The sequence below is a fragment of the Dryobates pubescens genome, chromosome 9 (genome assembly GCF_014839835.1).
Source record: "Dryobates pubescens isolate bDryPub1 chromosome 9, bDryPub1.pri, whole genome shotgun sequence".
Lineage (NCBI taxonomy): Eukaryota > Metazoa > Chordata > Aves > Piciformes > Picidae > Dryobates > Dryobates pubescens.
The window spans coordinates 7,853,632-7,981,910 of NC_071620.1; the positions used below are offsets into that span (position 1 = coordinate 7,853,632).

At 41.4% G+C, this 128,279-nt stretch overlaps 1 protein-coding gene across 2 annotated transcripts; it reads right to left on the reverse strand.

The window, feature by feature from the left end:
* Positions 1–75,679: 75,679 nt before the first annotated feature.
* ANKS6 (ankyrin repeat and sterile alpha motif domain containing 6) lies at positions 75,680–121,582 on the reverse strand. Of its 2 annotated transcripts, XM_054164318.1 has the most exons (17): positions 121,233–121,582; positions 116,739–117,238; positions 114,095–114,139; positions 113,370–113,574; positions 109,657–109,763; positions 108,119–108,267; positions 101,600–101,810; positions 100,940–100,989; positions 99,538–99,741; positions 97,765–97,930; positions 94,931–95,100; positions 90,674–90,863; positions 89,188–89,304; positions 86,805–86,872; positions 85,066–85,182; positions 84,121–84,217; positions 75,680–75,821 (listed from the first exon to the last, which is right to left on the reverse strand). In XM_054164318.1, the coding sequence occupies exons 1-17, from the start codon at positions 121,580–121,582 to the stop codon at positions 75,772–75,774; spliced, it is 2,796 nt and encodes a 931-aa protein (XP_054020293.1). In that variant the 3' UTR covers positions 75,680–75,771. The 2 variants fall into 2 exon arrangements, with proteins under 2 accessions (XP_054020293.1, XP_054020294.1); XM_054164319.1 differs by lacking the exon at positions 89,188–89,304.
* Positions 121,583–128,279: the final 6,697 nt, after the last annotated feature.

Here is a 128,279-nt window from a genome sequence, read left to right on the forward strand (position 1 = left end):
TAAAAAACTAGAGGTGCCCTGGTTTTTCAAACGTCATTAACAATTCAGAAGCTTCCACTATCTTCTTGGAGTTGCTGGACAGATGGCAGAAGTCCTGAGTCTCCTGGAGGATGTAGTCAGGTTACCAAGAAAAAAGATCAGAGGGAAAAAAAAATGTATTGAGCATTACACTAAATAGCTAAAGCCATCAGATGGTTTATCTGATTGTCAATAATCCTACAAACTCAATTTCCTGAGGGTATTAATAGTATGTGAATCACCAAAAAATATTCACTGTTCCCTAGTTCCCTGTATTAGCAGGAGCTGCTCAGATAACTGGGTTTCGTGTGAGTCTTGTGTACCTACAGTTTCTGTGGCTGCTCAGTTGTAAGACTTCAAAATCTCTAAACTGATAGAAATAGAACTGGTCAGGCAGTCTTTGCCAAATGTATTATTCAAAGTGTGCTGCTGTTATTCATCAAAACCATTCTTCAGCAAATAGCTCTTAGCAGCACTTGACCAATTCTGTAGCTGCCTGAATATTATTCAATGAATAAATTAATTCATGTATAATGGCAATATTTGTTGAATAATTTATTTGAGGAATGTTTTTCTCAAGTATTTGACAAGCTCCATTAAATTCCAATAAAATCTAAGACATTGCCTAATTAAAAATAATTAAAAGTCTGTTTACAAAAATTGGCCTTATTCTTTGGTAAGTTGTACATGCTTTATGGCATTTGACTAACTCTCTAGTTCCCAGACAAAGTTTAGATAACCCAGGCATAAAAGCAGCTCCAGACTGTTCAGAGCTTTAAACTCATATTTTTCACTGCAATTTGCATACACCAGGAGATGGAAAATGCATGCTGAAAAAAAGCTGTGTACATATCTATACCTGTGCATATTCCATACCACAGCTAACATTTCTATCCAACTATGTGAATTTGCATTTCAGACCATCAGTGCAATACAAAAATGGTTAGGAAAATCAGTCTTTCTGAATTAACAGCAGGAATCTCATTTTGACATAGCACTTAAGGTTATTTTACTGACACAATCTCTTTGTGATTTTTTTCTTTCCTGTGGAAAGCATTTTAACACTCTAACATATGTTATGATTTAAATGTACTTCTTACAGTTGATGCACATACAGATGCAAGCATAAAGCCAGACTGCTGTACACACTCATTTAGATTTTCAGGCAGTTGGTTTCCAGTGAAATTATTATAATAATTGCTGTCTTCATATTCCTCAGCTGAGGTACTCAATGCCTTCTCTGCCTCAGACTTTAATAGTAGTAGGACAAGTTTTTCACTGGAAACCCAGACCCCTGAGCTGGAAAATAGAGATGGGGAAATTTTTTATGACCTGCTGCACCCCTTACATGTGCATAAGTCTATGGGGTTGGATGGCATACATTTGAGGGTACTGAGAGAGCTAGCAGAAGTGCTCACCAAGCCACATTCCACCATTCACCAGCAGTTCCAGGTGACTAGAGATTGACAAACATGATGCCCATCTGCAAGAAGGGCCAGGAGGAAGACCTCGGGAACTACAGATCCATCAGTCTTACCTCGATGCCAGAGAAGGTCATGGAGCAGGTCACCCTGAGTGCCATTATGCACTATATGCAGGGCGATCAGGAGATCAGGCCCAGGCAGCATGGGTTCATGAAGGGCAAGTTCTGCTTGATGACCCTGATCTATTTCTGTAGCAAGGTAACTCAGTGACTGAGGGAAAGGCTGCACATGTTTTTTACCTGGACTTCAGTAAAGCCTTTGACACTCTTTCCCACAGCATCCTCTTAGAAAAACTGTCTACACATGGCTTGGATGGATGGATGCTTTGCTCACTTAAAAACTGGCTGGATGTCTGGCCCCAAAGAGTGGTGGTCAAAAGAGTCAAATCCACTTGGTGGCTGGTCACCAATGATGTTCCCCAGGGCTCGGTACTGGGGCCAGTCTTGTTTCATATCTTTACCAATCATCCAGACGAGGGGCTAGAGTGTTCTCTTAGTAAAATTGCAGACAGTACAATATTGGAGGGGAGTTTTGACCTGCACAGAAGTAGGAAGACTCTGAAGAGGGATCTGGGCAGGCTGGATCAATGGACTAAGGTTGACTGTATGAGGTTTAACAAGGCCAAGCATCAGATCCTGCACTTGAGTCTACTACTGATACAGGATTGGTGTAGAGTGGCTGCCCAGCAGAAAAGGACCTGGGGGTGCTGGTTGACAGCTGATGGAATATGAGCCAGCAGAGTGCTCTGGTGGCCAAGAAGGCCACCGGCATCCTGGTCTGTATCAGAAATAGAGTGGCCATCAGGAGAAGGGAAGTGATCTTGCCCCTGTACTTGGCACTGGTAAGCTCACACCTTGAACTCTGAGTTCAGTTTTGGGACCATCACTACAAAAAGTTGTCCATGGGACAGCAATGTGCCCTTGTGGCCAGGAGAGCCAACGGCATCTTGGGGTGCATTAAAAGAAGTGTGTCCAGCAAGTCTAGAGAGGTTCTCCCCCTCTCTACTCTGCCCTGGTGAGACCACACCTGAAATACAGTGTCCTGTTTTGGGCTCCTCAGTTCTAGAGAGACAGGGATCTTCTGAAGTTAATCAAACAGAGGGCTACAAGGATGATTGTGGGACTGGAATATTTCTCTTATGAAGAAAGACTGAGAGAACTGGGGCTGTTTAGTCTTAAGAAGGATGAGAGGGGATATTGTTAATATCTATAAATATCTAAGGGGTGGGTGTCAAGATGAAGGTGATGGTCTCTTTTTTGGTGGTGCTGAGTGATAGGACAAGGAACGACGAGTACAAGCTAGAGCACAGGAGGTTCCACCCTGAACACAAGGAGACACTTCTTTACAGTGAGGGTGACAGAGCACTGGAACAAGCTGCCTGGATCTGTTCTGAAGTCTCCTTCTCAGGAGACTTTGAAAACCCACCTGGACGAAGCCTGCCCTAGGTGATCCTCCTCTAGCAAGGAGGTTGGACTCAATAATCTCTAGAGGTCCTTTCCAACCCCTAACATTCTGTGATTCTGTGATTGAATTGCTGGAACATGTCCGGAGAAGGACAACAAAGCTGTTGAAGGGTTTTATGAGGAGCAGCTGAGGAAACTTGGATTGTTTAGTCTGGACAAGAAAAGACCTCATTTCTCTCTACAAAGAAAAATGGTTGTAGTGAGATGGAGCTTGTTCTCTTCTTTCTGGTATCAGGTGATAAAAGAAGAGGTAATGGCCTCAAATTGCACCAGTGGAGGCTTAGTTTGGATATTAGGCATTGGAATAGGATGTCCAGGGAGGTAACAAAGTCACTGTCCCAGGAAGTGTTCAAAAGCCATGCAGATGTGGCACTTCAGAACATGGTTGAATGGCTATAGTGGTGCTACATTGATGGTTGGAGTTAATGATCTTAGAGGTCTTTTCCAACCAAAACAATTCTACTATTCTATGATTCTATAATAGATAAACTGAATAATAGCATTTTTCAGAAGCCTGTGCCTCCTTTAGTCACCAGTCTTTGAGTATGAACCTAGCTTTCCATGCTGCAGCTCTGCCACATATGTCAGTGGTGATCAAAACTTCATCCTGGTTCTCTATTGCCTAGTACAGAATTCAAACAAGATGCAAAGCACAAGGCTAACATTTTAGTATCAATGGATAGGTCTTAGGGGAAAACTACATACATATAGGTGAGATCCATTTATTTAATAGATAAAAATTATTCACCCCTGAAAGAATTGGTGAGAAAGCAGCAGAAGGAAGCTGTTCACAAGATTATCCTATTGGAAGGATTTTCAGTACATGGGATTATCTGTAATGAGATTAACCACTAGGAGATCAAAATTTGAACGGGTGCTTCAGGGAGACAAAATGCCCACTAAAACAAAAGAGAAGTGGGAGGTAATAGCTACAGGATTTAAGATATAGCTTAGTCATGAAAGTCCTGTTGATCAAGCAGGAATAATAGGAAGGCAAACATTCAAGAGACACATCCAGTGTAACAACAGTAAATGTCTAAGGACACAGGAAAAAGTTTCCATGGAGATCAGAAGGAGCAATGTGGAAATATAGTAAAAGGTGCCCTGTCATCATAACAAATAAGCTTCTTATTATATTGTTTCCTCCCTGTCCTGATGAAGAGTGGAGTGACAGAGCAGCTTTGGTGGATACCTGGCACGCAGCCAAGGTCAAATCATCACATAGGACAGCATTGGCTGCCTGAGGAAGCCCCAGACTTGCAGGTAGCCATGAAGATGCAGTATTTCATTGTAGGAGCATGTTTCAGAAGGAGAGAGAAATGGGGTTGTGTTAGGTGGGATGCCAGACCTGGGAAAAGGTCTGTATGTTAAGGTCTAAGTCACTGAGAATATTTGAAAGACTTCCTAAGGCTTTGCCAAGTCAAAGACCCTTCATCTGTCACAGGCAGCACACACCCATTCAGTTACATTCTTTTACTTCAGACATAGAATTTACTGCTGTAGGTTTAAGCTTTTAAAATATGCCTGCTTAGCACAGTTCCATGCAAATAGGCTCTGTAAATCAATTCATAAAACTTTTGTCATGTATAAGTGAAATAAGATGTAAATTTAAACAATCTCTACAGAATCCATGTTTATCAGATTTATACATTCTTAGCAAGCCTGTTCCCTCAAGAAAATATTATTCTTACTGTTGTATTAGAGTGAACATAAATTCCACAAGTTTGAAGTAATTAAGATACTCAGGATTTGAAGACTGAAATGTTGTTTCCTAACACAACATTTCTGAAGCTCTGTGCATGCTCTACTAAACATCTCACTATAATACTCCTGACAAACACCCTATTCCCTGTCTTCTTCATTACTGAGCCTTCAAGAACGCTTGACCATTTGTTTCAAAAGGTGACTGGATCAGGTAAGGGAAGTTTTGTTTGCCAAATCAAAATGCGAAGTCAGCTATTGGAGAGCAGCTGTACATCATTAAAATGAAGACACTTCACATTTTTCCTATCTTATTGTTTAACACACTCTGAAAAATAAACAATTAGTATTCAGGCATCAGATGTGAATGCATCATTCCCATGTATTCATCCTCAGAGAACAGAAAAATTCTGTCACATCTGACATTGAGGATCTAGCTTTGAATAGCTGGGAAATAATCAAGAATCTGTCAAAGTCATAGATTTCAAGTTAGGAAAATTAAATATTTCCAGCAACTAGAAAGCTCACTGTTATACAACAGATTCAAAAACTTCTGATATGTTTCCTACATGATGAAATTATCACTGATCTATCATATATTTTGTTGCATTATGCAGCACATAAACTAAGTAATTAGCTAGAAGCAAATCTTTATTTATAATGAACTCTTTTCCTCCCCAAATTATCATTAGCATGACAGGCTCTAAATAATGAGCAATGCCACACCAACCCCATGCAGAGCTACAGGCTGGGGTCGGAGTGGCTGGAGAGCTCCCAAACAGAGAGGGACCTGGGGGTGCTGATTGACAGCCGCCTAAACATGAGCCAGCAGTGTGCCCAGGTGGCATCCTGGCCTGCATTAGGAATAGTGTGGCCAGCAGGAGCAGGGAAGTCATTGTGCCCCTGCGCTCTGCACTGGTTAGGCCACACCTTGAGTACTGTGTCCAGTTCTGGGCCCCTCAGTTTAGGAAGGACATCGAGACACTTGAACGTGTCCAGAGAAGGGCAACAAGGCTGGGGAGAGGCCTTGAGCACAAGCCCTGTGAGGAGAGGCTGAGGGAGCTGGCATTGTTTAGCCTGGAGAAGAGGAGGTTCAGGGGTGTAGAGAGCAATGGCTCTCTACAACTGCCTGAAAGGTGGTTGTAGCCAGGAAGGGGTTGGTCTCTTCTCTCTAGCAACCAGCACCAGAACAAGGGGACACCATCTCAAGCTGCACCAGGAGAAGTTTAGGCTCGAGGTGAGGAGAAAGTTCTTCACAGAGAGATCTTAGAGGTCCCTTCCAACCCTAACAATTCTATGATTCTATGACAAGTATAAAATAAGCAAGGCCATGACAAATTAATACAATATAATCATCTTTAGACGATCAGCACACTGAGTATGCAACAACTCTACAAATACACTTCAAATATATCTTCCTGAATTTCAGTAGCAGTAGTTGTAGTATTTACACCTTCACAATTTTTAAAATTTAAGATCCTTCTTTTGAAAAGTCAGTGCAAGTATAAAGTACATTAAACCCATGAGTGTGAAGTCCTCTATTTGGGAAGCCTTGATTTTAGACCAAGTGAGCTGAGAATATAAAGCAGTCTTCACAGCACCTACTCAGTTTCAGCCATTCTGATATCCTTCTGATGGACTGAACACTAATAATACTTCTCCCTGCTTGTTGTGCTGAGATTTTTTTTTCATCACCCAGACAAGTAAGGGAAAGCTTTATGCTTCCCTGCTCATATTACCTCAATAAATGAGTCTGTATCCAGCTTGAAGGATGTTTTCCACCACAATTCTCTGAAAACTTCATCTGGGCCTTACTGTTAGCCAAAAAAAACCAATCACAACCAAACAGAAAAAGGAAAACAAAAACCAGTTTTCCAGTGGACTGCTAGATCAAGTCAAAAAAGCTTTTATTTATCTATCCATTTATTTGTTTGTTTATTTGTTTGTTTGCTTGATTGGTTTTGTGGTTAGCAGAAAGATCAGGTATGCTGCTTAGAATTTCTTTATGCTTACTGTTGAAAACATATTTGATTGACTCCTACATTGTTTTGCAAAGGTTTGATTGATCTTTTCCTCTTATTCACATAACAGACTAACTAGAGAAAATCCTTAAATTGAGAAGAAATTAAAGGAACAAGAGGCAGAAAGTAACTGTATACACTTTCCATTCTTTTATCTGTGCCATTGTGCAGATATGAGAGGGGACAGGTGATTCATGCCCCAGTTCATGCCCTGCTCTGTGAGTGTGTATAGGTGAGTTTACAGCATGCCTACATGTAAAGATCAAACAAAGGATTTAAGTATTGCTGATAGAGTTACTGTTTCCTGCCCCATCAGAGGAAGATGTCTACCTGTGCAGGTGAAAGTACAAAAGGGCGAGGACAAAACAAGAGTGGGAACATGAGGAACATTCAGGTCAGACTGGAAGGTATCTTCAGTATTAGACAGCTGCCCAGAAGGAAGACTTTTTCAGACCACAGTTTTGCAACAAGATCTGCGAGGTTTTTTTCCTGATATTTCATAGAATTGCAGAATCACAGAATCACAGAATTAACCAGGTTGGAAAAGACCTTCAAGATCATCAAGTCCAACCTATCACCCAACACCATCTAATCAACTGAACCAGGGCTTCTACTACCTCCCTGGGCAACCTGTTCCAGTGTCTCCCTGCCCTCATGGTGAAGAACTTCTCCCTGACATCCAATCTACCCTTTTCTATTTTTTTTCCCATTCCCCCTAGCCCTATCACCACCTGACACCCCAAGAGTCACTCACCCACCCCATTTCCCACCTTTTTCCTCCTCAAACCCCAGAACACCTGGGCTCTGTTGGAGTCTCCTCCCACCCCAGGTGTGGCCACTTGGCCCTCCCCACCCACTTCCCTTTTTAAGCCCCTTCAGGAAAGGCAGAAGCCCTAAGCTGAGCCCATCTGGGCTGAGGGATCCTCCTCTCATCACTGGTGAGTGCCCATGGTGCACACTGGGTGATGGTGGTGGTGACAACAAAGGCCGGGGGGCCTGGTGGCCCCCCGGTTAGTTAGGAAGAGTATTGATATCCACTCCAATATCATCCATGGGTGCTGGCTGGGCCTCCTTACTGTGTGGTACTGAAGCACAGCTGGTGTTGGCAAGATATCACTGTTAGGTTGCTGCAGCCCTGCTATCACCAGTGGGTTTTGCTGATTGTTCTCAGAAATGAGAAATATAGGGGAAAGGAATGTAGAGGGGAGTCAACAGAGCTCGGAACAAAAGGAAAAGAATGTTTGCCTCAGTTCACAGCAAGGACATCTGAGCACCATGAAGATGATAAAAATTCCTATTGCTTTGGAGGATGCTACCTAAACAAAATAAAACTATTTGCTACATTTCCCTCACTTCAGAAAGACTTCTTCTGTTCTGAAAATGTATACTAAGGTCTAATGCAATAGTGCCTCCCCTAGACCAATGCATGCTCAGGATGAAGGGATATATGAAACAAGGGTGGTGCTGTAACTGATTTGACTAACACTTCTGACAAATAAAAAAACACCTGTAAGAAAGAGAAAAGCAATCCCCAAATGCAAGAAAAGAGTAGATTTCAACTAGAGTCCATGTATGCTAGAACTGGGCAAATGCTCCAAGATCTCATCCAGCAGTAACCCGTAGCACAGTCAGTAATGGTTTACCACTCTGAAGGATCTCTGTTGTTCATGGCTGCTGAAATATTATCATAACTACTGGCCACTCAAAATCTCTGCTCATCTGTGGATCATTTTTCTCATCTGGCAGCTTCTTATCAGAGAATCACAGAATGGTAGGGGTTGGAAGGGACCTCTGAAGATCATCTTGTCCAAACCCCTACTAGGGCAGGGTCACCCAGGAAACATATCCAGATGGGTTTTGAATGCCTCCAGAGATAGAGACTCCACAACCTCTCTGGGCAGCCTGTTCCTGTGATCTACCACCATCAAAGTGAAGAGTATTTTCCTTATGCATGGCTTGAGTGTATGGACTCACAGTACTCTGTCTGAGCTCCCTGAGCAGTGCAGTTTATAATTGACAGGGTTGAAATGTGAGTTCAGAAATATAGTAGCTGAGAATAGAATAGAATCATAGAATGGTTTGGGTTGGAAGGAACCTTGAAGACCATCTAGTTCCAATTCCCCAGCCATAGCAAGGACAAGGACCACTGGACCAGGTTGCTCGTGGCCTCAAACAAACTGACCTTGAACATCTCCAGGGAGGGGGCATCCGTGACCTCCCTGGGCAACCTATTTCAGTGTCTGGGATTTTCAGCTACTTCAAGGCAGATGTTTTGTAAAAATAATCCCAGCTACTGCATCCCTGCACTTACACTTTAAAAGAGAAAAAATGTGTCATTGTGGTTAATGGGCTAGTGACTGAATATGAAGCCAGTAACAAGGGCTTATTTTATTTAACCCCTACCTGTTACCATCAATTCTCTCTCCTTTCTAAAAGGCGACATTAGCCTGTTTCCATCCCTTGCTGAGAAGTCATTCATGGTTAAGGTCCTGATGATTCTGTGTGTCAGGTCAGCTATTCAAAACAGTGCAAGGAAGATACGTGGCTCTAACATTTGATAGCACCATTCATTAAGTCAGTAATAATAAACATCTGCAATCTACTGCATTATTTCCTTTTCCAAAGGACTGGAATCCATCTCTAAGCCAAATGGAATATAACATTGCTTTCAGCAACAAGCTCCTAGGCTGTCATAATTTTATACAATTCCTGCTTAGAGAAAATAGGCACTATCACAGGATCTGCCAAAAGAGGGTATCTGCAGGGATATGTAGTTAATTTAATAACTAATAGTCACCACAAAGAATATTACCAAACTGCATGAACTACTAGCTCCTAAAAAGTCGTTCTGATGAACAGAGAATGAATTACAATGAGAGGTAAAGCAGAAGTAACAAGTAGCTATACATCTTCTATTATTTGTGTTCCTTTTAAAATATCTATTTTTCATCTTGGAGTTTCTCATTCCCTGAGGTATAGCATGAACTTAAAAGCAACCTAGATTCTTCACAGGATTTTTAGAGTATACCACGGATCAATAATTTGTTGGTTTGTTTATGAAATATGCCAACTTACTGGGACAGAGTAATTTTTAAGAGGAAAGAAAGATCAATATATATGTGCATAGATTTATGGGTGGTTTTGTTGCAGTCAAAATAAGCCTTTGTTCTTAAAGAACTCTAAAAGGCAAGCTTGGCTTTTCTTTCCCATTGATACATGGGCTTGAGCAGGCCACTTTAATTCTAAATGCTGGGAAAAGCTACTTGTGAATCTTTCATTCTGTTAAAATGCTTCTGGAGTTTAATTTGAGTAAGTTCTAAAAACACAAGCAACAAGTCTAATAAGACTTTGAAAACAATATGGTGACTAAAATTTGTCTGTTTCTTTAAATATGTGAAATATTTCCCCTAGATCTATGACTCTTTTCCACTGTGAAGAGAAGATTCTCAGGAGAAAACACAGCAGTAGCTTAGAGGAACAGAGGGTTTAGACCCTCCAGTTTCTAGCTGCATACCCAACACAGGGCTGCAGGTTAAAGCTTACAGTGCATGTAGTACTGCCTGTAAGGGAGTAGGGAACTTCCTCATCCACATCGGTCTCATGCTATCTTTCAGTACTCTGAGTGCCAGGACACACACTAAAATTTCAATATTAAATTTACCTGTCCCTTTCTCTTTCTGCTGCCAAATCTGAAGACACAGAAGTCCCTCAGGGTTTCAGCGATGCTAATATTGTTCTCTAATATTTTGCTACCAGCCATGGGCATAGTTACCTATCTCCTGAGAGCACACAGCACTCTTGCAGCCATTCTTCACATGTCAGCCAGAACTTCAAATTAGCTGTGTCTCTGCCTATCTCATCCCTGTAGTTCATTTTGATTATTTGTGTATTCTATGACTCTGTAACAACTACAATGGCTATATGGTGGTAGTGGTGTATACACAGTATCTAACTTTTACCTAGCAGATACAGCATTTGCCTGGCATAGAAGTAAGAACAGTCAGTCTTTCCTCATCCTGTGCATGCCAGGTCACAAGACAATTTTGTACAATAATCCTAGCAAGAATGATTGCATCTGCTCCTTAAAAATGCTGAGCAAATCTTTTAGAAACACAGCCTAAGGACTAGAATCTGTATCTCCTAGGTAGTTTACTGTGAGCTGAGTGAGTTTTGACATCTGTCTGCCTTGAAAATATCCAGAATCCTTCAAAGCCACACTGGTCACTTAGCAGCTGTCATCTCACATTCACAAATGGGAGTGATGCATGCCCAAACAGAATGAGGCATGTTTAACCTTCCCATAGGTTGCTTCTGCAGGGGATGGTTTTGAAATATAAAAATACAGCACTTGGTGCAAATTTCCCTGTAGTTGGTTGTTCACTGAATCCTAGTTACTGAATAGTCACCTACTGAACACAACAGATCTGAGATCCAGACTTTTCATGTGTCAGTGCATTCTCTTTTGCTGCTGCTGGTAGGCATTAATTTTCAGTTTGCTGCAAAACAATTCAGAATGGTCCAGCCACTGCCCCAATTAGTATATCTGTTCCAATCAGATCAGGAAAGGTCTGTCTCTCAAATAAGAGTATATATTTTAATCAAAGACACTTTTATTATGTACACACTGTGTAATGATAGAAATAAAATACGTATTGGTGGAAAAAATAACTTTTATTTACTGGATAGACAACTGTACAAAGGGATAATCTTATTTATTTGCCTTAAAATGGCATTAAAGAACAGAGTTTAGTACTGACTGTTGAAGAAAAAATATACAATTACATATCTTCAGTCCTTCATGGCAGCTATTTTTTTGCATACTTTGTCCATCATTACAGTGTAATTCCACAAACTTTGCTTAGAAAATGAGACACCACAAAATTGATTTTTACTGCTTGGGTAGCTAAGCTAGTTTATTGATCTTTCAATTCTTTGTGTAATTTCAGATATCTTCCTTAAAACACTCTAGGACAGTGCAGGGTTGTGTGTGGAAAGAGGATAACGTGATACAAGCCTCTTGCTAAACACTGTTAATTCAACTGTTTGCCAAGTTGGGTTTTCTTCCTCAATGAATACATTAATTTTTGCTTTCTCACTTTCCCTCTCCCTGCTACAGCATCCAGAGATTTAAGAAGGACATTGAGATACTTGAACGTGTCCAGAGAAGGGCAGCAAGGCTGGTGAGAGGCCTTGAGCATAGCCCTATGAGGAGAGGCTGAGGGAGCTGCGATTGTTTAGCCTGGAGAAGAGAAGGCTCAGGGGTGACCTCATTGCCCTCTACAACTACCTGAAAGGTGGTTGTAGCTATGAAGGGGTTGGTCTCTTCCCCCAGGCAAGCAGCACCAGAACAAGGGGACACAGTCTCAAGCTGCACCAGGGGAGGTTTAGACTCGAAGTGAGGAGAAAGTTCTTCACTGAGCGAGTTGTTTGTCATTGGAATGGGCTGCCCAGGGAGGTGGTGGAGTCACCATCCCTGGAGGTGTTCAAGAGGGGATTGGACGTGGCACTTGGTGCCATGGTCTAGTCGTGAGGTCTGTGGAGACAGGTTGGACTTGATGATCCTTCTTCCAGCCTTAGCTATACTGTGATACTGTGATATTCAAGGGGTGATTAAAGAACTGAAAAGGAGATGTAAGTAAAACCCCACAAGTTCATCTTGTTAAGTTCAAATTAACCACTAAACCAAGAAGAAATAACAAACAACATAACAAAAATATTTTGTAAAGATGATACCTTTGATATTTTGATTGTCATCTGTCTCAGAGTCTGTTAGTCAAGTCTTTTTATTAATATGCCAAAGGTTTCCAAATTTAGTAATTTAAACAAGGCCATTTATTAGCTTTAACATCTTGTTATTTTCAAAATGAAAACAAAGCTGCAAATTATCTAGGGAATTGGCTTTTCATCGCTCTAATCTACAAATCCATTGCATTATCAAGCACAACAGTGTGAAAAACCATGCAACAAATAAAGTTTCCATGGATTTGCAGAGCGCCTGTAACTTTATAAAAGTAACCAGAGGAAATTTACCTTTCCTGTCTTGTTCTGACCCTTTGGCTGTCATGGGTAAAATTCTTAGTTGCTGTCCTACTGATTAAAAAAAGAAAAGGCATCAAACCTCAGCATTCACTTCTGTCAGGGCTGTCAAAAAGGTGGAGAAAATTACCCAAGAGTTCTGGCTGTTCTTTGAATAAAATAAAGATGAAAGAGTACATTTCCCCCCCCCCCCCCCTCTGCTTATATTTTTGTTTCTTTCAATGTACTTGTCCAAATGCAGACATAATTCTTTCTTCATCTTTTTTTCTACCACTGTTGATTTTATTGCCTATTTTCTTAAATTAATTCAGTGCAGCTTAAAGAGATTGCATGTCACAGGTAAGTACCTTGGATGCAAGTAGCTACAGAAGTGATGGCCAACTTCAATGGATAATTTACACATGCATCTTAAAAAACCATAACGCATTTAAGTAATTACTTTTTCTGTTATGAGAATTATGTCTCTGTTAACAGTGAGCTAAGCAAAGTGTGAAACTGTATAACCAGCTACTAGATGGCTCGATTAGTCTTTTGCCCCTAGACCCGGGTCAGACGACCGATTTGCACGTCAGGACCACTACGGACCTCCACCAGAGTTTCCTCTGGCTTCGCCCTGCCCAGGCATAGTTCACCATCTTTCGGGTCCTAGCACGGACGCTCACGCTGGGATGGGCAGTCTCAGGCCTGGCCAGCTGAGACTAGCCCAGCAGAGGGAGGGGGAAGAAGGAGCCCTGGGGGTTTTGGATGCACCCTCAGGTGGGGATGGGATGCCTCTGGGTTTGCTTTGGGATCTTTCTTTGTCACTGCGCTTTGGGTTTTCTGTAACATTCACCACTTTCTATTTAAACTTTCATCACTTTTGCAATCCGTTTGCCTGAGTCGTTATTTCTGCCTGTGGTGGGGAGGGGATCTGCCCCAACCCATTACACCTTTTTTATAAAGGACCTGAAATGATTCTGTTAATACATCATAATTAATATTCCTCTCTTTTTTTCCTCCTACAGTTTAATTTCCTCATTTACTCAAAGGTAATAAAAAATATCACCTCAAAAAGTATATATCGAAGATGATGTGCCAAATTTTGTCTTTCTTTATCCCCTAAATCTTTAGATTAATCCTATTTGATGAATTTGAGCTGATTAAGAAGATGTGCAGTCAAAGACAAATATGTTAGACCTCAACAATGTCCAGTTAATGGATGAGTCTACTTAAAATTACTAAACTGTTCACATTAGCCTGTATTAGAGATAGTGTTTTCACATGCATGGTTCTCCAATCATCAAATGCATCTGTTCTATCAGTCATATTCATCTTTTTCCTCAGTCACTGTTATTTATAGACAAAAATACTTATTTCCTGCACATATTTATTGCCTGCATGCCCTTAATTCAGTCTCTCCTTGTTTTATAGAGTAGCCTTCAATACAAGACAACAGAGCTTTCTTTCCAGGTCAGTTCTCAAGCTGGACAGAGCTGGCCAAAAGAGATACTGTTCTGCTTTTCCCCATCTGACAGACGCCTCTCTACATTCGTTTACTGCACAACACTGAAGCCTTGTTTCAATTAAATATCTACTCATTCCTGCATAAGCTTTTCAATGTGAGGATTCTAATCATCATAACATATAATAGCTACCTAAAATATATATATATATATATAAAATCACAGCATCTTCATGATTTCAGAGACTACTTAGAGATTTTGGAACAGGAATGAATGAAGAAGAAAAGGACAGTCAGCTTTGTCTACTGATGTTGGGTGCCAGCCTTTGGGACACAGTTCTTCTAAGATGTAATAGTAGGTAATAAGCCAAATACAGCCAAACACAACTTCTACCAACACTGGCTGTTGTAGTAGGTACTAGAGAATCAACAATTACTGGACATGCAAAAAAAAAAATAAATTAAACTATTTCACCAGAAAAACAAGGAGGATCTAGTGTGAGGTGTCCCTGCACATGTCAGGGGTGTTGGAACTAGATGATCCTTGAGGACCCTTCCGACCCTAGCAATTTTATGATTCTAAGAAGCTCACATGCTCTCTGGCACAACAATACTCTTTTTCACAGTATCACAGTATCACAGAGGTTGGAAGAGACCTCAAAGAGCATCGAGTCCAGCCTGTCACCACAGACCTCATGACTAGACCATGGCACCAAGTGCCATGTCCAATCCCCTCTTGAACGCCTCCGGGGATGGTGAATCCACCACCTCCCTGGGCAGCCCATTCCAATGACAAATGACTCTCTCGGTGAAGAACTTTCTCCTCACCTCCAGCCTAAACTTCCCCTGGTGCAGCTTGAGACTGTGTCCCCTTGTTCTGGTGCTGGTTGCCTGGGAGAAGAGACCACCCCCTTCCTGGCTACAACCACCTTTCAGGTAGTTGTAGAGAGTTTCTACAGCATGAATTAATAATTCCTGGTAATAACTATACAAATCATTTAAGCTAATGTAAAGTCATAGAGCAGATGCTGATTTTAGGAATTTTGCCATAGTAATTATGAGGTCATTATGAGACTTAGAAATTACTTCTTGAAGATACTCATTTACAAATTTCATCAGGTCTTGTAGAACTGAGTGGGAAACTCTGATTTTTGTTATTTCTCAGATCACTGGGAAAGGTGTTGCATGACTGAATATCTGTTGACCAGTTTTGTTAAAACCTTTGGAGATCAGCTTACCCCTCACCTTCAAAGTCCCAAAGGAATGAAATTCATTACAGTTGTGATCCCATTCTTTGTGCGTGTTGACAATGTCTTGAGAAAAAAACCCAAACCTCACAGTGATTGAAAAGACCACACAAAACAATTTCAAAATGCTTTAGGCACAAAGTATGTGAGTGACAACTACAAATTTAAGTGCTGTAATTCTTTGATTAATATAAAGAAAGTGATTTAGATTATTTTGATAACAGCCTCTAGGGGGAAAAAAATGACACTTAAAGGAATATAAAAATTTGAGGTTGGAATTACTTGCCTAAGATGTGTTTTTATAAATAACCTGTCACCTATATTTTGGAGGGAGAAGGAAAAAAAAGCTGAGTTATTGGCTTTTTACAAAGTAAACTACCTACTGTATACTCTAGAAGTGACACTTACATTTTTTCTTACCATATCCAAAACCTCACGAAGCTGAAACATATAATAAACTATTACAAAGCCAGAGTATGGACATGATAAGAAAGCAAATTATGAATTAACTTCTAGTCCACCAAAAAAGAGCAAAGCTAGGTTCTCTTGAAATAAACCTTCCATACAAAGACTTCTCTATATTAATAGCAGTTTTGAGGACCAGTTGCACATTTTGGGCCTTGTGCATAACATGAAATAAAGCTACCTGTTTTGAGAATGTGTTTGAAACCCAGTTCTGCTCAAAGGATCTACTTGTTTGCAGTCAAAGGAAATCAATTTCCGTCACTTAGGTGATCAAACAAAGAATTGGACACCTGAATTTTAAACTTCATGGTTTACCATTACAGCTATTTCATGAAGTAAAACATGATACTTATTCAGAGATTTTAAGCAACACCTTCTGCATGACTCAATATCTCCTCAGGAAGTCTGATGATCCGCAAGGAAATCCAAGATACCATTCCCTTCAATTCACAAATCTTTGAAGCAAATTTGTACCCCAGATGCTGCCCTTCCTCGCTGAGGCTTGGCCCTAGAATGCTGCCACTCTGCTGTATCTACAGCCTGATTTTGTGTAAAAAAATAAAATATTTTTAAAAATAAAGAAGAAAAACAAAGACTACATTCCTCCTGTATCACTTGCCTAGACTGAGTTTCAGCTGTTACACCAATCAACAGTGGCAGCAAGTAATGGGCAGCCTGCTCTAGTTGAGGATGTGCCTGCTTACTGCAGGGGATTTTGGACTAGATGACCTTCAGATATCCCTTCCAACCCAGACCATTCCATGATTCTACAGTTCTATATCTTAACACCTTCACAGGAAGTAAGAGACAGTATCTGCTGAAGTGGGCATTCTCTCTTTTATTTTTTAGCTAGTTTCACATTTGTTTGATTCTTCAGCTCATTAATCAAGAAAATAATTTGATCTCACCCAAATAAGTGCATCTTCAGAAAACTCTTTGCTGAGAAGTGTCAAATACAGTGGAGTCACTGTTCCCGGTGGTGTGCAAGAAGTGTGTGGACATTTGGGACATGGTTTAATGACCATGGTGGTGTTACTTCAATGGTTGGACTCAATGATCTTTGAGGTCTTTTCCAACCATCACAATTCCTTGATGCTGTGTTCTATAATACTTGTATATTACATGAAACACAAATTTTAAACTATGTTTATTCAGCTTTCTTGGTGCAAGTAAGTTCTGGAAAATTAGAGAATTTGTAGAAGGGCCTAACAATGAGTTCAGTCAATTGTTGTATCTCGAAGATCAATAGTCCAAGTGGAGACCAGTGACAAATGGTGTTCCTCGTGAGTCATCGGTACTGGGACAGGTGCTGTTTGACATCTTTGTCAGCAACGTGTACAGTGAGATTGAGTGTACCCTCATCAAGTTTGACAGTGATATCAAGCTGTTTGGTAGTCCACGTGCTGGAAGGAAGGGTGGTCCCTTGGTAGAGGGACCTTGACAGACTTGAGAGCTGGGCCTGTGCAAAATTCCTGAAGTTCACAAGGCCAAGCACAAGGTCCTGCACATGGCCCAGGGCAAACTCAAGCACAAACACGGGCTGGGCATGGCACTGGAGTTTCAACTAGATGATCTTTAAGGTCCCTCTCAATCCAAACCATTCTGTGATTGTAACTCATAATTATTTTGCTTATATAAATAGCAAAGTCAGATAAAAAAGTGTAGTATGACTAATTCTGAGGAGAATAAGAACCACAAAAACACAGAATCATTTTGGTTGGAAAAGACCTTCAAGATCAGATCTAACCATTACCTAACACTACGAAACCTGGTGCTAAACTACGTCTCTTAGCACCACATCTCTGTACCTTTAAACACCTCCAGGGGTGGGGATTCAACCACCTGCCTACTTCTGGATTTCATAACCCTTCAAGTGAAGAAGTTTTTCCTAATATCCAGTGAAAACCTCTGCTGGTGTACTTTGAGGCCATTTCCTTCATCCTATCTCTTGTTACTAGGGACAAGAGACCAACATTCAGCTCACTACAACCTCTTTTCAGGTAGATGTAGAGATCTAGCACTCCAGGTGTGGCCTTGCCAGTGCCGAGTAGAGGGGAAGGATCATCTCACTCAACCTGCTGGCAGCATGCCCTGTGCAGCCCAGGCAACTGTTAATCTTGTTTTCTGCAAAAGCTAATTTCCAGCATATGTTCACCATGGTGTCCACCAGAACCTCCAGCTCCTTTTCTGCACAGCTTCTTTCCAGTCAGTGAGTTCCCAGAATATTCTGGGGCGTGGACTTGTACCTCCTGAGGTACAAGGCTTAGTATTTCCCCTTGTTGAACTTTGTGATCCCATTTCTTCAGACTGTTGAGGGCCCTCTGGATGGCAGCACAACCCTCTGGCATATCAGTCGCTGCTTTCAGTTTTGTGTCCTCGGTGAACTTGGTGAAGCTACACTCTGCTGCATCATCCAGATCATTAATGAAGATGTTGAACAGGGCTGGACCCAGTGTTGACTCCTGGGGTATACTGCTGGTTACTGACATCAAACTAAACTTCATGTCACTGATCATCATTCTATCCATTCATCCAATTTTCAGTCCATCTCACTGTCTGCATATCCAGCCCGCATCTCACCAGGTGCTCTAAGAGTATCTTGTAGGATGCAGTGTTGAAAGCCTTCTGAAGATAAAAAGCAGCCTCACAAGATCACTTGCCAGCTCTCTCAACAACCTTGGATACAGACCACAGGCTTGTGTGGGTCAAGTTTTCCCAAGTTACTCCTGCCTCAATCCACTGCTGGTAGTAAGCACAAGACTGGGGTCATTTTATTGGTGAGGACTGAAGCAAAAAAAGGCACTAAGCACCTTAGTCTTATTTGGTTATAGTGCTACTAAACCACTCATCCCATTCAGCGCTTAGCCTGTATTTCCCCTGTTTAGTGTTTTGTTACTTACATCATATCAGAGGTTCTTATTGCCTTTGATGTCCAGCAGAGGCATCAACTGTACCTGATGTTTGGCCTCCTAATACCTCCCAAGAATTTCTACACAGTATTTCCTAAATTTCTTCTTCACAATCTGTCCTTGCTTGCACCATCTATGTGCATTGCCTGTCTGTAGAGGAGTTCTACCATGACTTCTCTGCCTATCCATGTCAGCCTCTTTAAGTGTTGTTTCTAGGCTTAGGCACCAAATGGGTGCAGGAATTACACCAATGTGCTAATATTAGAACAGTAACCTAGAAAAATCTGTATGCATCATCAAATAATTTGGATGAACATAGATAATGAAAGGATGATGTACTGCCCTCCTTATGAAAAAGCTCAGCAGATTCACACTGCTTTAATGAATCCAGAGGTGAGAGGAATGTACTTTAACAAAATATCTAATGAGGTCTACGTTGAAGATTTAGCCTGTTGAGGAAAATTCTAGTCTGCTATTTTTAAAAGCATCAAAGGAAATTAGGAGGCAATCCCACAGCAGCACTCATGGAGCTGGATATCCATGTTCCAAACCCCAGCTCACATCTACACAAGTTCTTGAAAACTTTGTAATTTCATACTGAGGGAAGGTTTCACCCTCACAGGCTTTGAACGTGTCCAGAGAAGGGCAACAAGGCTGGGGAGAGGCCTTGAGCACAAGCCCTGTGAGGAGAGGCTGAGGGACCTGGGATTGTTTAGCCTGGAAAAGAGGAGGCTCAGGGTGACCTCATTGCTCTCTACAACTACCTGAAAAGTGGTTGTAGCCAGGAAGAGGTTGGTCTCTTCTCCCAGGCAACCAGCACCAGAACAAGAGGACACAGTCTCAAGCTGCACCAGGGGAGGTTTAGGCTCGAGGTGAGGAGAAAGTTCTTCACTGAGAGAGTCATTTGTCATTGCAATGTGCTGCCCAGGGAGGTGGTGGAGTCACCATCCCTGGAGGTGTTCAAGAGGGGATTGGACGTGGCACTTGGTGCCATGGTCTAGTCATGAGGTCTGTGGTGACAGGTTGGACTCGATGATCTTTGAGGTCTCTTCCAACCTTGGTGATGCTGTGATACTGTGAAAGCCAGGGACAAATGTTTTAAAACTAACATGCAACCTCATAGGAAGCCAATCCAGGGGACAGAGAATTGTAGCAGTAACAGCACAGTCACAGATGGAACATGGCTGAAAACGCACGAAAAAAGACTGAAAACACAGCTAAGGGTTTTCATACAGTATAAAGTATATTCTCAGGTGTCTGATAATTATACTAAAAAGGCAAATTTGAAAGGCACAACCAGGTTAATAGTGGGAAGAGTTTTCTTTACATTATCAAATTTTGCTTCAGTGTGAATAAGCCTGAAGCTATTTCACTTACATACACAAATATTTCTCCAATTTATGGAGAGAAAAGCAAAAAGCTATGATTTTTTTATAAAAGAAAATAATTAAGGCAGGATTTTTTACAATAATATATCCATTTCCAGATGATCTGTCGGTTTTGTGTCAGAAGATGACTTGTTGGTACCGAGAAGATTAGCACTCTAAAAACAAACACACAAACAATCTTGTCCTGAAACTCTGAAAGAAGTATGCAGAAGTGGCTAGCAAAGGCCTCTTGAAATAGATCAGGTAAAGTTGAGGTCTGTTGAGAATTCCTTTAATCCACTGAAGTCCTTAAATAAAACATCACCCATAATGAAGAATTGTGCACCAGCTGGTTTGAACTCCATGGGCAAGAAAAGGTAAATCCACAAAAGTAAACTAAATCCAAAAGAGGTTCTGGCGTTAGCGATGAGCTTTTTGCAGCAGTCACAGCTGCTTCAAATGCAGCTCCTGTATGATCTATGGTATCACTTGGAGGCAACTAAGACCTCATCTTTTCAGTCCCTCCTTAAATACTTGAAAGATGATTGAATTACAATTTTTGCCCAGAAATTTTACTGATGTACTGACAGAGTAATTTGGGTTGTCACGGAGTAATTTAGGTATGAAGGGGCCATAGGAGGCCATCCAGGTGAACATATGGCTCAAGGCATGCTTAACATCAAAGTTAGATCAGATTGCCTAGGGCCTTGTCCAATCACATTTTGAGGATGAGTATTTCACAACCTGTCCAGGCAAACTGTTCCAGAGCATTAATGCCATAATGGTACTAGAAAAACAGTGCAAGCAGTCAAAGGGATCTGACAGACACTGAGACATTAAAGATTTCCTCTGTTTCCATCAGTAAGTGTTACAGGGCTCCATGTCATGCAAGACTGTTTAGGCAGAGGGTTCCCAAGAACTGGGATAAATACAGTACCAGGAGCACTTCTACAAAGGCTAAGGAGAACAGGCCCTGCAATCTCATACCCTGGTGATCAGTGATACAAAAGAACTGACCTGAAAAATTAGAAACTGACTTACATTGATACTGCAGGAAGCAAGAACAGTGTGAAGAGGAGCTAAAAAGCTGTGGTCAGCCCCAGATTCCATTCAATGGTTCTGCACGTTACAACAGAATGTTGCAAAAATGGGTGAAATCAAATTGTTTGCAGGCTTGCAACAACAACAACCAAACAAACAAACAAAGTTGCTCTCAATAAATGTGGTCCTGAAAATATTTAATGATAGACATGAGATAATGATTTTTGTCTTTTGGAGAAGAGAGGCAACTCCATAGTAACTGATTGTCTCTAAAAACAGTTGTTACTTTGCAAGCAGCTCTGTGACTTAAACACATACTTAGCTTTTTCGACATTCATAGAATCATAGAATTGTTAGGTTTGGAAGGCACCTCAAGGATCATCTAGTTCCAACCCCCCTGCCATGGGCAGGGACACTTCACAGTAGATCAGCTTGCTCAGAGCCACATCCAACCAGGCCCTCTTGCTTTTACCTCCTTTCAATCACTCTCTAACCAACTCCCTTTTGTTCCTCTTTTTGAGTGATTCCTTTCCTACTAAGATTAATAGTGGAGCTGACAAGATGGGTCCTGCTATGACCAGTTTACTCAAGTTAGTCTCTAGGTTGTTTGCTACTTGTCTGTGTAAATTGTCAACTCTGTGTTTGTACAGATCTTAGAATAATGGGAATCAATACTTGACTGACCCTTAACCGCTACAATAATAAATACATTTCATAACAATGCAAGGATATTTTTTTTTTCCTTCTTCTTTCTTCCTTTTTTTTCCCCCCTCGTGTAAGGAGACTAACAGAAATAAATTCTTTGAGGAAAGATGAAAACCACAGTAGTTCCCACTGCTCTATCCCCTCCACTCCACCTGCTGTTTCAATCTGGATTCACAAAGCCACGGAAACAGTCATTCCACTTCAAACTTTGCTCACTTTTTTCACTGTATGAAAGATAAGCCACTGCCACTATACCGGGCATGATAGCTCATTTAGACTCCAATATCTGATATCCTTTGCTTCCTGAAGTTACCTTTAGATCATTAAAGAATTTTATCAGTTAGACCTTTTGCACTCTGATGCCTATCAAAAGCAGAAGGGAGCCTCCAGTGCCTGCATGTTGATAAGAAAGTTCTGCTTAGAAAAATAAACTCAAAAATTACCACCTTCTGTCTTATTTAATACTTCCTCATTTTTTTGAGCTATAGTCTCTCTCAGAGCCTGATCAACTAAGATTATTGCTTTTTGTGCAAAACAAGATCATTATGTTGTCCTACTGCCTTCCCATCCTCTATTTAGCTAGTTACAATCTCTCGTGCTTGTCATAAAAATTACCTTAGAAGCATTTGTAGGAAAGAGTATTTATATTACATGTCTAGCATTCCATTGTCAGGGCACTTTTGTTACAAGTAAAAGAAAATGCATAATTTTATATTTTTTTTTTAGATGTAATATTTCTGTCTTAAAGGGTGCAGAATGATAAATGACTCATAAAGGGTCTTTTGAGGTAAAGAAAGGGAGTCAAAATCTGATCATTGCTTCCACCAAATGAGCAGCTTTTGACTGAAGGTGGACTTACGGGTATCTCCTGTCTGCAGTTAGGCACAATCACCACCTCAGCAGGTAGTTACTATCACCAGATGTGATTTCTTTTGCAAATGCTCATATTAAAATGAGAAGTGTAAGCAGCAGCCACTCTATCCAAGACTTCTATGTGGTAAAAAGCAGTTACTTAAGAATAACTGTGTTAGCTCCTTATAATAACTTTGCTAGAAAGCTTTTTGCACAGGGAAGGTAAAAATGTATCATTGATATCTGCCTTTTGCCCTCCATAGCTAAACATATTTTCACCTCTCTTCTCCATACCTTGATATGCTTCTGATGTGTTCCTAAAAAGTCCAACAGTTCACAAATTGGTGGATAGGAAATTTTCCCATGAAATTACTGTGACAGAGGAGTGATGCAGGCAGGGACTTAATAATACATACATTATACATACACAGGAAAAGTGTGCCCTATGAGAGAGGGTGGGGGATAGAGAGGAAAGAGTCAGATCATCCTTATCACCAACTGAAGATTCTGGGGGGTTTAGTGGCTGTTTTTTATAGTAGCTGAGATCTTTGGAAATCATCCTTCACAGATCAATTTATACTGAGCTCTGCTAGCTCCTGTCGCTGCACTGTTTTTCTGTCCTTCTCCCTGGATGGTCTTACTGACCTTGATTCAAAGAAGGAAGACGATGAGGATGCAAACATAGCATCAGACAGAGAGCAAAGAATTAATCTGAAAAGATTTGCACAGGATATTCAGACCCACAAATGAGGTGGCTGAGTCTGACAGATAGCACATCACATTCAGAAAGGTCTCAGGCACTGGAAAGTCAGTACCTTCCCCAGCAGGTGTTCCTGATGTGATCTTGCAGTTTGTTTAGAAAAGGGAAATCAGGACCTAAGCAGCACAGTGGAAGAACACAGCAATTGCAAGACTGAGAAAGCTAAGCAACCAGAAGCTGAGTTTCTGAGTGAGGAATAAACTTTCATGCAAACTGTCTGAAGACTGATTTTGTTTCTGCGAGTGTTATCATCTGTAGCAAGATCAACTCAAAAGAAAAAAATTGGACTTTGCAATGTCACACAATTTAGTGCAAGAATAAGGGTAAAATCTTCTATTTATGATCACTATGTATTAAAAAGTTTAAAAAGTCTTTAAACATAGCAATCTTTCAGAATGCTTATGTCAAAAAGATGCAGACAATAAGCCTGGTTTTCAATGTTGTGTAAGACTGCAGAAATTCCAAGTCTATCCCCTGCCCAGAGGCAGATAGGAAATGTATTAAAAAATATAAACACCTCCCCCCAAACAAACCATTGGAGTAGGCTGCCCAGGGAGGTGATGGAGTCACTGTCCCTGGAGGTGTTCAAGACGGGATTGGATGTGGCACTTGGTGCCATGGTCTAGTCATGAGGTCTTGGGTGACAGGTTGGACTCGATGATCTTTGAGGTCTCTTCCAACCTTGGTGATACTGTGATACTGTGATTTTGGTCAAGACCAACTCTGCCCATCTATGCCCAGCGGAATAGGCAAAGTATAAATTACATTGGCTAAACAGAGCAGGTATCATTGCCTGGGAGGGCTTCTCTTTCTCATGTTGTCAACATAAGTTCTAAAATCAGTGATAAATAAAGTGTGAAAGAAAGACCTGGATATCAAGCCTGAGGAAAGGCAAGTTATAATGATTATATATTACCTGTTAAAAAAAAACTCATTCAAAACACAGCATACAGGATTTTGCAGGAGGGCAGAGTGTTTCTGGGCTTCATAAAGACACGTATTCAAGTTTTTAATTAGCACTATGACAGTTTCGAAACTGCTGTCAATCAATCTTTGGGGGGAAAAAAAAAACCACACCACACTTGTCAAGTTTGCATGCCCAGGGAGAGTTAAATTGAAATTAAAGTGAATTTTAAAAGATGGGAAATAATTAGGGCACCAGGAAGAAGAATCCAGAGAAAAAGAAATCTGTGAGAAGTATGCTACTAATTATGCTTTTTACTTTTTATAATTAATCTTCATTCCAGTCCCAACCCACCTTTCATAAAATTAATGAATGATTATACAGTGAGTGATATACTGTTCAGCACTTTATTATGCAGATTTGCCACATCATGTGTACACATAAAAGCATGCCCAAATGGCCCAGCATGCGCCCGTTGGAAATGCGGCAGGATGGTCTATACTATATGAATGAGATTACCAAACTGGTAGGTACAGTTTGTTAGCATACTCACACAGCCCAGTTTCAAGTGCAAAAGTAAAGTTGTGTATTCCCTGAAGTCTGCTTAGGAAGATTACAGAGGATGTTCACATAGAACAAAAGAGTATCAGCATCAAACACTTCCATTCTCCTGACAGCGCAGCTCCAGTGTAAAAGCTGAAATCTGCGAGGACTGCAAACATATGCTTGTGGAAGGGAATTGTGGGAAAGATATAAAACTTGTGTGAGACAGGCACCCAAAACAGTAAGCTAACAGAGACTGAACAAAGCAAAAGCAACAAGGGAGTGAAACATGGAGGAAAACCTGACACTGTGTTCTGAAGACAGCTGGGTGAAAGAGATACACCAAAACCCCTCACTGGAGAAAAGAAGCAACACTCTATTTTGGTCCTGAAGCTACCATAATCATATAAACATATGTATGTGGGAGTCAGGGGGTGTGCACCTGTGGTTTATAGATAGAAACATATGCAAAACAAAACAATGTCCAGAATAGAATAGAATAGAATAGAATAGAATAGAATAGAATAGAATAGAATAGACCAGGTTGGAAGAGACCCTCAAGATCATCGTGTCCAACCTATCATCCAACACCACCTAATCAACTAATCCATGCAACCAAGCATCCTGTCAAGCCTCGCCCTGAGCAACCCCACCACCTCCTCGGGCAGCCCATTCCAATGGGCAATCACTCTCTCTGTATAGAACTTCCTCCTAACCTCCAGCCTAAACCTCCCCTGGTGCAGCCTGAGTCTGTGTCCTCTTGTTCTGCTACTGGTTGCCTGGGAGAAGAGACTAACCTCTGCCTGACTACAACCCCCCTTCAGGTAGTTGTAGACAGCAAGTATATGCAAAACACAACTTTATCCACAATGCCAGTAAAAAGATGTGTTGCCATCTATAATTTTTCAAGCAAGCAGCTGTTCGTGATGCATACCTGAAATATCTGTATTGCTTTAAGGCAAAGATCCTGGTGCTATTGTCATTGCAGAGAGGTCTAAGAAACTGAAAGAATTTACATACCCAGTGAATAGGAATGACATCTATAACTGCTGTGGCTGTCCTGAAACATGGTTAATACTCTACGTCTGACTCACTGAGGAAAAGTGGCATCCTTCTGCAACGTTTTGTGACCTTGAAATTAAGTGGCAAGCAAGACAGGAGAAGGAAAACTCAGCTCCTAGCTAGCAAAGGGGTTCAATTCCCACCTGCTGTCCTACTTCAGAAAACCTAGGTTTATCATTAAAGGAATATGTGAGGTCTCTCCGAAGTGATAGTTCATAATCCTAACTTCCTAACAAGAAAATCTTTGACAAGGGCAAGCTGTAGCTGATGAGATTTCACACTGTAGTCTCAGAGGAGCGGATCATACATAGCTGCTTTGAGCACCCACGGGGTTCTGCTTCTGGGAAAGAAAGTGATGTACAATACTCTGTAGAAGTCTGTGAGCACTCTACTCTCTCATAACCACCTCACTATGTGGAAGGTAATATCCTTCCTAGCTCTTACCCTTTCTTCACGAAAGCAACCAGAGTTCAGACTTGCTTAAATGTGCACCTAAATGCAAAATGATGTTGATATAAATAAGTCAGAGACACAGCTTCTTTCACTCCCTTCATATTTAAAATCTTACTGAGTACATGAAAATAACTCTGGGACCACTCCATATTTCACTAATGCCTCTTAATAAGTCTGCAGCTCAACCATAAGATGAGTGGACAAGCTATCCTGGCTCCCACATATAAGTCCTTTTTTTATAAGCCAATTTTCTTAACCTTAGTTTCTCTTTCATTTCCCAAGGTAAAGATGCTAGTCCTTTCAAAAAGGAGACACAACTGAACAGTTTTCTGCAGTGCTCCTACTGAAACTGTAACTGTATTGTTTCTCACCTTATAACAGTCATCAAAGACATAAATAGTTGACGTCTGCACTCTTGTTTTTTTCTTGAGGACCACACTGACGGAAGGAAACTAACTGCACTAAAATATTCATTTACAAACCAGCTGCTTTACTTCCAAATAAAAGCAAAGAAGTTCCACCTGCTTCAGAGTGACTGCTGCTGAACATTTCTGCAAGAATATGGTCCGATGCATCAAAAGAATATGGTTAGACGCTTCAAATTGCCAACAGCTTTCCATGACCCCTACTTGCCTTTATGCATGGCTTCTGCTGGCTAATATATAGTGTCTGAAAATGTATTGCAAACTGAAATTATATCAGCTCTTTAAACTAGCAATAAGGCTATATTTGCTGCTACTTTTAATCTGTGTCCTGTGAGAAGTATGCTTTTAAAATACACACTTGAGTGTCTGCAGTTTTAACAGACATGTTGCTGCAAGCAAGTCCAGACAAATATTGTGACACTTGAGTTCTTCATTAAAACAAATCTTGATCTATACAGTTTTTCTTTTGTGAATAGAGAGTAAAGCATCAGATAGCTTCAGAAAGTCAATTAAAAAGAGAAACAGTGCATCTTAATCACAGGGCTTTTCCTATCTATTTTTTCCAGTAGTTACTTAAAACCACTAACTTGAAATCAGTCACACGCTGTCTTCAGAAGTTCACTCAATCAAAGGGCCAAGCTCTGAGTAATCAAAGATCTTAAATCACTGGAGCTCCCAACATCAGCCACAGGAGGATTAAAAATCCAGTAGCCAGAACTCAATTCTTCGATCTAGCGAGCACTGGTGCATTATGAGAAGTCCCTAAAGCCCTAGATCACAGCCCAGCCTTTGCCTACTGTGGAGCTAAGTGGAAACTGTCTTTAATTCCTTAGGAGATCCTATCTTGCCAGATGAAAATAGATATTGGCCTCTGTGCGTAGGATGATTAGAAGAATGAAAGAGGATTAAACAAGATGCAAGGGGAAAGGCTCAGAGTGGCTCATTTACATGGTATTACTGCTGACAGATAGGTGTTAACAGAACAGAGCAACCTGAAGGCAAAACTGGATCTGAATTAAAGCTGTATTTATTTACTCAAGTTATAAAGGGATTAAGTCCTGTTTATTTTGCCACATCCAGCACTGTTTTATCTATTAAGCACTTTGATGCTTACTCAATTGTTCTGTGTCATGCATTGCACAGCTGTTTAGGGATGTGTTTATCTTCATTTTAAACAGAAGCTTTTAAATGTTTCAGACATAAAAAATAGATGCTAATGGCAAGTTAAACATTCACGGCTGTCTTCTTGTCTCCCCAAATGGAGACGTTTCTGAAACAGACAATGGGAAAAGCAAAAAGAACATCCATAAGGACTTTGTAGATTGCCGACAGGAAAAAACAAGTACAGGAGAGCGTGTATCACACCTACACAGTGTGAGCACAAAGGCAGTGTCACTGACAAAATCTGGTTATTCAAAAAAAGCTTTAATTGGGCAGGAAAATTATTTGGCAAAAATTCCACCCAAGCCAAATCATCAGCCTTCCTGTGAATCAGTGTGTTTTCTCAAAAGCCAGTTTAACGTCTCATCAAGTAGCTATCATTTTGCTCTGAGTAAAGCCCTGTAACAGTTGCTCCCAGGTGACCTAGCTCTCAGGGGACTACAGAAAGTTTCTCTGCTCTGCCAGCAACATCAGAAAATTAGTTATTTGTTAGACACAGTCTCAGCACTGCTTGACTGCTCTTATACCCTTAGCTCCCTCATTTACCATCCCAAGTTTGCACATGATCTTCTGGGAACTGAAAACCTAACTGCAGCATTTAGCTTGCCCTTACCTGCTTGTAGTCTAGGAGATACTTTCCTTCTCCTCTCCTCATTGTAATACTATCACTTTGAATATGTTTGTATGTTAACCCAAAATTTTGCACAAAGCGTGGTGAGAGCAGTGAGAAGAAAGGCATAAAGAAAGACAGAGGCATAAAGGATCTTTCACGAGTTTCATTTTTCAATCTCATACAGGACTACTACTGCTCAGTGCTGTTACAGCCTTGCCTATGTTCATACTCTCTACAAGGAAATATTTATAAAGCCATAAAGACTAACTTGATTGCAATCACACTCTTAGTAATCCTGTCAGTAACACCAAGACTTTTGTCTTCCAGTGTTACATCTTCTGGTTCCAGAAGGGAGAGACCTGATGTACTAAGAGGCTGTGGGAATGGGCTCCTGCATGTTTCTTTTTAGCAAAGAGAAAAACAGCAGATAAAGATAATGGAAAATAACTTCTGTCCCAAAATGTAAAAGGCACAGTTACATGTTTCTACAATCAGAATACTCAGCTGCCTTCAAAACCACAGTTAATAAGACTTGCCATTGCACCCTGTACTCATTAAGAGGCCCATCCAGATGAAATAGAGGCAAAGCTCTCTCTCGGTAGGAAAAGCTTCCAAGTATTGCTGGCAAAGGCTGCACTGCTTTTGTTATTAAAGCATCTCACCCTTCTCTTTCTCTTTCTGATTATTCATAGGAAGGTATGTGTTTTTCTTGCTCATGATGGGCAAGAAAAACAAGTGAGTGAGCAAGCAAACAAACAACCTCCCACCTTTTCCCCTCTCCCTGCACACACCACCCAACACAACCCAGAACAAAACCCAAACAAACAAAACCAAAAAGTCCAAACCAAACAAAACAAAACAAAACCCCAGAAACATTGATTTAAGACTTTAGTAATAGATAATCCTGCCTTGAGAAAACACCTGGGAGACTATCTCGTGTAGGGCAAGTCACCCCCCGTAAGTATAAGGGTCTAGCAGCATGTCTATAGCTGGTTTCATATCTCTGTGTTCATCAGACCGTTAGGTCATGCTTCCATCACCTGAGCTGTCCCCAGCTCTCTCAACATGCTCCTCAACCATCCAAGCACTTTTTGCAGTAATGTTCTCGACCCTGCCTGCAGCTGAGGCATGACCTACTTACAGCTGATTTTCAAAGATACTGTGACCCTGCCATTGTTGAAGATTTTTTTTCTCGGTAGTGCAGTTCCTTGTATTCTCCTACAAGATCAGACTCTGCCATTAATACTTTAGATGTGAATACTGGCCCTGTTACATCAGGTACACTATTATGCACAAAGGAAACAAGACTGAAGTAAACAAGATTTCCAGGCATTAAATAATAATAAAAGAACCCAGAGACTTTAACGAGCTTTTTTACAGAGCTTCAATGCCTCTTAAAATAAATAGGTCAGTGTTGATAGAAAGACTGGGGGCTGATTTTTTCCTTCTATATTTTTCAGAGTGCTTTCCAGCATCCAAGCATAATATGAGGAAAACCCACGGGCCTATCTGTTCATGCTTCTCTAGCCTTAGTATTGATATTAATGCCAACAAAATTAGTAATTTGACAATTAGTTTTCCACTTACCTGAAAAGACATGAAAGGCAGAAAGAAAAGTAGTTTAACTAAATTATAATGTGGCTGTGACAAGTCCGGTTCCTGTCATGTTATAGCCTTCCAACTTTAACATTTTCATGTCTGCTTGGCAGGTTATTAAAATAAATGAGGGTGTGTTGGACTGCTGTTGCACTTTTCTCTAATGGGAGTTCGGGAATTTGCAAGCCGCTGCTGTAAATTGACCGACGGTGAAGTCTGAAAGAAGTTGGCTAAAGTGGACAATTAGGAGCATTTCTCCACAGCTGAGTGAAATATTCCTTGTTATTTTAATAATTCAGGCACAGGCTAATTTTTGGAGGCTGAGTTTGTCAAGATAATGTGCCTTGTGCTTGTCTGCTTGTCATTTTTAACTCAATCCCACATGTTACAGGTGCAGTCTAGCTTACAAAACAGGCAAATCACTCACAGTGGAATTTGCATACGGAATATAGATATATTGTACTAAGGAAAAACAGCCCAAGAAGTCAACAGATAGCTGTGATAGGAATGCACATGATGGTAAAAACTTTTGATGCTTGATAGCTGTTGTATCCCTCTTTATGCTGATATAATTAAAGGTTATTTGGCAGTGTGCATACACAAACATGCATAATGTAAAGCATCGTGTAGATTTCCTCATAAAGAGAGATGGTAAGGCCACAGGAATCCCATGTGGCATGTAGGTGTTCTGGGTAGGCTCAGTTGTCTTCTTCAACATAAAACATTTCAATGTCAAAAAAATGCGGAACATGCAAGGAATAGTTACTTTCTTCAACTGAGAGAGTGAAGACTCCTTTATAAAAGATGAAGCAGCTTCTATAGGTGCTATTAATCCAGTTTTTGATGGTGAAAGCTACGCCACTGGGCTAGAATTTTTAAATCTCTGGTTTTCTTTTCTCTTCTGTGGCATTATCAGTCACCTTCTCTGAGTGAGAATGACATTCTCACCATGCATTTTTCTCTCATTTTCTCAAGCTGGATTTCTGGCCTAACCTGAACACACAGAGAACCATATGCTCAGGTCTAAACTAGCTGAAAAATTCTTTAACTTGCCACAGGCTTCCTCCATAGAATTAAGACTTAATGATGAGCCAGGAGATTTCATTCCAAGACAAAACAACTTCAAACTTGCAGTGGATGAGCATTCCTAGAACAGCTTCTTGAATATCAGTACAGACCCTTAACATACCAGCTGGTAATCACAGAGTCATAGAATCAATAAGGTTGGAAAAGCCCTCAAAGATCACCAAGTCCAACCTGTCACTCAACACCTCGTGACTACTAAACCATGGCACCAAGAGCCACGTCCAATCCCGTCTTGAACACCTCCAGGGATGGGGACTCCACCACCTCCCTGGGCAGCACATTCCAATTGTTAACAACTCTCTCTGTGAAGAACTTTCTCCTCACCTCAACCCTAAAATTCCCCTGGCACAGCTTGAGACTGTGTCCTGTTGTTCTGGTGCTGCTTGCCTGGGAGAAGAGACCAGTCCCCTCCTGGCTACAACGTCCTTTCAGGTAGATGTAGAGAGCAATAAGGTCTCCCCTGTGCCTCCTCTTCTCCAGGCTAAACAATCCCAACTCCAAGAACTATATCATATTAAAGTAGATCTTCACACTCCAGCATCCTTGAGGAAGGTACTACATACCCTCCCTGATGTGTCTTGCTAGCTTTATAACCCCAGAAGCTCATTGTGATGGCCACCAGGGATGGATACCCAGGAAAGAAACACTGTACATATGAAAGTTCATTTAGATGTTTACAGAGATGGTAAAGATTTTCAGATTACTTATGAAGGCTAGGCAATAGCTGTCTCTTGGTCTTCTCCGCTGTGACACACACACACATATACAAAAGGGTGTATGCATAGTTTCTGTTTACATATGTATGTATGTGTATATATAAGAATATATCTATTTATAGATGCATTTATCTGTTTCAAGGTGTAGGAAAATTCAGCTCATTACCACCATTTTATCAACCAGATTTCTCCCTTGAGGTCATGTAAAAGAGCTCTTTGCTAGAAGGCCACACAACATACCACTTTGAGCTCACCAGTGAAAAGGTCATGACACAGATGGCGCCGCCTCAGGTGTTGCCATCGTACCCATATATTCCAGCAGGAATGGAGCAACACTACCATATACCATCATGAGACAAAGCCAAAGGCAATTTTATTAACTGGGTTAAGAGATGGAGGATATAGATCCCACATGGCAACCAAAAAGAGCCCATTAAAACTTGCAGGACCATGAAAGGTCTGGTGGAGAGAGAGTGCACTTACACTTAACAGTGATGAGGCATGAATGCTTAAAATAGTGCACCATGAGAGTTACTGTTCTCAGGCCATTCCTAGAGATATTCTAAAACACAGAGAACAATCTGAATTCTGATATTTGCATGCAAATCAGGCTATCCTTGTGTGAACAGGAGCATTTATCATATATTATTAATTTCTGATTGCATTTTGAAAGCTTCAGTCATTCAGTCAGGGAGCAAACTCAGTCCTGGGCAGCTGAGGTGGCCACTCAGCATGAGAAATGAACAGCACAGAGAGAATAGCTGAAGCAATCAGTTCAACTATTTACTCTCAAAGACTATTCATATAAAATTATCCATGTAACAACTCATAACCATAACAAGGTACTTGCACTCAGCAATTTGCAAACAGAAATCATGGAATGAATTACATTTTAGAAATTAGTCTGAACAGCTCTCATCTTCACACATAAGGAGCAAAAGTCTTAATGTCAGGCCTAAGACATTGTTAAATAATGAAATAGTGGAGATGAGGATTTGAAGTCTATGCACACTACTACTTTCCAAGTATATAGCTTCAGAAAAGGGACTGTGGCTGCTACATCTGGACTTGAAGGAAGAAAAGGTCAACATAGGAGCCTAAGACAATTTTTAAGGAACTTGCTGTCTCTGCAAGGAAATAACGAGCTGCAAGGGTAGCCAGCAAAATTTATCTCTGGTCAGGTAGAGGATTAAGCACCCAAAGATCAAGACTGGATCTGAATCAACACAAATATCAGACCTCCCCCTCGAGGGAATAAACCAAAGGTAACAAATGGTAATATTACTGAGACAGCAGAAGAAATGTCTGCAGTCTGATTCCTGCAGCTATCATCTCATAGTACCTCGAGTTAAAAACTAAAATCTTTCCTACAAAAGGCATCAAAGTGAGCAGAAGAAACATGCAAGCTGGTAACTTCACTCCCTCTGCAGAAGAACAATATTTCAACATGTTACTGATGCCTATTTTCTCATTATTATTTTCCCCTTCTCTCCAGCAGATTTTTAGCAGAAAACTTCACTGTCTTCCTCAGCTCCCTTGTCCTCTCAGAGGAGAAAAAGGCAGAAGGGACTGCACCCTTGTTTAGGTGCCAGGCATATACTGATGTGAATATGATTGAGTTGTGTTGCTTTACACCAGGTTGCAGGACCAAGAGGTATGATATCACTTCTAGTAATATAGATTGCATGCCTAGGTTGCATGATCAGACAATGTATAGCCAATCAGCTTTGAAAATAATTGGAGGACTTTGTTTGCTCAAGTTTCAAAAACCACAGAAAACCTTTTTTCCTTAAAAAAACAAAACAAACCAATAACAACAGAAAGTTATTTATGTTAAAGTAGAACACTTGAATCCCATGCGTTTCAACATTATGAATTAAGTACAATGAATATGGAACTTAAAAATACAAGAACACTGCACTTGACACTTTAAAGTTGCAACAAGAAGCATGGTGTGTGTTTGATCCCTAAAACACATTTAAGTGGCCACTGACAAGAAGGGAATTGGCACTTACCTGCAACAAATGAAGACAAAAAACTGACTATAAACAATTCCACATTAGGCTCCAGGTGAGGAGAAGGTTCTTCACAGAGAGAGTTGTTAGCCGTTGGAATGTGCTGCCCAGGGAGGTGGTGGAGTCACCATCCCTGGAGGTGTTCAAGAGGGGATTGGATGTGGCACTTGGTGCCATGGTTTAATAGTCACAAGGTCTTGGGTGACAGGTTGGACTTGATGATCTTTGAGGTCTTTTCCAACCTTATTGATTCTATGATTACTTAGAGGTTAAGTACCGCAATTACAAATGACAGTGTTTAACTAATTGTTTATGTGTCTACTATTGAGCAACTCTAAGTTCACACACACTTTGTCTCTTTTGTAGAGAGAATAACCTAACAGAGATTTGCAGCCATTACTGTACAATATGAGAGCACACTAACAAGTATGCATACAGGTATTCCCCATATGTACATTCAGATGCAATTTTTGTAAGCAGGTGCAGTGATAATTTTCATAAACTTAATCTTAAAATTACTTACATTAAAATAGTTGCATGTAGAACTAATTTTCTAGCAGTACATGTAAATGGTTATATCCCATTCTCCTAATTTGGTTAATGTCTGCGGTTCTTTTTTTGTAGAAGCATTGAGTTGTTGATGCTTACATTTCATTACAAAGATGTGGATTCAGAATCCTGAAATTTCCTGCAGAACAACAGAGCAACTACTTTTTCCATTATCATGCTTTCCTTCTTTTTTAAATTCAGTATAATTACTAAAAGAATAGAATAGAATAGAATAGAATAGAATAGAATAGAATAGAATAGAATAGAATAGAATAGAATAGAATAGAATAGAATAGAATAAAGTAGCCAGATTGGAAAAGACCTTTGAGATCATCGAGTCCAACCTATCTACCCATTGAGTCCAACCCAACACTATCTAATCAACTAAACCATGGCACCAAGCACCTCATCCAGTCTCTTCCTAAACACCTCCAGCGATGGTGACTCCACCACCTCCCTGGGCAGCCCATTCCAATGGCCAATAACTCTTTCTATTAAGAACTTCTTCCTAACATCCAGCCTAAACCTGCCCTGGCACAGCTTGAGACTGTGTCCTCTTGTTCTGGTGCTGGTTGCCTGGGAAAGAAAATCCTATTGTCTGAATCATTTTTGAAGCTTCATCTCATATTAAAATAACAGAGGCTGAAACCATTTGAAACACTCTTTTAAACAAAAGAAGATATGACACCTCTTTTAACAGGAAAACTGTCGCTCCCTCAAGGATCTATTTATGAGTGTAGATAGAGACAAACATAAGTCCAAACCCACTCAATTCTGCATTGTTACATATAATGAAGCCTGAAATATCTCAGAGAGAATAAGCCTCTGACATTTATATACACTTTTTAATATAAACCACATTGTATGGCTTGCTTTGTATATTTGTAACAGAAATGTTAAAGATCATTTTCAGACGTATGAAAGCAGCCTTGATATTTCTAAACATCCCATAGAATTCCAACCTGCCAAGACACAAATATGAATAAAAAGCATGGCAAAAGTTTAATAGCTTCTGTAAGACATGATTATAACTTCTATACAAAAAAATAGTTCTGTCATTATCTGTGTATGCTCATCAAATAGATTCGGAACTTGAAGCAACTTTGTGATAAAAAGCTTCCTTTACTCAATGTTTGAAATTTTATCTACCTTGCTCCACTGCAAAAATGGTTGCCTAGCACCTAGTAAGTAAGTGAGCCAGTGGAAAGTGTAGAAATATTCTGAAATATATTTTCATATATTTCCCCCAAATTTTCAAGGTGACTGCAACTTGGTTTTGGATTGTCAATCCCCTGTTTAAAAATATCAAATAAGACTGGTTGTAGAATAGAATGGAGTAGAGTAGAGTAGAGTAGAGTGGAGTAGAGTAGAGTAGAGTAGAGTAGAGTAGAGTAGAGTAGAGTAGAGTAGAATAGAATAGAATAGAATAGAATAGAATAGAATTGAATTGAATTGAATTGAATTGAATTGAATTGAATTGAATTGAATTGAATTGAATTAACCAGGTTGGAAGAGACCTTTGAGATCATCAAGTCCAGCCTATCACCCAACACTATATGTTATGCCATGATATATTATACCATGATATATTTGGGTGATGGCATGCAATTGTATTATTAAACAATTATACAACTATACAAAACATGCATAATATTGCATATTAAACTTCAGCAGAACCTTTCTACGAGTAACTCTTACTGTGTTTTCCCCTTCAGGAAGCTCTTACAGACAAACCTGCCCTTTAGAGACAAAAATTATAGTGATTAGTTCCAATAACTTGGGCAACTAAATAAATATTTACAGTATCAGAACATCCAGTAAAAACTCATTTGCATGGACCTAGGTGACCTTCTATGGATTATCAATTTTTTGCAATTAGTGTGTAAATAAACAAACAGGATTAAAAAAGTCAAGGATACTGCATCACAGAGTATGCTTTGTTCATTTATTTTGACAAGCAGGGTTTTGTTTTAATTGTGAATAATAATGCTACCCAATAATTTTACTATTAAAGTATTATGGGATGATTGATGAAAAGAATGTACTTTGCAAATGTACCTGCAAGGATATAACAGGAAGATAAGTTCAAAAGCAAATTTGATCAAATGATATCTGTCTTTTCAAGGGAGTTTTAACTTCACACACACACACCACATATCCCCACACCCCCGCCCCGTATTTCATCACAAACCTTGTTATATGTTTTAGTTTCAATACACCACAGAATATTTTCTGAGTTATCAGCTGCTGATGCAAAATAAATCTTAAGAAAATAATTTCATGCTTCCACATACTTTTTCCTTACTGTACTCTTTTTCTGGTATTTTCAAGGGTATCAACTTAGTTGTGTAATGTCAGGCAAAGGAGATTTTCCATGCTTTGCCTCACTCACCTCCGAAAACTGTGTGACATGCTGATTGTGCAGAATTAATATGATGTTTAATCAATCTGCATAGAAGCACTCAGCTTCAGAATCCTAGTGCCATGTATGTAGGAAGTACTAACATACTTGGCTTCATTTGCAACATCAACAGAGTCATAAAAAATGGAATGTAGTTCCACTCTATAAATGTTAAAATTATTAGGGAGTCGTGCCTTTTGCATGTTAGAGACAGAACATCCTAGTATTTCTCCAAGCCAGATCTGCCATTTTGCCAGTGCAGCTCTGAGTATACTGGAAATATATTAAGGTATAGATGCAGCTCTATAGCAGTGCTCCTGAGACAGCAAGACTGTCAGAGGTTTTTTCAGTATGTTCCATTTTATTTTTCTCCAGTGTGTAAAAATGTTAATACTTAAGAACAGGGCTTGCTATATATCATGAAGCTGTCTTTTTAATGTCTCCCTGTTCTGAGCTATGTTCCCTATGACCAGTTTCGTTATGAGATTGCTAACACAGCAGCTGCTTAAATAACTGTTAAAGATTAATTATTACCATTATTTCACAGGAGTTCCCAAAACATATCAAATGCTCAATAAACTTTATAGCAAGATAGGGACTGGCCCCACCTTCACTTCCCCACACAGCCCCGTCCATGTGATGGGAAAAACTGTTCAGATGTGTTCCTAGTTCATCATCTCTGAAAGTCAATGGACAATCGATCAGGCTACGCTCTTCAACTAGAGGTCATGATTAGGTCTGTAACACTGTGCTGCTTCATAGATGTGATAGCAGTTGTGGTGTAGATGCTTAGTAAGTAAACTAGTGTATTTTTCTCACCATTAATGTCGGTTCTATCTGCCCAGATATAGCTCTTTAAATAGATTTTTTTGGTTAATAATGTCTTACATTAATGACTTGTGTTGATCATTGAAGAGCAGATTGGAAACTGAAGTAGCTGTGCCTAATTGAGTAACTATTACTACCCCAGTAATGGGATACGTGAAGCATTTTGTCCTCTTTCTTTGTAGATTGTTAATTTAAATGCATGGTACAGCTATAAACCAGTTAGAGTTAATCAGCTGAACAAAACCATAGAAGGACAGCGTACGAATCATTTTAATGCTAACTTGGAAAACTACAGCTGTTGTAAAATACAATAATTAATAATCACTAGAGTCTATGAGAAACTAATTTCTGGGGAAAAAAATGGACATAATTCTAAAGCTACTCATGGGCAAAAGTCCCTGAATTTCTTCAGCATAATGACCTGAAAGGTTTCATATTATAATGAGAAAGACTAAATTGTTGCAAAGGAAGCGGGTGCTTCTCCGACTCTACACCTGCAGTGAAAGCAACTGCAAGGGATACATACAAGGCAGCAGCCCCTAGGGCTATTCTTTGAATTGTAAAAACACATAAGTGTGCTTTCTGTGTTTTCAAAATTATCTCAATATGTCTCAAAATATCTCAATACCACCTAACCAGGGTTTCAGGTGCCCATGGACCCTTAGTAAAAAAATATGCTCTCAAATTATCACTGCTAAGTGTTACATTTTCGTGCATGGTTTCTCAAACATTAATAGGAATTTTGGTTTCAGGGGTCTGGAAGGTTTTGGTGTGTTTTTTTCCTAGCAATACAAAAGGAATAGTACACAGCTGAAAGGAATAGGATACTGGTCTTACTCTATTGATTAATATAAACTTGCCAGGAGTGTGAATCAGTTCCATCAAGGTTTATAAAACTCTGGATGTCCTGCTTCTGTTTGGGACCAGAATGGCAGTGGAGGGAAGGTTCTTGTCTCAATTCAAATGTCCGACTTTGTGAACTCAGATATCATTAAGCATTCAAGGGTGTTGAATGGTCATTGTGGTCTATTCTTTGGCAACCTTTGCTTGTGCATCCATCACAAATTAACCCCATGGAATCCACAGCTATTGGAGATGTCTGCAAAGAGCATTTCTACATCAGAATGTATGGCAAACAAATGGAAAATATCTGCTTTTAACAGACAACCTCTTGAGGCTGCACAATTCTTGAGGTCTATTCACCTTGTGACCACCATAGCAGTGTCTTGTCTGTAATAACTGTTCAACAAGTCAGTTGAAAAATATTAACAAGAATTTTGGTCCCAAATTCTTGCCTCAAATACTGTTATAAGCAGCAAGTCTTTTCAAAGTTTGTGAATTGTAATGTGATTACTCACAGAGGATTACAACCTGTAAACACAGTTTCTAGGTTAATGTATGGGAGTCTTGAAGGGGACAAATTATTACACAAGTACACTGAAATCAGAAGCAAACTGGACAGATTTAATAATGATCTGGATTTTAGACTAAATAAATCACTATGTCTGAACAGCTTTTACCCTGAACCCCATGGACATGTGTTGGAGTTCCTGGATAGAGCCACCTACTTCAAAAAACAAACAAATCTGGGACTGATAGTTAACACTGCCACAGAATGCAACTTATGCTGCCAGGGATCATTTATACAAAACAAAACCTGATTCACATATTAGTATTTTTGGTGCTCCATAGATATGTGGAGAAGAGGATGAAAATACCTCTAACAGAATTATGAACGTGACAAATCTCTTCACAATTTCTAGGTAACAGATTAATAGCAGGGGGTTTAGTACTGCATGTTTTCTAAAACTCTACTGCTTACAGAAAGAGAAAGGAAAGAAAAAAATCTGTCTTGTATTTTTTGCCTAAATTTGCAAAGTAGAAGCAGCAGCATCTATGTTAAGGTGCAGATTTTTCAAGGCTGACATATCAAAGACGTTTGTAGGAATACACAGCGGGTCACTCAACCTGATAGAAGGAGAACTGCAGCATTTAAAATCCTTCCTCATGCGTCTTCTCAAGGTCAGGAAAATGTTTAAAATAAACTGTGAGGTGGGAAAAAATAGAAGAGCAGATAAGCCAAATGTCACAGTTATCTGCATTGTCAGCCTCCTTTGAACCAGCAGGCAGAGCAGCCATGAACCAGCACAACTTCAGAGTGCCACAGAGATGCAGATGTCTCTGAAATGTGTTCCTCTTCAACATCTGTCTGAGCAAAAGCATGAGGAGGATTTCTTGTCTCACCAGCCCTTTGCCAGTCTGACACTGATGCAAAAATTTCCATTTCCAGGAAAATGCCAGCCCTTATTCAGAAGTTTATCCTAAGTCCCTGTGATCACAGAAAGCTCCATATTCATTATATGCATCTTGTTTGTATCACAGAGCTGGAGTGTTCTTTGGGTTTAAGTTAATGCACTTCCTTGCTGATGCAATGCAAACACATGAATGTATTATTCCTCTTTCCCAGCTGGAAACTACTTTTTATTTGGAGTATTTTTTATGATTATCAGCAATAAAGGCAAATACTAGATGAATTCTTATTAAACACAGCAGGCATGACTTTTCCTATGAGTCCTATGTCAGCCTTGTCTTTATAAAGGAATTGCTTAAATCTCTTCATTTAAGATTTATTATCATTGTCCTTGACCTCTTAAAAAAAAATATATTTTAAAAATCCTTTTATTTTTCTAATCCTCTTAATTTCACGGCAACATTGATCCATAAAACTCCTTCCTTGGAGGGGAAGCCAGATACCACAGCATTTCTAACTCCAGAGAGAGATGAGTGAATGGTGGTGAACTTCCCTGACCTCCAGCTTACTGTTTGGGGATACCAACAGGCAGAATTACTCTGCAAGCTTCTGATGTACTGATACTGCAGAAAGCCAGGAATAGAATAGAGTAGAGTAGAGTAGAATAGAATAGAATAGAATAGAATAGAATAGAATAGAATAGAATAGACCAGGTTGGAAGAGACCTTCAAGATCATCACGTCCAACCCATGTTCAACCAGATCTGTGGTCATATTCCCATTCCTCCCCCGCAGTGGTGGGCAAAGCTAGCTGATGAATGAACCACTAGAATCAGATGAGATTATTTGAGGACTTATAAAGAAACAGTGGGTTTACTCCCTCCATGGAGAAAGAAGGAAGTGTCACCACTTCTCTCTGTGGTGAAGAGAACTTGAGAAAACTTGGCTTTTTTCAGCTGTAACAACATTCTAAGACAACATATCTTTCTATTTAACTTGCTAGCATTCTTTATAAACTCCACAGCTTCATCAAAACCCATCCTGTCTTCATACTTGAACTAAAAACTTATTATTTCCCTGCTTACATTGTGGCACATGATCAGTCTAGCTACTTGCACTTGCAAGGATGGATAGACACCTTAGCCATAAATGAACTCTGTAAAGCAAAAGCTCATTCTCTATAAGCACCAATCTATAATACTCAACAGCTGAATATCCATAGAAGGTTCAGAATGAATCACAACTAACACTATATGGTACAGGTCACTCCAAATAAAAGGCAGGTTTGATTTATAGATTTAAATTTCCTCTAGTCCTGTGTGGATGTCCCTTTTCCGCTGCTCCACAAGTCTCACAGTGAAAACAAGAATTTGGTGTTTTGAAGCCTTGGGTCTTTCTCAGTTCTGTACAAAAATGTAGCTATTCTTGATGCTGAAATATTTTCTGGCATCAGTGCCTTCTCACAGCTAAGCACCAAATGTTACCGTAATGTCTCCCTCTCTCCCTCATGCGATATTTGACAACACAAAATGCTGCTCATCCAAACATGAAAACCATATATGGATGCAGTCTTCTAACAAGTGCTGAGCACTCCAAATCTTCTTTCAGATCCAGCTGCTATACACATCTGTTTGTAAGTACCAAGCTAAAGCTTGTTTGTGCTTTGTCAGCAAGCAGGCTTTCTGTTCCAGGCTTCCTCAATACCCATATTATTAGTCTAGTGAATGCTGAATTATCAGAGGATAAGCAGGAAGCAAAGCCGCTCTGGTTGCTTACTGCAGGGGAGAGGTGGAGAAAATCAGAACATTCAACAACTGAACATGTAGGTGGCTTCTCTTCTGAAAAAAAACAACATCAAAACAAAATGAGGAAGAATAGATTAATTCCCTCTCCAGGAATCTTATCTTCAGTTTCACTGAAGGAAGCAGAGTCTGCCTTTCCATAATAATATCAGTCCTTCCCGAAACTTAAGTACAATTCATTCTCATCAAAGACAGAATACTAGTCCCACCACAAAACAAAACAAAACAAAACAAAACTAAACTAAACTAAACTAAACAAAACGAACAAACAAACAAAAAAGTAATAAGAATAAATTAAACATATTCAAATCTACAAAGCCCAGCAGAAATCATCTGAGAAGAGATTGCCAATCTGTCTGCAATCAAGCCATATCTGAGAAATTTAGCACCATTCCAGACTTCTGCAGGGAATGCTCCTCACCTCTCCTTTCTCACCAAGTCTCAGCATGGCTGCTGTGCTTTGTCTGCCACATGAATGTGTCTGGCAATGGTTTCTTGGTTTGGAATCAGTACCTTATAGAAGAATACATAGAATACATAGAATAAACCAGGTTGGAAGAGACCTTCAAGATCATCGCGTCCAACCCATCAACCAATCCAACACTGCCCAAGCAACTAACCCACAGCACCAAGTACCCCGTCAAGTCTTCTCCTAAAAACCTCCAGGGATGGCGACTCCACCACCTCCCCAGGCAGCCCATTCCAATGTGCAATCACTCTTTCTGTATAGAACTTTTTTCTAACATCCAGCCTGAATCTCCCCTGGCGCAGCCTGAGACTGTGTCCTCTTGTTCTGGTACTGCTTGCCTGGGAGAAGAGACCAACATCCGTCTGTCTACAACCTCCCTTCAGGTAGTTGTAGAGAGTAATAAGGTCACCCCTGAGTCTCCTCTTCTCCAGGCTAAGCAACCCCAGCTCCCTCAGCCTCTCCTCGTAGGGCTTATGTTCCAAACCCCTCACCAACTTTGTTGCTCTTCTCTGGACTCGTTCCAGCAAGTCAACATCCTTCCTAAACTGAGGGGCCCAGAACTGGACACAGTACTCGAGGTGCGGCCTAACCAGTGCAGTGTACAGGGGCAGAATGACCTCCCTGCTCCTGCTGGCCACACTGTTCCTGATGCAGGCCAGAATGATGCTGCCTCAGAATATTTCTCACTGCCTGGTGAGAAACTGGCTTCCAGTCAGTGAGGGAATCAGTGCCCTGCAACATTTAGGAGATAATGTGATTGTTAAACCACCCATTTTTTGAGAACTTAGAGAAAGTAGTGAAAGTGAAACAGAGCACCTAATAGGAGGGAAAAGAAGGATGGAGGGAACAACAAAATGTTTAAATTTCAAGACTCTAGAACTACATATTAAGCTACCAGCATTTAAGCGTATAAAGACAATTTTCCAACACATCATGATCCTATAATGTCAGCTCAAGCTCCTTATCTTCCCTGATGGCCTCACTGAACATCACTGGTGTAATGGAAAGACAGAAGCAGCAGATGTGATATATTCATTTTTCTAAACCTTGGTATTTTCCTTCATGATGGTCCTGTAAGTGAAGCAACAAAGGCAATGGAGATTTAATTAGAATAGGGTGACCACTGGCTTGGCAGAAAACATGCACATTAGGAATGTCAGTGTCAGACTGGGAGTACAATTCAGTTGGAGTAAAACGTGAATTTGTCTTTGTCCAACCTCTGTTCAGCACATTAACTTATAACTTGAATGGCACAGAGAAAACAAAACAAAAATTCAACAAACTGTATTGGGTTGGACTGAGCTGGAGTTAAATCTTCTCACAGCATCTTTCTAGTGCTGTGTTTTTGCAGCAGTAGTAGATAACACTGCAGTGTTTTGGCTACTGCTGAATAAGTACCCAAGCTGTGTCCTTTCAACATTTCCCTGCCCCAAGAGTACACTGAGGGGTGGGTAAGATCTTGGGAGGGGACACAGCTGACACAGCTGACTCAGACTGGCCAAAGAGGTATGCCATACCATATGACATCAGCTCAGGTATAAGAATGAAATGAAAGAAGGAAGTGTGGGGATTCATCCACGGCATCTATCCTCCCAAGTAACCACCAAGTTTAGAGAGCCCTGCTTCCCGAGACTGACCATTGTCCTCCTGATGGGAAGTAGAGACAAACATCTCTCTCTCTGCTTTTTGCTTCCGTGTGGTCTATTGCTGTTTGCTTAGTAGTGTTATTAAAATTGCTCCTATCCTATTAATGGCTTCTGTTATATTTTTTTTCCCCTTCTCCCCCTGTCCACTTAAGAGGGGGAGTGATAGAGAGTCTTTGGTGGGCATCTGGCCTACAGGTCAGGGCCAAACCACCACACAAACAAACAAACAAACAAAAAAACCCACATAACAAAAAACAGAGGAGACACTGATCTGGAAGGCCTCACATCAAAGACAGAAGTGGCATTAAAATGAACTTAGTAAGTCATGAAGACATTCAACAGGCAAATATAAAGAACTGTGGCCTGGAGAAATGAAGTGCATATTATGATATAAAGAGTAACTGCACAGCTAGAGCAGTGAGAACTTATTAAGCTTCATGAACTGACAGACTCAACATTGTAATATTGCTGCTGTGAAAGAAAAATCCTTTTCAGCACATACTGGTAGGACTGTCACATATATGACCAAAATGATGAAGAACAATCTATGCTATGTTCAGTCAGCCTTGGCTGAAGCATCCTATCTCTAGAAAGCAGAGAAATGAGAGAAGTGCCCAAGAGAAGCATGGTAACAGGTTTCGACAACATGGCTTGTGAAGACAGGTCCAGTTTTGACCTGGAGAGAAGCTCTAAAAATACCATGAGATTTGTACTAAAACATAGAATTATCAATACTCTTTCATATGTAGTGAGAGGGAAACAAAAAGTAATCAGCTTTGATGGTAGCAGAAGATACTGAGGTTGTCTATCATCCACTCTGGGCAAAGTTAACTGAGAGTCTGCAGAATCTCAATCACTAAGGCTTTTGAGGAAAATGTTACATGGGTATCTGTAAGGGATGTGTTAAATACATTTATCTATGAATGGAAATGCACTAGCTTTCTGAAGTCATTCCCAAACTTACATTGCTATGAAAGTTATTATCTGCCTTCTTGAGGACTGAGGAATGATGTCAGCACAGAGTGGGAGGTGGTGGAAAGATTTTGCATCATACAAAGATCAGGCTTCATAGTGCTTGGCTCAGGGCTCAAGAAGAAGCAAAGGCTGGCTGCTCCATAAAGGAGTGGGGAATGAGGCAGCAAAGCAGGCAGAGGCTTTATCATCAGGGGCACAGACCTGCAGTACCTAAGAGCAAAGCAGGTCTACTGGCAGCAGTCAGAAGCAAGAGTTCAGGCTACCAGACAAGCTGTAATGGTGAGGCAGGTCAACAGCCAAGCCAGGCGGTTAAGCCCACAAGTCAGTGTCTGGCTCAGTGGGGTATGTGGCCAAGCACAAGCATCTGTGCTGGTGGCAGCAGCAAGCAAGGGCCTGAGCTTAAATGCAGCACTCAAGCAAAACAGGAACTCAGCAAGAATTCTCACAGCTCTTTCTCACTCAACTTCTTTTACAACAATGGGATCCAAGGCCACACAGCTTCACCACGTCAACTCTGACCTTGATCCCAGGCTGCCAAAACCATAGCAGAGAAGGGATGCAATTAGAGACCAAATAAATATTTAGGAAGTGACATGGAATTCAGTGCTGCATTCATTTACCTTTCTTCAGTAGGCAACTCCTTATATTGTTGTGGGTTTTATAAATAATTTCTGCATAAATTAGCATCTTTAGTTGTGTCTTTATAGCTGCTAATTACAGTTCCAGTGTGAAACAACTGAACCAGCATAATAATAGAAAATCCTGGCACACACGTGGGTAATATTAATATATTTAAAGTGTTGCCTTCTTGGAATTAATGCACATATAGGCAGGTAGAAAATTAAAACAAATTGATATAAATGTTCAGATTGCTGATACTAATTGCAACATTTTCAAAGGTTGATATTGCCTTAGCAAGCTAAATTTTGTTAAACAGGTCAGATGTGAGTGTGTTCTCTAATTGCAGTATCACTATTAAAATTAAGAGAGATGAGATCTGCAGGTATTCTTATCGATAGAATAAATGGAACTGCTTGAGAGTATGCCATCTGTTGAGTAAGAATCAAAATGTAAATGTGATTAAAATTGTATTACTAATTAGTACCAATGCTTCCTTTTTAAAAAGCTTCATCTATTTCCAAGCTACACCATTACAGGAGTGGTATACCTGGATTCCATCCAGGGATCAGCTACATCCCTTCACAGCAGATATTTCACCTGACCTTCTAATCTAAAGCTTGTGCTTGCTAGTTTACAGTCAGCTTTTCTTCAAGTCAACTTGTCAAACACATGGCTCACATTTTCCAAATGCCAGCAATAATCTGAAGCACGATCACCCAGAATGCCTTATCTCCAGGAAAGCAAGAGGTGGGGTCATTCTCTTCTGTTAAGAAAACAGAAATACGTGTTCAACATGACAAGTCTCAGATCTCTGAGCCTCTGATAGCCATGCAAAGGTTCACGTATCAGAACCCACAACTTCCCGTCAGCTTGGATTCTTCTCTCCTCTCGAGTTAAAAACCTACATGCTAGCTTGAACTGCCACACGTGGCCTGGGCTTCCTCACAAACCTCCTCTTGAAAAAAAGGAGAGAAAAAAAAAGCTCTTCCTAAGGTCTGCCATGCTCCTGCAACAATGTACCCTGCTCAGGTCTCAACCAGAGGTCAGCAGTGGTCTGATGACTGACTAGATGGCTAGTTCTTCTGTTCCCTCTGCTCATGGACATCACCTCTCTTTTGGAAAGTGTGCTGTGGCAGCAACTCCCACCCACTGCAAGAGTCCTTCTTAACATGGGCTCTGCAGAGCACAAATTAAAGCGGTGTAGGGGGAGGCATGAGGTGGCTCTGCTGAAGCTGTAGCTGGTTTGCATATGGAGAAACAGGGTCAGGTTTCTCTCCAGAATATATTTAGCCAAACCTTTCCACCCAATGCAGCTACAGCCCTGTGATACAAAGTGCTGAGGATGGGCCTAAAGGATCTTGAGCTTAGGAAGAAGTTTTTCATAGAAAGAGTGATTGGCCATTGGAATGTGCTGCCCAGGGAGGTGGTGGAGTCACCATCACTGGAGGTGTTTAGGAAGAGACTGGAAGGTGCCATGGTTTAGTTGATTAGATGTTGTTGGAGATAGGTTGGACTCAATGATCTCAAAGGTGTTTTCCAACCTGGGGAAATACACTTAGGACTCATACCCTACCCCTTAGTGAGAACAAATAACAATTGCAGTACCAGTTCTTGTTTCAACTGTAAGGAAGCTCCAATGCTGCTCTGATTTCAGTGGGCACAAATCCAGCACAGGATTTTAGTTTTTAAATGGCTTAATCTTCATTTTTCTACTGTGTTTAGTTCAGGTGTTGCAAACTTAATATATTATCTGTTGGATAAGACTACAATTTTCAGAGCTAAGAGATTCATAGAATCATAGAATGGTCTGGGTTGGAAGAGACCTCCAAAGATCAAGTCCAACCTTCCCCTGCAGTAAGCAGGGGCATACTCAATTAGATCTAGGTAGCTGATGGAGACTATGTTCCTTCTCCACTCTATCTGTCCACATTAGTCATTACCTGAACTGGCACTTACATGAGGGATTGCACTGCCAGTGTTAACTGCTATCAAATCATTCAATGTATACAATACCTATGTCTGAATCATTTTAATATTCTACCACAGAATGATGAATTTTATGGATTAAGTCAGTTTAGTCAATGTTTAAAATGATGGAATTTGTCAAATTATATTGACTTGGGATGTTGTAAGAATGTGTGAACAATTAAACCTAGAGTTTGGTGATAAATGAAACAGATTACAAGGTGTTCTGTTAATGAGTTACTTTAAGATTCCTCTGCCTCCTTGTTTGCCAGAGACCAAAGCAGTTCTGGTTACTCTGATATAATTCTCTAAAATGTTTTTGCATTATTGCAGTATCACAGTATCACCAAGGTTGGAAGAGACCTCAAAGATCATCAAGTGCAACCTGTCACCACAGACCTCATAACTAGACCATGGCACCAAGTGCCACATCCAATCTCCTCTTGAACACCTCCAGGGATGATGACTCCACCACCTCCCTGGGCAGCCCATTCCAATGACAAACGACTCTCTCCATGAAGATCTTTCTCCTCACCTCCAGTCTAAACCTCCCCTGGCGCAGCTTGAGACTGTGTCCCCTTATTAACCACACCCCAAGAACAACAAGTGACTGGAAAAAAATCTCAGAGTTGTGAGATCGCAGTTTTGGGGTTAACAATATCTGGAGACAAAACAATGACCTGACCAAATGTACTGAAAAAAAAGAGGGCAAATTAGGACCTTTCCACTTGGATATGAATTATGATAGCAGTTGATATATTAATAATTCTTGTCCTTTTCTCAATCAAAGGTTTCCCAAAAAAAAATAAATCAATGAGAGCTCAAAATTCTTGAGTCTTTCATGTTGAAGTTATTCTTTCTATATCCTGAACTCCAGTTCTTCCCCCTTTTTTCTTCACTGGCAACACTTATTTTCTTAAAAACATACTGAAATATTTCCTCTGGGGTTTTTGTTTGTTTGTTTGTTTGTTTAAAAAGACATGCAAGATACTTTTATTTCATGAAAGTTACAAGCAGGTAAGAGTTCAACTATTAATAGTATGTTTTCCATACCAGTAGTGCCAATTATATGCTATTTAAGCTTATCATCTAATTGCATGCTAGTGGTGGCTTCGGAGATGGCACAACATTAAGTCAGGCTTGTGCTGCATTCCCCAGCAGTGGAATATTCAATTATTTGTTCTGACTCATGTAATTCCCTGTATTCCAAGCTTGTTAATGTCATTACAAGGCTGAAATAAAGTGATTACTCTAAATGAGTATTTATCCAATAGACAATGCAATTCCTGCCCCCTCCAGCTGACAACAGATGATTGCAAGTGTTTGTCTCTGCTTCCTCACTTGCACCTCCCCCTACTTCTCCTGTCAAGGAGGAAGCCATAACATTGTGGTGCTCTGTGAAATACTGTCAGATGGCGTAAAATATATATAATAAAATAAAAAGAAGTGCAACCTTCCCCGGCAGAGTTAAAGCTAATGACCACTGCTTCCACTCCCAGTCAGTGATGACAGGTTGAACTAACTGATAATGGCATGCCTGCTGTTGAGCTGGCCACTTATGTTATTTCTCTTGACATGGTTCTGGGGAAGGCCTAATTTTTTTGACATTTGACCATGCAAATTTGAGTCCTGATACATTATTCTGCATTTACATCCTCCCAGTGTTGCTGTTTAAAATGTGCTACAAGCTCCTTGAGCTCAGCTAATAAAGGCCACAGAATGAAAGAAAGTTAAATATGAATGTAAGAAGAGACCTAAATGAAGGGCTAGCTTGTACATCTCAGAGATGACCTTCTGGAAATGAGCAAGTGGAAAATCCTTTTTAAAGCAAATGGTAAGAAGTGTAACATTGATTTTTTTATTTTATTTTATTTTTTTCTTCTTCTTCAAAAAATTTTTTTAAAAGATTCTAAAATATTCACAAAAATGAAAACATTAAGTTTTACACAGACACTTATTCAGTCAGCAATTCAGCTGAGTGTATTTTAAGCCCAGGTTCCATTAATGACTCTTAGTAATACACCTTTCCCAAAGAGCCAGAAATTCATAGTGCTTCATTAAATATAAGAAAAAAATACGGCTTGCTCTCCCTCTCTCTCTCTTTCTTTTCACTTGCTCTTAAATTTTTCACATTGTTGAAGTCTAAATGTATTACCTGTGAGCAAACCCAACTTTTTTCCATCTCTTAAAATTAATTTGTATAAATTTACTGCTTATGAACAGCAATAGCTTGACAGCTCTGAGAAAAACACATCTCATTTTAGCTAGAGAGTGGGTGCAGGATAGACCTCTGGCTCCTCAGCCAAGGCTTTTACATTAAACCTGAGTGGATCCTATTCAGGGAGAAGACAGTATTCAATGAGCCTTTTACACGTATGAAGAAAGGGAAGTTGTGGTAAAACTTTCATTCCCTAGATTTTCTCTGCTGTCCTCTCTCTTGCTGCCACTGTTTACTACAACAAATGCCTTGGTGCATAAGCCAATATCCATTGATGTAATTAGAATTTTTTTTGGCTTATGTGCTCTGCTTCCCCCTCACATGAAAGTGTCAGTAATGAGATCGGTGCAAGAGGATTATACCACATCCAGCCCCCTGTGCCTGGCATGTGATTAGCACCCAGAATGCATCACCCTGGTCAACCACCCTGGAAAATAATGCCCCCAAGTAATCCTTCCACCCTAAAGTGACACTACCTTTTTCTGTAACAATTCTCATCTATACAATTGTTAATTTTCTTGCAGGTTCCTCTGACCTCACATGTGCTTGCCAACAAGTAAACGACCACCAACACAAAATGAAAGGCACAGTTTGTGTGATATTGGTATTGGTATGCTTTGAAGATGTTAACATTGCACCATATCTTCTTGTAACGACATCATACCGTATCATATTGTTACAAGTTCAGGATATCGTGTTATAAACAAAAGAGGGAAATAACACCAAAGAGCTGATTCCATCTTCTTTTTTATTTCTAATATTCACTGGTATCAAGAGCCAATTTTCATATTCCTTTTTGATGCATATATTAAAGGCATAGCTAAAATCTCAGACTGACACACTGAGAAAACTCATCAATGATCTTATCATTGGTCCCTAGCCATGTAAAGATGGAGGTACTTCCTCCAGTTTTCAAGTCTTTCTTTTGCAAGACCAACACCAGTGACAACTTGATCAGTCCTCTTATATTCACAGTGATTTCTTTACTCTAAATGGATGGTTTCTCCAGAAGACTCAATCAAGTTAAAGACATGTATGATTGTTACTCCTCAGTATCTCTCCTTGCATGTCATCTGACAGAAAGAAACCAAAACAGAAACAAGCTACAGTATGTAGTCTCTGTGTTAGTGTCAAAAGTGAAAACCAAGGGAAGATGCTAATGACATTTGAACAGCCAATAAACTAACTCAGAAGTCAATTAGATTACTACCAGAAAACTGACAGTCAAGCAAATATCTGTATCTTCACTTGGTCAGAAAGTGTCAGTAACAGCACCAACACCTTGAAAAGTCCTGTATGGTCTTTTGTATGGGTGTCTAAAATAAGTTGTCATCATGAATCGTCTTGCAAATCCCCCCATCTCAACTGCTGTTTCATCCCACAGCAGCTGAGGCTGCAGGGGAAGCTGCGTGAAACAGCTGGTAATGCAATGTCTCCTCATCAGCTACCTCACTTATCCATGGAGGATACAACCTAAGGCACATGCTCCAAGTCAGATAGCATTTCCCTCTGCAATACTTCAGTTCCACCAGGACTGATATCTGAGATACAATTTGAACATCCATGTTGAATACCCATGCAACAATTTTTCAAGTGACAGTGTAAGCATGAGGAGATCCAAATTTGCTTTATAATTTCCCTTTGAAAACTCAAAAGACTCTTAGCTAAAGGAAATTACATTTTAGCACTGTATTTCCCCAGAGGGAAAAGCCATGAATCCCCTAGTATTCATCACCAGTCTGGTTTTGTAAACCAGTAGCAAAATAACCATGAAGCCAGTAAGAGAGAAAATAAAATATTTGAAACAAACAGTCAAAAGTTTTTCAAATAACTGGTGCATACATATTTTAAACACTTCAGAGTGTGTTTTTCTGGAGAGAAAAAGATCCAAAGACACAGTGGCATGAGTGGAAGCTGGGGGAGGCGGGGAGAGGGGTGGAAAGTACACTGGCCAAAGAAATTAATTCCTTGAGAATCATGGTTTCCTATTGGAAAAAATTCCACTGAGTGCCAATGCTGCTCAGTAGTTAGTTAGAAAGGCTAATGTCCAGCAGTGTAAGCTCAAGGGTATCTAGACCTACTCAGGTTCATTTCACTACCTATGTTCACTACCAATCTTCATTTCACTACCAATGTTTCTCACCTAAGCACTTCCCAGGGAAATGAAGAACAAAAATTAGATGTTAAGAGATGACAACAGAATGGGATCCTTTTGACCCCTTAATAGTGAGCAAAACCATGAGAGCTGTTACACTATTTCAGCCCTTTGGAAGGAATTATCAAGCATTGGAACAGGCTGCCTAGGGAGATGGTGGAGTCACCACCCCTGAAGGTATTTAAAAGATGTGGTGCTTAGGGATGTGGTTAAGTGAGTGGTTGGACATGTTGGTCTCAAAAGTCTCTTCCAACCTCAACAGTTCTATGATTCTAAATATACACAGCCTCTTCTCAAGGTCAGTTTATTGCACCTCTCTTATACCAATAAAATCAAAGTTAGAATTTGAAAATACCTTGTGGTTCTGATCTAATGTGTACAACATATAACAGCACTGCATAAATTGCACAGGCTGTTTGTCATCTCACAGATTCAATTTACCCTAATTCTACACCAAATTACTTTAAATATTAGCATTTTCCTGTCTATAATTCAGCAAAAACCAAATTTTGCAACCATATTGACTAACAGCTAATTGCTACACAATGTATCACCTTTTTTCTAGTGAAAGTGACTGTGGAATGAGTGATACTAATATTGTTCATATGTATGCATTAGATACAGACTACTAATACATATTAGATACATAATACTGCCCTCTGCAGAAATAAATTACTCCACCTACAGCGCTCTCTTTCAAGCCAGGGTATGTTTTAAAAACATATACGATAGATTTAGAAGCATCCAGCTGCTATCTGTGCAACTCACACAACCTGAAGCATGCATTTCATCCTTTCCTGAGTTAGGACCATGTATTATGAAATCACATTATATCTATTCATATTTTCACATTGCAATTTAAAGTATTTAGCCAGCAGCTGCATCTTTGAAAACACATCCTGAATTACTGGCCAGTTATTAAAACATCAGTAAAACTCCTAAACTGGGACCTCTAATGCCCAGTAGAATTTAAGGGCTGTTACCAGGATTTCAAATAAACTCATAAAACTCGCAGATAAGTGAGCAGTACAGCTTAGCTCTCTGCTTAGCTGGGTTATCAATAACAAAATCAGAATAACAAGTTCAGTTAATGCCTAAAAAGAGAAAACTGGCCTATGCAGAGGAAGCAGGTAGATCCCTTCCAAAGACCTCTATTTCTGAAAATCCCATCCCTTTACAAGATTAATGCAGGATTAATATCAGTGCAGCTGTATTTTTGTCACTTTAGCTAACCACAAATATTCTGCTTCTACATGACATTACCTTAATGCCAGCTAAGTATAACTCGCCACGCTCTGGGGTTATTTGCTGTTGCAATTTTAGCTTGCGTTCATACTTTGTCCCAAGTAATAAATAAAAAAACCCTACCTGACTAAAATTTTTGCCAGAGACATTTTGATCTTGCCTGTCCCTACTTGCAATTCCTGCTACCTTTGCACTTTGTTATTAATATATATGACCTCGACTAAGCAATAGAGTTAGGCCACAGGCTTACTGCTCCATTAGGCCTTGTGCTCTGTTAGACGACAATCTTTATGCTCATGGTACAGAAGTGACCTGGATTTTCCATATTGCAGAGGAACTATAAAGCAGCAGTTTGTTAATTTGGAGAGAAGGAACAGCGACATATAATGGCAAACTTGCAAGCAGAAGGCACAACAAATTGTTTAGAACACATCCTGAGCCAAAAGAGAACAAATTAACAGTGAGAAGCTGGGCAGTGAAGACCAGACCAGACAAATGACCTGAAAGAGCAAGAATGCATTCCCCAAAGGGAGGCTACAGTGACACAAACTGGGAAGGATGTGGCAATATGGAAAAAATAATAAAATCTCCAAGACTTGTGTTCAAAATATACTCACTGGATTTTGCTTCTAAAAAAAGAACAATCTACATCAAAAGTAAGAGAAGCAAACACAGCCTGTGAGTGCCCTGAAACATGGCAAGGCACTGTGAAAGAAAATACTTTCCTCCATCAAAATCTCTGTTCAGTTCTCCCTGTCCTTGTCCTGGGAAGCCTGGGAAAGGCTGGCTCTGGCAAGTTCCATGCTGCTAGCCGCTTGAATTGATACTCATTTACTGCTGTTCATTTACTCCCACTATCAGCAATAAACACAAGCAAGAAGCATTATGTATCAAAAACAACATGAAAGGAGGAAGGGAGGCAGACTCAAGTGGGAAGTAGGAGGGAGGAGAACGTTAAACAGTGAAGCACGTTCTCCAAATAATTTCAGGCAACTCAATGGTAGCTGCAAATAAAGCATCACCAACACCTCAGACAACCCTGAAGTAGCTCTGCTGTAAGACGACATCCTGACTGAAAAGTCAGGACTAACTCTTAGCAAACCTAAAATGTTACTGGCACCACTTTTGTGTAGAACTTTAGCAAATGGATCCCCTAGAACATCACAGAATCACTATGGTTGAAAAAGACCTTCAGGAGCATCAACTCCAACCATTATTTTACTCCACCAGGGCCATTACTAACATAATATTCTGGAGCAACATATCTAGAGGGCTTTTGAAAACATTCAGGGATGATGATTCAGCCACTTCCCTGGACAGCCTGTTCCAGTCTGTCCTCCTGTTCCGTCAGTTGTGACTTGTGAGAAAGGAACAACACCCAGCTCTCTACAACCTCCTTTCACGTAATTGTAGAGCACTAACATCTCCTTTCAGCCTCCTTTCCTTCAGACTAAACAACCCCAGGTCCTTCAGCCACTCCTCGTAAGACCCATCACCACATTTGTTGCCCCTATAGGGACACACTCCAAAACCTCAATGTCTCTCTTATACTGCAGTGCCCAAAACTGACCACAATACTCAAGGTGCAGCCTCACCAGTGCTAAGTACAGCGGGTTAATTATTTCTCTAGTCCTGCTAGCAACACTATTCCTGATGCAGGCCAGGATGCCATTGGCCTTCTCAGCCATTTACACACACTGCTGGCTAATGTTCAGCTGGCTATCAATCAACACCACCAGGTCCCTTCCTGACAAGCAGCTTTCCAGCCACTCAGAACCAAGCCTGTAGTGTTGCATGGGGTTGTTGCAGACCAGGTGCAGGACCTGGGATTTGGCCTTTTTAAAGCCCCTACAACTGGCCTCAGCCCATTGATCCAGCCTGTCTGGGACTCTGAGGATTCTCCTTATCCTCCAGCAGATCAACACTCTCACCTAGCTTGGTGTCATCTGCAAATTTACTGAGGGTGCTCTCAATCTCCCCATCAAGCTCGCTGATAAAGATATTAAATGAGAGTGGGCCCAGCACCGAGCCTTGGGGAACACCACTTGTGACTGGCCACCAACTACATTTGACTCATTCATTAACATTCTCTGGGCCTGGCCATCCAGTGTTTGATCCAGCAGAGACTGTGCTTGTCCAGGCATAAGGCAGCCATTTTTTTTAGGAGGATGCTGTCAGGAACTCTTGCAGCCACTGTTCTGAGGGCAACCCAACAGCCCTGGAACCAAAATAGTCAAGGAGGTGTAGAAACTAGCAGCTGCCATTGCAGGAAACAAACCAAGGTGACTTCCCTACAAAGAAAAACAAGGATGGAGTGTCTGTGAAAGGAAACATCAAACTGCTGTTCTCTTTCCCTCAGTTTTGTGAAACTTCTTGAATACATGACGTGGTGGCTTAGTTTTGCCAAGGATATCAAGCTTGCAGAAGCAGTATGTCACTCTTGACCTTGCAGTTGGAAAAGACAAAGCAGCAAGCACAGTGTAACCAAGTCATCAATAGATGGTCAGTCATAAATAGATGGTCCAATTGAGTTGATCTGTCTGTACAAACCAGTTCTATACAGTGTCTTGGAAAAAAAAGTGTGCTTTCTTTACTCCAGTGTAGCCCTCTCTCTGCCTAGGCCAATTTTGTCTTTACATAACTAATTAGAGCAGAGCACATTAATCCAGACACTCTGCTTATCTTGCCAGCTGCTCCACTGAGATGCAGAAGACAGTTGTGTCTTCTCAGCCAGCCACAAGACAAACACATGAATGTCTGCTGCAGAAAAAAGTCATTGTTAATACCTTTTCCATAGCTGGCAAGCTCTTCTTTGTTACCAGTATCGTGGAGGGACTTCAAAAGATGGTGAAAAGGTCCTTACAAAACTAAGAATCTGTCTGCACATTTGAATATGACAAACACAAAGGTAGATGTATGAACAAGACCTTTTCATGGAGACAAAAGCAGAACAAGCATCAGGGAAATGAAGATGGCATCTGGTCTATGAGTGAGTGGATTCTGGGATTCTACCAGGGTATGCACATGAACCAGGAAAACAAGTGCTACTGAACACAGAGTTCACTCTTCTGAGCCGCAGGCTGCTAGTGTTTCTGGAGTGTGAAAGTGCACCATCCTGTCTGGGGGAAAAGACCATAAACTCCTTTTTCTAGAAACCTGCTGATAGAATTTGCTCAGATCTGGCCTCTGTATTTGCTTACATTTTTTGAAAACAATTCTACTTTTATATGATGAAAGGCAGATAACTCACTTTGGTTTCCATTAACTCCCAACTTTAACTTCTGTTGATGTCATTAGTGCTTTGCATTGCTTCAGACATCAGGTGCTGACCATTTCTTGAAGTTGCTACAGTGATCATACTTTAAAACTTCTGCTTTAGAAGTGGGGAAAACTGGTTATTCTAAGTAATACTTTTACTGCTTAGAATAACACCGTACAGCGCAGCAGCATTTTAAGGTATTAAATCCTACCCCTCGCTTTTGGCTTTGTACTTTTAAAAGCTTTGAATGGCACATCACATTTGAAAATAGCCATTTAATTTTTTTATCATTATTTTCCCCTTGCAATGCTAGTTTTATTGTGGTTTTGTGAGGATCAGTCTGAGTCAGACTTGAGGCTTTTTTCTTTTTTTTTCCTTTTTTTTTTTTTGTTTTCCCCCCTTCTCCAAAAAGAGTTGGAATCTGGTCTGCAGCCTCATTTTCAGTAATCTGGAGCTGCTATCAGCCCTTTGATCATACCAAGCCTTACAGACAGAAAAGTTCTACTTTAAAATTCCACGCATGTTTGGAGATGTCAATAAAGTTCTTTTAAAGTGTCAGCAGTGATTGCTCTGTTTGTAGTTTTGCTAATACCAATTGCAGTGCTATTGTCTCCAGTCAGAAAAGGGTACAAAGAAACAACTGAACGAACCCTTCATATTCCCCTGCCCACTCCAGACAGGAAACTGCACAAAAACGCCTGGATGCATAAACAGATGCACACATGTACCCACATGCCACCCTGCTTCTTTGGAAGGAATACATTAAAGTGTTTTCACTTGGGATAATGAAGGAAACATGTAAATATGGCCCTTAATACTTTCAAGAAAAGCTCTGAAAATGCACATACTCCACTGCCCCTAAATTATGGTAGAAGATGGGTCATAATAGCTGATGTAATAGGCAAGAAGGGAGAATGGAGCACAATTCCCTAAACTCAATAAAATAAGCAATTACTCTTGTTATCTGAATGGCTCTGTCAGTGGAGAAGTTGTCTGTGTCATAACAGAACCTAACAAAGCCTGTTGCCTTTAAGCATCAAAGACTTTGGCCCTTATTATCTTTCTAAGATGTGCATGTATAATAAGTTTTCCCAACAAATGGCGAGGAAGCGTCCCTGGCAAAATATAAAATGGTGATAAACTATGTCCAAATGATTAATTCACAGAATTTCTCCATCACACTGCAGCTACATGTTCCCGTCTCTTCTGTTATGCCCTTGGAGATTTTCATACTAAACGTATGTGCATATTTTTCATGGCCACTGATATTTGAATTGCAGCCTGCTCCCATGCAGAACATAAAACACTTCAAACTGCATAATGCTGACTAAATTATAAGTTCTCCAGTGGCCTGAGGTAGCAAGGGCCATAATAATGAGTGTGCTTAAGTGGTTTGTGTAGATTTTTTTCCCCTTTAATTTTAATGCCCTTACTTGCTGCTGCTTTTTCTGAAGCTAGGGATTGTCTCATACAATCATAACAACAGGGAAACAGAAACTGCATTATGCTTTGAAAAAAATGCAGGATGCAAAGCAGAAGCCTCAGTCATCAAGCACAGTGATAGTCAATTCAGCCCTGTTGATCTCATGGAACAGAAAATGCTTTGGTGGCTGTCCATATTTGTAGTCATACACAAAGACAATTCAGGCCACGATTACCGGATGCACCAAAATTCTGCAGACCTTCCTATCACATTCATAATGCACACACACACACACAAAAAAAACCAGAATTAAATCATTAAATAAAAGTTTAAAAAACCCAAACAAGCAAACAAAGCCACCACAGCTGGAATCTCATTTGGTTAAAACAATCGTGAAATCAAGTAAATGAAGCCTGCCAAAATACTGAGAACTTTAGTCATGGCATCACAAAAGGTCAAAGTGGACATCTGCATGAGCTGTAATGAACACTTACCAATTTTTGCAATGCTTTCAGTGTTCTGGTATTGGTTATTTTTCTTGGTTTTGCTCAAAAGACAAATGGACAAAAATGCTTACACTGCAGCAATGCTCACTTCCACAGTAATTGGAAAAATATACACAAACTGTGCTAATATCCACGGATGTTTATAGTCAGGCAGATAAAAAGACCCTAGGCACATGTTAACTGTTTCCATCAACTCCAACCCCTGCCTCTAAACAGAGACCACTTTTGGATAGCAGCTTGAGGCGGAGGGAGGTATTGACTTCAGCAATCAGTGCAGAGGAAGACAGGCTGGCTGCTTGCAAAGTCCTTTTCATGTGCCCCTCTTTTTTCCACAATGTTTCAGGAAGCTCATTTCTACATTCTCCACTCTACAGGACTGAGGCAGATGTTTAAACTCAATTCTCACAGGATTCAGACTAACCTCCATCTGCACCTAACCACTTTGGCTACAGTCTGAGGCCCAAGGATGTAGCTCAAGTGCTTCTATATCAATATTGCTACCAAAATGTTCTTCTGGCATCAGTTTTAAGACCTTTTCTTCATTGTGAAAACACAGAATAAAATTCTTCTGTAAGCATTATCCAGATTTAAATGGAAGGCATGAACACTTCTGCCCTACCTCCAGGTAACTTCAGAATCCTGGTGTGGAGCTCCTGGGTCAGTGAGTAGTAAAAGCAGCTCTGTTGGCATAGCAGGTAAAGATCTGCAGTGGCTGTGCCAACTACCTACAACAAGTAAGAAGTCTGGATGAACACCAAGACCTCCCAGGAGGTATCATCTCTTCTCTCTGGCCTCTTTTACACATATTGCTTATTGTTTTTCCATAACCAAGCACAATGAATTCACTCTCATTTGGGTGTTTAGTTTCCCACTGTTTTAGACATTGTTTAGCTACTTCACTTATTCAAAGTGAGTTCAAAGTGAGACAATAAAGCTGCCATTAGTTTTCAGAGAGTACAGTCTTACTTGTTGCAGCATCCTGAGCATCTGCAGCTCTTTTCCTCTCTTTCCTCCTCTGTTTCCAGGATTAACAGCTCTATCACCTTTGAAAGGACTGAGGTGAAGCTGACTGACCTGTGGTTCTCTGTGTCCTCCTTTTTGCCCTTTTTCGAGATGGGAGTGACATCTGCTTTCCTCCAGCCCTTAGACACTTAGCCACAATGACCATTCAGAGATGACAGGGTGGTCTCACAATGACATCTGTCAGCTCTCTCAGCAATGTATGCGTGCACCCCATCAGGGCCCATGGACTTAAGTCTGTCCAGTTTTATTAACTATTTTCTAACCTGATCTTCTCCAAGGAAGGAGAAGTCTTCCTTACTCCAGACTTTCCCCTTGGTCTCTGGATACTCAAATTTCTACCTTCACTCAAATTTCTGAAGGCAGGTCTTACTAGAAAAGACTGAAGTGAAAATGGCATTCAGTACCTCAGCTCTTCCATGCCACGTGTCACAAGGGCCCTTGCCTCATTCAGCAGCAGGAACATATTTCCCCTAGTTTTCCTTTTTCCCTTTATGTACCTTGAGAAGCCTTTCTTCTTACCTGTAACATCCCTTGCTAGATTCAATTTCAGATTAGTTTTGGCTTTCCTAGCAGCATTTCTGCATGCTCAGATAGTGCCTCTCCTTTTTATGACAGAGTTTTGCCAGGAACTCCTTGTTAATGCATGCAACCCTCCTGGCATTTTTGTCGGACTTCCTCCTCATTTCAATGGACTGCTCTTGAGCTTTAAGGAGGTGATCCTCAAATATCAAACAGCTTTCTTGGGCCCTTTTTCTGTGCAGGGCCTTATCCCATGGGAGTTTACCAACAGATCACTGAAGAGGCCAGCGTCTGCTGTCCTGAGATCAAGGCTTGTGATCTTGCTTTTTACCCTGCTTCCCTTTCCCAGGGTTTTGAACTCCACCATCCCATGGACACTGCAGACCAGACTGCATTCAACCATCGGGTTGTTTAGCCTGGAGAAGAGGAGGCTCAGGGGAGACCTTGTTGCTGTCTACAGCTGCCTGAAGGGTGGTTATATCCAGGTGGGGACTGGTCTCTTCTCTCAGGAAACAAGTAACAGAATGAGAGGACACAGTCTCGGGCTGGACCAGGGGAGGTTTAGGCTGGATGTTAGGAAGAAATGTTTCACAAGAAGAGTGACTGGCCAATGGAACGGGCTGCCCAGGGAGGTGGTGGAGTCACCATCACTGGAGGTGTTTAAAAAGAGATTGGATGAGGCACTTAGTGCCATGGTTTAGTTGATTGGGTGATAGGTTGGACTCGATGATCTCAAAGGTCTTTTCCAACCTGGTTAATCCTGTATTCTGTATTCTGAGATGTCATATCTTCAACCAGCCCTTCCTTGTTCTCCCATACTCATTGGCTCCTTTACTGTTTGGGCATTGTTCTCAATGCTCTCCAGGAAACTCCAGGACTACATATGCCCATAAGTATTGATCCTCCAGCAGAAATCAAGGTGTTTGAAGTTCACCATGAGGTCCTCAACCTGTCAATATGAGGCTACTTCTGTCTACAGAAGTCCTCATGCATTTGCTCCTTCTGCTCGTGCCACCTATAGCATACACCTACTTCAGTGTCACACATACCGATCTGCTCAGTAATTGATACCCATTAAGCTCTCTCATCCATCCCCTAGGCAGAGCTGTTTTCTCATGTGAAGGGCAGCATCCACTGTCTGTTTGGTTTGGGCACCTTTTTCGTTGTGTAATCTGTTCAATACATTGCCTTTACTAGCAAAAATAAATTGGGCATGTATTTTAACACATGAAAAGTCAAGCAGGTGTGTTGGTCCTTCAACATGAATTCATATGAGAGACTCCTAAAATGCAAAACCCCTAAAATTATTCTATTCTCATTGTTTGTCTAAAAAAAATAAAAGGGCAATCATTTAGCTTAAATCACTTTCCTCATCTCTTTCTCTGGCATAGAATAGAATCATAGAATCATAGAATCTATAAGGTTGGAAAAGACCTTAAAGATCATCAAGTCCAACCTGTCACTCAAGACCTCATGACTACTAACCATGGCACCAAGTGCCACGTCCAATCCCTTTTTGAACACTTTCAGGGATGGTGACTCCACCACCTCCCTGGGCAGCACATTCCAATGCCCAATTACTCTCTCTGTGAAGAACTTTCTCCTCACCTCAAGCCTAAATGTCCTCTGGTGCAGCTTGAGACTGTGTTGTCTTGTTCTGGTGCTGGATGCCTGGGAGAAGAGACCAACCCCCACCTGGCTACAACCTCCCTTCAGGTAGTTGTAGAGAGCAATAAGGTCTCCCCTGAGCCTCCTCTTCTCCAGGCTAAACAATCCCATGTTCTAAAGAGTTGAAACAGCTACTGTTTGGTACAGTTTCCTGCTCTGAAGTGCTTGAGAGAACTCCAGGCCTGCAAGCACCTGCAGCACAGCAGTCTTTCTGAAGTCAAAGGTGCTTCACAGAATCCAAGTGGACAGCTAACCTACAGAGTGGCTTTCTGAGGAAAGTAGCAGTTTTGATTTGTATCTTTATTCAGAGAGCAGTGAGCCTAGAACTCAACCATGGCTTCAGGCAGATTTTAATACTACAACCACTGCAAGAGAGGAGTCAACTCCACTGATGGTGTGGCGTGTGGCCATCCTACATAGCACTCTTCTGAGACAGGCATTCCAGCTCTTAAAGATGAATAAAATGTTTTCTTTCTCGTACTGAGCTTAGCTTTTCTGCAGAAGTCTTTTCAGAGAAGGTTTGAAAACAAAAATGTGTTTTAGGAAATCTTCTTTACAAAACAGTATGTAAAACAGCCTGGTTTCATTATGTTTTAATGAGCAGGTAAGCTTTGTTTCGCTTCAGAAGAGTGCTTCTACCACCTTCCACAGTAAAACAGTGCCTTGCTTATCTCTTGGGCATTCACATGTGAGTCCTGTCAAGATCTATTGCAGAGTTTTTAAGTGTCATTTTTAGGATGAAAGATTTTTAGGGAAGTATCTCACAAACAAACTTTCAAAAGCTGATTGATGTTCGAGGCATCTTGCTGTGAGTAAGACACTGCAGTTTGTTCAAATTAGTTTACAAGATTTCTCATTTCAGCTCATTAAAAGCACAAATGCTGATGCTAACGAGTTGTGGAAGTAAGGTGATTTTTATGTATCCCTTTGGAACATCCCCTGTGTTGCTCAGCTCTCTTAGGATTTAATGTGTGATGAAAGGTTCAATTTAGAAAAGAGAACACTAAATTAACAATATAAAGGACTTCCACCCCGTACTTCAAAAGGACATTTATGACATGCCTCCAAAGTTCTACCTACACTTTATGTTTTAATTAGTTTCTGAGTGAAATACTTGTACCTTTTTCAATCCCAATGGATAAACAGTCACAAAACCCAGAAACACATTTTTCAAGCAAAACGCTGCACAAAACGGTCACTCAAACTGAAAACTGCATCTAACAAGACCATATTTGTGTGGCTCAGCCTCCTTGTTGAAGGATTTCCTCGCTCCATAGGAAACAAATTCAGCTTTCCTATGAAAACCAGCCCTAATGAAATACTTACCAAGAGCAGCAAATAAGCCGATAACTTGGCTATGCGGCCGCCTGTCAGGCACTGATCCAACGTTACTGACCGATTTCATAGAGACTGCAGAAAAAATGTTAGCCTGTAGTAACTTTCAGGTGTAACTGACATGGGGTGCACAGAGCCCCTGTCCCAGAGGGAACAGGTTTCTTCTTCTGCAAAATTTTATACACCCCTTCTTGGAACAACGTCTCTATGCAAGCTGAAATAGCCTGCACACACAGGTTCCCTTCCCTTAAATTACTCTTGCTTTGATGCTGCTCATGGCATAATTTTAAGACTGTATGTTAACCAAGCACTGGGCAGGAATATGAGTGTAAACTGCTTCCACTCATGTTTCTGAGTAAATGTAAGCACTGTTAAGGCTTATTTCTAGCTTCTGTGTACCACTCACTCAAACCCTTGGCCTGGGTCTGTGCAGAATTGCCCGAAGCCAAAAGGAACGCACAAAAGCTGGGTACTTCAACTAACCCCTCACACGTGCCTGAGGAGTTAGGCACCTCATTCTGCTGGGATTTACAGTAATGCCTCCCATACGTTACAATTACTGCACAGCCCTTCAATCTTTTATTTAAATGCCAGTCAGACCACTTCTCTCTCCTACATCAGGGTTGGAAGGGACCACAAGGATCTCTAGTTCCAACCCCCCTGCCATGGGCAGGGACACCCCACACTAGATCAGGCTGGCCAGAGCCTTGTCCAGCCTGGTCTTAAACACCTCCAGGGACAGCACCCAACTACGTCCCTGGACAACCCATTCCAGTTCTTCACCACTCTCATGGTGAATCTCCCCACCAGCCTGAATCTCCCCATCTCCGGCTTCATTCCATTCCCCCTAGTCCTATCACTACCTGATATCCTGAGAAGTCGCTCCTCAGCCTTCTTGTAGGCCCCCTTCAGATACTGGAAGGCCACAATGAGGTCACCTCAGAGCCTTCTCTTCTCCAGACTGAACAGCCCCAATTCCTTCAGTCTGTCCTCATAGGAGAGGTGTTCCAGCCCTCTGATCATCCTCGTGGCCCTTCTCTGGACACCTTCCAGCACCTCCAGATCCCTCTTGTAATAGGGGCTCCAGAACTGGAGGCAGTACTCCAGGTGGGGTCTCACCAGAGCTGAGTAGAGGGGGAGAATCACCTCCCTTGACCTGCTGGCCACACTTCTCTTGCTGCAGCCCAGGATCTGATTGGCTTTCCGGGCTGCAAGTGCACACTGATACTATGATACTATGATCTTTCCACCAGCTGAACAAACGTACTAGCTCCAGTTCTTGTGGTTCAAGAGATACTATTGTCACTGTAAAAATTTCCTATTAGACTAACTGAACCCTTTTCAGAGCAGTCTGGCCCACCCTAAGGAGATGCTGCTGAAAGACATAAAAAAGCAATAATCACTGATTACACAAATATTCTATTGTCAGAATTACACACAGCATTTGCTCTTTATGTTGTTTAATTCAGTTTGAAGACTGCATCCTTCTGACAATGAAGACAGGTCATAGAGCTTTAGTGATTAAAATGAGCACCTTCAATCCCCTTAATTTATAAAGTATTTAAATCTTTGTGCTTCTGCAAGGCTTGTCACTTGCATTATTTGTCCTTCTCTTTTTAATGGATAGTTGTAGTTCCCCTACGTTGATCTGAAATCTGACACATTATTTTCTAATTAAGGACATCTAATGGGAAAGTTACAGTTTCACATGATGCCTGCTGCAATAAATCCTTCTAATTATTAATGTATCCAGGCAAGTGACATCTCATTATTTTGGGTGACTTCACAAAGCCATTTGACAGGAAATAATGATGACTCAACTCTGAATTTAAATTTGGAAGAATTTAAGCAGATCAGAGGTTTTTCAGTACCCTAAACATTTTTGATTCACATAGCTTAAACTAATACTCAATCTGGAGTGTTTAGACAAGCTAAACTTCCCAGTGCAATGGGGATGCTGACTGCATTGAAAAACACCAGTATATTTTGAGACCTGCGTGAGAACACAACATTCCCATCACAGTTTACTTCCTTGAGCTTTGTATACCTTGGTTCATTACCTCCAAACCAGTTTGATGAGGAAAGGGCAACACTAGCTGCCAGCTATTTCTCAGGTCATACCAGCTATCCCCCAGCTCATACCACCTAGTACTGTGTCCAGTTCTGGGCTGCCCAATTCAACAGAGATGTTGAGGTACTGGAACATGTCCAGAGAAGGGCAATGAAGCTGATGAGGGGTCTGGAACACAGCCCTGTGAGGAGAGGCTGAGAGAGCTGGGGTTGTTTAGCCTGGAGAAGAGGAGGCTCAGGGGAGTCCTCATACCTGAAGGGAGGTTGTAGACAGGTGGGGGTTGGTCTCCTCTCCCAGGCAACCAGCAACAGAACAAAAAGACACAGTCTCAAGCTGTGCCAGGGGAGGTTCAGGCTGGATATTAGGAAGAAGTTCTTCACAGAGAGAGTGATTTGCCATTGGAATGTGCTGCCCAAGGAGGTGGTGGAGTCGCCGTCCCTGGAGATCTTCAAGACAAGACTGGATGAGGCACTTAGTGCCATGGTCTAGTTGATTGCATAGGGCTGGGTGATAGGTTGGACTGGATGATCTTGGAGGTCTCGTGCAACCTGGTTGATTCTATGTTTCTATGATTTAACCCCCAGCCTGCACTGGTTATCCCCAGCTTGCACCAGCTGTCCCCAGGCCAGTGCTGCAGGAAGTGAGGGGTGAATTTAGTAAATTGCAGGGGTAAATTTAGTAAATTGCATTCTGGTCAAGCCCTCAGAGATTAGAGGGGCTGTGTGCAGCTGGACTTAGCTCTTACTGGGAATGGCAGTCAGGATGGGTTGCTATAGGTCTGACACCAGACACACTGACAGGCCTGTTTTGCTGTAAGTCTGGTTCACTTCAAAGGGATGTACAAATAACAACAGAATTTCCCATACACCAGTTGCATGAACACCCCAGTTTGCTGTGGGTTGCATTTAAGCAGTCCAACACACAAACAGCATGGTTTATTTACACTTGCAACACACACACAGATTCTCTATGATTGCTGGTGATAGGAACTTCACTGCAGAAATCACTATACAGCTTTAAGAAAATACAGTTGTGATTACACTCATAATACCTGGGACAAATTACACTCAGTAGCATGACTGGGGTTGTGGCTTACCAAAAGGGCATCTCTTCTGGGGAAGGCAAGGAGAGCAAAGCCTGTCAGTGTGTCCCTAAGGCTTTATTGTTGAATTCTTGCCCAAAAACTGTGTTCCAAAAAAGGCTAATATTTGTACCTTGGTTTTCTGTTGAGTAAGGTGTGTGGGTGGGGCTGTAGCCATGTCACTAAGTGGGCTTTTCTGTTGCACAAACATTTCTTGATGGGCTTTTCAGAGTTGATGTCTTCTGCTAGGGAAAAAATTGTCTTCTGCCAGGAAGCTGGTGAGGGGTTTGGAGCACAAGCCCTATGAGGAGAGGCTGAGGGAGCTGGGGTTGCTTAGCCTGGAGAAGGGGAGGCTCAGGGGAGACCTTATTGCTCTCTACAGCTACCTGAAGGGAGGTTGTAGCCAGGAGGGGGGTTGGTCTCTTCTCCCAGGAAGCCTGTGACAGAACAAGAGGGCACAGTTTCAAGCTGCACCAGGGGAGGTTTAGGCTGGATGTTAGGAAGAAATTCTTCACAGAGAGATTGGCCATTGGAATGGGCTGCCCAGGGAGGAGGTGGTGGAGTCACCAACACTGGAGGTATTTAGGAAGAGACTGGATGGGGCGCTTGGTGCCATGGTTTAGTTGATTAGATAATGTTGGATGATAGGTTGGACTTGATGATCTCAAAGGTCTTTTCCAACCTGGTCTATTCTATTCTATTCTATTCTATTCTATTCTATTCTATTCTATTCTATTCTATTCTATTCTGTTCTGTTCTGTTCTGTTCCATTCTGTTCTTAATAAATGATCCTGAATAAGCAACTTCTGCCAGCAAAAGGTGATCACACCTGGGAGTAGTTAACTGCTATAATAAACAAGAGAAGAATGCCAGGGCCACACCTGGCCCAAATAAACATTCATTTTTGATCCCATCATAACCTGGACAGATGGGGCTTCACTTAGTCACAGTGTCTCTTTTAGAACTGGATGCTTATCAGCAGTTATGAGCTTTCCTATTTCCACTATTTGTGCTTTCACCACTTCCATCCCATGGCTACAGTGAAGAACTCCATTTACTACAACTCTCCAGGCATGGCCATTGTTTTACCCAGTGTCTAAGCCACGAGCTGCCAGCTTCTGCAGGAAAATGCTGTGGGAGACAGTGTCAAAAGGCTTCAACTGAGGTCCAGGCAGACAACATCCACAAACTCCCTCATCCACTAGGCAGGTCACCTAGTCATAGAAGGAGATCAGGTTGGTTAAATAGGACCTGCCTTTCATGAGCCCATGCTGACTGGGCCTGATTCACTGAGCGAGTCATTCGTCATTGGAATGGGCTGCCCAGGGAGGTGGTGGAGTCGCCATCCCTGGAGGTGTTCAAGGGGAGATTGGACATGGCACTTGGTGCCATGGTCTAGTCGTGAGGTCTGTTGGGACAGGTTGGACTTGATGATCCTTGGGGTCTCTTCCAACCTTAGTTATACTGTGATACTGTGATACTATTTCCAATATTTTGTGCTTCCAACAGCCTACACCAGTTACCCCCAGCTTGCACAAGTAATCCTCCAGCTTGCACCAATTATGCCCCACCTTGCACCAGTTATATTCCCACTTTGCACCAGTTATATTCCCACTTTGCACCAGTTATGCCTCTGATTGCACCAGCTATCTCCCAGCTCACACCAGTCATGTCCCAGCTCACACCAGTTATTCTCCAGTTTGCATCAGTTATGCCCCCGCTCGCACTAGTTGTGCCCCCGCTCGCATCAGTTATCCCCCACCTCGCACCGGTGATCCCCCACCTCGCACCGGTTATCCCTCATCTCAGCTGGTTTCTGCGCCGCGACACCAACGCTGAGCCAGCAGCGCCCCCTGGCGGTCAACCACCATCATTGCGCTCCTCCGCACCGGCCGGTGCCGGGAGCTAAAGTCGAGGGCCAGACGCTGAAGCCGAGGGCCGGAGGTGGAGGCCGGGGACAGGGGTGGAGGCAGGGGCCGGGAGCCAGAGGCCAGGGGCTCTGACCAGGGGCCGACCATTGCGGGACCCTGGGCCTGCGTCGAGGCGGGAAGTGCGGCAGGGCAGCCCCGGTGCTGAGGATGCCGCTAGTAATCTCATTTAATCTTTGATCATTATTATCACAGTGCTGCAGTGCACTTTCTTGGAGATTTTGCTTTGAGAAGGCTAATTTCTGTGCTTGTCAATAGCCATGAATAATTCAAGGCGATTTGGCGGAGGTCGAGGTGCCCATGATAAGGGTATCCAGAGATCAGAGGAAACTCAGAAGTTTTCAAAAGGGGGAAAACTGTTAAGCTACATCTCCGGTGCCTGGTCTGCCTGTAAAAGTCAGCCCTTACATAGCAGCTTTTATCCAGAAAAGTCCTGAAATGCTTAATGCACCCTGTCCCGTCCTGTCCTAGAATACAGCTGGTTGATCCTGTAAAATTTGGTTAGCAAAGCAAACTCTCTGAGACTGTAGCTTGAAATTCTCAGGGAGCAGGCATCTGTCACAGAATCTGGCCAGGAGATGGTCGGCAATAGCTCTGCCGAGTGTGTCTGCCTTGTCACCGCAGGCACCCAACTTATATACCCATGGTAACAGCTATCAACTTCATGGCTTTTGTCTCCCACATGCACATGTGCTCAGAGCTTCTTGGGTCTTGTGTGAAGTTGGCCTCTCACTCACACATGCCCCCTGAGCCTCCTAGAGTCTTTTGTGACCCCCAGGGGTGTCCCCTGGTTGAACTCTCCTGGGGGCATGTGCCCAGGATCCTCTCTCTTACATAACTTGTTTCTCTTTGTTTACCTTCCTTACAACAAACAGACCCCGAACCACTTGGCCTCAACCCAATGATCCAGTGTGTCCATATCCTTCTGCAGAGCCTTCCTACCTTTGAGCAGATGAACACTCCCAACCCAATTTCATGTCATCTGCAAACTTACTGAGGGGTCACTCACTCACCTCATCAAGTTCATTGATAAAGACATTAAACAAGACTGGCCACAAAACTGAGCCCTGGGGAACACCACAAGTGACTGGCCACCAACTGGATTTCACTCCATTTACTACAACTCTCCAGGCATGGCCATTGTTTTACCCAGTGTCTAAGCCACGAGCTGCCAGCTTCTGCAGGAAAATGCTGTGGGAGACAGTGTCAAAAGGCTTCAACTGAGGTCCAGGCAGACAACATCCACAAACTCCCTTATCCACTAGGCAGGTCACCTAGTCATAGAAGGAGATCAGGTTGGTTAAATAGGACCTGCCTTTCATGAGCCCATGCTGACTGGGCCTGATCCCCTGGTTGTCCTGCACATGCTGTGTGAGTGCACTCAAGATGAACTACTCCATAATCTTTCTTGGTACTGAGATAAGACTGACAGACCTGTAGTTCCTTGGATCATCCTTCTGGCTCTTCTTAGAATCATAGAATCACAGAATTCTTTCAGTTGGAAAAAAAATGCTAGGATCATTGAGTCCAACCATCAACCTAACACTGCTATAGCCATTAGAAACTATCCCAAAGTGCCATTTCTTGAACACCTCTTGTACACCATCTTGTAGATGGTTGGCAAGCCTCCAATCATCTGTGACCTTCCCTGTTAACAAGGACTGCTGATAGATGATGGAAAGTGAGCTTGGCAAGCTCCTCCAGCAGCTCCCTCAGTACTCTGTGGTGGATCCCATCTGGCTCCACAGACTTTTGTGTGTACAGATGGCATAGCAGGTCATTAACTGCTTCCTTCTGCATTATAGGGGGTTTATTCTGCTCTCTGTCCCTGTCTTCCAGGTCAGGGAACTGAATACCCTGAGGATAATTGGTCCATTGAAGGCTGAGGCAAAGAAGGCATTAAATACCTCAGATCTTTCCTCATCCTTGGTGGCAATGTTACCCCTGCATCCAATAAAGGGTGGACATTCTCCTTGGGTCTTTTGAAATGACAGCATGCTTGGAATACAGCTGAGAAACTACTATAAAGTTCATCATGAAAGGGTATCTAAAACCATCAGAGGACTAGCAGAGGTGTATGCAGAACACACATGGTGTTGTCTAAGGAGGACATGTAGATGACAAAATATCCTTACATAGCACTGCATAAACTGATATACATGGGACCTGATGGGGTGCAGCCCCAAGTACTGAGGGAGCTGTCTGGCGTCATTGCAAGGCCACAAATTATCTTTGTAAGGTCATGGTGATTAGGCAAGGTTTCTGAGGACCAGAAGAAAGCATGTGTCAGTCATTCTTATCTTCAAGAAAGGCAAGAAAGAGCATCAAGGGAAATAGAACCCAGCAGCCTCACCTCAATTGTGGGAAATTTGATGGCGCAAAAATAATCTTGGAGATAATTTCCAAATACTTTAAGACAGTGCTTGGGAGTAGTCAGCATGGGTTTACAAAGAGAAAATAATGTCTGAGCAACCTGATAGTTTTCTACAGTGACTGTTTCAGTGCATGAGGAAAGAGCAATGGACGTGGTCCTGGTCAATCAGCTCTAAGTGGCATGCTTGAGCAGAGGAACATCGGACAAGGCAATCTCCAAAGGTCTCTTCCAGCTTTAGCTATTCTGTAATAACACTGTGAAATTAACCTGTTGCATTGTTAAGGACTACACACAATTAAAATGCATGATAGGAGATAAACAATACAACATATTAGGAGCATCTATGTATTGAAGCTGTATGCTGTATTCTGTGGCCCAGATGGCTCTAAAAGCAGATTGCTGCTTACATCACCTAATTGCCAGCACAGAAAGTGGTGCTTTCTGTTTGCTCTGTGTCTGAGTAAAAGAATGTGGGCAATGGATATTGAACTGAGTCTTGTGATAAAAAGTAAGTGCTTTGGCTCCCTGAGCTGCTGAAGAGTCCCATGGTGTTCAATATTAATTCTGAATATTGAAGCAACAGCCTAAAGAAGAAAAGCAGCAATCCAAAACTAGTAAAAATACTTTCTGCTTCCATCCCTAATTATTTTCAATTTGTTTTCCTTTTATTCCTTCTTCCCCTTCTTAGGACAAACTGGCAGCAGAGAGTGACTTGGAAAAAATTAGTATGAAGAAATAAGTTGAGAACAGTTGAAAGCAGGCCAATGGTGATCAAATCCATTGCATACTGCTGGCTGCTCTCTGTGCAAAGTGATTCTTTTCTACAACTCAGCCAAAGGGAAATCTCTGCTCGCTAACTACAGGCCACTGATTCTGTGGTGTTACAACGGGCCTAGGCTTACAAAAACCAAAAACTCAGAGCCACATATCAAGTATATAAATGAACACAAAATATTTATAAGAAGGTGTCTTGAATAGGCCTGTTTTTCTGCATTCACCCATTTATGACCTTCAAGAACCCTGCTCCAGTACAGCTCTAGCCACTGCTATCATAGGGCATTCCTCTTAAGACCAGACAGAACAATTCTGAGAGTGTTGTACACATCTGATGAGAACTGGGAGGAATAAGAAGTCAGTTAAAACGCAATACAGACAGTGCTGGGAATACAGCAAATTTTACTTCAAAAATCTATTAGCTTTTGGTTTATGAATGCATGTTAACTCCATTAAGTTTTAATGCATACTGGAAGGCTGTGAATGACAAGTGGCAAAAATTGCTTTGAAACAATTCTTTGCTGTGACACTTCAAGGAGGACACTGCATTAACAGCTTATTTCAATAATACAAACTCCTGAGATCACATATTCTGAATGAGCTTTAAATATAGCATAAGAAGTTCAGGTTTAATGGACAAAGCCTGTTCCCACTAAGTGTACCTTCATACTGCCAAGAGGGCTTTGAAACAAAAAAATCTGGAAGCAGTAGCTAAGTTTGAGGCTATTAGTGTCAGAGTCAGACCAGCCAAGCAATTCTAAACTAAGGTGATCTTGGTATGAAAGAAATCTGTTAGCACGAACTTTCATGTTCCACTTCACTCTGGAAACCATAGTTGTTCCCTAGAGAAGCTACCTGGCTTCTGAGGCATTTGCTGAAGCAGAAGAAATACCACAGACAATTGCTTGCATAATTTCCAGATAATGAAGGATCTTTATTTAAAATCTGATCTTGACTAATATACAAAGTGCAGGGAGAGGGGAAAGAAAATTAAATTCAAAGAACCTTCTAAAAGTTTCCAGTAAAACCACAGTTGTCCTCAGCAAAATAAGACAATATTAGTCAAGTCCATGACTCTAGACTGAGTCAGAACTGTTTCTTGTAGTGTTTACTTCTTCTGGCAAAACCCAGAATGAAACCCAGAGTTTTCACTATGAGGTAAGCAAACTTTGCTAACAAAGACCTTCATTGAAACTAAAAAAGAGGACACAGAAAATGAACAGCAAATGGGAAACAGTTTTCCACCTTCAAATGTCTCCCAGTCAGCACATGTCAATGAAATTATGTTTTCCATCTCTGAATCATCTCTTTGTCCAACCTGCTTTTCACAACAAACAAACTAACCATGACCTTCACTGGGTGTCATGTCTAGCACCTCTTACAGGTGCTTCAGATACCTTAGTGCATGCAAATGCCAGAAGGTATCTGGATACCTGAATCAAGCTTCTGGTCTAGGCTGGTCAGATGCTGGGTTTTGAGGCCCCAGTGACTGTACTGACCAGACCTCTACTACCTACAGTGGAGGTGACAGACACATACATGCAGCTATTGGTCTTGAACTTACCCTTCAGAGCCCTAAAAAACAGCTGTGGTAAGCAAGGTGTTTTGTTTCTCAGCTTACAAGGGCAGCTAAATCAGGCAGAAGGAACAGAGCACCTTGAAGAAGTGCACTATAAAACTGTGTCTTTTTGTTCCTGTGTTAATAAAGCAAACTCTTTAGATAGTGAGACTTATTGATGGAACAGCCTGAGGAACCTTTTGCTTGTTGTGTTAACACAGAGCCTATACTTGTGTGCTGATTAGTCTCTTTGGACAGTGCTGTTTCCATTCAAATCTCTTTGCTGCTCGTTCTTTGATGCACTTTGGATTACATTCCCAAACTGATGGCACTATTTGCCCTAAGTCACAACATATCTTAGGAACTGGTAAATAAATACATGAACTGAAGCAACTAAAGCCTAACTCTTCCCCATCTTAGAGCAGTATCTTATGGAGCCGCAGCCCAGGCAGATTGAGCCAGAGGAACAAAGCATACCCCTACCTTGCCTTAAAGCCTTGAGGCTTCCTACAGTCTCTGGGCACTGGTATATAAGAACTTGAACCCTCTTTGATTGTAGAAAAAATGCATTTCTCAACCTTGCAGTGCTTTTCACACTGAACTATTATTCACTGTCTCATTGAAAAGTACCTAAATATATCTAAATGAACACCAACTCCCCCAATTTATTGCAGGTGAGTACTTCTCCTTCCATAGAATGAGGCCCACAAGGTCTTAACAGGAAAGCCTTCTCACCTTGAGGTTTCCCTATTAAGCAGGCTTGAGGTGATTCTCTGAAGGGTATTGGATGTTTGGACTGCCACCTGTTGCATGAAAAGCACAAAACTGCACAGGGAATGTGTGCTGCCATAGGTGCTAGGTACAGGTGACAGGTTTCAGCTCATTACAGATCACTTATTCCCAGTAACACTGACAGAGGCTACACAGGCCACTGCACACTTTTGGTTCAGAAGCAGCAACTGTTTCCTAGTCTTAATACAAAGCTGCAATTCTTTCTCTGCTGCATTTTAAAGTGTATTAACCAAAGCTGTCCACGTGTTTCTTCAAGAAAGGACAGGGCCATTAGCCTAGCACCCAGCATTAGGTCTGTCCTGCCACATCATCTTTAGTAGCAGCTCTTAAAACTGTGAAAGCAAAAATTAGGTATTTTCACACGAAAGGCGAATCTAATTTTGAAGCACAGTTCTGCATAAGGAGAGATTTTCTGGGGCATCAGACATGCTGTAAACATAAAATGCCATGGCTAAATATTGATACTAATAAGTTTGTTGATGCATGTGCACAAGAAAAACTTAGCCAAAATTACTTTGCACATGGCCATACTATTGACAGCTGAAATGTTAACAGCAGGAGAGCCAAGGACCTCAGGGCACTAACAGGCTTTGATTGCCTTAATCAGCTCATAAGCGTCTTTTTTTCTACAGTATCCCCCTGAAACCTCCTCTTCCTCCAAGGGATTTAGATTTCAAGGTCAGCTCTGATATGGCACAGCTGCATAACCTGGTGCAGCCAACCTGGAGCAGTACCTCAGATGGCCAAACTAATGAAGTCGTCACAGAAGCAGCTGACACAGCCAGAGGCACCTGAGGGACAGCAGGGGCACCACCACTTTCCCTGGTGCTCTTATCTCTGTCTATCACTACATTCCCTTCTGTTCCTATTTTTTTCTAAACCCCACTAAAATCAATACAGTGAGGAAGGTGGAGTGCTGTACAGAAGTAGCTACTTGAGAGCCTTCCTCTGCATTGAATCTCCAAGACCTGCTTGACTTTACATGCAAGAGTACTCCTGGACTCACACAGCCAGTGGTAAAGTCACATATTTTTGAGTCCTCAGAAAGATAGTGTCAGAGGCTTCTGATGACTTGGCATTTTAATTGCTTAACAAAAATTTCTATTTACTGAGTAGATTTCTTTTTTTTCCACTCATGGTTACTATAACTACTCCTGACAACATTATTTAACAACAACCAACCCAACAAAAAGTTATAAAAATGGATTTTAGGGATCCACCAGTGTTACTGTTGAAAAAAACCCCAACAAACAGCCAGTATGAATTAAACTGTTTTATTCTCAAAACAACTGATCAGAAATACAAAATATTTTAACACTATTTCTGCTTAAATATTGATGAATTATGCATTTCCTTAAATAAAGTGCTATTTTTACAAATAAGTATTTAATATTTACTTTTACTGAGGCTCTAACCTCTCAATATTGAGTAGATAAAGTATATTTTGGTGAATAGAATAGAATAGAATAGAACAGAATAGACCAGGTTGACCTTCAAGGTCCTTTGGGCACACCACTAGTGACTGGCTGCCAGCTGGATGTGGCACCATTCACCACCACTCTCTGGGCTCAGCCCTCCAGCCAGTTCCTAACCCAATGCAGTGTGCTCCTGTCCAAGCCATGAGCTGACAGCTTAGCCAGGAGTTTGCTGTGGGGGATGATGTCAAAGGCCTTGCTGAAGTCCAGGTAGAATACATCCACAGCCTTCCCCATATCCACCAAGCAGGTCACCTGATCATAGAAGGAGATTGTTACTGTTCCCTTGTATTCCTTCTCATGAAACCATTACATTTCCTGTTTGGACTCCTCTACATCCAGTCAATAGAAACATATTCAGTTTAAATATTTCCCCATACAGAAGCTCTCATAATTCATGGTGGTTTTCATGCTGCCTTCTACACTTCTGTTGCTCTTGACTGTGTCCTCCTGTAGGCCTCCTATATCTGTGGGCAAGAGCTGAATTAAAACACCAATTTTCTTCCACAGTCATTCATTCTTCCTGCTCTTCTGACTTTGTTCTTCTCAAATCCAGACCACCGATGCCTTGAACAATTCAACATTTAGGCTGAACTACAAAAGCAATCTCTTTTTCACAGTCTCTGATTCTTTGTGGGATTTGAATGCATGACTGCAGAAAGTCCTATACAGGTGTAGTGAGGACTAACTGCTCGAATTTTCACTTGAATTCACTCGATCAGACGTCACTTCGCCGTGAGAAAAAAACAAAACAACAAACCACCTTTTTTCCAGTGGCTACCTTTTAGGAGAAACAGCTTCTTGTGGTTTTGTAGAGCAGCCAGGTGCTGTAAAAGGGAAAAAAAAAAAAACAATCTGAGAAACTGCAACCAGCAAGACTCACAGCTTTAAAGATGACAGAGTAATTCCACAGCTACCGGAAACAGGCCCATATGTTCCAGTATCATTGTGGCACTAGACTTGATTTGACCATACAATTCCTTTTACTCATCTTAAGCCCTCTCCTGTAAGGACAAGACATGAAAAGGCAGTCACATGTGAAGAGGTCATCCACTGCCACAAATCTTTCCAGTACCTCTTTTCTCAAAGTGTACTTTTTCAGCCAGTGACTACCTAAATCCTGTACAATTTTTATTTGCAAGTCTATACTAATTTTACTTGAACGTGTCCAGAGAAGGGCAATGAGGCTGGTGAGAGGCCTTGAGAACAAGCCCTGTGAGGAGAGGCTGAGGGAGCTGCATCAGGGGAGGTTTAGGCTGGATGTTAGGAAGAAGTTCTTCATAGAAAGAGTGATTTGCCATTGGAATGGGCTGCCCAGGGAGGTGGTGGAGTCACCATCACTGGAGGTGTTTAGGAGGAGACTGGATGGAGTGCTTGGTGCCATGGTTTAGTTGATTAGATGGTGTTGGGTGATAGGTTGGACTCGATGATCTCAAAGGTCTTTTCCAACCTGGTTAATTCTATCCTATCCTATCCTATCCTATCCTATCCTATCCTATCCTATCCTATCCTATCCTATCCTATCCTATCCTATCCTATCCTATCTAAATCCTTCCTTTGTTCAGTGCCCCTGCTAGATGCTGGGGTGTTCTTTTTTCTTCCCACCTGTTGTAAATGGAATGTCATGTTTAGGTGGGGGAGAGCAGCTGGATGTCTGTGCTGTGCAACAAAGATCATCTTCCTTTCATGCACTTCAATAAACTTGGTATTAGAAGGTAAACTAAGCTAACATACATAAACCTATGGGACCTGATGAGATGCATCCCAGAGTTCTGAAGGAATTGACTGATGTAGTTGCAAAGCCACTCTTCATAATATCTGAAAAGTCACTGGAGACTAGAAGAAGGGAAACATTACACCAATCTATTAAAAAAGTAAGACAGAGAACCCTGGAAATTACCAACCTGCCACCTTCACTTCTGTACCTGGGAAGATCATGGAACAGATCCTTCTGGAAGCTCTACTGCAACACATGGAGGACAGGGAGGTGATTTGACACAGCCAGCATGGCTTTGCCAAGGGAAAGTCCTGCCTGGACAACCTAGTGGCTTTCTACAATGGTGTAACTACATTAGTGGACAAGGGAAAACCAACAGATGTTATCTATCTGGAGTTTTGTATAGCCTTTGAGATAGTCCCCCACAAGATCCTCCTCTCTAAACTGATTTGATGGGTGGACTGTTCAGTGCATAAGGAATTGGTTATACGATTACATCCAAAGGGCAGTGGTCAACAGCTCAATGTCCAGATGGAGACAGGTGACAAGTGGTGTCCCTCAAGGGTCTGTACTGAGACCAGTGCTGCTCAGTATCTTCTTCAGTGAAACAGACAGTGAGATTGAGTACACCCTCAGCAAATTTACAGATACCAAGCTCAGTGGTGCAGGTGGTAAGTCTGAAAGACTGGATGCCATCCAGAGGGACCTGGACAGGTGGCCTGAGAAGAATCTCATGAGGTTCAATAAGGCAAACTGCAAGGTCCTGAACCTAGGTCAGGGCAATCCTCAGTATCATTACAGGGTGGCAGATGATGAAATTGAGAGGAACCTTGCAGGAAAGGACTTGGGGTTGCTGGTAGATGAGAAGCTGGACATAAGTCAGCAGTGCGTGCTTGCAGCTCAGAAGGCAAATTGCGTCCTGGGCTGCATCAAAAGAAGCATGGCCAGCAGGTCAAGAGAAGTGATTCTGCCACTCTGCTCTGGTGAGAGCTATGTCCAGCTATGGGACCCCCAACACAAGAGGGATGTAGACCTGTTGAAGCAGGTCCAGAGGAAGGCCACAAAGATGGTCAGAGGCTAGAGCACCTCTCTGGCAAAGACAGTGAAAAATTTGGCTGTTCAGTCGGGAGAAAAGGCTCTGGGGAAACCTTATAGTTACATTTCAGCATCTGAAGGGGGCCTGCAGGAAGGCTGGGGAAGGACTGTTTAGAAGTGCTTGTAGTGATAAGACAAAGGGCAAGGTTTTTAAACTGTAGCAGGACCAATTTAGGTTGGACATAAGGAGGAAGTTCTTTACAATGAGCATGGTAAAATACTGGAACAGGTTGTCCAGGGATGTGGTTGAGACCCTGTCCCTAGGGACATTGAAGGTGGCCCTGACATTGACGTGGCCCTGGGTAACCTGACCTACTTGGAGGTGTCCCTGCTCTCTGCAGAGAGATTGGACAAGATGAGCTTTGAAGGTCCCTTCCAACCCAATGCCATGTGTGAAATCTGTAACTGGAAGTTAGCTTTACCTCCAATATATCTTTGGGGTTTCTTAATACCCTAGGAGATGAATTGTGTCAGAGTACAAACCTTGGATGCCCTCTTGGCTTTTTTCATGTAATTCTTGGAGAAATGGCAAATTTCTGCAGCCATGGGCAAGTGAACTTCACAAACTGTTTCCATTTTTTATCAAAGATCTAAAAAGGACCACTTCCTTACATATATAACTAGCATATGGGACTTCATTTCTGCTCTTCTGGAAGAAATCATTCCCGTTGGTTTGCTGCTTTTTAGCTTCATAGATTCCACATGAACTTTTTTCAGCTTTTCATTTCTGATTTGGCAAGTCTTTGTTGACATGCAGCCCCCTCTCTTTTGGTGCAATTCCTTTCAATTAAACTGCAGACCACTGCCAGATCTCTTCAACCCCACTGCATGAATCTTGACCTCCCCTCGTGCCCCCAAGAAACCTCAATCCTAAACAACTCATCCTGGCAATTAGGCACTCATGAAATCCAATTTTCTCTTTTTACCAAGATTGCTTAAGCAAAAAAGGTCACCTAAAACTACAAACAGAAAAATTTCCTGGAGTGATGCAATTTCCTCAGAAATCTCGACTTCATGCTGCTACTTGCTGTTTCATTGCAGTTGGAGTCCAGACAAAGGAGGAGCGTTTTGTTCCTCAGAGCAGTCATCTCGCTTCCTGCCTCCATGGGTCAGTCATCTGCTCTAAATTTAAAGGGTGATGTGGCAAGCTAAATCTGTCTTTAACACAGTTCATTGAGTTACAAAAAAAACAGTACCTTCCTAGAAGCTTCTCTTATCAAGAACTGGGTGATTTGCATGTCCTGGCAATTTTCCAAGCCATGATTTTTTCCCTTGAAAATTACCAGAAGTGTCCAAAAAAGCCTTTAACCTTCACTCTTGGAATTAATGAATTTTGGCAGAATATTCTCAGCCCACCACAAGGTCACCAATTCATTTCCATTAAAAAGAATAGATGGTGGCAACACCTTCATGTCTATTCACAACAGGGACAAGAACTATGGTTCCATGGAATCTAACAGTTTATGGATCCAGTAACCACTGAAGTATTTATATTGCAGTTAGGGCAGTCACCTGCCTTCTGCAGTTCAGGCAAGACCTGGAATATGGGGCTACCACAGCCTAACCTGGTATCACTGGCCCAGGGAGCAAGCAACCTCAGTACCATTCTGACAGAAAAAGCAGAGCCAGTCTCACTTCCTGCCTGAGGGATGACACAGCAATTGATGTACAAAGGAATCTTTCTCCCAGCAGCAGGTTTTACTGCAGTTGAAACAGCTCAGCTGCCAAAACGCAACAAACTGTCAACAACTATTCCAGGAGTTTTTGTAGTATCACAGCAAGTTCCTAATCGTGTCCAGACAGGCTGTGGACCATGAAAGAAGCATAAAAGTTTCACATCTGATTATCAAACACATCACAGGACACAGCCAGTTACAGATGCCATGAGATGCCAACCAATAATAAGATTGTAATGAGCTAGAGAATTCGGTTTGCATCAGAAAAAGCTTGGGAAGGTTCTCATCTCAGAAACCTTCATTTTGTGGGAGCCCAAAGTATCTTAACCTGAAGTACTGGTAAAAAAAGGTTATGAAACAAATACATGAAGCAATTAAATTGCTAAGCCAGATGCTCAAGAGGAACACAAGGATTAAGCAGCTGAATTGCTGAGTACAGAGAACTGGTTCTTGTTTAAATTGCCATAGAACTGAGAAGTGATGATAAAAGTGCTCATTTTTTAAAGGGTCAAGAGAAGCGCCAGGGAACAGACCAGTGAGATGGCTAGCAGTATCAGGCAGATCAGCACCAACTGTAACAAAGAATCTGAAACTTTGTGGGAAACAATGAAAAAGGGATTTGAAAAGTCTTGCCTCACCAAACTACTGGAATTCCTTGAAGGTGCCAACAGTCTTGTAGATAAAAGAGGTTCCATTTGATGGCTGGCTCTTTTCTAGGCATTTCACAAGGTCCAAGGCTGGCTCTCAAGACAGTAAAGAACCCAAAGAGTAAATATGAAGTTTATTGTGTAGATAAATAATCAGTTAGGGAGACAGAAGGTGGGAGTAAAGAGTGCTTTTTTCCAAAGTAGAGGGATTCACTACTAGCATTTCACAGGGATCTGCATAAGGACTCAGGATATTTAATGTGTGATTTTGAAAAGGCATACAGAGTGAAGTGACAAACTTTTCCATGTTTCCATGTAAATAAAAAGAAAAACAGAAGACTGGGAGGAGGATTTCATAAGACATCAGTGCCAAACAGTAAGACAGACAAAACTTGATGAGGACAAATAGGAAGTTAAAGCACATGGGAAAAAAAATGTGTATGTGTAGTTATAGAAAATGATAGGCTCTGAGCTCAATCAGTAGATAAGATAGGTTCTAAGAGGTAGTTCCAATTAATACCAATTCAGTTCTTAGAGCCAAAAAAACAACCCCAGAGTACTAGAAATAAATAGGAAAGGGCAAGAGAACTGAAAACAGTACATGACTGAAAAACAAACATGTGGCATGTGTAAATCCATGATATGCCTACATCTTGAATATGGTATGCTAGGCTGGTATCTCCAAGTCTGAAAGGATATAATAGAAAAAGAAAAGAGGTCAGAGGTCAGAAAACACTATAGGGAATGATGAAGCAGCTTTTAAATCTTCTGTCTGGAGAAAACATGACTGAGGAAGAGTATCACAGGTATCTGTAAAATCATCAGTGGTATGGAGGCAATGGAGAAGCAAAAATTGTCCACTGTATCTTCAGATCCAGTAGGAAGAAGCAAAGAAGTCAGGGCATGGCAAATAAAAGCAAGCAGCTCTTCGCACCAATGTCAGACGAGATTGGACAAAAAATCTGAATAGAACTGTATGAAGCTTGCCTTTGACTCAGTACAGCTGCTCTTGGGTCCCAGTGCAGCTGCTCTTGGGTCCCAGTGCTACTTTTTTTCCAATAACAAGCATCTTACCTGGTGCAGAAAACCTTTTTATCTACATGATCTCTTCTTCTTCCTTCTTAGCTGCTTCTGTTGCTCGTTCACAGCCAAATCTATTTCATGGAGCTCTCACACACAAAAGCCCAAAAGCTAGATCTCTGATGGCACCCTCCTTGCAGCACCTTGTCAACTGGTCAGCAGGAGCAACTGTTGCCTCCATTCTTACAAAACTATATTCTCCCCAACACTGCCACAATTGCTGTCTTTGGCTGTCTTCAAGACACTATTAAGCTCAGTGCTTAGGCTCAGCAAACTGCTTGGAGACATGTTACATCTCTATGCTTCCTCAGCTCTTGAGGCATTCCAGCACATTGCACCATGTTATCAAATCTCAAGTAGCAGCTTCTGTTCACCTAGTAGTACCTACAGAAGAGGCTCTTCAAGTTTGGGATGTTATCAAGAGATATCCAGAAGTTCTCACACATGCTGACTACTCTGAGAATGGCAAGTATGCTGCACAATGGATAGTGACACCTGACAGTGGCTTTCAGAGACTATACAGAAAGCAGCAGACACTGACTACCCCAGCACTGCCAAGTTTTCCACAAGACAACAGAACGCCTGCAGTTAGCACCTACTTTCACACACCTAGTGACAATCAGATGACCAAGACTGGAACAATTGGGACCTGCTCATTATTAAGGCCTCCTAAAGCATACAATACCTAAAATATTATCTAATATAACCAGTGAACAAATGACATTATTTTACAATTGGATGCAAGCAGCAAAATAAGCAACTGAAGGACAGTTAAGTGGCACTTTAATATCATCAATTTGTCAAGGCCATTCAGTGGCTTTCATGTTCCTCCTAAAACATGGATCCACATATAAAATACACATATGAACAGGTTTTGTCCCATTCCTTAACCTTGTGTATCAGATGCATATCTGCCTTTAGCACAGGTGGCTGGCAGGACAGAGATTTGCAGCTTTTATATCTAGGGATGACTGTGGTACACATACACATACAGGTCAGCAACACCTTTCTGTGCATTTTGGTAATAGATAGTACATTTTAAAAGGCAGTTTCTCCAGCAATGGCCAGCATTTAGCACTGACTGCTGGAATAGAGGTGTTTCAAAGAAATAATCACATAAAAATATTACCTATATGAAATAACTAAATGCATACATACCTAAATACCTAATTAACACAGCCATCTAATCCAGTATGCTGACTTGTAAACCTTAAATACATTGAATCTACTTGATCACACTAAAGAAATTGTCTCCTATAAATAGCATGCAAAAGTAAGCTATGAATTGCACAGAAATGCACCTCTCACTGCTGAGATATATTCACCCTACATACAGTTGTGGTAGTTTCAGGCTGTGCTTTGAAAATTTTCCACAGATCTTAAAGCAGTAGAATGTAAATAAATCACCACTGGGTGTAAAAAGGAAAATAATGGTAAGTTCTAAACAATCCCATTGGACAGATTACTAACAAAGTGGGTTTGTATAGACTAGCTTTCTCTCTTTTTGCTTCCTCTGCTCTGGCTGGTGCTTTGGCTGGTGCTTTGGCTGCATTGCTTTGTTGTGGCTAGGTACTCACAAACTCTTCTCTCTCCTTGTGGTAGGTTGAAATTTCCACACACCCCCAACATTAGATTTGCCAGACCAGCTCAACTGGAAGCAAATGGAAGGTGTATTTACAAGCAAAACTACAATCTACAATTGAATGCAATGAATATGTACAAAATATACAGTACTTAAAATACTTACAGGTATTTACAATTAATAAACAGCACAAGAAGCCTGGTCACAGACCAGGGGAAGCTACTAGCTTCTCCCTCTCTGCCTCTCCCTTACCCCCTGTACAAAATGGAGAAGAGAAAGGAGCAGAGGGATGTTAGACTTAGCCAAAACAATGCAGCCAAGGTCAAGCAGAAGCGAGTTAATATCTTTCCCAAAGCAAAGAAGCAAGAAGAGAAATTGTTTTGTGACAACTAGCTTTTAGTCCCTTATCTCTCCCAATGAGATTGTTTAGAATTGTTTTCCTTTTTACACCCAATAGTGATTTATTTACATTCTACTACTTTTCTGCTCAAGATCTGTGAAAAATTTTAAAGGCATAGCCTAAAACTGTCACACTCCTCTAGCATGTACAAGGCAGGGGGGAAGCAGGAAAGGGGAAGCTATTAGTAGCCCCACCCTGGTTTGTCCAGGGGGATTCTTGTGCTGTTTATAAATTGTAAATACCTGTAAATATATGTAAATATTGTGCATTTTGTTCATTGCATTTCATTTTAGATTGTAGTTTTGCTTGTAAATACAGCTTCATTTGCTTCCAACTGAGCTGGCCTGGCAATTTAATGTTGAGGGGAATTCTCAACCCACCACAACAGTGTAGTGTATACTATAGTTCTCTATACTTACATCCATGTTTGGTGTTTAATAATGCCTAACAAAGATCTTATGCTTATTTCAGATAGTAATGAGGTGTTTGTAAAAATCATACAATTAATCTACCCTTTCACCTTGCAGTCACCTCTACTGTCTCAGCAAAAGATAAAGACACACATCAATCATTAGAATAGAATAGAATAGAATAGAATAGAAAAGAATAGAGTAGAGTAGATTGGAATGGAATGGAATAGAATAGAATAGAATAGACTAGAATAGAACAGAACAGAATAGACCAGGTTGGAAGAGACCTTCAAGATCATCGTGTCTAACCTATCATCCAACCCACCTAATCAACTAAACCATGCAATCAAGCACCCTATCAATTCTCCTCCTAAATACCTCCAATGATGGTGACTCCACCACCTCCCTGGGCAGCCCATTCCAATGGACAATCACGCTCTCATTAACCCAAAAAGCAGTTAACTGGCCTGTTGGCCACGTTTTGTCTTCTAGCCAGTGTTACTTTCAGGTGCTACTTACACTGGGAATGACCTGGAGGTCGTGTGTTACTAACACTGCTCTCAAAGGAAGAGTGGAAGTTGTGTATAGTTTCTTGTAAAATCTGTCTCTCTCGTCCCTGCAAAAGTACAATAAATTAAAATAAAGCATTTGTGAATTTATGTTTAAAAAATTTATTTATTAAGAGTTCACCAAAAGTGCCAACATGTGTGTCTGTGGCCACAGAGTCACAGTGTACTATTAGGAATAACAACAAATCCTTACCTATCAGATATCTCCCTATAAAACCTTGTAGCAATCTTTTCCTGAAACTACCAGACAGCAATAGAAGCATTTCCATTGTTTCCTTCCTAGCTTTACAGCATGGTGCATTATCTACCTCCCCTAAGTTTTAGTCTCATCACTTGCTGCTGTTGATCTTAACTTGGGAAAATCATCCTTACATTTTGTTTATCCAAGCTTCCAGTATCAGAGAGTGGACCTCAAAACTGAAAAAGCAGCTGAGAATTCTCATCAGAAAGGTTCCAGGTCACAATCCATCTGACATGAACATTGCTTACTGTATGCCACTGTTATCAAATTTATGTCCATGTTAAATTCAAGTCAACAAAAAACTGTGAGGAACAACAGGTGCTATTTATCAGAGAGAAATTTATCAGAGAGAAATTTATTTATCACAGAGAAATCAAAACCTGTTCAGACAAAACAGAGGAGACCCTTCCTTTCACATTATGTTCTCTAGCTGGCCTATAGCAGCCAGAGTATTTTGTGAGGCACTACTGAAATCAGCATTCAGTATTCAAATGCAGGAGATATTTTTCACTAAATACATTAGTTATTTTGTTTGGAAAACATTAATTTGGCTTTTCTAACTAACAGCTTCAACCAAATCTTGAAACATATGTTGAATTAGCAATGTAAGCAAACCCTGAATTAGTTTCCCAAGTACAGGACTTCAGAATGTACCTTTCCTGCATTCAGTTCAGAAATAGCTGCCAGAATTTGCTGCCTCGATCCGTCAGTTTTAATACCCAGCTCTTTCAGATCACCATCAGTAAGTGTAAGAAAGGCTTCCATGTCCACCTACATATGAAAAGAAAAAAGAAAAGGAAACAAAGACAAATTTACCTAGGCAAATATTGACTATTATGGGTCAAAAGTGCTTGGACTCCTTTCAGTTGTACAGACTTACTACAAATTTCATGCCCACACAATTTTGTAATGAATTATCAGCACCAGATGCTACCCACTATACCAGTCTTTTGTCAGGTTTTAAATCTGTTGCTAATAATTCAATTACTTATCATAGTATATTTCAAATATTGATTTTTTTTCCCAGACAGGCTCTATCAACATAAAACATATACTCTCCAGGAAAATTCCATTACTTACAGTAGAAGCTAGCTGAATAAGCCTAAGATTTCTCTCTTCCTATCCCTCCCCACCAAGTGTTTTCGGAATTTCAGAATATTGTGGGTACTTTTCCAGTGTCTCCTGAGGAAAACCTAGGGTTTGTTCATTTATCATTTTAAATTTTATCAACACATCATAGAATAGGTTGGAAGGGACTTTAAATATCATCTAGTTCCAAACCCCCTGCTATGGGTCGTGACACCACCTACTACAGCACGTTGCTCAAGGCGCCATCCAACTTGGCTTTGAACACTTCTAGAAAGGGGGCATCCACAACTTTCCTGGGCAACCTGTTCTGGTGTCTCACCACCCTCACTTTAAAGCATTTCTTCCTAATATCTAGTCCAAATCTCTCTTCTTCCAGCTTAAAGCTGCTGCCCCTCATCCTATCACTATGAGCCCTTGTAAAAAGTGCCTCCCCAGATTTCTTGCAGGCCCCCTTCATGTATAAGATGTGTTGTGGTAAGAACAAATATCTGAAACTTTGCATCTTGATATAACCTTCACATACAGAGCATATTAATTTCTAAGGAATGTTTCTTTCCCTATCACACAAGGGAAGAATAATAAGCAGAGTGCATTGTGATGAAGCTAAATAATCTGTGTTTGTGGTGCTGTAGCATTGCTGCAGCAATGTTAATTTATTATATGTGTCCCTTCCCTACCTCTGCCTTGGGCCAAACACACACACACACAAACAGTTATTCTTTACATTTGATGCTGTCTTAAACATTGTGATGAATTAGTTTTACATCTTTTCATCAATATTTACTTTCACTGCATCCTTCAGGCAAGTCACTATTGCAGGCCTCATCTACAATGATGCTTTAGTTACCCAGCCTCATTCTCTTGTTGTTTATTCATAGCAGGTAAGTAAGAGAAAGGAGCTGTCTCAGTGACCCACAGTCCACTGCTCTCCATCTGGAAATGAGGTCCCAGCTGTGATTCCAAGGATAATATACTATGTCCTATAAACTGTTTAGCCACATTGGATATAGACATATATAGAAAGCACAGAATGTAAGAACAGAAGGGGAAAAAACTCAACAAACTGAAGCACCTATCTGTATCAAAATTGTAGCTTCACTGTAAAATGCACTGACATTTGCAGCATCCTGAAGAATGCCATGAATATCACTTGATACATATTTCAAGGTCCTCTCCACAACCAGAAATGGCTGTTGAATTTTAAATTTGAGACTGCAGATCATAATTCTGATGCAATGTGTGCTGCACCCTAGCTTTGCTTAAAGAGTTTAAACAAGTAATAATAGTTTTTTTAAAAGACATACCTCTTGCTCCTCAAAAATAGGCTGGTATTTCTCAAGTGACAATTTTTTAAGGATGCCAGTCAGCTCATCTGTAGTAACAGAAAAGAAAAAAGAAAACAAAAGCCATCCCATGGATAAGGAAAAACTTCACAGAATCATAGAATCAATAAGGTTGGAAAAGATCTCAAAGATCATCAAGTCCAACCTGTCACCCAACACCTCATGACTACTAGACCATGGCACCAAGTGCCACATCCAATCCCCTCTTGAATACCTCCAGGGACACTGACTCCACCACCGCCTTGGGCAGCTCATTCCAATGCCTAACAACTCTCTCAGTGAAGAAATTTCTCCTCACCTCCAGGCTAAACTTCCCTTGGCACAGCTTGAGACTGTGTCCTCTTGTTCTGGTGCTGGCTGCTTGGGAGAAGAGACCAACCTCCTCCTGGCTACAAACACCCTTCAGGTAGTTGTAGACAGCAAAAAGGTCTCCCCTGAGCCTTCTCTTCTCCAGGCTAAACAATCCCAGCTCCCTCAGCCTCTCCTCACAGGGTTTGTGCTCAAGGCCTCTCCCCCGCCTCGTTGCCCTTCTCCAGACACGTTCAAGTGTCTCAATGTCCTTCTTAAATTGAGGGGCCCAGAACTGGATACAGGACTCAAGGTGTGGCCTAACTAGTGCTGAGTATAGGGGCACTATGAATTCCCTGCTCCTGAATGATCTCTATATTGTTAACTGCTGAAAACATGTATTTAAACATATATTCCTCACAGGGATAGATGCTGATAAAATCCCAATCACATTTACTCTGCATCAGAAATTAAAAGACTGACTTACTTTTTTCTCACTTCTGTATACTCTTAATTCCATCTAGTCTTACCTTGCTAGGATAAAATCCTTCTTTTGTACTGCCCTTTCTTCCTCATTAAAAAGACCTTAAAAAACCCAAAACACTAAGGACAACCCAGATCATGCTGGTTAGGCAGCAGAACTCCCCAAGCAGGCAGTGAACTGAATGGCGTACTTCCATGGCATGATCCAGAAAGACCAAGTGTAGGGTAAGCAACCACTCAGTTGCTCATTCAAAACACTGATAGAACAAAGGTATATCTGAACCTATTCTCATTCAGTGCCTGACATCCAGGCATCTTGAACCCACTGAACTACAACTAAGATGAAACCTGGGCAGAATTTTAAGTCTGATAAGCTTATCTTCCGAGGTCAATAGAGCTGGATTTAACTCTTGTGGGACTCTTCCCACATACTTATCCAGTTAAAAAGTGTAAATGCAGTTTTAGAAAAACCAACCAGTACCTCTCTTAATTACACACTACCTCTTTCAACTAAGGATTGTGTTTCTTTTTATTGCTTTGTTGCCACAAGTTTTTTTCCACAAGTACCAAAGCAGTCAATTAAACTAAGAAATCCAAAGACAAAATGAAGAATATGAAGGATTACATTACCCAGCCCAGCTATATTTAATACTCCCCATATAAGCTCACTTGCATTGTAAAAACATCTCTGTTCCATTCCCAAATAGACCTTGCTTTTATTTAATTAACTTGTCTTTTGATTGTATCTCTTCTTTCATAATCACTAGAAATGTGAAAGAGAATTTCACTCTTTAAGCTTCTCTGAAGACTTTTAAGTATCTTGAGATGGACACACTTTTCTGTGCACCACTCTGGAAGCCTCCTTCATTATACAGAGGAACCCATTGAAAAATGAAGTGAAAAATTCTGGCTGAGTCTTATTTTCTGCCAGGGTTTTGGTTTTTTACCTCAAGTCCAATGAATTTGACATGATTTGCTAAGGCTAAAAGGCTTAAAGCTTTAGTACACTGACAAAGTGAGGTTAATCCATGGGAAAAGGCAAGCAGCTTTAAAAACACAGCACGGGAACTTCTCCATGCAGTTTGATTAAATGTATCATCTACAGAAAGAAAACAAAGTTTCATTAGAAGCTCTTAGATATATTATTAAACTTCTTTTTAAGTTGTTTGTTAGCCTTCTCATAGTGTGCTTCAGTTATAGGTTGTGGTATGGGAAGAAATTTCCAGGGTCTCTGAGCCCAGAGCCTTGCTGTCATAACAACTGCAACATCAGACACCATTCACACAGAGACAACGCTTTCAGCTAAAACCCTTTCATGTTTTCCTTTCCTCTTTCCCTCTTCCAGTTCCTGCATTAAGTCTGAACAAAATCTGAAAGCTCTATTTTTTACAATTCTTGAAAACATATTGTTTCTCCTTTGCTTTTATATCACATTTTCCTTTTGTTCTACTCATGTCTCCACGTCCTTACCTACATCTCTGGTGAAGTTCTCAGAGCTTCTTACTACTTGTGCTGCATTACACTTACTTATCATCTCTTTTTACTACTCTGTAGTATAGTAGGGTAAGATTACCTTTCTCCAAGTTTTCAGAGCCTCCTTTTACTTTCACATGGTTTTGTCTTTCATGATTGTCTACATCACTGGTTCTCAGAATAGGGACAAGCTGCTGATGGTCCACCAAGTGGTTCCCTAAAAAGAAACCATGCACACCTCTGAACCCTGCTGCCTTCTGCTCCCTCACAGCAATATTCAAAGGAATTTTTTTCTTCATTTAAATCTACTGAAAGAAAAACAAAAGTTAACACTGCAGGGCTTCTGTGCTTACTCTTCTGAGTTCTGCTGGGCCTATGAGCATTTGTACAGCTGTGGATGAATCAAATTACAGCAAGAGAAGCCCCTGAATTAAAAGACAAGCACGATGAACCCAGAAGTACTTAGGCTTCTGACAAACTAGCCCTGCTACAAAGGAAACTCACTGTATCATGGTGCTAGTGGGGCAGTCACAATGCTCAACTGTGACAGGTGAGACTGGACCAGCTGATACCTTAGAGAATCCCCTTGTTATCCACCAGCAAGCTACCTTCCCTTTATATATTTCTAAACCAACATCTCTCATGTTATCAAGCAATCATTATAAAATGGCACTAACTGAAATGTGAAAGGATTATGTTAAAGCTGAACCATGAAGAGGACAGAAAGTGGGTCAAATATCAACACTTTGGTGTTAAGTGGAAGTACAGTGACAACAAAGCATAAATGAAAACAAAACCAATACAGGTACTTTCAAAAAACCCCAAAATAGTATAAAATGCCTCTGGCAGGGACCTGACAGAATAGGTTGAACCAGATGATCCTTGAGGTTTCTTCCAACTTGGCATGCTATAATCTCTTATTTAAAAGATTCTGCATCATGGGGCTTGTTTGTGGAGGGATGTTTTTCCACTTTTTTTGAGATGTTTACAGAAGAAAAGCAAGTAATTGATATCCTGTTTCCAATGCAGTAATGTGACTTTTTTAAAAGAAAGTGTTGCAATTTAGATTTAAAAGTGCAACTTAAAAGGCTGCAGTGAAAAGTAAGGGTCAAATAAGGCCATTTTTGCAAGTAAAAAAATAAACACAATGCAGCTCTTCAAAATCAATTGCATGCTGCTATGACTTGCTGTGAATCAAAATTGTATTTCTGTAGTGCCATGCTCCACTGTATTTCTATTAAAAAACAATTTCAAATGTAGTGAAAGCCTTTTTTTACCCTCAGCAAAGGGTGAAAAACAGGTTTTAAGCAATAAAAGGGGGAAGGAAGGCCAGGTAAGAGTAGCCTACCTGCATGCTCTATGATAACTCTGAGATGGTACTAATCTCCCTTTAAATAGAAGGGATCACAGCTTTTGGAAGATAAACAGCCAGTTACTGCAGGAGTGCTAATCTCTCAGTAAGAAACACCAAAATAACTTCCCTAGGAAGAAGTCCTCTTATGCAGATACACAGTAACCCAATAGAATTATAGCTTTAAACACTCGGTGCTCTTGATTGATTAATGTTATTTAATTAAGTGACTTACCATCTTCTGTAATAGTACCACTGCTGGAGCCATTGCTCTTGCCCTGTCTGTGAGATGAAGAGAGGGAGGACTCTGCATTGTGAACCTTTGGTGACGGGGAAGGTGATGGGGAAGGTGTGAGAGTTGGTGATGTACTTTTAGACGTAGATGAAGTCCCAGATGGAGGCCTTTTGGTCATCTCCAGTTTTTGCTGTAGTTAGTAATATAACCATTTCAGTTTAAAAAAGTAAAAAAAAGTTTACCTACATGTGATGCTTCAGTATTACTTAAGTTGCATACCACTATTACAGAGCATATAGCCACAACCAGAAGCTTCTTGCTTCATATTGAGCAACACATTTATCCCAGGAGAGACTCTGTCCCCTCAAATTCATCAAGAAAAATGTATTTTTGAAGCCTGTGATTCTGGAATAAGGAAATGATTTCTTATAAAGCAATACTATATGCAAGCACCACAACTACTCTTTATTCTATGTATTCTATGTATTCTATGTATTCTTTCTGTAAAATCTGAAATCACTTTGATACTGAAAACACAGCTTTTTAATTCAGATGTTTAGTAAAACAAATAAAGTCTCAATTAAAGCTTTTCTAAGTGTATTGGATGCTATTTGAAGTAGCACTTTATGTTGGATAAGCCAGAATTATGTAGCAAGCACAAACTAAGTTTCAGGTGTATTTAAACCCCTTGCCCCACTGAAATGAAAGTTTCCAGCCAACTCTTACAGGTTGTTATTACCTAAAATTACTCAACATTTTCAAATTTACTAAACATTTTGTAAATATTTAACAAAATTTGGAGGCATGGAAAAAAGGGAAAATAAATTAATTAAAATGAGGTATAAGAATATATATATCATAGTATCATAGTATCAGTCAGGGTTGGAAGAGACCACAAGGATCATCTAGTTCCAACCCCCTTGCCATGGGCAGGTACACCCCACACTAGATCAGGCTGGCCAGAGCCTCATCCAGCCCAATCCCCTCTTGAACACCTCCAGGGATGGTGACTCCACCACCTCCCTGGGCAGCCCATTCCAATGGTGAATGACGCCCTCAGTGAAGAACTTCCTCAAGCCTAAACTTCCCCTGGTCATTTTGACTGAGCAGAGGGGTTTGGAACACAAGCCCTGTGAGGAGAGGCTGAGGGAGCTGGGGTTGCTTAGCCTGGAGAAGAGGAGACTCAGGGGTGACCTTATTGCTCTCTACAACTACCTGAAAGGAGGTTGTAGACAGGCTGAGGTTGGTCTCTTCTCCCAGGCAGCCAGCACCAGAACAAGAGGACACAGTCTCAGGCTGTGCCAGGGGAGGTTTAGGCTGGATGTTAGGAAGTTCTACACAGAGAGAGTGATTGCCCATTGGAATGGACTGCCAGGGGAGGCGGTGGAGTCACCATCATTGGAGGTGTTCAGGAGGAGACTTGATGGGGTGCTTGGTGCCATGGTTTAGTTGATTAGGTGTGTTGGATTAGTTGATAGGTTGGACGCAATGATCTTTAAAGTCTCTTCCAACCTGGTGTAGTCTATTCTATTCTATTCTATTCTATTCTATTCTATTCTATTCTATTCTATTCTATTCTATTCTATTCTATTCTATTCTAAGCTAAACTCTGAATTCAGGAATCCAGGAAAAAAAAATCACCTAAGACAGATATTTAGATCACATCATGTAAACAATTAAATGTATGAAGTGGTATGTAGATTGAGGGATTTAGGAGATGATGTACCTTAACTTGCTTGGGAAAATAGTAATAGTAATAGTTTTGCCATAGTTTAGTCATGGGGTCTGTGGTGACAGGTTGGACTTGATGGTCTTTGAGGTCTCTTCCAACCTTGGTGATTTGGTGATTCTGTGAATAAGGCTGGAAGAGACCTCAAAGATCATCGAGTCCAACCTGTGCACACTGAGTACAGGTTTTGTTATTGGTGGATAGAAATCCTTTGATTAATCTACCTGGACATAGAAGAGAACTGAAAGAGCTGCTGCCTTTCCAACATCCTGGCATTATTTCTATTTAAAAATCTTTTCAGCAGTCTGATGAACTCCCTTCTCAGAAGATGATCTGCAGGGCACTGCACCTCACTATTCTTTTATCCACTAATACCTTCCACTGTGAGCGGGAAAAGTAATTAAACTTCTCAGTGGCAGCATTTTTGTAACAACAGGCCCCAAGACCTTCAGCCCAAAGCTCATAGGCACAGGTATTGTATCTTAATAGGCTAATTAATGTAACTGTGGATATGTAAGATTTTTGGGGGCACACAAACAGCTCTGATGGAATTATTTCCAAGACAGAAACAAGCTGAGAGGAACTGCTCAGAGTTTGACTAGAAATACGTTGGTCAGACCACCTCCAAAAGAAAAAACATTTGGTCGCTGTTCAATTGAGGAGAGGCTGAGGGAGGTGGGGTTGCTTAGCCTGGAGAGGAGACTCAGGGGTGACCTTATTGCTCTCTACAACTACCTGAAGGGAGGTTGTAGACAGACGGATGTTGGTCTCTTCTCCCAGGCAGCCAGTACCAGAACAAGAGGACACAGTCTCAGGCTGCACCAGGGGAGGTTTAGGTTGGATGTTAGGAAGAAGTTCTATACAGAGAGAGTGATTGCCCATTGGAATGGGCTGCCCAGGGAGGTGGTGGAGTCACCATCATTGGAGGTGTTTAGGAGGAGACTTGATAGGGTGCTTGGTGCCATGGCTTAGTTGTTTAGGTGGGTTAGATTGGTTGAGGGGTTGGACACAACAATCTTGAAGGTTTCTTCCAACCTGGTTGTTGTTGTTTATTATTATTATTATTATTATTATTATTATTATTATTATTATTATTATTATTATTATTAATGAAAGAAGAGGGTAATAAAGTGGTTTTGTCTACATGAAAGAAAGAGATAGATCATTTATAACCCAGAGAGCACTTACATGGGATAGAAAGGAAGGAAAGATTATTATGTGCCAGAGAATCAGTATGAGCCCTTAGGTTTTCAGGGCCAAGAAGGATTATACATTTTAGCTCCCAATCTCATTTTTGAAAGGCAATAAGGAGTCCCTTCAGAATTAGGACTGCCAGACCAGAGACAAAGTGACTATTCATGGAAACTCTTTTGGCATTGGTAACTTCATCTATCATAGCTATTTACCAATTAAATGCACATATTTCTTACTGTTGCTATGTAAGACTGCAGAATGAGATGGTAAATGTAATGATTTTACACTCTGGTCATTTTTTGTTTCTTTGGGCAAAACTTCAAGAAAAATCCCAGGAAAAGATGACATGAAAACAAAACAAAGCAAAACAAGCTGTTTAGAGATTACACAAGCAAAAAGTCAAGACATTTTGCTCTTAGTCATGTCTTTTAATGTTTTTAAAATACCAGACATCAAAACTAAAACTCCAAATTCTGTGTTTCCTTCTTGCTCTCTGAAATGTAATGTTTCCCTGTGGGAATAAGCCCATACATTTCACAATAGTGAATCTTCTCCTAGGATGCTACTTTCTAACTTGTCTCCATAGTTGCTGAGAATTTACAATCTTAATCCTTAGAAAGGAATTCTTAACTTTGAACTACATGCACAGGAATGGGCAGGTAATAATAATAATAATAATAATAACAATAATAATAACAATAATAATAATAACAATAATAATAATAATAATAATAATAATAATAATAATAATAATAATAATAATAATAATAATACCAACCAGGTTGGAAGAGACCTTCAAGATCAAGGATAAAGCTATACCAGGAAACTGATAGGTAAGTCAGCACAGATAATATAGCCTGGACTCACAAGCAAAACCTGAATTTGGTGATGACAAGTTAATATTCATACCGTTTAAAAGTAACACTTTGTGGAGCAGACTGGATGCAGTGAGTATTGCTGTGGTCATCAGATCCTAATAGGAATTGTCTCAGGTGTTGCCTTTGAAGGAAAACTAGTTATACTATTGCAGAGTAAAGTCCAAGAAGAACTAACACTGAACTCAATGAGGGCCACAGAAAGAGGTATGAGAAACCAAAATAACAGTCCAGATATACCCTAAGATCAAGTACTATATTTGCTGGTTTTAAAATAGCAGGAAATTGATAATAAAGCAAACTTCTGTTTTATTACTAGGTCTGATTTTTTTCTAGACTTGTAAAGGTTTGTAGACCTTTTTGGCTGTGCAGTGTCATGCAGTTACATTCATCCCTGTCTGAGACATGAAGTACTAAAATCAGCCAGTTTAGAAGTATAAAAAATGCATTTCCCTGTACCTTTACAACATGTCCATTGCCAACCATTTGAGCACTCTGCAAGTCAGACAGAGTGGATGAAGGAGTTGACTGAACTGGACTATGCTGTTGGCTGGGTTTCTGTTCAGGTAGGCCTGCTGCTTTTCTTCTTTGGGCTGCAATCTGAGACAAAACATTATCTGCACTGCCACCTAAGAAAAAAATAAAATTAAAAGAGAGTCAAGGAAACCATTGCATCATAGTATTTCTTAATTCTCAATTCACTTCTCTCCACTCTTTTGAAAACTGACTGGATGAAGAAATAGACTTTCAGACTTTTGGATTTTATCAGCTGCTTCACCACATTGTTACTAACTGCCAGATACAAAATGTACAGCTTTATTTTTAATTGAAAACCAATTTTTAATTGAAAACCAATTCTTATTTTAAACAAAAAGTAAGCAACATAGGTGTGGTAAAGGGTGCATAATACCCAGAATTATGCCCCAAATACTGCCAAAACATGTCCCTACATGTTTTGCTCAAACCCTTCCCCTTCACTTCGGGAGTGGGCACTCAGCCTAGAGCTGAGCAAACAAAGGGCCAGCCATCAACAAGCCAGGGTAAACAACCCAACTTGCCTTTTTTTTGGTAAACAAGAGCACATGCCACCTTATGGGATGCTTGTGCTGTGTTTGTGCCTCTTCCAAGTACGGGCATATTCTGCCTATACGCTCTGCCACAGGCTAAGGGTGTGCCTACCAAGTTTGACTATTGGCTAAATCCAAGCCTTGAGCAAATTATATATTACCCAAATTGTAAACAGTTTTCCTTTTTGCATTCTCTTGCATCTTTGCTCTGCTTCTGCTCTCACTCCTTGCACATGTTCTGCCTTTGTCTGCAGTCTGGAGGGAAGCCTGTTTACCCGGGAAGTGCTATCGTGCCTCGGTTTACACGGAAGCCAGCAAAGAGTCCTTTAGATAAGATGCACCAAAACTACAGCCAGCTTAGCATCGTTATCTGCAGTCCCACCAGTAGAAAGAAGCTGCCTAACCGTGCCCTGGAGGGACAGAGCCCTACTGACCACGTCCGGGGAGAGCCAAGCCCTCACGTGAGCTGTGAGAGAATCTACGCCCTGGCCAGCCAGGGAGAATTTGCCCAAATCCCTTTTGGCAGTTCTAAGCGTGTCTGCTGCAAGCATGAAGCTGCAGACCTGCGAGCCAAAGCCAGAACCATGCCCAGCCGTTCCTGTGCCAGCTGCTAAGTCGCAGGAGAAGGAGCTGCTGCCTGCTGCTCCACAGCCCTGTAAGCCAAGTGCCAGGGCGACCCAGCTGCCCCAGCCCCAAAAGGAAACAGGAAAAGCAGCCACCGAGTGGAATCAGTGACGCTTGCTCATTTTTGAGCTGAGCCAGGGGAACTGCTCCCCCAGAGCCTCCTGCAAATTCTGCAGTGCTGCCAGCACCCAACAGCCTGTTCCAGGTGAACCAGCCTCCAGTGTATCCCCAAGGAGCCTACACCACACCCCTGCAGCAGCAGGAGAAAGCTGCCTCCCCCAGCCGTGGCAGCAACCAGCTTAGCAACCACCGTGGCAACCACCTCAGCGAGCGAAACTGTATCTTTTCAGGGTTCACATGTCTAACACCAGTTCTGGTTCTGTTTAAAATCCCCACGCTTTAGTCCTCATGGTATTGTAATCTGTGGATTATAAAGCAGCAGCCCAGTAATTCCTGGAGTCATAATTTGTGAGTAAAAAATTGCTTAAGTCTCTTTGAAAGGTTCCTTTAGTTGTATGTGCCCTGACACCTAGCCTTACCGCTGTATTCAGCTGCCAGGTGCCCGCTGAGTCGCTCCTTAGTGGACAAGTGGCAGATTGCACCCTAGTTCTCTGAATAACTGTTTTGTATTTTTCTAATTTGGTTCAAAATGGTTAAACTGTACCAGTTTATGGCAACTATATCCATAACCGTACACTGGAATCTGCATATACACTGCAAATAAGTTACTACTAATAATAGCAATTCGTTGTTAATAACTATGATATGGGGTCAGGCAGAGAGGGACCTGGGGGTACTGGTCTATGGTAGGCTGACCATGAGCCTGCAATGTGCCCAGGCAGCCAAGAGGGCCAATGGCATCCTGGCCTGCATCAAGAACAGTATGGCCAGCAGGAGCAGGGAGGTCATTCTGCCCCTGTACACTGCACTGGTTAGGCCGCACCTCGAGTCCTGTGTCCAGTTCTGGGCCACTCAGTTTAGGAAGGATGTTGACTTGCTGGAACGAGTCCAGAGAAGGGCAACAAAGTTGGTGAGGGGTTTGGAACACAGGCCCTATGAGGAGAGGCTGAGGGAGCTGGGGCTGCTTAGCCTGGAGAAGAGGAGACTCAGAGGTGACCTTATTGCTCTCTACAACTACCTGAAGGGAGGTTGTAGACAGGCAGAGGGTGGTTTCTTCTCCCAGGCAGCCAGCACCAGAACAAGAGGACACAGTCTTAGGGTTGGACGCGATGATCTTGAAGGTCTCTTCCAACCTGGTCTGGTCTATTCTATTCTATTCTATTCTATTCTATTCTATGACAACGGGTTACAGCTCTACAAAAGGTATGTTAAAATGAACAAGTATCCATTTGACTCGTCATGGGTGGACTCAATTAAATCAACATGCTTTTTCTGAGACAAGGGCTACATTGTAAGACTCCTGTAACAGATATAAGGCTTTTGTTCCCTTACGTGGGTCCCCAAAGTCCAATCCTGTTCCAACAAAGTTTACAGAAGTTTTTGTTTATACAGCTGTAGGAGCCATCATCATAAATACGATTTTTTTTAGCTGAACCAAAAAAAAAACCCACTTTCTTATGAAAAATAAAACCAATGTGGGACCTGATCTGTTGTGCAGTTCTCCTCCATGTCTGTTAATTCCTGCAATGTTATTGGATCCACCAGAAGAATGCGGAGAATGGTTGAAGTTGTTGGAATTTGAAGGAGATGCAGGTCTTCTTGCAAATGTTGGTAATTTGACTGGTCTGTTACCTTTGCTAATAGATGTCTGGAAAACAAGAACAATAATTTTCATCTTTCTTGTTAGAGCAAAACAAAAGATCAAACTTTGACTGCTATTTCATTTCTTGCAAGTTCTGAAACTTCCAGTGAAGAACAAATAGGGCATCTGAAATAACCTTATTTTAGATAAACAAATATACTGAATATATATTTATATAATTACATGCTGCACTTGAAACACAATATACACACAGTATTATGAGCAGAGGGATAACTATCACTTGAAACTTCTTTCCTGCAGAATCCCACCTTTCTCTCCCATATTACAAAACAGCTACCACCTACTTCCTATCCACCATATCGTTGTTTCTTCCTCAGCGGCAATAAGTGATGCAAACATTGTCTCCTCTAGTTGCATTTTCATGTCCTCTTCAACCTGCATCATTTTACAGCCTAGTGTTAACTGAGACACTAAACCACATCCATGTCCTCCTTCAATTCTTCTACTTTTACACCACTGGCCACTGCCAAACATCTGAAATGTGGTTCTTGGAGCTCAGCTTTTCATGTTTCTTATCCTGTTGCTCAAATAACTTCTTCCAACTCTGACTTACTAAGCTTTTCTCCTTCTTCCTATTCCCTTAAGAAAACCCTTCTTTCCTCACAGAAGGATCAATGGCAATACTTCCTCTGCTCTTTATATATGGGTGCCAATTATCTGCTTATGTTATTACAATCATCTTTTTTAGGATAATGAACATTTACCTTCCTGTGATCTCTTCCCTTCTAATACTCCACATTATTCCATCTAAATCACCTCAACTAATATTAAGCTAAATTTCACCTAAAAAAGTAAGACAGAAAGAAGCTCCTCCTGATATGTCTTTGTTACCCCATTTCTAGAACAGACATGAAATACAGTACTGGAGTAGTATAAAAGCTCTTCTCGACACTTGGCTATTAAGAGTCTAAATTCAGGGCAGTAAATACTTCTTTTTCTCCTACTAACTGCAAAAGGTTGTGAAGGTTGTTTTGCTTCCTGTCTCAAGATAAACAAGCTCTCCTTTTTTGTTTTGTGTTTTTACTAAAACCATCTTAGAATCAGGTAAGCTTCTTCTATAAAAATCAGAATTTATTCAGACTTTTCCCCTTTTTACAGTATTTGCACAAGGCTGTATCCCTTTAACACTAACTGTTAAAATCTTATTACTACCCTTTCTGAATATTGTCTGCATACTTCTGCCTCTGGTATTTCTTCCCTTTAGCTTCTGAAAACTGGGAAACTTCCATTCTTTCCCTCTGCCTCTAGTCTTCTTCCAAATCACAACCACACTCCAATGACTGTACCTACTTTGACAACTAACATACGTAAGTGGAACCAGCAGCCACTTTAGTAGTTTGCAGCAAATTCATTAAGGCTTTGTTCTGGGTAACAGAGAACAGGTCATTTCATTTCACACAAACTTTTGTTCCATTTATTATTTATGATTTTTCCACAGAGATGTGTATTCCTCCTAACCAGCAGAGTTTAAAAGGACAAGCCATTACTGAGACACTACATTTGAAGTAATTTCTAATCGGAAGCACAGTGTGGCTCTCCAGTAAGTACAGCCTGAACATAACAGTAATTTTGCACACATTTTGTTTGCTTACTATATCAGAGTTCCCACTGCTGTTAAAATCATGTTTGATTGCCCTCTGTGGCCAGGCAGTTCTCATCTGTTCAGCTTTGCCATCTTTGCTGAGTCGCGGTCGATCAGAATTCCAAAGCTCAAAACTCGAGGGGGGCAAGAAAGGTGGGATCACTGCTTTCAGCTTATCACTGGGCAGTCTGGTGAATGGAGCACTGCTTCTTAGCTGAGAGAGGGAAACAACAAAAGGGGAAAAGAAAAGAGCAGCCTCTTAAGAGCAACTACTGGGAGCTGATACAGCTTCAAAACTGCAAGTTAAATAAAAAGACAAATGCATTTTTAAACAAAATAAAATGGAAGCAAGCCACAAAAATTGTGCTTGTGAAGATGGATGACACATAGTAATACATAATCCAGCGGATGTTCTGGCACCCATCAATATGCCTATTCATTTAATACAGTTCCTTAAGTGGCAGAAACTGCCTCTTCCTTTATTGGGATCAATCTTGCTTGACATTTAATTTAATAGAAGTGTGAATAATTAACTTCCAAACAAATGAGGTAGTCCTTTCTGTATTCCCAGACAGGACACGTGGAAACAGTGAACAACTGCCTGATTGGGCTGCATGTGTTCTCCAGAAAGAGGGAAAAAAAACACCAACATAACAAATTTGGCACTCTGGAGCTCTGTCAGTCAGTCACATAGTTTAGAATAGAATAGTTTAGAATAGAATAGTTTGGAATGGAATGGAATGGAATGGAATGGAATGGAATGGAACGGAACGGAATAGAATAGAATAGAATAGAATAGAATAGAATAGAATAGAATAGAATAGAATAGAATAGAATAGAATAGAATTAACCAGGTTGGAAGAGACCTTTGAGATCATCGAGTCCAAGATGAACCTTCTTAAAAAAGTACAGGATAACCAGCAAAATTTAATGCCAGAGAGCAAGCTGTAGGGGAATTTAAAGCTACAGCACAACAGAAGAACCAGAATAATAGACATAAATATTCCAAATTAAGTATTTCATGGTTGCCTCTCCTAATAACTTCTCACTTTCATATTGTGTTATGTTCCATTCATGTTTTACTCAGAGCATACTGCCTGTCAGCAACTCATTCCGTCTGTTTCATCTGTTTTAGTAATTCAGTGCTGAGGTACATACACATACAGAGGTATGAGTAACTCTTGAAAGAAATTCAATACTTGTGAACAGCTTCCACACCATACTACTTGTAATACTCCCCACTCTAAGAACTACTGATGTACTGCAGCCTGTCAGCTCCTGTCTAGTGACCATGAACAAATGACAGCTCTCTTTCCAACACTGACTTGGACAGCAAGTAAAAAAGTAAAAAATGATGTGGGCTGCATGACCTTCTGAACTGGGCTGAACACAGCAAGAGCACTGCAACATACCATGGTTGTCAATAATTCATCATCCTTTCCTCCTTTTGCACTGTTCACAACTGAAAAATACATAAAAAATACATAAGTTATGTGGGATTGCTTACACACTCCTACTTTTGTTTTCAAAGATAGCTTATTAATTTCAAATAGTCAACAGCTTTACCCTCAGTAAGTACATAGAACCTAGACTTCCAGTGACACTGCCATGTACCTAAATTTAAGTTAAGCCAATAATCTTATTTCACACCACAAACTATGGAGGTCCTATATGGAGAACTCTACATTTTCGGTAGATGTACTCTACAGTTTCATATTGCCCAACCTCTCTTTCTCCTCAGAATTACTTATTTAAATAAATTTCTTTTCAATATATAAATTAATTGAAGATACTAACAACTTTTACGTGCCCTGCCTCTACTGTCCACTTTAATGGTGTTTGCTACAGAACAGTAACATCATTTATGTTACCATTCTCCTGCTTAAATGATGGTGCACTCAGGTTCAGTATGATCAACAGTCATGAATAGAAACATTTCTCTCTGTACTACAAATATACTATGGATCTTAGCTTATATGAAGCTAAATATAAACTAGATCAATAAACTTGAAATAGCATCATCTTGACAATCCCATGAGAACTGATTTCCCGTAAGACAACTCTGGCTTTACCACTAGCTTTGTTATTTGTAATCCAAGATGTAGCAGCATCAAGATTCCCAGGGGTGTCCGTATCACTCTGTGAAACTGCTTTTATGGTGGAATTTAGCGATGGTTCAGACTCATCAGGAAAAGGCACAAACTGACTGGAAGGAAATCCATGGCGCAAGGTCTGAGTCAGCTTCAGCTTACGGAACCGATTGGACATCCTGCTCCACCAGGACTAGATTGATAAGAAGACACAATAATTTAGTTCCAACTAAATGAAAAAAAAAAAAAATAAAAGAGGAGAAGAAATGTACAATTAAGTAATCCTTACAGCACTGATAAGGAGTTTTTTGTGATACACTACAAAAGCAACGTTGCAACTGGTTTGCACTTATGAATAGAAACCTTGACCATAATTTGTAGGTATAAAATTGACCTCTTTCCTTATTTTTCATCTGGTAAACGCCTTACAGTATTTTTCTACAATACCTGAAAAGGCAGGTAAAAGTACTAGGGCAATTTGGATGGGAAGTTTTTACAGCTACATGGCAAACATTCAATCTTCCCAGTAACTTCCAATTTCACCATCCATTCTCCATTCTTACACTCCCTGGTATCAATGAGCTGGCATGCATATTTTCTGCTTTTTAGCGGAGGGCATAGAAGTTTATCCAATTTGCACAAAAGCTTCTCCTTAAGATCTTCAAAATCAGTGGCAAACAAGAAGAGCAGTTCTGATAGTATTCCTGTAAAACTGAAGACTAACAGTCCATGCAGAGCTACTACACAGATCACTTAAACCCTGCCAGACTGGAAAGACTATAAACTGAAAGAGAGCAAGGCAAGGAACCACAAACCTCAGGACTACTACTCCTACAATTGCCATCGATACAAGTATCACATATGTGGAAACTGTTACACAAAAGGACCATCTTTGCTCAAAATAAAATGTATCCAAGCATTTGCAGCATTTTCACAGCATTTTCACAGGCAGACAGTGCAAAATGTTTCAAGTCTTTAGCAGGACATGTCTCTAGACTACACAAGACCTATATAGGATGTAATAAGAAGACCAATGCAATCTGTATCAAAGATTATGTGGCTTGTAGGTAACTAAGTCTTCCCTTTCAGGAACACTTCAAAAAAATAATACAGTCATGTAAAAAGTGATGATACTTCATCAAGGCAGCTTTATGTGATATCAATCCAGGTAATACATTCTCCTAGCTTACTTTTTATTCCTAGACATTCCTTCTCACAGTTTATATTCCCCTCTCTCCTTGGCATTTAACATTTTTCAACTGCTGACTGATGTACGTCTTCCCAGCTGTCATACAGTAAAAGTAATATAACCTGCAAATTTATTCCCTGTAAATCAATCCTTCTGACACATGATCATTAAAAATATTCTAAATCTGCACAGAACATTAGTAATGGATAGACTTCTCAGACCTGCATATCTCTTTGGAGCCATAACTAATAAAGATTTACATTACTTTCAGCAATAAAGACCTGATCGAAAAAGGCAAGAGAGACAAATAGTTGCAAGAAAGCAATAAAACCCACACAGTTCAGTATTTATTCACTTTTGAAAAGGAACTTAAAGGAAAAAAGAATATCTAGTTTTAACACAGTACAATGATCTTACAAAATAGATTGTTTGTACAACGTGGTTTGGTCTTTTTCACTGAAGCTAGCTTGCCTCTGTAACAAAGTTTACTTCTAAGTTCCTAGCATCTTTGTTACTCTTCCCACAGTGCTTCTGCTTTGTTAGCATAAGATCATATCACACACTAATCTGTAATGGACTTAGTATAGCCACTATGGTACCATAAAGGAAAACAGTGGAAGGTTCATCTTATCCTCTGATGTTGGGGAGATTCAGGCTGGATGTGAGGAAGAAGTTCTTCACCATGAGAGTGGTGAAGCCCTGGAATGGGTTGTCCAGGGAGGAGGTTGGGGCGCCATCCCTAGAGGTGTTTAAGACCAGGCTGGATGAGGCTCTGGCCAGCCTGATCTAGTGTGGGGTGTCCCTGCCCATGGCAGGGGGGTTGGAACTAGATGATCCTGGAGGTCCCTTCCAACCCTGACTGATACTATACTATGATACTATGTTTAGAGTATGGTGGTTCTGAGCGCTGGAATTTCCAGTCTACTCTTGCAGAAGGTTGTGGCCTCTCCATATAACCTCACGCATCATACATGAAGTTGGAATACAGGGCTTTAAACTAGACTGAAGCAGGCAAGTAACAAAAATGTATTTGTGGTTAAAAATAGTCTGTCAAAAGGCTGAAATCTAGTAGCAGTGGGGAAAAGCAATAGTATCAAATAACAGAAAATGCTGCTGCCATTTGAGAAGTATTTTAGACATTCGCAACAGTATTAGGCGTGAAAGAGGAAGAGGAAGAACAAGAAATGTCTGCCCTCAGACAACTTTAATCTAAAAAAAGAAACTAAATGTGATAATTCACTCTGATCTAACAGACATTGAGAATAACTTCTTGAAGAAGCACGGGCAAGAGAAAAAGAGAGGAAACAAATTATTCCCATATGGAAAAGGCACAACTGTTTTTCCAAGTCCACAAAAGGGCAAGAAACAAAGCATTTAGCAGTTCCTGTTTGAAAGGGGTAAATGAAATCATAGCTATCCACTACATAACCAGCAGGTAAAGGAACAAGGGCCTATATTATGCATAAACTGCAAATAAAAGAAACACAACAAAATAAAAAGTTCTACTAGTTAATGACAATATTGATCAAACTGGAAACACTGAAAAGTGTTTGTTTGTTGTGGTTTTTAAAACTCCAAAACCAGCCTACAGATGTTTTACTATGAATATCATTAATAGGAGGAAGGTAGGAAAATACATGCATTTCCTTAAGAGAGTAAGAATATTTTACACAAATTAAAACCAGGCAAAACTGACTAAAATTACCCAGAGTAATTACAGACAACACAACCTCTGAACACATTGAGGTAAGAGAATGAAAGAAGTTACAGAAATCAGGCAAAAGGCAAATATATTCTTGCTCTTACCCCAAAGAGGATAATCTGAAAATTTACCAATTGAAACACTGGACTTGAAAGTCTGTCAGTGAAAAAACTGCACATCATCACAGCTTGTAAGAGATGGCTGGTATGGGTTTGTTGGGAATAAATCTCACGAAAATCAGTATCTCCTACAGAACAACTATCCAAGTGTGCAGGAAGGAGGAAAAAGTGTAACAGCTTGACTTTGATAAAGCTTTTATTACCATCCCATGTAACAATAATCACAGAATCACAGAATCATCGAATCAATAAGGTTGGAAAAGACCTCAAAGATCATCAAGTCCAATCAAATGTCTGAGGAAAATGTGCTTCAAGTAAAATTAATATAGAGGAAGCATCAGATTAGGTGGGTTGGATTGGTTGATGGGTTGGACATGATGATCTTGAAGGTCTCTTCCAACCTGGTTTGTTCTATTGTTCTATTGTTCTATCATTGCCAAAAAGCATATTAAGAAACAGATTACCAACAACTGGATCTCAGATTGGGAAGACATACTGTGTGGAGTGTAATGGGTTGGAGCAGATCCCCTCCCCACCACAGGCAGAAATAACGACTCAGACAAACGGATTGCAAAGGTGATGAAAGTTTAAATAGAGAACAGTGAGTGTGCACAAAAGGAAACATGGTGACAAGAAAGAAACCAAAGCAAACCCAGAAAGACTCCAAACCCCACCTGAGGGTGCATCCAAAACCCCCAGGGCTCCTTCTTCCCCCTCCCTCTGCTGGGCTAGTCTCAGCTGGCCAGGCCTGAGACTGCCCATCCCCCTGTGGCCTTGGGCCTAATCAGGCCCATGGCCGGGAGATCTCTCCCCCAGTTACCAAGTCTCGGAGAGGGAAGGAAAGAGGAAGTGCCAGACCCCACCGCAAAATTTATAGTGGTGCAAGGGATTATGGTAGAAATACCTAATTTCCTGAGTCCACCCACTGGGATGGACTTCTGGCCACAGGAAACACCCCTGTAGCAGAGGGCACCCAGCCCAAACTACGACAGTGGAGCGACACAGAAGTTTGGAAATGTTCATTAGCAACAGCACCGATGAAATGTAACATATTTTGTACAGCTGGTGGAAGGCATCTATCCAGACAGTTCTGTGAGCACCTTAGATACTCTAAACACTGATAAATTGACATTCAGTAGAGGTCAAGCTGGCACAGAAGAAGAAGAAATCCAGTGTACAACAAAAGGAATTAAGTAGCAAAGCAGGAAAAGAAAATCCAAGTCATAACATACTACTAAGTAAGTAAGTAAGTATAAAGTAAGTATAGGAGGAGACTTGCTGAGGTGCTTGGTGCCATGGTTTAGTTGATTAGATGGTGTTGGATGATGGGTTGGACACAATGATTCCGAAGGTCTCTTCCAACCTGGTCTGGTCTATTCTATTCTATTCTATTCTATTCTATTCTATTGATGCACAGATGCTGCGGTGTTACTGCAGCAAAAAAAGGTGAATTTCACTGATAACAGCATGAAACACACAACTGTGCAAGCAGGTTTGGGATGTCATTAATATCCCAAGACTCATCTTGGATCTCTCATCTTAACAGACAGACGTCTAAGTCAGAAATAGTACAAAGGTTAGGAAATACAACTTGCACAATGAAATTCAAATGTAGTCTTTTTGTCTAGAAAAAGAAACTTAAGAGAATATGATAGTTCCTTAACTATTTATCTAGTTCTTAGGAAAATGAAAGTGGCCACTGAACAAGAATCAATCAATTTAATATGCAGCCAAGACAGATATAGGTTAGATCAAGGGGAAAATGACGACAAGAAGCAACAGGCAGCAGAACAGGGGGCTGAGGCAGATGATGGGGCCATGGGATCATCTTCACCACTGAGTAGAAAGACCAGCAACTCATAAACTTCCTTCAATGATGTTCTTGGTATGTTCATCCTGTCTCTTTACATAGAGGCAAGTGAGCCTCTCAAATTCCCTCCCATTTCTACACTCTCATGATTCTGTAGACCCCACATTCTGCCATTTGCAATGACCTAGATAGAAAATTTATGTACTGACTGACCCACCGTAACTCTCTTTGGTTTACAGTCCTGGCTCAGCACAAAGCTGTTGTCCACACGGAGGCACTGCTGCTACAAAACCCAAGAGAGGTCCCTCACTTGTGCACTCTCTTCTCATGCTGGTACAGAGAGACCAGAGTTTGATGACCCTCCACATATCAAAAAATGTTATTTTCACAGAATCACAGAAACATTTGGGTTGGAAAAGACCCTGGGGATCAGCAAGTCCAACTAATAACCCTATTCTACAAGGTTCAACTCTAAACCATATCCCCAAGCACTACATCCAAACGACCTATAAACACATGCAGGGTTGCTGACTCAACCACATCCCTGGGCAGCACATTCCAATGCCTGAACACTCTTCCCATGAAAAGATTTTTCCTAAAGTCCAGTCTAAAACTACCCCAACATAGCTTGAGGCTGTTGTCTCTCACTCTATCACTAATTACCTGTGAGAAGAGACCAGCACCAGCCTCTCACAACATCCTTTCAGGTAGCTATGGACAAGCAGTGAGGTCTCCCCTCAGCCTCCTCTTTCGCAGACTAAACAGCCCCAGCTCCTTCAGCCACTCCTCATAAGATTTATTCTCCAGGCCCTTCACCAGCTTCATTGCCCTCCTCTGCACTCACTCCAGCACCTCCACATCTCTCTTGTATTGAGGTGCCCAAAACTGAACACAATACTCAAGGTGTGGCCTTACCAGGGCTGAGTAAAGGGGACAATCACCTCCCTACTCCTGCTGGGCACAGCATTTCTAATCCAAGCCAGGATGCCACTGGCTTTTTTGGCCACACTGCTTGCTCATATTCAGCTGCTTGCCAATTAGAACCCCCAGGTCCCTTTCTGCTAGACAGCTGTCCAGCCACACTTCCCCAAGAATGTAGCATTGCTTGGGCTTGTTGTGACCCAAGTGCAGGACCTGGCATTTGGCCTTGTTGAAGCTCATCCTGCTAACATTGGCCCATTAATCCAATCTATCCAATTCCTTCTGCAGAGCCTCCCTACCCTCATGAAGATCAACACTCCCACCTGATTTGGTGTCATCTGCTAACTTACTTTCCTTCTCTTTCACAAACGAACAATGTAACCTATAGTATCTCTCTTTAAATGGCATACAACCTGGTGTTACTCTGTGGTTTCCCACTATCAGTTTCAAGGAGAGGATACAGCATGCCAAATGACATGTAAGCCTGAAATGCACCCTATTCCACTCTTTGTATTCAGTATTAACATTTCTGCTATGATCTTAATTTTCAATGTCAATAGTCTGTTTTCATACATGGTTGAAATTAAGTCAACCCTCTTCTACATTTCACCAGGAGGTCAGTGAGGAACCCAGAACAGGCAAACCCCCAAAAAACCCAGTTAACTATTAGATCCAAAATACTTCTTAGAAATCACTTCCTCTGCTTCATACATTACAGGAAACAAGGCACTGATTATTTATGGAGAATTAATATAGTTACCTTTAGACCTCCTTTATCATCTGGCAACACTGGGACATTTAAGGACTGTCTACTTCTGGAACAAGGCAAAGATGATCTGGTGTTGAGTTTGTTCTTGTCTTTGTCTACTTGCATGCATGCTGATGCCAGTAACCGCACAAGCTCTGTGTCTAGAAGAAAACAAAATTAAGATAATGTTTAGTCTGCTTTGATTTCCAAAATTATGACTGATATGCTGACACTTTACCTATAAATCCCATGTAAGTAGTAGTTGATCACAAGGCAGATGAATCCCCCAAACCTTCTTTCTTGACCTAGGTTTCCCACACCTTCTCCCCAACACAGCAGGCTGCAGGCTTACCATCACCTCTCAATATAAATAAGCATGCATGTGACCAAGTGAACTGCTTCCTCCACTTTGTAGGGGTTAAAAAAGGTATTGTGATGCTCCCTTTTCTCACCTGACACAGAAGAGAGTAGAGAAAAATGAATATTCTTTCTTCGAGTACAGGTTGCAGAAAAGAAGCTTGAAATTAAATCCCAAAGGGAAAGGAGATGTTCAGCCTGGAGAATGAAGGGACTGAAAAGACACGGTAAGAAAAGAGATGGACAAAAAAGTAAGGGGAAAAAAGGGTGAGGAAAGAAAAAAGAACAAGCATGAGATCAGGACAGGACAGCAAAAAAAAAATCTCTGTAAATATCTGTTTTATAAAGAAGTCAGGAAACTTTTGGAAGGGTGGACAAAACTGACCTACATTTGTATATATAGAGAGAGAACTAACAAGACATAGAAGAAGTTAGTTATAAAATAATTCACTATTTAAGATCTCATATTATTAGTGATCTGCTTTTGACAAAGGAAAGGTATTTGCTAGCAACCAGAAAGAGTAAATACAGAAAAAATAAACAGTAATTCCATCAAGAGTAGTGTCTTTTCTGATTCAGATAAAGCAATTCAGGTACCATGAAAGGTTAACAACAACAAATTATACAGGCTAAACAAACTACATCAAAACCTAAATGTGTTTCTTTGAAGTGTCCCTAAAACATGCTGCTTTGTTCTAAAGCAGTCCTCCAGAAACAATCAGAACCCTGAAGTGTGCTTTATTCTCAGCCTTTATAGATGTAGTGGGAGGTGCAGCCAGGAGTCCACTCATTTTGCTCCAACTGCACTCTTTGTCCTGTCCCTTTACTGCTGTTTACTGAGTGGAAATTGCTAGCTCCAGTTCACAGATCTGTGCTAAGGACACTACAGAATAGCTGGGCCACCACAGTTAAATGCCACTGAACTAGCTCTGGTGACACTGAAAACGTTGGAGCATTTCCACAAAGGAAGGCAAGAGGAATATACAAAATCTGTTATCCCATACATGCAAACACTCATCTGATTAAATAATTCAAAACTCACCATTTTCAGGCATTATCCTCTCCTTTCTTGGTCCAGTCCAGTCCAGACCACAGAGGATACTTCCTACCAACTTTAATGTATTCTATAGACAAGAAAGTATGTTTATCTGTTTATGTAGTACATTTCTTCAGTGCTCCTTGAAATAACATACCTGGGTCATTCAGCAGCATTATCAGGTCAAAAGCTGTATATCCATTTTTTGCACGAAGATTGACATCAGCTCCTTGATTTAACAAATACTTCACAACATCTTTGTTTCTTTATGGGAAGGGAAAAAAAAAAAGGCATTGCTCATGTTTAAAACCCTATTAAAACCCTAATATTCCATTTTCATTCTTTTATACCATTGCTCCTCAAATGAAATCAGAGTCTTCCTTTTCCTATAGTTAACCACATCTAAAATTTGTTCACAAGGCATTCAGAAGCTCCCACGGATTTCTTTGTCAGCCACTCGTTACTATTAATTACACTAATCAACACACAGAATGTCAGCCGACAAAAAATGTCATTTGAACAGTCAGCTGCTGAGGCTCACCCTTTGGAACTGACTCTAGAATTCCTTGACAAACACATTCCCAAAGAAAGGCCATAAATGCCCAGGGCAAAAAAGCAGATGCAAAGGCCAAGTCAGTAGACTAGTCATCATTTGCCATCAGTAATACTTCAACACAACCTCATCTGCAGAACAGGTAAGAAATTACATACAGAAAAGCCAAACTGACTGAAGACAATTTATAAACTCCAAACAGTACTTCACTTAATTAGAAATATAAGTTATGTAATTAAGAAGGAGCATTGTCACATCCTTGAGGTGTTTAAAATGCAGAAACAATCAGCATTAAATAATAAGCAACACAAACACTTTCCAACAAGAGCTCATGAAAGCGAGTTGTATAAAAGGAAAGCACCACCCCATTCCCTTCACCCCCTCTCCCACTTTCCCTGCTCATACACCTGAATAAATAAGCAAGACTTGCCATGGGAGCTAAAAGCAACACTGTAAAAAACAAAGCTAGAGAAAATGTATTCAACACAAAAATCCACTTGAGCAGAGACTGATCTTGTATAAAAATGAAGTAATGTGCATAAGCAACAGAGTACAAATGTTTTTCTGTAGCAATAGGTGACTGCCAACTCCAATACTGAAGCTGCCAGACAACACTGGGAGGGTTCACAAAATGTGTTGGAGGGGCTATAATGTTGACATTATCCTGGTTGACTAGGGATATCTTTTATCCTTCATGGATGCCTCTAGGTTTCTAAGAAGCCAAGTCCTTATCTCCATGACTAGGATGTCTTTCTGGTCCTTCCACTGAGCCATAGTCTTAGCTGGTTTTACCTAAGCATGAACAATACCAAAGCTTCCAGTAAAATTCCACTACCTCAAACATTGAAACTGTATTAACAACTGCTTATGTCAGAAAGAGTGATTCATATAATCAGGAAGGGAATTTTCATAACACAGTCCTTCAGGAAACTCAAAAGGGCAGTATCTCACAGAATCACAGAATGTTAAGAGCTGGAAGGGACCTTTAGAGATCATCAAGTCCAACCCCCCTGACAAAGCAAGACCACCTAAGGCAGGCCACACAGAAAGGCATCCAGGAGGGTTTTGAAAGTCTCCAGAGAAGGACACTCCACAACCTCCATGGGCAGCCTGTTCCAGTATTCCATCATCCTCACTGTAAAGAAGTGTCTCCTTGTGTTGAAATGAACCTCCTGTGTTCTAGCTTGTACCCATTGTTCCTTGTCCTATCAATGGGCACCACCAAAAAGAGACTAGCACCTTCATCTTGACACCCACCCCTCAAATATAGATGCTAATAAGATCCCTTCTCAGCCTTCTCAACAGCCCCAGATCTCTCAATCTTTCTTTGGAGATGTTCCAAGTCCCACAATCATCCTTGCAGCTCTCCATTAGACTCTCTCCAGCAGACAACCCCTGTCTCACTTGAATTGGGGAGCCCTGAAGTGGGCACTGGATGTGGTCTCACCAGGGCAGCGTAGAGGGGGAAGAGAACCTCCCTAGACTTCCTGGACACACTTTTCTTAATCTACCCCAGGATGCCAGTGGCACTCTTGGCCCCAAGGGCACACTGCTGCCCCATGGGTAACTTCCTGTCCACTAGGACTCCAAGGTCTTTCTCTATGGAGCTGCTTCCCAGCAGGATGACCCCTGGTCTGTACTGGTGCCTGGTATTATTCCTCCCCAGATGCAGGACTTTGCACTTGTCCTTATTGAACTCCATGAGGTTCACCTTTGCCCAGCTCTCCAGCCTGTCTAGATCTCATTGCAAGGCAGCACAATCTTCCAGTGTGTCAGCCACCCTCCCCAGTTTCCTATCATCACAACACAGGCAGCAATCAGATACACTCTGCTTCCAGGGGCAAGAGGAGTGTCTCAGTACCAGCACAGGGACATGCCAGCAGCAAAGCTCATTACTTTCTGCTGGCTGCTTTTACTTCAACTGTGCACTGGGGTGGCTGATGATAAGCAAAATGGCCACACCAGAAAAACTGATCTTCAGGCACTTCTGTGAAATGCCTATCACAGCTATCAGTACCACACTGGAAAGAAAGTAGTACGAGAATCTCATCTTACAGAGGTCCTCAGAACTACTTCTGAAATTTTTCACAAAGCAATGACAACTTAACCTCCTATTTTTCACCTTTGTTGCACTTTCATAGCCCAGTGAGATCTGCTGATTAAAGATAAAACCTGGAGCAGCTTGAAGGAGTCCAGCACAGAGCCACAAAGATGATTATGGGAGTGGAACATCTTTCTTATGAGGGAAGACTGAGCAAGCTGGGTCTCTTTAGCTTGGAGAGAAGGAGACTGAAGGGTGACCTCATTGATGTTTATAAATATGTGAAGTATCAGAAAGACAGAGACAGGCTCTTCTCAGTGATGTTCAATGACAGGACAAGGGGCAATGGGTGCAAGCTGGAGCACAGGAGGTTCCACATGATCATAAGGAAAAACTTTTTTATGAGGGAGACAGAACACTCTAACAAGGCTGCCCAGAGAGGTTGTGGAGTCAATCTCCTTCTACAGAGGCATTCAAAACCCACCTGGACATGTTCCTGCATGACCTACTCTAGGTGATCATGCTCTGGCAGGGGATGGACCCTAATGTTCTGTGATTCTGTGATCTGCATGATCTGCATTTGCACCATTAATGTGAGTATTACCAGCTGGTAATGAATCTTCACCTTGCTGAGGGGCCTGTCTACAACAATGGAGAAAAGTTCACCATCCTAAACTGAATGTTCTGTACATGGACAGTGCCAAGTCTATGGCAGAGATCACATGGGAAATACCACACCAGTTTCTGGTGTCTGACTCTTCAGCACCTTCCTGCATTTATACAGCAGCTTTAGAGAAATTGACCATTAGTTCTCCAGGGGGTGCCCTTCAGAAAACCTTATGAAAATTAAAGGGTGAATAGAGGACTATAAGAGGGCAATGTAAGAATGATTTTTAAGACTGGAAAATATGGCACACAGAAATATGATTTCCTTGAGGTTTCACAACTTTGTGTAGGCCTATAATCCTGGCAGAGGGTGATACTACCCTAACAAACCACAAAACCCACCAAAGGATGGAAGTTGAAATCTGCACAAAAGTACCTAGTGCCTGCCTGGTGCACTGAGCAAGAATCAAGTTCCCAGCTGTGCCACTTGTTCTGAAATCTAAACAGCATTCAGGTCTGCTCTGGTAAGCTGAGGCCAGTGCAAGGTCATAAGACTCTCAGTTCAGCCCCTGTGCTTCCAAAGTCAGTATCAAAAAGGGTTTTTTTTCTCTTGAATACAAGAAGAATGAAACTTCTTTACTGCTAGACCCAAAGACAGCATGTTTCTTACCCATGATATGTGGCCTGCATTAGTGCTGTCCAGCCATGAACATTATCCTGTTTGTCAATATCAGCATTTTTCTCAACCAGGAGCTGCACAAGGGGCAGCTGCCCAGTTACAGCTGCAATCATCAACGGAGATGCGCCATCAACATTAGTAATATTGACCTGACTTAGGTCTTCATCAACAATAGCTTTAACCAGTTGAAAGTTTCCTGCAACACAGTGATAAAACATAATCTACATGAGCAACAAAGAACTTCTTAGTCACTGAATTAATAGGTATTTTGATTTGCTGACACTGGTCTACGTTTAGTAGAACTAAAACAGCAAACATCAAAGTGCTAGAGCAACTGCAATGCTAAAACTAAACATTTGTACTGAACTTTGGGGTTTTACTTACCAGCTCAGTACACAAAACTGTGGCATAAACACAGGGTACTGTTATCCCTTATATTCCCTATCTATACACTTACAGTACAATCCATTACAAGACCATTTTCTGAAATGTAACAACTAAGCTACAAAGGCTGTATAAACTGCAGTGCATCCCCTCTGTGAAGAAACAAGTATGGAATAGTTCTGTTAATTTGTCATAAGATGATACCATACAAGGAAGACTGAAAAAAAAAAACCAAAACAACAGAACAAGTCTTTTGTGTCACATGTTAGCAAACAAACATATTCTGAAATTACAAGAACCAGACATGGTGGAAGGATCCTGTCACCACTTACCCAGTTTCAAAGCATTAAAGATATCAGGTTGCCTCATTTCTGAATCTGGAAGAAATAAGTATTTCTATTAGCAATCATTTTACAAAGCAATAAATAAAGGTACCGTAAACCACGTGCTTAGACATGAACACAAAAGGCACTAGTAACCTTTTGATTCTCTTCAGGGAGGATGAATCATTTCTACAGTTCTCTGTGCAGACCCAAAGCTACAAACTATAATAAAGCACCAGTATAGCCTTTTGCCTTTTAACTTCCCTTCTCTATCAGGAAATTGTGTATGGAAATTCTCTTGTGTTTCCTGCCTGGAAGGTTAAAATATCAATTAAAAAACCACAGCATGGTTTTGTGGTTTGATGCAATCCTCTTTACAACAGCAAACACATAAATAGTACAAGATGATTTTGAAAGGTGACTCAAAAGTTTTACAGGCTGTCTCATTTCTATTTCCTCTTGAGTATGGACAGGTTAATTTGTAAAGGTCACAAAAACAAGAGTGATGATTTAACTACACAGCTTGCTATTTGTGCATAAATAGATATCCTTCAGCTCCCAGATCACCATCCCCCTAACAAGAACTGCAATTATTACAAATTTTAATATTCTCAGTGAAAGATTCCTCCTTTGATGTGCCTTCAAAGTACTCTGAAACTGCTGACACTATGTAAGGTAAGGAAAAAACAGAGAAGAGGGTCCATATAAATTTTATAAAATCCTGAAGATAATTAGACATTTTCCCCCTCCTGCAAGGAACAGAAAAGTAGAATAGAATAGAATAGAATAGAATAGAATAGAATAGAATAGAATAGAATAGAATAGAATAGAATAGAATAGAATAGAATAGAATAGAATAGAATAGAATAGAATAGAATATACCAGACCAGACCAGGTTGGAAGAGACCTTCAAGATCATTGTGTCCAAACTACCATCCAACATCACCGAATCAACTAAACCATGCAACCAAGCACCCTATCAAGTCTCCTCGTGAACACCTCCAGTGATGGTGACTCCACCACCTCCCCGGGCATCCTGTTCCAATGGGTAATCACTGTCTCTGTGTAGAACTTCTTCCTAACCTCCAGCCTAAACCTCCCCTGGCACAGCTTGAGACTGTGTCCTCTTGTTCTGGTGCTGGTTGCCTGGGAGAAGAGACCAGGCCCCACCTGTCTACAACCTCCCTTCAGAGAGTTGTAGACAGCAATAAAGTCACCCCTGAGTCTCCTCCTCTCCAGGCTAAGCAACCCCAGCTCCCTCAGCCTCTCCTCATAGGGCTTGTGTTCCAAACCCCTCACCAGTTTTGTTGCCCTCCTCTGGACACGTTCCAGCAAGTCAACATCCTTCCTAAACTGAGGGGCCCAGAACTGGACACAGTACTCAAGGTGTGGCCTAACCAGTGCAGTGTACAGGGGCACAATGCCCTCCCTGCTCCTGCTGGCCACACTGTTCCTGATGCAGGCCAGGATGCCATTGGCCCTCTTGGCCGCCTGGGTACACTGCAGGCTCATGTTCAGCCTACCATCGACCAGCACCCCCAGGTCCCTCTCTACCTGGCCACTCTCCAGCCACTCTGACCCCAGCCTGTAGCTCTGCATGGGGTTGCTGTGGCCAATGTGCAGAACCCGGCACTTGGATGTGTTCAATCTCATGCCGTTGGACTCTGCCCATCTGCCCAGCCTGTCGAGGTCCCTCTGCAAAGCCTCTCTACCCTCCAGCAGACCAACTCCTGCCCCCAGCTTGGTGTTGTCCACAAATTTAGGGGAGCTGTCTTGTTATTCATCCATAGTAATAGTTGGCTTTCTTAGAATACACAGTCTACTATCAAAGCCTATGAAAAGGTTTCATATATTCAGAGGGTGGCAGAAAAAAAAGCAGGTTTAACCTCATCTGATCTGCATGCCACAAGTCTTGTATGCAACACCCAGTGAAGGCAGTCTGATGATGAGTTTTAGAAAGGCATTTATTAATCTTTATTAATCTTGATTGCAACTGTCAAAGTCTGTACATCTCTGCTAAGTCACTCCAGGTCTAAACTTCACTGCAAAACATAGTAGCTTTACTTCCCATTCAAATTCTTCTAACTTTAAACTCACAGTTTGCTGCCATATAAAAAAGGCCTTCAGGTACTGGAGTTCCTGTCCTTAACGTGGAAACTTTATTAATCACACCTCTTAACCACCTCCTCATGAAATGAGGTAGATTGAACTTCCTCAGCTGCTCCTTCCAAGGCAGGTTTTCTAGATTTCACATAGTTTAGGTTTTCTTTTGTGTCTGCAATATCCTTTCTTTTATAACCTATTCTGTTTTTCTGATGTCCCTTCTTTAGTTCTACTTTAGGCAGACCTTTGGAATGCTCTTCCTAAACGAGCACCTGGACCACGTGTTTTAAAAGCAAAACATTAAACCATTTTCAAATGTTTCACACAATTTTTTCTGGCATGACAGGAATCTCATCAAGCTAACATGAAGCAATTTGCAGAAGTTGGGCATCCCTGCCTCAGCCGAGGTCTGTGTGCCTACTCCAACGGTCTCAAAAAAGACTTGTTAAAAATCATAAAGAGCAACATATACATACAAAATAACCCTTTCCATTTCCAAATATGCAACCAAAATTTCAAGAAAGAGAAACAAAAAACTAATGCTCCATACCTGCCTGGGGTCTGATTGTTGTGAGAGATTCCAGGTAGTCCTTCATGTCTTTGTGTTTGAAGCCAACAGAGATTTCAAAGGGCGTTTTATGTAGCACATTCAGATGATCAGGATTAGCACCTTTCTCCATGAGCTGCTGTGCCAAGCTCACCTTTCCACTAACAGCTGCCAGCATTAAAGGACTCCAGCCCATAGTCTTCACAGCGTAATTACAGTCAGCTCCCCAGTCTAATAACAGATGTACCACCGCCTCATGTCCATGCTGAGCAGCTGCCATTAGTGGAGTAATATCAGGAAGGTCATCTCTGCTGCTGTTGAGTACACTTGTACTAAAATGGTCATAGTTGTCTACAAAAGCTCCAGATTCCAGCAACAATTTAACCATACTGACATGGCCACCTCTGGAGGCCATTGTGAGGACACTGGCTCCTAACTTATTCTGCGCATTGAGATCAGCACCGTTCTCCAGCAAAATGTGAGCCACGCTTATATGTCCAAACCTTGAGGGAAAGCAAAAGAGAAGAATTACCACCTTGGATGGCAAAGGCTTCTCAAAGAACATCAACATACTCTGGAGAGGAAAAACCTTTGTTACCAAATTGGCCTCACACACACAGCACTGAATGCAACAGCGGTCACCTTACTGAAGGGGAGAAATCAGCAGCTGAAGACTGTAAACTAGATCGTTCCACATGTTCCAGTGACCATGCTCATAAATGAGCCACCTTACTGTTCCTCAGCAGAAGAATCCCACATTTTAATAAGCATAAAACATTGACATGTACTCTGTGCTTCTGTTGCAGGTATGAGCTGTTAAAGAGAATAGGAAATCCTTCTACAAAGATATTAGCAACAAAAGGAGGACTGAGGAGAACCTGTCCCTTGTTGGATGGCAGGGGGGACATAGTGCTTGAAGATCAGGAAAAGGCTGAGGTACTCATTATCTTCTTTGATGCAGCCTTTAGCAGTAGTATCAGGTTTTCACTGGATACCCAGCCCCCTGAGCTAGAAGATAGGAATGGAGACCAAAACGAAGCCACCATAAGCCAAGAGGAAGACATACACAAGTCTGTTGGGCCAGATGGCATATACCTGAGACAACTGGAAGAAGTGCTTAACAAGCCACTTCCCATCATTTATCAGTGGTCCTGGTTAACTGGGGAGGTCCTAACTGACTGGAGCTTGGTAAATGTGGAACCCACCTACAAGAAGAACCAGAAGGAGGACCAGGGGAACAACAAACTGGTCATTCTGATCTTGGTGCCAGGGAAGGTTATGGAGCAGATCATATTTAATGGGACTATGAAGCACATGCATGGCAACCAGGTGACTAGGCTCAGACAGCAGGGGGTCATGAAGGACAGGTCATGCTTCATGAACCTGATCTCTTTCTATGACAGCATGACCCACTTAGTGAATGAGGGAAAGGATGTGGGTGTTATCTGGACTTTAGTAAAACCTTTGACAGTCTCCCACAGCATCCTCCTGGACAAACTGGCTGCACACACCTTAGACAGGTAGGTGCTTTGCTGTCTAGAAATCTGTCTGGATGGCCAGGCTCAGAGAGTTGTGACTAACAGTTAAATCCAGATGGCAAGCAGTCACTAGTGGTGTTCCCCAGGGCTCAGTTTTGTGGCCAGTCTTATTTAATATCTTTTATCAATGATCTGTATGAGGAGATTGGTGCTCTGCAGAGGTATCTGGACAGCCTGGATTGATGGGCCAAGGGGAGTGGTATGAGGTTTAACAAGGCCAAGTACTATGTCCTGCACTTAGATCACAACCCCATGCAATGGTACAATCTTGGGGAAGTGTGGCTGAAAAGCTGCCCCATAGGAAAGCTCCTGGACATGCTGGTTGACAGACAGCTGAAGATGAGCCAGCAGTGTGCCCAGGTGGCCAAGAAGGCCAACAGCATTCTGGTCTGTTTCAGGAACAGTGTGGCCAGATGAAGTAGGGAAGTCATTGTGTCCCTGTACTCAGCACTGGTGAGGCTGTGCCTTGAAAACTGAGTTCAGTTTTGAGCCCCTCATTAGAAGGACATTGAGTTGCTGGAGTGGGTCCAGAGAAGGGAACAAAGCTGTTGAAGGGCCTGAAGAACGAGTCTTAGAAGAAGCAGATGAGTGGAGAAGAGGAGGCTAAGGGGAGATATCATTGCTCTCTACAGCTACCTGAAAAAAGGTTGTAGTGAGGCAGGTGTTGGTCTCTTCTCCCAAGTAACTAGTGACAAGATGAGAGGAAATGGCCTCAAGTTGTACCAGGGGAGATTTAGATTTGACATTAGGAAAAATTTCTTTACTGAAAGAATGGTCAGGCATTGGAACAGGTTGCCCAGAGAGGTGGTGGGAATCACTGTCCCTGGAGGTATTAAAAAATGCAGAGATGCTGCACTTCAGGACATGGTTTAATGGCCATGGTGATGTGAGATCAACGCTTGGACTGGATGATCTTAAAGACCTTTTCCAACTGAAATGATTTTATGATTACTACATCCTTGTGCATATAGCAGCCTTTGTACACTGCAGCAAAGCAGATGTTAGTTGAGGAAATCTCGAAGAATGCTACTGACCACCAACAGCAGACATAAGATGAAAACTCCCTAGTCTCCTTTCAGAAAGTACGTAGCTGTGGAATTAAGCCCTCGGGGCCACTCTAGCCCTTAGGTCTATCCTGGAAGACTTCACTGAGCCACCTCAGTGGTGCCTGTAGTCCCTGCACATGATTAATTTTGTGCATATTTACTACCTCCTGTCCAATTTCAACAGGACTAACCATGACCAGAATATTAAACATGTACAGTTTGCTTAGCCTGGAGAAGAGGAGGCTCAGAGGAGACCTTATTGCTCTCTACAACTACCTGAAGGGAGGTTGTAGCCAGGTAGGGGTTGGTCTCTTCTCCCAGACAATCAGCACCAGAACAAGATGACACAATCTCAAGCTGCACCAGGGGAGGTTTGGGCTGGATGTTAGGAAGAAGTTCTTCACAGAAAGAGTGATTTGCCATTGGAATGTGCTGCCCAGGAAGGTGGTGGAGTCACCATCACTGGAGGTGTTCAAGAGGGGGTTGGATGAGGCACTTGGTGCCATGGTTTTGTTGATTAGATGGTGTTGGGCGATAGGTTGGACTTGGTGATCTTGAAGGTCTTTTCCAACCTCATTAATTCTATTCTATTCTATTCTATTCTATTCTATGGTTTCTTTTTTGGTTACCCATTAAAACGAAACACGCTCTTTATGTTTTCTCCAATGGTTTCAATGGTATCTTCAGTCCTTTTCAAATGGCAGCAAGGCATCTTTTTGTAAATAGTGAGAGGATTCTAGAGATTTAAGTATATTGGTTTTGAGAATAAGCATATGGTTTTAATTAAGGGGAGAGAAATAAGAATGTTTCTGCAACTTTTTCCTTTTTTAAAAAAACCTTTGTAAAATAACAAAATTGTTGAACCCTGTCTTCCTTCTTCTTACTGGGAAACAGCTGTGTGACTCATTCTTTGGGAACTTGCTATGGGTTTTAACTGAAAAGAGAAATGTTGACTTTGAAACAGATTCTCTTCTTCCAAGTATTTTAATGTGTTATCAAACAAACAGAAAACAAAACCACTTTTCTCCTCTCATTTATTGTAGGAAAGCACTGCCCTCCAAGCTTGCAAAAGTTGCACGTAAACCCAAGGAGTACTTGTACGTAAAGATTAGCATTGGGAACCTCTCACAACCCAGCAGAGGGCTACACGAAGCACAGCATCACTGATGCAGAAAACCACTCGGATTTGTCATTAAATCCCTCAGCAATGATTTTCCACATTCTCCAGCAAGCCACTCAGGAAAATACGGAAAAGCCAAGTGAAGCAAATGATTTCTGTTTGCTCCAGTATGTTTTATGCCACAAGTGACTTTTCAACAGGTAGATAAGACACATCACATAAATTATTAACTAAGGATGTACACCTACATTACTTCCAAGGAAGGAAAAGAGTATTGTTTTCACATTCAGGTTTCCTCTGTGATTGACTGTCTTAACTCACGAAATATCATGCACAGCTTCAATCAACACATCCTGGATATTGAAAAAAGAAACCTAACTCCCCCAACATCATACCTACCCAAATTTAAACTCGACTCCTCCTCCTCCCCCGCCCCCGGGGAAGGTAACAGGTGACCATTCTGATGCCCCCGGTCAAAGCCGCTACACCGGCGACGACAGCCCGCGGCCTACAGCATGGCGCTTCCCCGCCCGCCGACCCGCCTGGAACCCCGCTGCGCCCCCGGTCCCACTCCCCCGGCCCGGGGACTAAGATTTTGGTGGCAAAGAGTCTGAAAGCCGGCGGCACTCCCGAGGCGGGGCAAGGAGGGTCACCAAGCCACCTCGGCGGCCCTCCCATCCCCGCCCCGGGGCTGCTGTCGGCGCGGTAACCGCCCTGCCGCTGACTAGGCCAGTGGCCCGCGGCGAGGCGGGACGGCGGACGGAGGCTTCCAGATGCTTGATCCCTCCCCTACCTGGCAGCCTGCATGAGTGGGCTCCATCCGTAGTGGTTCCTGCTCTGTACCGAGGCCCCCTTCCGCAGCAGAAACCGCACCAGCTGCTCGTGGCCCCCCGCCGCGGCGAACTGCAGCCCCGTGTTGCCGGCCTCGTCGGTGCAGTCCACCGGCACGGCGGGGGCGGGCGGGGCGGACGGTTCCCCGCAGGGCTCCGCCACCACCTCCTCGGTACCGCAAGAGGAAGGGGCCGCCGGGTCGGCGGTGCCGCCGCCGGGCAGCCCCAGGAGGCGCCGGGCGGTCTCGCAGTCACCCTGCTCGCAGGCGCGGAGGAAGAGCTGAACCTGGGGGGGCACTCCGCATTCCCCCATGGGCAGCACTGGCGAGCTCTGAGCAGCCTGGCCGCCCGCGCCCACCCCTGCCGGAGGCGGCTCGGCGGCCGCCGGGAAGGCAGCGGGGAGGAGGGGACTCCGTCGGCGGGAGGAGGCCGGCCGAGGGCGGCTGCAGCAGCCCAGCAGCTCTCGGAAGGCGGGGAGGGGCAGCCGCGATGGGTCACACGCCGCCCTCCTCGGAGCCGGGCAGAGGCTTGCCAGCTCGGCCCGCTGGCCTCCGCGCCTTTCTCCGCCGAGCCGTCCTGCCCCGTCCCGGCAGCGTCTGGATCACTGCGGCTCCAACCCCCTTCCACAAATGTTTTCTGTCATCCGCTTGCATCTGGGGTGCAGCAGTTTCCCATGCCGTGTTCGTGCCACCTTTATTGACTCCCGTACAGAAGTGTCTCTGCAGTACATATTTTTCTGGATGGTGTCACCGCAGCAAGCCCTCGCAGTGGGGCTTGTTCACTTGCACCCAACAACTCCTTTTTCTTCTTCACCCCGGTGTAATCTCTCTGTCAATTTATAATATACTTAAGCCTGTACTTGTACCTTCCTAGCCTGTTTTACCTTTAGCTCAAAACCAATTTCTTCACTGAAATGCAGGATTCACGTTTGAGCCGTTCCCCCTAACCCAAGTCTTCTGCTCCCTGATAGCACCAGTTAGGGTTTTAAATGGAAAAGTTTTGAGTATAACGTGATTTCTTGGGGCATTTCTAAGTATCTTTGCTCTAGCTTGAGCTTCCCATCTAATCTGATACCTTTTCCCAGGCTGTACTGATTTACATTGGGGGGGGCGGGGGGGGGAAAGAGAAGGAATAAAAAAAGGCATCAGTGAGATGAGCTCTTGAAGTGCAGTTGATCACTTGCTTCAGTGTTGTGTCATAGAATCAGAGAATCAATAAGGTTGGACTCCACCATCTCCCTGGGCAGCACATTCCAATGGCTAACAACTCTCTCTGTGAAGAACTTTCTCCTCACCTTGAGCCTAAACTTCCCCTGGCAGCAACCCCACCTGGCTACAACCTCCCTTCAGGTAGTTGTAGACAGCAGTAAGGTCTCCCCTGAGCCTGCTCTTCTCCAGGCTAAACAACCCCAGCTCCCTCAGCCTCTCCTCATAGGCCTCTCACCAGCCTCATTGCCCTTCTCTGGACACGTTGAAGAGTCTCAATGTCCTTCTTAAATTAAGGGGCCCAGAACTGGACACAGTACTCAAGGTGTGGCCTAACCAGTGCTGAGTACAGGGGCACAATGACCTCCCTGCTCCTGCTGGCCACACTGTTCCTGATACAGACCAGGATGCCATTGGCCTTCTTAGCTACCTGGGCACACTGCTGGCTCATGTTTAGGCGGCTGTCAATCAGCACCTCCAGGTCCTTCTCTGTTTGGCAGCTCTCCAGCCACTGCAACCCCAGCTTGTAGCTCTGCATGGGGTTGTTGTGGCCAAAGTGCAGCACCCGGCACTTGGACTTGTTAAATGTCCATCTGTTCAGCCGATCAAGGTCCCTCTGCAGAGCGCTTCTGCCCTCTAACCGATCAACACCTGCTCCCAACTTGGTGTCACCTGCAAATTTACTGATGACTGACTCAATCCCCTCATCCATATCATCAATGAAGACATTAAACAGGATGGGGCCCAGCACTGATCCCTGGGGGACACCACTAGTGGCTGGTTGCCAGCTGGATGTGGCACCGTTCATGACCACTCTCTGGCCTCAGCCCTCCAGCCAGTTCCTAACCCAGCACAGAGTGCTCCTGTCCAAGCCACGAGCTGTCCCTGGAAGTTTAGTTTATCAGGACATTCTTTATTAAACTGAGTGATTTCAGTGTCAGAACATGGCATTTATTACAGTGGTGGAGGGTTTAGGGATGAGAGGACTAGGAGAAATTAGGGGGAGTATAATGAAACCACCAAATACCAGTAAAACAAAGCCATCCCCTGTTTTTAGGCAGTGGTATCTGTATCTTCTTAGTTCTACATTTCTGATATGCTTTCAAATTCAGACTGCCAGAGCATCATGGTGAAGGGCCACAGAAGCTACACTTGGATAAAGTTTTCATGAAACAAGACTACTGGCCATTTAAACCAGTCCTCTGGGAAATTACTGTTAGTAACAAAGGAGAAAAAATTACTTAAACTTTTGCAAATTTACCATTACAGAAAGGACAAATTCCTTGATAGGTTACATATTCAGCAATTCTTACTCCACTATAGATGCCATGTGTTAACTGAAGTAAAATGTGTAAAAATTTAACATCTACACTTATGATTAATAATTTCCTTAAGCATAAAAATGCTTATAAGTGGCCACCATCAGAGGAAAGACAGATGACTAGGAGGGCTTTTGATCTAGCCACTACAACCATTCTTATGTCATGAAAGTATGGGGAGCTTGCCATGGTCATTGAAGGTAGATGATGCAATTCATTCTGTGTATGATTTCAGAGCTTGGAAGAAGGGAATGGCAAGAGTGATTAATGCAATATGTTACTCATGATTGAGGAAAACAGGGCTGTACTTACCAGATCAACATGCATGATCAAATGTAGTCAAATTAGTGGCAGAATCACTCCAGTTTATATTTGAGATAAGCCACTGAACATGATGATCATACAACTTTATGTTATGTAGCTGCTGCAGATGCTATCAATTTCTGCTAATGATTTAAAACTCCAGACAAAAATATCATTAACGTAACTGGAACCTAAGAGCAAAAGATGCAACTGTTATTTTAAGAAACTTATAAGGAAATATTTGCTGGCATTTACAAAGTGAGAGAGGAAATTATTTGTGCTAAATTCTGCTGTTTTCATCTAATGGTCATTTCTATTTTCAGTCAGCAGTCTCGGCATTTACACAGATATGATCACTCAGCGATTTCTGTCATTGATTGAGAATCAAAATATGAGGCAACCGAAAAATAATCTGTTCTCTTCTGAAATGAATAAAGTGCTATAGAATATTTTCATGGTGTTGCAGTACCAAGCTCTCTGGAAAATATAGGCCTTGAATTCTTTAATAATGAATGAACAACCTAAGCCTTTCAAACTGGTCAAACCCTTACCCTACTGGGTAAGATGATGGCAAAAGCTTAGTTCAGAAGACAATAGATGAGGAAACCTAAGATTCTTAAGTGCAGATTGTGCTTTAGCCATTCAAGAAGTTTGTCTAAACTGTGTCTGGTTTGTCCAGTCAGTGAAAATGCATTGCTTTTGACAACGAATTCTTTCATATCAGCAATGTGGTAATTTGTATAAGTTACTGTTGGACTGCTCTGAAGTTAGAATAATTTAAAATGGCAGAGGATAAACATGCTTAATGAAAACATTTATTTAGATTAAATGATACAAGAAATGCGTAAGGAACAGAACAGGCTCTCCAAAGAAAGCAGAAAGCCTTATTAAATATACTCATAATACAAGGCAACATAAAGGAAAGAAACTTGGAGCCATCATTCTGCAAGAAACAGAACTCATAATTTGCAAAACAAACCCTGGAAAGCCATTAGAGCATGTAGTGTACCTGTGGAGCTAGCCAAGTGTAATGTGGGAAATGTGCAATGATGTAGCACTACAAATCGACCAGGTAAGATGAACAAAAAAAAAATCTGTAATAATTCCAGTAATAATAAGATGTAACACTGTTGTCCAAAAAATGGATATTTTTTTTTTCACTCAGTATTCAACAGCCAATATACACACTGAGCCAAGATACTGATTACTTAACTAAGTTGTGTCACCCACAAGGCTAGCACACCTCCCAAAAATTCCCCCATGTATTATATACAGTTTCTCATCACTAAACTATCCAATGGCTTTACAGCTTTTTCACCTTCAATTAAAGGAACAGTATCTACAAAACTGATTGTGCATGCTCTGAGGAGGTCTTGTTAAAGGGCTTGTCAGCTCAAGGGTGTGGGTGTTTTTAGTCTTATAAGGATATGTTAATGAGTAAAGTTCACTCATTAGGACAGTAAGTTGCAACTGGTTTACATGTTCATGGTTTACTGATAAAAGTTTCTTCTGTTGACATCAGGCTCTTGTTTCTTTAGGTCTTGATGTCCTTGATGTCTTCTTACAGCCCTTTGCTTGACTTTGGTGGGAACTTGCAGTACAAGCTTGGCATCATCAGTCAGCTGCTCTTCAAGGACATGGTTGCTAGCTAGTTTACTCAAAGTGAACAGTTTTATACCATAAAGCCCCTGATCAATGGTCATTCTTAGAAGACCAATGCAGTATATTTATCCCTAACTTAAACAGCATCCCTATAACCTAGGCATTTACTCTATCAGTTTCACCTGGATAACAACGCACTTGTCCATATCCTTATACCATGACACACAAGTAAATTTCTAACTCATATATAATTCAGGATCACATAATATGGAAGACTATAAAATTACTGTGATCATAAAAAGCATCTCAGAAAAGGAAAAATGCAATTAGTTAAGCAATCTGTTCCACAGAAATCCAGAAAACTAGATAGCTGACTCTGTCACAGTCTTTGTTACAAAAGTCAGGGGATGAAGGCATCTTGAATCTCCAAAAATGATGGTCTTATTTTCATAGCAATTCAAGGAGTAAAATGATATTTTTTGCTGTAAAACCTTACTGATGTAACTCATAGTTCTGGGAAAAAGAAAATGGGAAAATTTAGCATGTGTTTTGTATGAAGAATCTTGTCTCTGCCTTAATGAAAAGGCAGACACATATATTAGAAACTGTATCATACAAAAGCAAATGCTCCTCTAGTGTAATTAAACTCATATATATCAACTTCAGGCCTTTCAGGCATACAAAGAGAAATAACATTGAAACAAATTTGCTAACAAAAATGCTGGTAAGTGCCTGTACACCATAGAATATCCCCTTGATAGCTTGGTTCAGAATTGTAATCTGCAAGCAGGCCTCCACTTTGTCTAATATAAACAGCTGCTGTATCTTTGTGAGGAATTTACTTCATTTATTTGTTTCAGAATATGCCATAATTGTGGCCAAACCTTAAAAAAAATTGCAAATCAGTATTTTAAATCACATCATCTACACAAAAAATGTATGAACAATCACTCCAGTATAATAGACCTTCAGTAAGATGTCACTTCATATTATATTCCACACATGGAACTGCAGTTTTGTTCCAACACTTGACAGCTAAGCTTGCTATCCATGGCTTCCTTTATGTACAATTTATTTTCTACTCCCTGCATTTCATGCTTGCTACTTACCTAAAGAGAACATTTCATAGAATCATAGAATTGTTAGGGTTGGAGGGGACCTCAAGGATCATCTAGTTCCAACCCCCCTGCAATGGGCAGGGACACCTCACACTAGATCAGCTTGCTCAGAGCCACATCCAGCCTGGCCTTAAAAGCCTCCAGGGATGGAGCTTCTACCATGTCCCTGGGTAACCTATTCCAGTGCTTCATCTACAGCAAGCAAATATACCAATTGATATACCTCTGGTGTGCATATCTTTCCTACCTTGTAAGTTATCCTGGCTTCCATATGTCCTTTTGGACAAAGTATTTTGTATGTGTGTATGTGTATAGGTATACATATGTAGCCATACATATCTACATATACACATACATGTACCCCAGAGATCTCCAAACTCATACAGGCTAGGTCCTGCCCAGGTAATCCCCTAAATACTGCCTGGTTTTATTGGTATGTCAGTATAAGAATTACACAGCATCCATCAGTCTGATGGCAGATCCCTGAAATAGCTGACAGTTCCTCTTTCGCTCATCAAGTCTGTGGTTTTAATCTATTTTATTTTTAGGCCTCTGTACCACTGTTCTTCCTCTCATCTAGATTTCTGATACACTCTGCCTCTGCACTATGCACCCAGCTTCACTCTTGACCCAGAGTAAAACATGGTCCTCATTGAAGGACCAAGGACCTCAGCACCCACCTTTTGGCACAGATCTGCAGCCGGGAAAGCAGGGTGCAGCCTGTTTCTTGGGTTTGCTTGTGCTACGTAGCTGTCTCAAATAAAGACACTTTTAACAAAAACACATTACACATTAATAAAAAATATCCTTGGCACTGGTAGGACAATGGGCTGAATAATACAATTTTAAAAACACAAGTACACTTCTGACAAAGGAGAGAAAGAGCAGCCAAGGTGGCAGCTGTAAGCGGGAGGTGCTGCTTCTTTGCAGGACAACGCTATTTTACACTTAGTTAAAGCGAAAGCAAACAATGACCCATAGGTCCAAAACTATCTCTAGTGGGTGTGGTTTAGAATTTGGCTGAATCTTCATCTCCTTGAACAAATTTCCTATCTAGCTGCAATGTATTTGTACATCATGTTCCTCTGATAATTTATTTTTTTCAGAATACGTAAGCGTTGGCTGTTACTAAAACTAGGAACATAATTCTGGAACACATTATTTGGTACTTTCTTCTCCCCTGAAAGTATGAATTTAAGAAGCTATTTGAACTTTGGCTGTATTAAAAACACACTCCCTATCAGCTGGTACTTCTCCACACATCATTTCCATTTTAGAATTTTGCTTCGTTTTGGATGAAAATAGAGATCTAAGGACAACAACAGAAAAAAAGCAATTGCAAAATGCCACCACCAAAAAACCACAAACCAACCCCAAAACATTGAATGAGGTACATTTTAAAACTGTTGCAAAGTTAGGCCACACCTTGAGTCCTGTGTTCAGTTCTGGGCCCCTCAGTTTAG

What these genes read in the sequence shown, in the direction of transcription:
- ANKS6 (XM_054164318.1), bottom strand. Translation starts at nt 121,582, where the DNA reads ATGGGGGAATGCGGAGTGCCCCCCCAGGTTCAGCTCTTCCTCCGCGCC. An exon ending in CCACTCATGCAGGCTGCCAG is followed by an intron (nt 117,239 to 121,232) that starts GTAGGGGAGGGA and finishes CTTTCCCTCAAG; the next exon opens with GTTTGGACATATAAGCGTGG. An exon ending in ATGATAAAGGAGGTCTAAAG is followed by an intron (nt 101,811 to 108,118) that starts GTAACTATATTA and finishes TTATCAATCTAG; the next exon opens with TCCTGGTGGAGCAGGATGTC.